A 140086-nucleotide genomic window follows, 5' to 3' on the forward strand; every position below is an offset into this window, starting at 1 on the left:
ACTGGCTGTCATAACTCTTCAGCCCCAGAGACCGACCTCAGGCTTGCTGCTGCTCCTTTGCTGAACAACTCACTCTCAGGGTGGCCAGGTCTTGGCCAGGCCCGGAGCTTCCCCCAGAGTAAGCTGTAATCACTCTAGTCTGCATATTGTGGGGCATTGGGTGGGGGTCCAGGGCACATCCCAGGAATTGGCTCCCAGCCCAGTGGTGGCCGCCAAGCTTCCCTGTTCCCTCCCCAGGTCACTGCCTGTGACCCACGAGGCTGCGGCAGGAATTTTCCTCTGGTGTGGCGGGTGGGCTGTGAGTGGACGGCTTTCCCGATGGGGAGGGGAGGATTGGAGAGGGAGTGATGCCCAGGAGGGCGACTGCAGCTCCTATGTCTGAGCCTACCCTGGTAGCGTCAGGGCGTGGTGTGCGGACCGAATCCGTTTCCATTGCCATCATCATCCAACCATCTCCACTAACATGGTGAATGTTTGCTGACTGCTCAATTCTCTTCTTTAGAATTGGGCCCTACCCACCCCCCGGGCTGCCCTCAGGAAAAGACAGGAGCCAGCATCCTGTCCAGGAGTGACATTTCAGGTCAGACCAGGAGGGGCCCTCCCCAAGCCCACCCCTGGGTAATAATAGCACTTGACAACGGTATAAACATGGGTGGCTTATAGACGGTTTATCTCTTTCAGCTCACTGGGCTGGATTGTTATCACCGCAGTGCAGAGGAGGAAACAGGTCAAGAGGTGAAGTGACTTGCCTGGGGCCGTGGACTTAATTAGTGGCTTGAGCTGGGGCTGCCTGCCAGTCGTGTGTCTTTTCCCAGGCCCTTCTCCCAGCCTGGCCTGCAGGTGCTGAGTTTCCTCAGGTGGGCTGCGGGGCGAGCATGTTGGCTGCTGCCCCAGACAGGAGTGGGCCAGGTGTTGGTGGGGGCCACATTCCAGTGTTCTCACTCAGGAATCCTTTTGAATTCCAAGCCAGGGCCTTGCCTGGCTGACAGCAAGGTGGACCTGCTTTCCCCTCGGGTCGGCCTGACGCCCACCCACACATCCTGCCTCTCTATTCTTTTATATATTTAAATTAAAAAAAAAGTTTTTTAATTTATTTTTCTGGTTATACATCCAGGCATGTGGAACTTCCCAAACAGGGATCAAACCTAAGCTCCCTCCAGTGGCAATGCAGAGTCTTAACCACTGGACCACCAGGGAGAGCCTAATGCCCCTCAACTCTTTCAGTGCCTTAGAATGGCTCCCATTTTGTAGGTGGGTGTGCAGAAGGGGCTTGAACTCTCCCACTCTCCCACCACCCTCTCCTCCAGGCATCTCAAGCCCACAAGCGGCTTGTCAGGTACCTGGACTCCCCAGGGCTCTGGGGGGTTCTCTGACCAACACCTTAAAGACACGACTGAGTGACTTCACTTTCACTTTTCACTTTCATGCATTGGAGAAGGAAATGGCAACCCACTCCAGTGTTCTTGCCTGGAGAATCCCAGGGACAGGGGAGCCTGGTGGGATGCCATCTATGGGGTCGCACAGAGTCTGACATGACTGAAGTGACTTAGCAGCAGCAGCATACTCCCAGGTGGAGGAGGGTTTATAGTGAGGGGTCCCCAAGACTCCAGGAAGGCCATGGGCGGCTGAGGCCCTGTTGAGAGGGCCTGGGTGTACCCCTCAGGGCTCCGTGTCTACAGAATCACAAAGTTAAGATGGAATCTTGCAGATCAGCTCGGCTGGGACCCATCCGGCAGTCCCTTCGACAGGATTCCTCAGGACGCTTATCAGGTTTCCTGGAGTGTGTCACTGCTTCACAAGTGCTGTCTCCAGGGAGGTCTTACGATGTCCCTAAACCGTCTATCGGTGGGCCCTAATTCTGCCCACAGACCCACACACAGTTAAGGCTAGTTTCTCTGCCGAGGGAACCTGAATTTTGAAACCTGGCCTCATCGCTTACTAACAACTTGACCTCTTCAGGCTTTGATTTTCTCATCCATGACACGGGGATTATAACAGTTCTTCCGTCTTGAAACTGTGAGGATCACAGTTTCACTAGGAATTCACCAGGAATTCCCTGGTGTGCCCTAGTTTGACCCAGAACTACTGAGTGCAGGGCTGAGGACTGACCTGCACCTTCCTTCAGCCCAATGTCATTGTTGTTCCAGATGTTACACCTCTGCCTGAGTTTGCACTCACTCCACGGGTCCTTCTTGTTCTTGGGACCTCAGAGCTGGCCTGACACTGGGTCTTTCCACACAAACATCAGCAGCTACCTTGGTTTGTTAAATCAAAGTCCAGACCCTCCTGCTCTTTCAGCTGAGGTCTCTTGTTGTTCGCCTGTGTCTGTCCTGGCATCTAGAGGCACCAGCCCTGGCAGTGAACCTGGAGGTGATGGGAAAGCAGAAGTGGGGGGTGGGAGGGGCTCTCCGTGGGTGACGGATCACGAGGGGTCTCCGCGGCATCTTGGTTTCTCAGTCTAACTCTTCTGGAAGCTTTGCTCTGCCTGCCAGTGGTTGGTAGGAAGCCTTGCCCCCACTTGCCTTGCTCGCAGGTGGACCCCTCTCCTAGCCTCTCTGGGGATGGATATTCCCACCCCAGGGCCCCATGGATGCTTGTGGACGGGGCTGGGGAGGTCAGGAGAGTAAGAGCATCACTCGCACTCCAGGTGGGCGCTGTCATTATGCTCCTTCTTGAGGGATTATGAATATAATGACTGAGCTAATGAGCACTGTGGGGGTGGGGAGGGGACACTTTAACCCCGCCTGGTGCCTGCTGATTGATAGAGTTGTTTCCTCAGCCATCTTTTCAACTCCTTTAGCTGGGGAGACCTGGCCCCTTGGGGGCCCATCGTCTCCCTCCACTTGCCTCTCCTTTAGCCTGACCCGGTTCCCCTTTGGGTGAGAAGATCCCAGAAAGGGTGTGGCAGGGACAAGATGTGGGGGTGAAAGATGAGGGACTGGGGATTCTGGCTCTGGGGAAGGGAATGTAAAAGCAGTGAAACCTCTGATCTTGACTGCATGCTGCCTGGGCTGGGGAAAGCCAGGCAGCTGAGTCTGAGGAGGGCTTGAGGGGAGATGGGAGTGGCCATGGAAGAAAGGGTGAGGGACATCAGCGTGGGAGTGAGGAAGTTTCCAGGTGTTCTTTGAGGCACCTTGCCTCTCTGGCCCAGATGGGCTGGTGCTGGCCAAAATCTTTCCTTTTAAGCGCCTTTCCTCTTGGGATGAAAGGGCTTGGGGAATCTCTTAGTGTATTGCTATATCAGAGAGGGGGTGGGGGACCCCATGAACCTATGACTTGTATACAGGCATACAAGTATCTGCTGTGCAGTGCTAAGTTGCTTCAGTTGTGTCCATCTCTTTGTGACCCCATGGACTGTAGCCCGCCAGGCTCCTCTGTCCATGGGATTCTCCATGCAAGAATACTGGAGTGGGTTGCCATGCCCTCCTCCAGGGGATCTTCCAGACCCAGGGATCAAACCCGCTTCTCTTATGTCTCCTGCATTGGCAGGCGGGTTCTTTACCACTAGTGCCGCCTGGGAAGCCTTGATTTCTCAAGCCAGGGTTAGACACAGTGGGTCCAAGGTTCAAAATCTGGGTCATGGGGGCTAAGTCCTGACAAAACCCCACTCCCCAGAACTCACTGTCGAGTTAGAGAAGTGAGGCTCACACAAGATAGGATTATGGACCATGTGCCTCTGCACATGGAGAGCTGTGTGACTCAGACAGATCACCCAACCTCTCTGAACCTGTTTCCTCATTTATTAAGGGAAACTAATAACACCTTCCAATGTTGTTGTGTCTTAAATAAGAAAATGCACATAAAGTGCTCAGTGGGCACTTGGCACAGAGCTCGAGCTTTCTTGTGCTATGGTTGTCATAGCAACTGCCGGTGACATGGGGAAGCTGGCTGAAGGAGAATCATGAATGGTGGGGAAGATTAGGGGAAGGAATTGGAAGTGTGGGCCTAGCAGTTAAGCTGGGGGCATGGGAGCATGATGGTTGGGGAAGAAGGAGGGGGAGGTGACTACACTTGATAGGCTGTGTGCCCATGACTGGAAGGGGCAGCTGTGGGGCTCAGACCAGATCAGGTGTTGGCATTCACCTGTCCACTCACTCAACAAATATTTAGTGAGTGCCTGTTAGGTGCCAGGCACGGTGATGGGTGGGACAAGGCAGCCATCAGGACAAATAGGGCACTGCCCTCCTGAGCTTACCTTCTACTGATGGTGAGAGGATTAACCACCTAATTAATTACAATGAACAAGTTCAGGGACGAACATTCCTTTGAAGAAACTGCAGAAGGAGCAATGTGATTGAAGGGCAGGAAGGGGCCACATGTCAAAGAAGGTCTTGCTGGGGAGATGACCGAGAGGCAGAGGCATGAAGAAGGCTGAGTGAACAGCCGAGGGAAGGAAGGTCCAGACTATGGGGAGAGCACGTGCAAGGGCCTTGCAGGAAAAGTGACAGGGTCCAAGGAGGCCTGTGTAGCTGGAAAGGGGTTAAGGAGCTGAGAGGGGCGGGGGGAGGATCCAGGACACAGGGAGTCCTGTGGGCCAGGAGAGGCGACTGGGCTAACTACTAGCAGGTTGGGAGCAGAGACTGACTTGAGTTCTAACAGAGTGGCTCTGGCTGTGGCCTAGGGTGGAGGTGGGGCTGTTGGGTAGAAGGGGCAGAAGTGGGGAGACAGATGAGGAGGCTATAGCTGGAATCTGGGGAGACATGACAGTGCTGAGGAGCCCCTTGGTGGCCATGGGAAAGGAGAGAAGAGGACAGATTTGGGATCTATTCTGAAGTAGATCCAACAGAGGATTGGCAAAGGAAATGATCAAGGGTGGTGAGATGTGGGAAAGATAAAGGCGGGGGAAAGGAGGGCTTTGAGGTCTGGGGTCTGCTCCTTACCTAGGCCTGTGGGGAGGGATGCCTTCTACTGAATGGAAAAGAGCTGTGAAGGGAGGACGGGCAGATTTCAGTGGGAGGCCTGGGAGAATGCCCCCTGACAGTGATCCATGCCTGGGACCAGAGGTTAAAGAGCTGGGTCCTCAGACACCACAACTCAGAGCTGAGGGCTCCACCATGCGCTCCTGGGCCAGGCCAGGCCTGGCCAAGGCCCACCTTGCTGTTCCTTGCCTTGCGATTCTGCGTCTGTTCTCTGCAGGACCTGGGCCAGGGGAGATCTGGATGCTGAGCTCCCACCCTACCCCCGGGACTTTGGGAGGTGAGGCTGCAGCGATGCAGTGGGAGGGGGCATTGCTGTCCAGAGCAGGCCTGGAGGAGCTCGGCACACAGAGGGTGGCCCATGTAGGCTGAGAGCGCCCGGAGGATGAGCCACGGGAGGCTGGCCCTGGCACTGAGCTGCGGTGACACCTTCTCCTACAAAGGGACAAAGGTGAGACCCTCAGAAATCCTCCTGGAGCCTTGGGATCATGGTCTCAGCTTCTTAGAATCTGGGCCGACTATGGACGGTGTGCCTGGACTTGGCAGGAAGCAGGGCCAAGGTCAGCAGACCCCTTCCAGACAAGCTCAGAATCTGGAAAGCAATAGGGGTGGCTTTGGGGAGTGTCCAGGCATCTGGATGCCTCTTCTCCTCCATCACTGCTGGGTGCATGAGGACCCCCTGATGTTGTGGGTTTCCCTGTACAGTGGGTAGAGCCAGCCCTCCAGACACCAGGATGTGGGGGAGAGCTGGGGAGGCTAACGATACGTTCCAGGGGGGGTCCCTCCTGAGGTTGCCTGTCCCCAGCTGTCTGCCTGGAACCCCCGGCCCCCACTTTGCCCCCAGGTGTCCCACACAAGGAGCGCTGAGCAGAGGGAAAGCCCTGGCAGGCTCCATGCTGTAACTCACAGGCCCGCCCCTCCAGAACCCAAACTCGATGGGCAGGGACCTGGGTTGGGGCCAGCTCTGGCTCCTCGGTCCTGGGACCATAACCACATCTCTCTGAGGCCCGATTAGGGGCCCTGGGTGAGACAGGTGACGAAGCTTCCTAAATGCATTATCAGTGTTTGGTATGGGACTTTCCGAACAGGTTCAGTTCCTGCTCCTTATCCAGGCCTGATAATTAGTCTCTGGCCTTCGATATGCCTCAGCCTGGGACACAGGACTCCTAGCCCTGCCACCCAGCCCCAGCATTCACCACCCACGGAGACTGGTCTGTGGCCAAGGCCAGCTCCATCCAAATCACCCCTCCCTGTGGCCTGTCTGATCTGTCCAGCCCCCACAGGGTCTCAAGAGGACACGGGGCACAGGAGCATGGGTTCCTGGCCCCCTGGATAGGTCTGGGGACTTAAAGGCGAGACTGGTCAAGAACAGGAGGGAGTCACTGGAAGTTTCCAGCCCCCACTGCCAAGTGGGCCACTCTCTCTGGGGGAGGAATAGGAGACAATTGTACTGACCCACGGGGTGACCCATGGACTGGCCTGAGGTTGACTGCCTCGTGCTAAAGCCAGACCCCTTGTCCTCATTTCCTCCTTGGGAGATGCAGTCACATGGACCGGCTTTCCCTGGTCCAGATGCTGCACCAAGAGGGGATCTTGGGCTTACCTTTCAGCAAGGGGTCAGGAGGGACATGACCACTGTGGAGGCGAGGTGCAGAGAAGGGTGGGAAGGAGGAGGGAGAAGGAGGAGAGTGGAGGGTCATATGGAGTAAGGGGAGGAGGGGCAGGGAAAGGAAAGGGGGACAGGGACAGGATGGAGGAGGCCTTCCTTGCTGCCCAGCTTAGAGAAAGGTGTGTCTGGGCACATGCAGAGACATACACAGCTGCCTCTTGGGGAGCAGGAGCTCGTGCACAGCTTGGGGCTAGACATGAGCATGTAGATGGGCAAGCGTGTCCTGCATGTGCCTGTGTGTTCGTGCGTGTACATCCTGCACCGTGTACAACCTGCAAAGTGGGGGGCCTTTTCAGCATTTTGCGTCAGGAGCCAGGACACAATAGACACACACACAGAATATTTGTCTGAACAGGGCACTCTGATTTATTCTGTTCCAATTTGAAAAAGAGCCCTTTTTAGGATCTACCAGATTGAATTCACACAGCCCTGCCCTTGGGGAGCCCCAGTCTGAGGGGACACAGCCCCGCCTCAGGGAGCCCCAGTCTGAGGGGACACAGCCCCGCCTCAGGGAGCCCCAGTCTGAGGGGAGACACAGCCCCGCCTCAGGGAGCCTCAGTCTGAGGGGAGACACAGCCCCGCCTCAGGGAGCTCCAATCTGAGGGGAGACACAGCCCCGCCTCAGGGAGCCCCAGTCTGAGGGGAGACACAGCCCAGCCTCAGGGAGCCCACTCTGAGTGAGACACAGCCCCGCCTCAGGGAGCCCAGTCTGAGGAGACACCGTAGAGTCAGGTCAATTGGGCTGTCATGTATAAGAGTCCAAGTCAGGCCCTCAGGGAGCTGTTGGAAGCCGGAGGCTATAGGTCCCTGGGGGCCTGAGGCCCAACATCCTCAATGACAGAGTTTCCCTCTTGGATGTACTACTATGGAGATATCAGTGTGAGGACCCCTCCTCAGAATTTCATGATCTCTGACACAGGCTCCGCCAACCTGCGGGTGTCCAATTTCCTGTGAAAGTCCAGCCTGCTGTGAACATCACAGGGAGGTCACAGGAGGTCCCTGTGATCAGGCGGGGTCTAGGTCACTGCAGAGGGGGTGACGGAGCAGTGGGGAAAGAGGGAAGGAGCGAGGGGCCCTGCTCTCCACTGCTTGCTCCAGATGCACACACACCTCCAGCCCTGAGAGTCCTTTGTGGACTAACTCCTTGCAGAGGCCACTGTTTCTGTGCTACACGGGACCCACGCTCTCACCGAGTCCTGGGAGTGCGAGTTGAACCTCCCTCTTGCTGAGGGAGGCTGCAGGGCCCCGGCCTCCAGAGGACCACTCCCAGGGGCTTTCTCTCCTGTCACCAGGCAGATCCAGGGCTTGGCCATCACCAACCAGGAGTTTGGCCTGAACCAGATGGAGCTGGGCACCACCTTCGAAAGCACCCACTTTGATGGGATAATGGGCCTGGCCTCCTCTTCCATCTCTGCTGTGGGGCTGGCTGGCTTTTTCCATGGGCATGGGTGAGGTTTGGAGCCTGACACCAGACCCCGTGGTCAGTTTCTATCTCACCACGAGAGAGAGCCCCTGTGCCTGGGGGCTCCCTCTGCTTTGCAAATGGTCAACCCATGACTGGACAGGGCCTTTTGGAGGCCTGGCTAGAAACCTTGCCCCAAGCCAGGGGCTGGGGGCATGCAAGAGGAACAGGAAGGCGGTACTAGGGATCAGGCCCACTGGGCTGACTCAAAGAGTAGGCTCCAGAAATAGGGGTCTAGTCACCCCACAGCTGCCTCCTCCACAGTCTGACTATGTCTCTGGTCCCTGGTTGACAGATGACATCATGGTGGGAGAAGTCACCTTTGGGGGTAAGAACAGCCAGCTGTACACAGGTGAGGTCTCCTGGAGCCCTGTGGTTGCTCAGGTTACCAGCAGATCACCTTTCCCTGCTAAGGGAGGAGGCCTGGGGGGCTTCCTTTGGGAAACATATAGGGCTTTTCCCAGCCCAGGGCAGACCTGCAGATTGCTCTGAAGGAGAGCCTGCATGGAGGCTGGAGGAAGACCGGCATGACCTCTGACCTCTCATGGCTCCTGCAGGTTATCCATAGGGGACTGAACCATTGACTGGTGCTCCCAGGGCTGCCTGGCTGTCATGGACACGGGCACCTCCCTGATCATTATCCCTGAACAGATTTGTGGTCAGCTTATCGGGGTCCCAGGGAACAGGGAGGAAAAGGAGGTACCCCAACCCGCTGTCACTGGGCAGTCAAAGGATACTGACCTGAGGGGCTCCTCCTGAGGATTTGCATGCCATTTCTCTGTCAGGTGTCTTGTGCCAGGTACACTGGGATATCCCTGCCCTTCCCCCCGACCCCCTCTTCCTCAAAGACTTCCCCAGCAACAGCCCTTTGCTCATATTTCAGTCCTACCTGCTTGGACTCCATCTTGGTGTCTTCACTGGGGCATTCAATCTGGGGCGGGGACTCACCTGCAGTGGAGCCGGGAGAGGAAGGTTGGGAGGTTGAGGGACCGGGGGGGAAGGATTTGGGTGCAGGATGGATTTCCAAGTTGAGAGACCAGCCACCTCCGTCCCCTGGAGCCCTATGGGAACAGGTTCTGACTACCTGTCTCAGTTCCGTTCAGTCGCTCAGTCATGTCTGACTCTTTGCAACCCCATGGACTGCAGCACAAGTAGGCTTCCCTGTCCATTGCCAACTCCCGGAGTTTACTCAAACCCATGTCCATTGAGTCAGTGATGCCATCCAACCATCTCATCCTCCGTCATCCCCTTCTCCTCCTGCCTTCAGTCTTTCCCAGCATCAGCTACCTGTCTCCGCCTCCCTTTTTATTTCCCCAGCTTGTCACCAACTGCAGTTGTTGCCAGAGCCCACCCACCATTCCCTTCACTGTCAGTGGCATCCACTTCCTCTGCTGAGTGCTCAGCACCTCCTCCCCGTGACTCTCCACATCTCTCTCCCCTTTCTCTTTCATACCTGGGCACTGGGGAGCCCAGGAGGCTGGGTGGGAGGGAAGCTCATAGAGCTCTGGGATGTCCGATTTGCATAAGACTTTAAGGGTCACCTTATTGACTTCTTCCACAAGCATAATACCAGGAACTGCTGTTTATCCAGAGCTTCCTGAGATGCTGTATGTGCAGTGGTTGAGGTTCCATCCATCTGCACTAGGATCCTTGTTCTGCCCCTTCTGGGCCTTGTAACCTCGGGCAAGTCACTGAACTTCTCTGAGCCTCTATTTCCCTATCTGTAAAATAGGGACAATACAGTGTTTACCTCACAAGGTCCTGGTGATATTAACTAGACTGGCAGACTTAGAGCGATTAGAGGAGGGTCGGACACATGCTGAGTACCCCGTAGGCGCTGGTGGTACTTCCTGGTTCAGATGCTGAGCCAAGGGTTCTGTGTATGTTTGCTGTTCAAATCCTCCTGATAATTCCAGAAGTGGGTACCACCATCACCCCCCACACCACGCCTTTACCACGTGTAGACGGTCCCCATTCCATTTGCCCAAGAGGGATGATGGTCACAGGGTCCTCTCCAAATATTCAATTGCAGTGGGCTGGGCCCCCCCTTCTCTCCCAGCCTTCCACCCTGCTCCTGACTAACAAACATGCATTGAGTACCCTCTGTGCTGCTGCTGCGGGGGACACAAGGAAGGAGGGGACACAAAGGATGGAGGGGACACTACCCTGTTCTCTGAACACTTGTGATTAATCATTTATATGACAAATGACAGCTGAGAGTGCAAGATTGTGTGTGTGTGTGCGCACACATGGGCTCAATGTCATAGAGATAAGTGTTTTTCAAATCGAAGCTCATGGACTTCCCTGGTGCTCCAATGGTTAAGAATCCACCTGCCAATGCTGAGGATATGGACTCCATCTCTGGTCCAGGAAGATTCCGCATGCGGCAGGGCAGCTAAGCGTGTGCGCCGCAACTACTGAGCCTGTGCACCCTGTAGCCTGTACTCCACAAGAGAAGCCATCACAATGAGAGCCCAAGCACCTCAGTCAGAGAGTAGCCCCAGCTTGTTACAACTAGAGAAAGCCCGTGCACAGCAAAGAGGACCCAACACAGCCAAAAATAAATAAACACATATATACATACATTAAAAAGAAATCGCAGCTCACAAACAACACATTAGAAGTCAATTCAGTTGATTGGAACCAACACTTAAGAAACAGTTAAATAGAAGAGAAAAACTAGAGTGCATCCCATGTATTATGGACTAGAATTTTATTGGGGGGTAGGGTGAAACTTTTGTTTTAATTAAACTTTGTATGTATGTGTACATAAGGTTATGGTGTAAAATATTTTTCTAATTGTGAGTTGTGGTTAAAAAAAAAAAACAACCCAAAGGCCTCAGTTCAGTGACTGGGCCTTTGTCTCCTTCAGGGGACCCGTGTCCTTGCTATACTCCAGACTTGCTAGCCCCATCACTTCCTCTTTCCTACCTCAGGCCCTTTGCACATGCTATTTTGCTGCCAGAAATTTTCTTTCCTCACTCCCTTCATCTACCTGACTTGTGTTCGTCATGCAGAGCAGAGCAATGGGTCATATTATCCCCATCCCTCAATTGATGGAGAAGCTGAAGCTCAGAGAGGTTAAGTGACTTGCCCAATGTCACGCAGCGAGACAGAGGTGGGCTGGGATTTGACTATAGGCTTCTCTGATTTCAGAGCTCAGGTTCTTTCCTTAACCCATGAGACCTGCCTGCAGACAGCTTCAACTCCTTTGAAGTGCAATGGCCTCCTTGAGTTTTAGCCCACACTCTTGCTCTCAGAGAGCCGCCAGCCCCCAGGGCTCCCTGAAGATGTCTTCTTAAGGATCTGCTACTCCATCTCTCATGCAGCAACACAAGGTGGGTGTGGCTGCTGTTGTACAGACTGACTCTGCCTGTTTCCTGGTCAGAGGCATTCCGTCTGGGTCTCATGGAAGCTGAGAAGCATCCATTTTCACTCACTCCAGCCAAATTCTCCTTCTCAGGGCTGAGAGCTGGGAGACCCCAAATAAAGCAGCTGTAAGCCTGGCTTTGGGGAACAAGGTGGGTGCCTGGAGAGTTAAATAGGAGGTTGAGATCAGTTCTACTCTCAAGCCCACTCAATATAGGTCAGTGGGTCCCAAATCTGTCATTCAAATACCACCCTCATGATCTCTGCACTAGCTGTGTGTGGCTGCTGGTAAGAATCTGCTGATGTGGGAATGGGGGGGAGGCCAGGTCAAGTTTCCCCGCCAGTTCTCTGGCTTGTGTAAGATGCTGTTTCTGGAGATATGGGACAGTCGTTGGGGAGGAAGCTGAGCCGGTGGTGTGGACAGACGCACAGACACGGAGTCTCCAATTTGGCAAGGCGGCTGACCCTGAGAAGCTCACAGTTGTCCTGCCTGTCAAATGAACAGGGCCACCTCCAGGCAGTGCCTTCGTGGTGGGGGACAAGCTCTGGGAGTTCCTGGCTGGATTTCACATGTAGGAGGCTGTCTGTCCTTCCCCATGGGGCCCAGGGCCAGAGTAGGGGGAGAGGAGAAATCGAACACCTAGATTCCAGGGCTGGGGCCCCAAGGCCCTCGGCTCTGCCCCTCTGCAAGGTGGCTGGTCTTGTCACTCCTCGGTGACAAGGCTTTCAGACTGCAATTCTGCTGCTTCCTGGCATTCCTCAGTTAGAAGTGTGTCCCGAACTCCCATAGTCCATGAAATCATGGATGAGATGTCTGATATGTATGTGTGCTAAAATACAAAACAATAAACACAGCTACATATAAAAGACACGCTCATCCTCATTGCACCTAAAGTCATTTCTGCTTCTCTGCTCTTGTGGACAGTGTTAGGCCAGGTGAATGCATGCTTTTCCCACCAGTTCGGGACTCCCTGAGCAGCGGCTGCCTCCCTGCTTCATCTTTGGCTGGGGTGGAGTGGTGGTAGGTCTCTGATGACAGGTGTTCTGTCTCTCTCTCTCTTTTTTTTAGTTTCAAGTATACAATATAGTGATTCAATATTTTTATATATTGCAAAATTATCATCACAATCATTCTGATTAACATCCATCTTCATACACAGTTACACATTTTTTCATGATGAACTCTTAAGATTTACTCTCTTACAGATTTTCAAATGTATAATACAATGTTATTAACATAGGCAACATGCTATACATTACAAACCCATCACTTATTAATATTTATAACTAGAAATTTGCACCTTTTAATCCTCTGCACCCATTTTGACCAACTCTCATGCTTTGCCTCTGGCAATAACAAATCTGTTCTCTGTACCTATGAGCTTTTTCTTTTCTTGGTGTTTAGATTTAGTGTTTGTCTTTCTCTGAATTATTTTATTAGCATAATGCTCTCAAGTTCCATCAACGTTGCCTCAAATGGCAACATGTTATTTTATATATATATTTGTGTGTGTGTGTGTGTGTTGTTGAATGTGGTTGCTGTTTAGTCGCTAAGTTGTGTCTGACACTTTGGGATACTATGGACTGTAGCCTGCCAGGCTCCTCTGTCCGCGGATTTCCCAGGCAAGAATACTGGAGTGGGTTGCCATTTCCTTCTCTAGGGTGTTCTGTCTCTATTCCTCCTTTTCCTCTTTTTTTTTGGCCACACCACATGGCTTGCAAGGTCTTAGTTTCCCAACTAGGGATCAAACCTGTGCCCTCAGCAGTGAAAGCAGAGTCGTAACCACTGGACCACCAGGGAATTCTCTTCCTTCTTCCTTTTAAAATGTGACTTTATAAGATTGTAATTGATGTTTAATATACATACATACAGAAAGGTGCATATACTGTGAGTATCCAGCATTGACTTCTCAAAGACCCACATGACCTGAACACATGTCAAGAAGCAGAACATCAACAGCCCTCTCCGGATGTTTCTTTTCCTCTTCAGCCCCGGTCCAATGTAAAGAAAAAGATTCTGACTCAGTTGACAGTTATTGAGGGCTTGCTCTGTGCTTCCACTATAATGACTATAGTTTTATTGGATAATTCCAGCACCCCTGAGGGGCAGATGATTATCCCTGTTTTACAATCAGGGAAATTCAAGGTTGAAAGGGTGAATGAGTTGTCAGGGTCAAGTGGCCAACAAATGGTGAAGATTGGTCTCCCAAGTCAATCCATATCACACATCAGTGTCATATTTTTTTTAAACTTTTTATTTTATATTGGAGTATAATGGCACCCCACTCCAGTACTGTTGCCTGGAAGATCCCATGGATGGAGGAGCCTGGTAGGCTGCAGTCCATGGGGTCGCTAAGAGTCAGACACGACTGAGTGACTTCACTTTCTCTTTCTACTTTCATGCATTGGAGAAGGAAATGGCAACCCACTCCAGTGTTCTTGCCTGGAAAATCCCATGGACGGAGAAGCCTGGTAGGCTGCAGTCCATGGGGTCGCACAGAGTCAGACACGACTGAAGCGACTTAGTAGTAGTAGTAGTAGTAGTAGTAGTAGTAGTAGTAATAGTAGTAGTATAGTCTATTAACAATCCTGTGATAAGCTCAGGGGTTCAGCAGAGGGATTCAGCCGTACGTATACATGTATCCATTCTCCCCCAAACTTCCCTCCCATCCAGGTTGCCACATAACATTGAGCAGAGTTCCCTATGCTGTATTGTAGGACCTTGTTGGTTATCCATTTTAAATATAGCACATTCTTAAAAGTGTGCAAAGAGAGGTGAGTGAAGAGTTCCAAGTAGGGTCCACAGGTCATAAGAAATAATCTGCATGGACATCTGTCTGCCCAGAAACATCCCTTACTTATTCTGGGGACTATTGTTTACACTCTTTAAAAGGCTTCCTGAGGGAGCCACCAAGTTCTTTTAGGGCTCTGCCTGCTGACCACAATTGTCAGCTCCAAGAGTAGATACCTGACCCAAGATAGGCTAATCAGAGAGCTTCCCTGGGAATTTTGGTTTCATTCTTTCTCTGGAAATGAAAAACTCATGTGCTGGTGCTCAGTTATTTGGAGAAAGGCAGCCTATAGTGAGAGAGGGAGGGAAAGAGAACGGGGAAAGCAGGAATGAAAAGCAAATATCCTGATAGCATTTGGATCCCAGATTTCAGTTGACCCCAAGGCTCTGCCCCATCCTTCCTCTTCCTGCAGCTGTGTTGCAATATATATGCCTCACCATCCATCCAGTGCATTCCCGTTTCCACCTAAGCCAGACGAGCTAGCTGTTGTCTCTGAGCAAGGGTACATTAATCAATGGACCAGAGAAAAAACAGCCAGTCTATTTCCCATTTCCAGTTGTTTGAGATACAGATGGATAAAATGGACTCCATTATTGAATGGGGATAAGGTAACCTACCTTATGGTGGTGTTGTGAGGTTGCTTGATTAAACAAAATATAAAGTATCATGCCTGGCACAACTTCAATGATGGGATATTTTTGTAGGGGAGGAAGAATCCATTTTAAAATCTTGAACCTAGCTCTTCCTTATGTCAGAGTTCTAATTAATAAACACAGAAGGGATGATGGACATAAAAAAGTACCACCATAATGACTGTTGCAGGTAAGGACCAATAACAGATGTTAAAATTGGTGGACAGTGTGATATATATGTGTGTGTGTGTATATATAGTCACACGATGGAATATAGCTCAACTATAAACAAGAATGAAATAATGTCATTTGAAGCAAGGCAAGTGGACCTAGAGATTATCACACTAAGTGAAGTAAGTCAGATAGAGAAAGACAAATATTACACGATATCACTTATATGTGGAATCTAAAAAAGTAATACAAATTCACTTATTTACAAAATAGAAACAGACAGAGAAAATAAATTTATGGTTACCAAAGGGGAAAGGGAGTGGAGGGATAGATTTGGAGTTTGGGGTTAAGAGAAACAAACTTCTATATACAGTATAGATAATCAACACAGAAATTACTGTAGAGCATATCGAACAATATTCAATATTTTATAATCTTTAATGGAAAATAATCTGAAAATATATATATAACTGAATCACTTTGCTGTATACATGAAATTAACACAACATTGTAAATCAACTATACCCCAATAAAAATTTTAAAAATTAAATTAAAATTTAAAAAAAATTGATGGGTAGAAAATGATGAAAAACAGAAGGCTTGCATAGCCTCAAAGTGTCTCCCCAGAAGATACTTATTAATTTTCAAGGGAAAGATACTGTTCACTAGAGACATCTGGTACACCTCACCTTAACCAAGTTACTAAGGTTAAACGACCAGTAATGAGACCTTTCCATATCAGGTACCTCCTGATATCATCCACTGAGAAGGGTATATCACCTCTGTGGTTTCTGCAGCCAAATGCATGCCTTCAGTTTCATGAGAAAACATCAGAATAACCCAAACTGAGCGACATTCTTTGAAATAACTGCTCAGCACTTTTTAGAAGTAGCAAGGTCACGAAAGACAAAAACCAAGGAACTTTCATAGGTTGGAGAAGACTAAGACATGAAAAACTAAATGTGATATGGGAACCTAGACTGGAATGCAAATCAGAAAAAGGACATTAGTGGGAAAACTGGTGAAATTCAACTAAGGCCTATAAATCAGTTAATAGTACTGCTAAGTCACTTCAGTCGTGTTCGACTCTCTGCGACCCCATAGACGGCAGCCCTCCAGGCTCCCCCGTCCCTGGGATTCTCCAGGCAAGAACACTGGAGTGGGTTGCCATTTCCTTCTCCAATGCATGAATGTGAAAAGTGAAAGTGAAGTCGCTCAGTCCTGACTCTTCGAGACCCCATGGACTGCAGCCTACCAGGCTCCTCCGTCCATGGGATTTTCCAGGCCAGAGTACTGGAGTGGGGTGCCATTGCCTTCAGGTCAGGGCTAATTTCCTGGCTTTGATCATTGTACTGTGGTTATGATGTCAGATGTTAACTTTAAGAGATTCTGGATGAAAGGTATACGGGTACTCTCTGTACTATGTAACTTTTCTTTAATTCAAAAATTATATCAAAAGGAAAAGGAGGAAAAAAACATGAATCCTTGAACTTGAAAAAAGAAGCCCTCTTTTCCAGTTTGCCCCCAATAAGTTTTATTAAATCAATATAATGGTGTAAATATAAAATGCACAAAACTTAAGGAAAAAACTATAAAAACAAGGTAAACAGCCAAAGCTATAACTAGAATTCATACAGACGCTACCAAAGATGTCAGGTTTATATAGTAGCTGTCCCTGGAGTTGAGGTGAGGTATCTTAGCTCTGTGAGCTTATTTCAGGAGTAAGAACCACACAGAGACACAGATTCCCTGGTGCTCTCACACCCACTGCAAGAGACCTCTCTTCCAGGATTCCTCAAAAGGGGCTCCTTTAGCCTCTGTGTGGGTGACTCTGGGAAGCCAGTTAGGAACTGGTTAGTTGCTCAGGCCAGAGGTGATGAAGGCTTGGATGAGGCCAAGTTGGTGAAGATGGAGAAACACAAACAGACCAAGAATGCCTTTGGGAGGTAGAACCTATGGGATCCACTCAGAATGTGTACTGAGTGTCAGTGATATACCACGCCTGGTTCTAGGCCCTTTGTGTATTCACTCAGCAAATGTTAGCCCTGCCTGCTCTCACACATTCGATCCCTGGGAGGGAAAGACCCTCTGGAGGAGGAAATGGCAACCCACTCCAGTATCTTTGCCTGGAAAATCCCATGGACAGAGGAGCCTAGTGGGCTATGGTCCATGGGGTCGCAAAGAGTTGGACACGACTGAAGCGACTGAGCATGGGCACGTGGGTGACTCTGATAATGAGAAGCTCACAACTCTCCTCCTTTGGTTGGTGTTCGGTTTGTGCCCCAATGCTATTGATGGGAATGAGAAATTAGAATCAACCCAAATCATAGGGCTAAGTAGTGCCAGCTCCCAAAATGACAGGGCACTGTGTAGCCACGAAGAGTGATAAGAATGTGGCTTATCTCAGTTCACGGAAGTGTGCATATAACAATCTTCAGGAACAAGAACAGAACAGAAATAGCATTTACACTCTGATCACAGCTATGATAAAATCTCTCTGTGTACATTAAGAGCTAGAGATAATTTAGTAATTTAGAATGGTACAAATCATTGCTGTTCCACATTGCTTTGATTTTTTTTTAAGTGGTTTATGTATAGAATTTAAATTTAGCACACAGAATTTCTTCTTAAATCCTCCATTAAAGGACTTGGGGGTTGTTGTTTCAAAATTGGGAATGGCTGTATGAACACTGGATTGGGAAGGATTCTGAGGTCATGTCTCAGTTCCATGAAAGGGTGTGATCTGTTTGATTAGTGATGACTGCCATGGGTGAGGATTAGCAGTGGCAGTATGCAGGCTAGTACCTATTCTCTCTTCTTGAGACACTCCCAGCAACGAGTTTCACTTGTGGTCACTCTGAAAGGTGAATGAGCTGTTTAAGGAGCCAGGTGAGAGAAATAACCTCTGCTTTCAGTTGAGGATTTGGGGCAAGTCACTGGGATGGATACAAGTTGATATGCAAGAGGGACTTCCCTGGTGGTTCAGTGGTTAATATTCTGCACTCCCAATGTAGGTGGCCTGGGTTCAATCCCTAGTCAAGAAAGTAGATTCCACACGCGGCAACTGAAAGTTCACATGCTGTAACTAAAGATTCCACATACCGCAACTGAAAAAAAAAAAAATCCTGCACACTGCAGCTAAGATCCAGCACAGCCAAATAAATAAATATTTTTTAAAAAGGTGGTATGAAATAAATACCATAAGGGTAGGAAAGCAAAGTCCTCCACAATAGAGGCCAATTTGAGAGTAGGTAGACACAGAAGGGAAGGCTTTATGGCCTTTGTACTGGGTCTTGAAGGATGAGGAGATTTTGCAGGTGGAGATGCCTGTGAAGGGTATTGCGTGGAGGCCATAGCATGGATAAAGCACGGAGGTTGGAAAATAACAGGCCTCCTGGGGAGCAAGCAAGAAGATCGCTATGACTGGAGCACAGAGCATGTTTAGGTTAACAGTGGAAGGTGAAGATGGAAACGGAGGCAGGGGCCAGCCAGAGTGTGTCCTGAAGGCTAGGGTAATGAGTCTGGATTTTATTTAGTCAGTCACAGGGAGGCTTTGGTGAGATTTGAGGCAGGTGGTACTTAGAGAGGAGACCAGAGGATGAGAAGAAAATGCCTCTTCCCTGGGAGACGATCACTATAAGAGGACCCCAGGCCCTGTATTTTGATATGATCCCTTTGGAATATGGGGTAGAAATCAGAACACTGGGATAGCGAGGTGTGGGAGATAAAACCAAACCCCACTGAGAACTACCCCACGGGCTCCATCCACTGTTTGGGATTTCCTGAGCTCTGGGCCAAGCACAGGGAGGTGGAAGCCACAGCCTCCACTTTTTAGGAGTTTCTGATCTATGGAGGGAGGAAACATACCCCAGGAGACAACTGGAGACCAATCTTAGACGGTGTGCCATTGGGCACCAAAGAGAGGACACCCGCTGAGGGGCAGCATTTAGGAGTAGAAGATAAAGTTGGTGGGGAGCCAGTGGGTCAGGCTTCCCGGGGCTCCTGTTCTTGGAGGGGGGCAGCCTGGATGACTTCTAAGGGGTCCTCCAACTCTGCACATCCCTGGCTCTAGGAGGAGCTGTCCTGAAGAATGGGCAGAACTTGGACATGTAGAAGGAAAAGAAATGGGCTTCCCAGGAATGGGGAGCTGGATGGTGGGGGACAGCCAGAGCAGACAAGGACTCAGGACATATGGGGACACTGAGGGGACTGACTGAGCTTTGTCAGGTCAGGTTGGGCAGGCTGAGGCAGCAGAGCCCCAGGGTCCGGCAACCAAATAGATGCCCCAGCTCCATGCAGTCGGGCCAGGGATACACATCCCTAGGCCAGGGATACTCAGAAGGGATGTGGGGTGATCAGGGTTTGGGGACAGTTGTTAGCCCACAGTCATCAGACTCCTTGAGATCCACCAGATAAGGAAAGGGTCCCAGAAGGCCCATACTGGGGAGTATGGTTGGCCTCACAAGACTTAGGGCACCCCATGGATTCTGCTATATTCACAGGATGTGGCAAGACTCTAAGGATTCTATAATTTCCTTTTTTAAAAAATATTTAATTCTGAAAAAAAAATTTTAATTCTGGGCTTCCTGATGGCTCAGTGGTAAAGAATCCGCCTGCCAATGCAAGAGACACAGGTTCAATCCCTGATCCAGGAAGATCCCACATGCCTCGGAGTAACTGAGCCTGTGCTCTAGAGCCCAGAGGTCATAGCTACCGAGCCTGTGTGCCGGGAGCCCATGCTCTGCAGCAAGAGAAGACACTGCAGTGAGAAGCCTGTGCAGCACAATTAGAGAGTAGCCCCCATTTGCTGAAACTAGAGAAAAGTCCAGGCTGCAACGAAGACCAGCTCAGCCAAAAATAAAAATAAATAAATAAAATTCAAAAACATGTAATTCTGATAATTGAGAGTAAGTTCCATGCCTCATTATCATAGTCAGCCCTGCATTTTTGCGTCCTGGTGGCTATACATTCATTCAGAACTTCCCTGACCAGGGATTAAACCCATTTCCCTTCAGTGGAAGCTCAGAATTTTAACCACTGGACTGCCAGGGAAGTGCCTCCTATGACTTTCCTTTGTCTGCTCTCCCAAACCGGACCCCGGGGAAGGCACTGCCTGCTTACCTTGCCTTCCACCCCAGACTCCAGCGTGTCCCTGGAGACTGTGGGCAGGAATGGGAGCTGACCTGGCCTTGAGACACAGTCAGGCAGGGACCTCCTTCTCTCTGCCAAGCCTGGGCAGACCTCTAGAGCCCTTCCACCCCTCCTCCATCCAGGGCCAGGGGAGACTCCAGGGCTCTGGCAGGGCAGTGGGTGGCAGTGGCCAGAGTGGAAAGTCCCCACGGGCTGGATTTTATCGGTGTTTGGCAGGCCTGGTTTTGGCCTCCCTCCTGGGACTCAAGGGCCTGACAATCTGTTTGGAGCATTGAGTGAGGGGTATGAAGTGGCAGAGGGGGTACAGGGTGGGGACTTTTTCCACTCACCCTAAAATGGAGAGTTCTCTAGTGCCAGGTTGGTGGGCACCAGGCCAGCTCTAGGTCACCTCAGGCAGTGAGAAGCTTGTTGCCGGGAAGCCGGCAGGACCTGGAGATGAGGGACAGAAGAGGACATGGGAGATCAGGCTCAGAGCAGGAAGGAGGACAGACGAGGGCTGGGGAAGAGGGTAATGGGGGTCACAGGTGTTTTAGGAGAACTAAAGACACGGGCAGAGTTGCAACGGGACAGAAGAAGAGAGACAACGAAGAACAGAAGCAGGGCCTGGGACGTCCCCCTGTTCCCAGGCCCCTGCCCAGGCTTCCTGCTGGGGCAGACCAGTGTCTGCACAGCCAGAAGCCCGTGTGGCTTACAGGTGGGTGTCCTGAGCGCTTGCTGAACTATGGTGAGAATTTCCCCAAATGCCCCGTTTGACCAGGAAGTCCTCTAAAGCTACCCCCGGGAGCTCTGACTTCAGTCACTGGCGACCCAGCTCCATCGCCTGCATCCATGCTAATAACGCCGCCATCATCACCACCATCAGCACCACACTAACCACCATCATCATTACCTTTATCCTAGCTACTGACCCCATCATCCCCCAGACACCATAACTGCATCCCTCAAGGGCTTGGGAGTACTTGAACCCTGACTCAAGGCAGAATCTTTGAGTGTATCACCTCCAGACCAGTGACACTCAACTATTTGGCTCCCGAAAGGGAAGCTGGGCTGTGCCTGCAGACACTGTTGGTTGTCACAACTGGGGGACTGCTACTGGCATCTAGTGAGTAGAGGCCAAGGGTGCTGCTCAACATCCTACAATGCCCACGACAGCCCCACAACAAAGATTTTTTTTGTTCCAAAGTTTTGGAATTACGGACTTCTCTGTAGACCTGCCTATAGACCCTACAGCCTTCATTCTGCCCTCCTCTGGCCCTCACCCCAAAATGCCCAGCTCACACCTCTGGTTCCTGGGCAAAGAAGTCATTTTGCCACTCCATCTTTCTGCAAGTTTGATCTCATCGCTCACACCTCCTGGCCTCCACTGCTTGTTCTCAAAAGTCAATAGGATGAAAAGCCCTTTGATGCCACCCTCACAAAGGAAAACACACAGAGACGACTGATACGGGGAGCCCAGCGTACACCCAGGGTTGAGATCATGCTTGTCCAGGGCAGGGAGGCAGGGACTGGGCTGGGTCCCAGAGGTATAAAGCAGGAAGGACTGTTCAGGCTTTCACTCCACTGCAACAGCACAACTCAGAGTTGCCTCTGCTGCAGCCAGCTGGAAATCAGCATCATGAAGTGGATGGTACTGGCCTTGGTCTGCCTCCAGGCCTTGGAGGCAGCGGCATTGGTCAAGTGAGTCTGGGGCCTGAATGCTGGGATAGGAGCCCTGGCAGCTTTTTTTTTTAAAAAATAAACTTATTTACAAAACAGATACAGATTCACAGACTTAGAGAACAAACTTATGGTTGCCAGGAGGGAAGAACTGGGGAAAGAGATAGTTAAAGAGTTTGGGATCTATGTGTACACTCTGCTACATTTAAAATGGATAACCAACAGGGACCTACCTTATAGCACAGGGAACTCTGCTCAATATTATGTGTCAACCTGGATGGGAGGGAAGTTTGGGAGAGAATGGATACATGCACATGCCTGGCTGAGTCCCTTTGCTGTCTACCTGAGACTCTCACAAATTGTTAATCAGCTATGTGCTGTGTTGTGCTTAGCTGCTCAGCCATGTCCAACTCTTTGCGATCCAATGGACCGCAGCCTGCCAGGCTCCTCTGTCCATGAGACTCTCCAGGCAAGAATACTGGAGTGGGTTGCTATGCCCTCCTCCAGGGGATCTTCCTAACCCAGAAATTGAACCCAGGTTTCCCATATTGCAAGGAGATCCAACCAGTCCATCCTAAAGGAGATCAGTCCTGGGTATTCACTGGAAGGACTGATGTTAAGACTGAAACTCCAATACTTTGGCCACCTGATGCGAAGAGCTGACTCATTGGAAAAGACCCTGATGCTGGGAAGGATTGAGGGCAGGAGGAGAAGGGGACGACAGAGCATGAGATGGTTGGATGGCATCACTGACTCAATGGACATGGGTTTGGGTGGACTCTGGGAGTTGGTGATGGACGGGGGGGCCTGGCGTGCTGCAGTTCATTGGGTCACAAAGAGTCGGACACAACTGAGCGACTGAACTGACTTCCCATATTGCAGGTGAATTCTTTACCGTCTGAGTCACCAGGGAAGCCCAAGAATACTGGATTCGGTAGCCTATCCCTTCTCCAAGGGAACTTCCCCACCCAGGAACTGAACCAGGATCTCTTGCATTGCAGGCAGATTCTTTACCAGTTGAGCTACCCACGAAGCCCTAATCAGCTATACCCCAATAGAAAATAACAAGTAAAAAAAAACCCCCAAAACTACTATAGACTGGATGACTTATAAATAACAGTAATTTTTTTCTCAAAGTTTTGGAGGCTGGGAAGTCCAAGATCAAGGTGCCAGTAGATTTGGTGTCTGGTTGAGAATCTGCTTCCTAGTTCATATACATACCGTCCATCGTTCTGCTGTCCTCACGTGTTGGAAGGGACACGGAAGCTCTCTGGCTGACCTGCTTCTGCTCTGAGGCAGGGAAGGCTCCCTGAGTCGGTACTGGACAGATCTCAGGATGGGAAGAGATATGGCCTCTGCCTTCAGGAAGCTTCCAGTCGGAGGGAGAAGCACCATCCGTTCCCACACTGATGATAAAGCATAGACCAGAAACAGAGAGAGTAGGGGCAACTTCTGCCTAAAAAAAAGACCTTGAAAGGCTGGTACAATTATTTCTAGATAGGGAGATGTTTGCTAGAAGTTTCCTTAAGGGCCCCCAATTTATTTGACAGATGCCAAATCATCTAAGCAGAAACACCAGTCATGTAATCTCTATACGCTGAGGTGCCAGGGGAAAGGGGATAAGGCGGCCAGGTTCACAGGACATCAAAAGGGCGCCCAGCCTGCCTCATTGCCTGCGATTGCACCATTAAAAGGGCATTTTATTTGGTGGAAAGTTGGCTTCTCTCAGAAACTTCTTTGAGTATGCAAATTCTGGAGTCGTGTTGGTGTGAAGCAATCATAGCCTTCATATCTCAAGGTGAAGGGGTTTAGCAGAGAATTTCTGGAGAATGCAGGGTCTTAAGGGAATGGGGAAGAGATGGGAAAGGAAGCAGGAATCCAGAAGCCTGGAGCAAGGCCTAGGGACACTGGCAGAGATCCCTGGGCAATGGAGGCAGGCAGGTCTTGGAAGACACGGGCAGAAACCCATAATTCAGGAGATCCAGTTCCAGAGGCTGATCTGGGCTCTGGACCAGTCCAGCCAACCTCCGCATGGTCCCTGCCTCCTGTGAGGAGCATGACTGACCCAGGCCAGACCCGGAGCAGCAGAACTAGGACCCTGTCTTCTGAGTCCCCAGTCTAGTGCTGCTCCCTGGGGCCCGTGCTCTGTCACATCCAGCCAGTGCCAGTTGCCTGAGGGCCACCAATCCGGGGGACTCCCTTTGGGGTTAACTTTGCCATCTCTGAAGCCTTTTTATTTTTTGAATTATGTATTGCTTTTTAATTTATTATTTTTCTGTGTTGTGCAGCATGTGGGATCTTAGTTTCTCAGAGATTGAACCCGTGCCCTCTGCATTGAGAGTGCAGAGTCTTAACCACTGAACCACCAAGGAGGTCCCTCTGAAACCTTTTTTTAAAAATGCACAAACTGGGAATTCCTTTGTGGTCCACTGGTTAAGGGCTCTGCGCTTTCACTGCCAGAGCGTGGGTTCAATTCCTGGTCAGGGAACAAAGATCCAGCAAACACAGTCAAAACAAACCAACCAACCGCACAAATCCTCCAAAGAGTAATGTCTAAAGTTCCTCTCCCCTTCCTGGGAAAGAGTTTATGGGGTATGTGAGAGTGGAGGACCAGGGTGGGATGACAACCCATGGGATGAGGTCGGGGCAGGCCTGGGTGAAGGTAGCTGTCTTCTGAATCTTGGAGCAAGTCCTGAGAAGAGTTTTCCAAGAGAAAAAGAGAGGCAGAGGGAGAAAGAGCCAGAGAGAGCCAGAGATCGAGACAGAAATGGAGAAAGAGGGAGACAGACACATACAAGCGACGGACCCCGGGGACAGAGCGACGGGGAGCCTGAGGCAGTTAGGGATGGAGAGAGAGATTGGGATATTAGAGGCGCAGTAGGAAAGAGGGAGTCCCTGCCCTGACCCCAGCCCTTCTGCAGAATCCCCTTGAAGAAATTTAAGTCCATCCGTGAGATCATGAAGGAGAAGGGCCTCCTGGAGGACTTCCTGAGGACCTACAAGCATGACCCGGCCCAGAAGTACCGCTTTGGTGACTTCATTGTGGCCACCGAGCCCATGGACTACATGGACGTGAGTCTTGACCCTCCCCTGGGGCTCCCCCTCCTCCTGCTGCCAAAGGCTGAGGGCCAGGCCTGGGCTGTGAGCTGCACTCTCCCTCTCTGCACCCTCCCACTCACCCCCTGGAGGCTGCCCCTGTCTCTCAGACCTGCCTGCCAGCCCGGAGACTTCATTGCCTGAGAAAGCACGGAGGGACCCCTGATGACCTGGCAGCTGAGTCCACGCAGACTTTTGCTGCTGCCCCAGGCGGGCTCAGACTGAGGGCCCTCTGGGCAAGTGTGGTTCTGGGCAAGTGTGGAGGGCAGGCTCGAGCCCCTGCTTGTGGTGTGGGCTGTGGGGCTGGCCACTCTGCTGCTCTGGCCATGGAGAAGGCTGGGCCTGATGGGAAGAACACTAGAGTGACTGGCTCCAGTGCTCCCACCACAAGCAGGACCCACCCCCCGACCCCCACCCAGAGCTAAGAGCCTGCCCCATGTCCCTTCCTCCCCACCCAGGCTGCTTACTTTGGCGAGATCAGCATTGGGACACCACCACAGAACTTCTTGGTCCTTTTTGATACCGGCTCCTCCAACCTGTGGGTGCCCTCTGTCTACTGCCAGAGCCAGGCCTGCAGTGAGTGCTGGGCTGCGGAAGGGAGGGCATTGACACCTGTTGGGGAAAGGCTGCACTTTCGTAAAGATTGCTGGGGGGCGGGGAGGTGGGGTGAGCAGGGAGCTCCAGTCCTGGAAAGGTCCAGGGATTTGTCCAGTGTCACACGGCACATGTCCCACCCAGAGGGAAGGAACTGGCCATGAGCCTGGGTGGCCCCTCTCTGATTACCAGGACATATTCCTTCACCTACTCCAGCCTAGCCCAGCTCACTCCACCTCGTTCTGTTCACTCTGGGCAATGCCATTCTGGCCCGCTCCACTCTACAACACTCTTTCTATGCTACTCCCCCACCACGATTTACTAAGTTCTCACTGAACTCTCCCAAGGACCCGGGAGAAGGACATAGACGTGGTCCTCCTCCTGTCACTGTCTTTGGAGATGCACACTTCCTAGGGCGGGCCTGGCCCCTGCCAAAGCCTTGGGGTTTGGGTCTTGACACCTCTAGTCCAGAAGGTCCCTCACTGGCCCCATCCTAGGCTGTCTCAGGATCCTGGTATGGCCAGCTTCTCCCCTGGGGTGAGGGAAGTTTCAGGGAATACCCTGGAGGTCCATTCACTCCTTCATCTGATGAGTAATTTCTCGACACTTGCCGTGTATCAGGAGATCTGCTGGGGGCCAGGAAGATGGAGATAGATACTATACAACTTGCCCACACTATAGTCCTAGGGAGGTCATCATCCTAGGGCATCTGACGATTCTGTGATTATGTTAGGTTGGGGGGGTGGGTGCTTTGGGGTCAAGGCTGCCCAGTTCTTAAGGGTCTTCTGATGCCAGGAATGTCAGTTGGCTACCATCTGACTCCTTGGCCTGTAGGTGGAGGGTGTGTGTGTGTGTGTGTGTGTGTGCTGAGGCTATAGGATGTGAGTACAGGCTGGGAGACAAGTGGGCAGCCTTGCAGACCTTAGAGGGGGCCAGCATGACTTCCCCGAATTTTCCCTTCCGTGCAGCCAGCCACACCCGCTTCAACCACAGCCTATCCTCCACCTACTCCACCAATGAGCAGACCTTCTCCCTGCAGTATGGCAGCGGCAGCCTCACTGGCATCTTAGGCTATGATACTCTGACGGTGAGTGATGCTGCCGGCTGAGCCCTCACCTCTTCCTAGGATATAGGCAAGGTAATTTGGGGCTGTGAACTCGATTCTAACCTCATAGTTCTGAGTCTGATGGGGAGACTTAGACGGAGGCCTTTGAAATACATGGGAAACACCCAGTGTTCTGCCATTGTTTGTTGTTGAGTTGCTCAGTTGTGTCTGATTCTTTTGCAACCCCATGGACTGTATAGCCCACCAGGCTCCTCTGTCCATGGGATTTCTCAGGCAAAAATACCGGAGTGGGTTGCCATTTCCTTCTCTAGGGAGTCTTCCTGACCCAGGGATTGAATCCATGCCTCCTGCATTGGCAGGCGGATTCTTTACCACTGAGGCACCAGGGAAGCCCATACTCTACCATACAGGCCAGAAAATCATAACACTAGAGACTCATCGAGGAACGGCCTTGGTGGTCCAGTGGTTAAGACACTGAGCTTCCAATGCAGGGGCCTGATCCCTGGTCAGGGAACTAAGATCCTGCATGCTGTGAGGTGCAGCCAAAAAAACCAGAAAAGGCTCATCCATTCACTCATCGACCCCTCACTGTGGGCCACCACGTGCCAGTCGCGAGGACACAGAGTGACTGGGATGACCTGCTCCTTTTCCTTAAGAAGCTTAAAGCCTTGGGGAGAAGCAGGTTGGGATGGGCGGGGCTGCAGCAGGTGAGGGTGGCTCCTTGGAAGAGAAAGTGGCTTTCGCAAACCTGTCAAGAAGCGAGGTGGCAGAAGTGAGGGAGGGATGAAGAACAGACAGATGGGTCTCAGGAGGGGGATCCAGAGCGGGGTGTGTGGAGTTACATTCATCACTTCCCATCCTCTGCATCCCCTCCAGGTCCAAGGCATCAAGGTCCCCAACCAGGAGTTCGGCTTGAGTAAGACTGAGCCGGGTACCAATTTCCTCTATGCGAAGTTTGATGGCATCATGGGCATGGCCTACCCCTCCCTGTCCGTGGATGGGGCCACCACCGTCCTTCAGGGCATGCTGCAGGAGGGTGCCCTCACCAGCCCCGTCTTCAGCTTCTACCTCAGCAGGTAAGGAACTACCTGGCAGTCCCTGGCTCCCAGCCCACTAGCTTCCACAGGCCTGGACAGCTGAGGTTCAAACACTTTGGAGTTTGGAGGCAGGCATTCCCAGCAGGCATTTGGCAGGACCTTTCCTCCTGGGCTTCTGAGTCTTCCTTTCCCGCGCTCCCCATCCCCGCATCTGTCCCCAGCTCACTCGGTCTCTTCTTTGCTTTTCTTGGCCAAGACAGAATCTCCCCTTCCTCCGGCAGAACTCTGCCTGGAGCATTGTTGCAGCTTCTCCTACCCCTATGGGACTTCCCTGGTGGCTCAGATGGTGAAGAATCTGCCTGCAATGAGGGAGACCGGGGTTCAATCCCTGGGTGGGTAAGATCCCTTGGAGAAGGGAATGGCAACCCACTCGAGTATTCTTGCCTGGAGAATTCCATGGACAGAGGAGCCTGGTGGGCTACAGTCCACGGGGTCGCTGTGAGTCAGACATGACTGAGCAGCTAACACTTTCACTTTTCTCCTACCTCTAGGGCTAACTGCCTGCCCAGAGCTGCAGTGAGTTCACTTCCTTCTGACCAAATGTTTTCTACCTGGACACCTCTTTTGTGTAATAATCTATTCTTCATCTCCTTTGATCTATTGTTCTAGCCAGGTCTTCTGGCCTCAGTCCACCATGAACTCAAACAAATTGTTGTTCTTACCACAAACACAAGCAAAAGTGGTTATTTACGTGGATGGGCCCTGGAGCCAAGCGGTGGGAAGGGGTGGGTGGCCTGGAGGGGACTTTCCTCTCTAGAATTAGACAACCACCTTCTAGAGATAATCAACATCTACTCTCTGGGGCTTAGTCATTTGAACCCGACTTTCAACAATATTATCCTGTTACTAAGGTTGCTGACCTCTGTTTACAAGTACTCTTGAGTTTAGCCCGGAGGATCGCTGCCCAGTGCTACACTCCTGCTCGTCTACTGTCTAACAGGGAGGTCGTGCCCTCCACTCCCCCTGGGCCCCTCCTCCCTCCAATTCCAGCAAAAAACAAACTGGGCCCCGGTCAGGCTCCTGCTGACACGCTCCACCACCAGCATGAAGTGAAAGGCAGAGGAGAGAGGTGGGACAGGGCTGCAGGCCAGATGACCAGAGGCTTTCCCAGAGGAAGCGCTTGGTGGAGCGGCCTCATTTGAGAGCTGGAGGCACTGGGAATTCCCAGCCTTGGTCAGAGGTGGGGGACACAACATCTGCCCTTAGGGAGCCCCAGTCTGAGGGGACACAGCCCTGCCCTCAGGGGTTCCCAGTCTGAGGGGAGACACAGGCCTGCCTCAGGGGTTCCCAGTCTGAGGGGAGACACAGCCCTGCCTCAGGGAGCCCCAGTCTGAGGGGAGACACAGCCCTGCCTCAGGGAGCCCCAGTCTGAGGGGAGACACAGCCCTGCCTCAGGGAGCCCCAGTCTGAGGGGAGACACAGCCCTGCCTCAGGGAGCCCCAGTCTGGAGCCAGGGCAGGACTTCTATTTTCTTGCCTTTCCCACAGCCACTTCCTGACTCACCTTTCACTTTACATTCTGCAGCCAACAGGGCTCTCAGGACGGGGGAGCAGTCATCTTTGGGGGTGTGGACAGCTGCCTGTACACAGGGCAGATCTACTGGGCCCCCGTCACTCAGGAGCTGTACTGGCAGATTGGCTTTGAGGAGTGAGTCTGCGGTGGGCCCCAGGGGTGTGGGCACTTCATTCGGGCAGGATGTTGCACACACACATCCAGGTCTTGGGGTTTCAAGACCCTGGTTGGCCTGGAGAAGGTGGGTGTGATGGGGACAACACAGGAAGAGGCAGGGTCTGGAATCCCAGACATTTCAGGCCCTGTCATCCAACCCTAGGGCTTAGAGATTAGAAACTGGGGTGTGTGGGGGGAGGGACTAATTTACTCTAAGTATTTACAACGAATCAATAGCCCTGGCCATCAGTCTTTCTAGAACTATCTGTGGAACTTTTTAGAAACAGAATACATGGCCATTCAGGTGGACTTGGACAGACTGTTATGAGGCTGGGGGGTGGGTTGGATTGACCTCTGTAGAATCTTTATCTTCCTGAGGCGTACCTTGATTCGGTGGCTGCGGCCCAGCCCCTAGCTGCCCTGAGCTGGGAGGTGCTGAGACTGCCCATCTTCTCACCATTTAGGTTCCTCATTGGTGACCAGGCCACGGGCTGGTGCTCCACAGGCTGCCAGGCCATTGTGGACACCGGCACATCTCTGCTCACGGTGCCCCAGCAGTTCCTGAGTGCCCTTCTGCAGGCCACGGGAGCCCAGGAGGACCAGTATGGACAGGTGCATGCGGCGGAGGCGTGCCCTTTCCCGGGGAGAGGCCAGGGGGCATTTATGGTTTTTCCTGGGAGCACAGGAATAGCCTGATTTTTGGCCTCTGTGCTTCTCGCTGTCTCCTGGCACTGGAGGTGGGGGCCCTGGGATGACTGGGGTGGGGGCTGGCTGGGGGCCGAAGGCTGATTCAGGGGGACCAGATGCCTGTGCTGGTATGGGAGGTCACTAATAGGCAGAATTTCCTCTGAGCTTCAACCTCTTAGAGGAAACAGTTTAAACACCTGTTGGGCTTTGCAGTAAGAGCTAAATAACTAGAATGTGGGACCAAGCCCTAGAGCGACAAGGAATAACTCTTGAATCCAGAGCTCCTTCACCTCCACCTTGGGAGGTGGATGGGGCAGGGCCCTGCCCCATCCTTACCGCCTCCTGAACCTACCAAAGGGTTTGCATAATTAAGGTATTCTCACTAACTTTGGTGGGCTGATGAGATATATTTTCTACACACCTGTGTACTTTATTTATGTATTATTTTAATTTTTATTGGGGTATAATTGCTTTACAATGCTGTGTAAAGCTGTCCAACAAAGAGAATCAGTTAGAGGCATGCATATATCCATCCCCTCCCTCTTTGACCTCCCACCCGGCCACTGCCATTCCACCCCTCTAGTCACCACAGAGCACCCAGCTGAACACCTTGTGCTATACAGTAGCTTCCCATCAGCCATCTATTTTACACAGAGTAGTGCATCAGACCTATTTTAAAAGGACACTTGCAGGGAAGAGGTGTAGATTTAAACTTTCATGGGGGAAATTCAAGAAAGAGGCATGTTTTGAGAAACATGACTCAGGTCTCCCCACAACCCACCCTCTGTACAGCAGCTTCTACAACTTGGAGGTTCTGTACTCGAGTCCTCATGGGTTACACCAGCAGTATTGGTGTTGCAGCCTCCAGTCCAAGAGCAGACTTGGGGCTCGGGCCCAGGACCCCAGGGGCTGCAGTGATGGGGCTGGCAGGTCCTCTTAGCGGGGAGATGAGGCAACCCGGGCGCTGTTCCTCTCTGCAGTTTCCTGTGGACTGTAACAACATCCAGAACCTGCCCACCCTCACCTTCGTCATCAATGGTGTGCAGTTCCCTCTGCCACCCGCCTCCTACATCCTCAATGTAAGTCCTGGTTCCTGCAGGCTGAACCAGTGGGCAGAAGGTCAGGGATGGAGGTGGGTGAGGGGTGGGAGGAAGCTGTGAGGAGCCAGAAACACTGGGTCCCCTTAACTGTGCCATCTCCTTGAAGCATTGATTTCTCTTCCCCTCTCATGGATTTTAAACCCCCTTCTCTGGAACCAGGCTGTGAAAGAGCAGAGCAATCATCTATTAATAATAATTGTTATTAATTAATTAAGGGGGAGAGGCACTGGCTCTCTGTTGAGCACTTACAAGAGTCAGCCACCAAGTGAAGCACTTTGTCTACATTTTCCTGATGACTCGTCATAACATTTAATGAGGGAGATATGAATTTTTATTTTACAAGTAAAAACTTGGAGGTTCCAAGAGGTTAACTCATTGGCCTAAAGCTACATAGTAAGGGTGAAGCTAAGGTTTGAACCTAAGTTGATCTGGCTCCAAGGCTTTACTACCAGGAGTTGAGGAGATCCTGCAGAGGGAGGGCCCTTGCAACCTGCCCTCAGCCACAGTTGGCCTGTGAGGCCTCAAGGGTAGAAACTCTGGCTCATCCTTTTCTGTATCTGTGCTGCTGGCCTGGGGCTCTGGGCTGAGCAGTGCCCGGTCCACCTGTGAGCTGATGAATGAGTGTTGCCCTTGTGTGTTGTGCAGAATGACGACAGCTACTGCATCCTGGGGGTGGAGGTCACCTACGTACCCTCCCAGAATGGCCAGCCCCTGTGGATCCTTGGGGACGTCTTTCTCAGGTCATACTATTCCGTCTATGACCTGGGCAACAACAGGGTGGGCTTTGCCACGGCCGTCTAGACTCAGTGCCTGGACTCCCGGGCTTCCTTCTCCCTCTGGACACTCCACCCTACAGGGGGTTCTCTCTGCACTTCCTCTCTGCATTTAGCCTCCCTTCTCTGGACTCTGGACTTTCTCTAATAATAAACAGCTCTTCTCCACGTTGGCCATCCTGTTGTTTTTAGAGGGCGGTCGCAGCCTGTGAGGCTCAGGGAACGGGACAATAAGAATCAGAGGCAACTTTGTCTCTATTGGACCATGTTGTCCCTGAGTTTCTAGGAGGTTCGTCGTGGGTCACTGAGTTTCTAAGAGAAATAGGGCATGAGGTAGGCTTGGGGTGGGCCATGTACCCCTCAAAGTTTGGAGTCTCTTCACAGCTTCTCTCTGGACAGGGAAGACAGGGGTAGTGGCATGCAGGCACGGCATGCCTTTGTAAGGGACAATCCAAAATGCTCTGCTGACCTAATTTACCAAACTACCACCAGAGTTACCCCACACATATCACTAGCAGTGTGACTAGGGGTCCCATGTGTCTTAAATCTAGGCTTCTTCCTCCTTATCTGTGATCAAGTTTGCCCTAGGAGCTTTCAGAAGAAGGCTGGAGGACAATGAGCATTGTAACAGATGTGGGTCCTTTAGGGAGACATCACGTGATGCCACCAGAGCATCTTGTGACGTGCATCACGGGAGGGTGACATGAAAAGGTCAGGAAGTTTCTCTGTTCAGCAACATGGTGGTGGTGTACCTGCAAGCTCCAGGTAATGAGGTCTAGGTGGGGAGGGCCCCCACCTAGATAAATGGAGAACTCATGATGGGAGAGGAGGTGGGCTCCATTTTATAGTCATATTTCCTTCACCATGCTGATCAACCTTGTTCCTTATGCTCAAGACCCAGGTCTGGTACCCCATTCCAAACCAGGAGGATGAGGGTTGACACAGAGGGGTTTCTATGGCAACAACACACCATCTGGGACCCTACCTCTTTCCTAGACTCCAGGAAAGCCAGAGCACTGCACGCCTCTCACTGGGGTCAAATAGGCCACAGGGCATATTGTGATGATCTGTGGTTCGTGACATTACTTTCTGAAAGAGAAAACTTGCAAAAGGGGTAGAAACCAAGTGGATCAAAGTTTCCAAATTAAACGCCAAGTCTCAGCACAGGCCTGAGCCAGCAGGGTGGGACTACAAATCCCGACGTGCCTAGCAGAGCCGTCGCCCAGCAGGGCGGACTACGTTTCCCAGCGGGCTCTGCAGCAGGCAGACGGGCGGTAGGGCGGGGAGGGGCGGAGCCGGGAGGGGCGGGGCCGCGGGGGTAGGGTGCTGCCCTCTGCCGGGCGCGGCGGGAAGTGAGTGCCGAGTGACAGCAGGAGCCCCGGCGCCGGGCGCGGGGCTCGGTGACAGCGGAGGCGGCGGCCGCGGGCTGGACGTAGGGAGCGGCGGCGGCGCCGACGGCAGAGGGCAGGGCGGACGGGGGCGGGCCTCCCCGGTGGCGCGGAGCCGGAGGAGCCCGGGAGGGGGCGGCCGGCGCAGCTCTCGGGCCCGACACCTGAACTTGGGACAAGTTGCCGGAGTCGCGGGGCGCGGGCGGCGGACGGATTGACCTTCATAGCTAGGTGAGCGGGACCGGGGGGCAAGGGGTGCGCGGAGGGCCCTGAACTCCCGACCCAGGCTCCGCTGCTCCGATCCCGTGGGTCCGCGAGACAGGTGGGTGGCTGGGTGGGGGTGTCGACTGGAAAGGGGAGCTAGACCGTGTGCGCCGCACTGCCACCCAACCCCGCCGTCCGTCTAGCCGGCCCGGCTCGTCCGGCGCATGGCTGGGGCGGCGCTGCCCGCGGAGCCTGGGAGCCCCTCCAGCCCCTCCCTTCGGGCCCGGGCCGGGGGGCGGCTTCTCCGCGACCTTATGTAACCAGGCGGGAGGGGCCGTGGCAGGCATGGGCCTTCCCGGCCCGGGAGCTGGAAGTCGAAGGGGCGGGAGGCGTGGGAGTGAACTTGCAAGAAGTTTTGAGGGCGTGTGGGCCCTGCGCCCGCTTCTTCTCCACCGGACGCGGCTGGGGCGGCGGGTGGCACGGGGGAGGGTGCCGAAGGTAGGGGAGTGTGCGGGGGCCGAGTCCGGCGGGGCCAGGCCCTGCCTGGATGGTCCCGGGGAGTGGGCGGGCCGGAGCGGCGCCACGCCCCGGGGGCGGGGGGGCGGGTGGAAGTACCATCCTTCCCTCCCTTCCCGCCCCTTCCTCCCCCTCCGTCTCTTGAAGAAGCCGCTCCAACCCGGTCCCCCGATGTGCCAGAGAGCAGTCTTTTTCTCCCCCTTGCATTATTCCACGACGTTAGGGAACCCCAACCCCAGAGCACACCATTCCTGCCTTCCCTGCGTCTCCCAGCCATCTACCCGCCCCAGAGTATCCCCCCTCCTTCCCGGCCCCGAATCCCGGAAAACACGCCCCCTTCCCCCGATTCCTTGAGTCTGCACCTCCCAACCCCAGGCTGTCCCACCCCCAAGTCAGCACTTCTTCTCCGCCGTCCCCGCCCGCCCCCGGTACCCCGATCAGCTATTCGGCCGAAGCGGCGAGTGCGCTCGCCTTCTCGAAGGGAGCGGGCTGATGCCAGCTCGGCTCCCCGCCCCTCGGCTCCCTCCCGCCCGGAGTTCGGGCTTCACGCACGGCTGCCCAGAGCTGCTCAGGGTTGCGCGAGCAGGTTCGCGCCGCAGCCGCCCGGCGCTCCCCGGCCCGGATCGCTGGGGGAGGGAGGGAGGCGGGGGTTGGGGGTGGAGGGAGGGCGCCCGGGGCGGGGCTCGTCCGCCCTGGGCTCCGCCACCCCCTCCTCGTCGGGCCAACCCCTCACCGCTGAGTCCTTCTCCGAAGCCGCGCCCACCCCTGCCGTCGACCTCACGCGCGTGTGTTCTGGGGGTGGTTATGCGCGAACAGTTCCTGGACCAAACTCGAGCGCTTTGGCTTAGCGTTCTCCGGAGAAGTGATAGTTAATCCTTGTGATAGTGATAGTTAACCCTTGAGTGGGGTGGGGGTACTTAGTTGAGCTGGGAATGGGACAAGACTGGTGTAGGTCCCCAGTGACGCCTCGGGGATGTGGGTTCGCAACCCTGATGGCTGAGATTCCACCCGCCCAAGACCTGGCACTCTTGGGCAACTGGGGGTGGAGGGGACGGTGGGGGACTGGTCGGTGTGGGTGTCTTCAGAGCAGAACGCAGTTCTTGGTTCGTAGACTTGCTCCCTCTGAGGCCTTCTCTATGCCCAGCCTGAGAGACGGGCCCTCAGGCCCTGCCTTCAGGGAGATCACAAGTCTGGGAGAGACAGCCGACAAGAGTTACAGGCAGGCCAGAGAGGCAGGCGGGGGAAGGGCTGGCTGCCTCGGAAGCCCTACCTGGTAGTCTGAGGTGTGCCTGGATCTTGTCTCAGTTTCCCCAGCCACGGGGAAAAATAGCAGTTCACACCGACTCCTGCATTCTGCCTACCTCCTGGCTTAGGCAGAAGAGTCGGAAACCAGGCAATGGAAACGAAGAGCTGTTTAGGGTGACTCTGTGCTCTGCTTGTCTGGGAGCGCAGCCAACGTTGCTTACAGTTTACGAGGCCTGTTACAGCTGCAGTGCTATTTTGCCCTCAGCTCAGCTCTCTGAGGTGCAGCCAAATGGGAGCCCAGGTTTCCTGATTCTGTGCTCTGTGGAAAGGGTGCAATGGTTGGCGACATCTCCTCAGGTGAGCACTCAATCCCGAGAGAGCCCCTGGGCTTCTGAGGGCTGATGGCCTGGTAACTCACAGTCGGAGGTGGGTAGGAGGGTGGGCCAGGGCATGCAGGAGCCCATCCAGTGCTCAGGGATGATGGGGGTCCCCAGCGCTCACCCCACAGCCAGTGAGGCCTCCCTCCTGCAGCTCAGCTGGAAAGCAGGTGGGAGGAGCTTCCCACCCCTCAAGCCTGGCTGCCCTTTGAGGGTCTGGCTTCTGGCCCCATCCCTCCTGGGGCTCTGTTTATGGCTGTAATTGCATCATTAGCCAGAGTTTATAGAGTTACTTAGCACCTGCCCCCACAGGGAGTGGCCTAGCCACCCCCTGGCTTCTGTCTCTTCCTTTTCAAAGTCGACTTGGTTTCTGCCGGCAACTGGGGTTTCCCCAACCGCAGCTGGCATGCAAGCCAGGTTGGGCCTTTGTCCTAGGGATGGAGGGCAGTCAGCACTTGGGGCCCAGCTTGGGGCTGCCGTGGAGATGACCGTGGAAACTGGGTTGGCCTCTTCCCAGAGCTGCCAGCAGTGTCCACATCCCAGGACGCAGTGGGTGTTTTTGCATATGATGTATGTATCCACGTCTGAAAAGAGAGGTAAAAATGCACACACTTCACAGGCAGCTGTGGGGAGTCAGGTGCCTGGCGCATGGTGAGTCCAGATGCTGCTCTGTATCTCAGTGTGGGGTGTGTGTGATTGATGGGAGTTTGTGTGTGTGGTTATGAGATCGTGGGCATCTAGATACATGTATGTAGATGAATTGTGTACACGCATGTCTATGAGCATGTAAAAATAATATTAATAGAATATGCATCTACTCTCTTTATGCTATAATAGAGCAGTATTGTAATAAAACTTAGTCATAAACTATCAGATCAGATCAGTCACTCAGTCGTGTCTGACTCTTTGCGACCCCATGAATCGCAGCACGCCAGGCCTCCCTGTCCATCACCAACTCCCGGAGTTCACCCAGACTCACGTCCATCGAGTCAGTGATGCCATCCAGCCATCTCATCCTCTGTCGTCCCCTTCTCATCTTGCCCCCAATCCCTCCCAGTATCAGAGTCTTTTCCAATGAGTCAACTCTTCGCATGAGGTGGCCAAAGTACTGGAGTTTCAGCTTTAGCATCATTCCTTCTAAAGAAATCCCAGGGCTGATCTCCTTCAGAATGGACTGGTTAGATCTCCTTGCAGTCCAAGGGACTCTCAAGAGTCTTCTCCAACACCACAGTTCAAAAGCATCAATTCTTTGGCGCTCAGTCTTCTTCACAGTCCAACTCTCACATCCATACATGACCACAGGAAAAACCATAGCTTTGACTAGACGAATCTTTGTTGGCAAAGTAATGTCTCTGTTTTTGAATATGCTGTCTAGGTTGGTCATAACTTTATAGTTGCCAACATTTATTGTGTATTTACTCTTCAGAATGAGGTAGAAATTATTATTTTCATTATACTGATTCAGAGAAGTTAAGCAGGTTGCCTGAAGTCACGCAGCCTGGAAGTAGTAGGGATTCTAACCCAGGCCCAGCTGAGTCCAAAATCCATGTTCTCAGTCCCTGCAGAAGACCACTTCAGGGTTCCCAGGAATTCTCCCTTAAAAGGCTGGGACGTGGTGTGACAGGAACCTTCTTTTCCCCATTGGGGTCTCCTGCTCTGAGCAGTGATGGGACTTGCTGAAGCCCCTTCTCCAGGGCACACATGTCTCCTGACTGCTCTTCTGAGCTGCTGACCCAGGTGACTGAAGGGCCCCCAGCGAGTACTCTCCTACCTGGCTGGGGGAGGAGATGGGTTCAGACAAGGCTTCCTGGGTCTCCTTGGCTACCTCAAACATGCCCTTACAGTGCAGCCCTCAGTAGGCACTTGTTTAATCAGATGAGGAGAAAAAGCCGGGAAAGTACTTAGATGAGAGCCGGACGGCAGCAAAAGTCCTGAGAAGAACCCAGGAGACCCTGTGTAGACAGGCCATATGGCTGGGCCAGTCCCTGTCTCCCTTAGCTTCCGTTTCCATATCTGTGAGCCTCCATCACCGGTGGGGTCCCCTCCAGCGTGAGCCTTCTATTCATCTTTGGCCAAAGCACCCAGACAGGAGACCCTTCAGAAAGGGTGGAGTGTGAGTGTGGGGGAGGTGGGGGGGCAGCCCAAGTCCACCCCGTAGAGCTTTTGCTAAAGGCTGGACCCCGTGGACCCATCAGCCAGGTTTTCTGGGGCAGAGCCATTGCGTACTGAGAGCTGGTACTGAGTGCTGGGCTAAGTGCCCCCGAGCCGGGGGGTGGTTGAGAGCACGGGCTCTGGGGCCAGGCCGCCTGGAGTGGTTCTCAGCTCTGCCACTTGCTGGCTGTGTGGCCCTGGGCCAGCTGCTCTCCCGCACTGCGCCTGTTTCCACACCCAGGACGCGAGGAGTATGGTAGTGCCTGCAAACAGTGCTGTCAGGAGCGCTGAGTGTGCTGCTGCTCGCTGCCTTTACAGCACTTAGAACACTGCTGTGCTCCAAAAATGTCATCATAATTAACTCCTTTAACTTCTTATATCTCATTTCCAGGTGAGGAAATAGAGGCATAGAGAGCTCTAGGGGAGAAATTAAGACCTATGGGTTGCAAACAGGCCTCCCTCATGGGCCCAAGATCCTCAAGCAAAATGCCTTCAGTGGGGCTTTGCAGACTCCGTGGCCACAGTCCCCAGCACTCCCTGTTGTACCACACAGCCTGGTCTCCACGGTCGACAACAGAGCAGATGGTCAGGCCTGCAGCATCTCTACCACCCCTGCCCTGCCCTGCCCTGCCCCCTGGGACTGGCTTGGAGTGCATCGGGCTCGTTCACTTACTACTGACTCCTGACCAGAGGCCCTCCCTTGCCCTCATGTTGCCTGGCCCTCCTGCACTCTGCACCAGAGATACATACGGATCTCCTGGTCTGCAGTGTCACCAAGGCAGAGATAAGATCTCAGCCATAAGGCTGGATCTGCGACTTATCATCATGCCCACAGGAAGTGCTTTGTTGCCTGTGGAGCAATGGGTGAGAGCAGGTGGCAACCAAGACGGGGAGAAGCAAGAGGCAGAGTCATCATCAGCTTGCTTTACTGTCTCTTAAGGAGGAAGAAAAGTGAGCTCCGGTCATCCCCACCCTTGTCCATCTTCCTGGGGGCCAGACCACCTTCTTGGCTCCTGTCCACACAGCGGGGTCCCACAATCAAATGGGATGACATGAGATTAATGCAGGAATTCCAACAGGCTCTCTGGAAACCCAAGGACCATATTCCCTCATCCTAGCCCTTGTTCATGCTGGTCCCTTCTCCTGACAGTCCCTTCCCTCCCTCCCTAGGCAAATCCTCTGTCCCTGTAGGCTTACCCTTCCAGGGAACTGCTCCATCTGACTGCACTTCTGGCTGGATATTAGGATGACCTGGGGAGCTCTTAAAAAATACCATTGCACCTAGTCTTTGGGGAGAGGCTTGGGCATCAGTATTTTTTTTTAATATGTGTGATGACTTTGATGCCGTGGCTCTTAGACAGTGGTTCTTAAGTCAGGTGGGCGTCAGCATCAGGATTGGTAGAATGTCTACTGTCCCCCAGCCCCGCCCACGGTTTCTGAGTGGACCTGCAAATTCCTATAGGTCTAAAATGTACAATTCTGGCACTTTCCGGTGATGCTAGTGCTTCTGGTCCTGGGACCCCATTTTGATAACCTACTCTTTTGTGATTACCCAGGCCAGAGCTTTCTGTTTCCTGGGCCTCTGTTTGCCCAGGGTCTCTTAGGCCCATCTGCTTTTCGAAGCCAGGTCCCCAGGGGGAGGAACCACTGGGAGATCATTTGGTGACTGCTAGTCTCTGGTATCGGAGAAAGCAATGGCACCCCACTCCAGTACTCTGGCCTGGAAAGTCCCATGGACGGAGAAGCCTGGTGGGCTGCAGTCCATGGGGTCACTAAGAGTCGGACATGACTGAGCAACTTCACTTTGACTTTTGACTTTCATGCATTGGAGAAGGAAATGGCAACCCACTCCAGTGCTCTTGCCTGGAGAATACCAGGGATGGGGGAGCCTGGTGGGCTGCTGTCTATGGGGTTGCACAGAGTCGGACATGACTGAAGCGACTTAGCAGCAGCAGCAGCAGTCTCTGGTATGGCCATCCTTCCCTCCTCCATCCTGACTCTCTGCCCCTACCTCCCATTAAACTGACCAGTGTCCAGTCTTGACCCCACCCTTGGGGATGGGTGCTCAGGAAATAGTGATTGCTTCAGGCTAGGTGAAGTGGACAGCACCAGTCCCGAGAGTCTTCAGTACTGGGGGCACATCCTTGGAGCCAGAATAGCATTTCTGGCTTCAGGGGGTGGGTGTCCAGAACAGCCCCTCACTCTCCCTAAGTGAGGCTGTCGAAAGATCCATCATGTTATTTGACTTTCCCAGCCCATAAAGGGTATTTGATCACTATTTGAACTGCATTTTTGGTGAATAATAAAAATGATAAAACACACGCAAGAAACAGCCATTCCCTTCTGCTTTCCTCACCCTGGAGACACCGGGCCGGCAGATGGGGGGGTCATTGTTGGGGGTCGAGATGTGTCCATCATATTTTAGGGGGTCCTTGGCTTTGAGGGCAGCAGATAGCTGGGCTGACCCTATGGGCTTGCCCCAAAGCCTGTAGTAGTAGAGTCTTCCTTGGAAGCCAGGGGAAGCTAGCTATGTACTGGGTGCTCAGCGCAGCTTCCTGGAGGGAGTAGGTGAGTGTGAAATGGGCCCAGACCCAAGGATGCACATATGCCTTACCCATGGTCTCTGCCCTGCATCACCACCTAAGACCCAGATGGGACCCAGGGACGTGACCAAGAAGGAACTCCCTGCAGGCTCACAGCCTGTCTCTCCCTGCAGAGTTTGCAGCAGCCCTGCCCATTGCCTGCCCCCCGCCACTCCCCAGTTCCACCAGTGGGTCTGTGGGGTGGGGCTCTGGTTTGTTTTCCCTTGTTTGCTTAGGGAAGTCACAGCCTGTCCTCTGCCTTGTTTATAACTGGTTTGGGGACAGCAGCTGCCCCAGCCCCCTACAGTCCCTGAGGGGTGCAGGGTGGCCAGGAGGTGATACACTATCCTGTCCCCCCCACCCCCCCGCCGCCTCTGTCCCAGCCCCCCTCGCCCTGGCCAGGTGTTGTCTCTCTCAGCTGCCCCTGCCAGCGCAGGACCAGCTGACTGGGGCTGCAGGGCTGTGGGCCTCGGAAGCCAGCTGGCACTGCCCCCGTGTTTTCGAGAGGAGGGGACTGGGACCCAGGGAGGTTGGGGGACCCACTCCAGCATCCACTAGGGTCAGCAGTCATGGACTGACTCGGTGCCTAGCACTGTGCAAACCAAGCAGGATGGGTGGGAATAAAGACATAGCTCCTTTCCCAAAGCTGATGGCCTGGGAGCGGGGATGGGGAGAATTTCAGTATCTTCAGAGGACAGAGAAAGGCAGAGCGGTGTGTTATCATACAGAGCCTTGGACTAAATGACCACAAACATGCCAGCACCTGGCCCTTTGGTCTGAAGAACATTCTTCCTTTTTTATTTAATTAATTTTTATTGGAGTATGGTTGCTTTACAATGTTGTGTTAGTTTTAGATGTACAGTAAAGTGAGTCAGTCAGGCACGCGTGCATGCTAAATCGCTTCAGTCGTGTTCAACTCCTTGAGACATTATGAACTGTAACCCGCCAGGCTATATGTCCACTGTTTTTTAGACTCTGTGGGGCTTTCCAGGTGGCTCAGTGGTAAAGAATCCACCTCCCAGTGCTGGAGACACAATAGACTCGGGTTCCATCCTTAGGTCGGGAAGATCCTCTGGAGGAGGAGACGGCAACCCACTCCAGTATTCTTGCCTGGAAAATCCCATGGACAAGGATTTGTCCACAAAGAGGAGCCTGGTGGGCTACAGTCCATAGGGTTGCAAAGAGTCAGACGTGACTGAGTGAGCACACACACATTCCCATACAGGGCATTACAGAGTGTTGATTGGAGTTCCCGGTGCTGTCCAGTAACCTACTGCTATATAGTAGATTCTTATTACTATCCATTTTACATATGTTAATATATAGTAGTGTATATATGTTAATCCCAGGCTCCCAATTTATTCCCCCTGCTCACCCTTGAAGAGCCTTCTTCCCTGGCCAAGGGAAAGTTTTTACAAAAGGGCTTGGGCCCGTGCCTAGAACTTGGCTCAGCGCTTCTCACCCACTGAGAAGGCTCCAGGAAGGACTGCTCTCTTGACCCTGGGTCCTCCCACCTGGGGGTCACCTCTACAGGCCCAGGGGCCTCTCCCCCTGGACCAGGCCCTCCCCTCCAGGAGACCTGGAGTCTGCTGAGCGCCAGGTGGGGCCACGGGGAGGCTGTTGGCCCCTGAGCCCCTCACCTTTCGCTGAGGCCCTGGGCCCCGGGGCACATGGTGCTAATCGGGCCTAACACTCAAGCCTCTCTGGACCCGCTTGTGCTGAGCCCTGAGACTTGGGCTTGTAACTGCGGGCGGTGCGTCTGCTCTCCCGCCCCAAGCACTCTTCTCCTTTCCCTCTTTCCTTTGCCCCTCCCACCCGCATCCCTCTGACTCTCTCTCTATTTCCACAGCAACTGGAACTTCAGCCCCCGATGCGGGTGTGTCTCCCTGTCCTGCTCCCTGTCTCTCTCCTCTCCATCTTCTTCATTTCATTTTTCTGCCTCCCTCTTTCTTTCGGTGTATTTATAGGATGAGCAAGGCCTGCCCAGTTCCTCCAGTGCCTTCCCAGCATGGGCCTCTGAACTCTGCTGTCAGGGACCCGGAGGAGCAGACCAGGGCAGGGTGAGGTGGGCATGAGAGAGCCTAGCTTCATGCAACTCTCTCCCCTTGCCCACCAGGGGCAAATGGTGGCTGGGATGCTCCAGGGTTCGGGCAGAGATGAAAAGGACTGTGGTGCCCAGGTCCTCTGGGCTGAGGGGCAGCTGGAAGAGCCCTCTACAAACACCCCGGGTGTCACTGGCTCCTCCAGACCCATGGCCAGATATAGGGTCTCATCCGCTTTGGCCGAATCATAATGGTTTGCAAAGCCAGGTGGAGGAAGAGACTATTAGAACTTCTATTTCGATGTATTTATATTTCATCCTTTTCTCCCCCCTTTTATTGTGAAATATAGCCTAATTGCCAAAAAGAGCATAAACCTATATGGATAATATAACAAATAATCATAAATGTGAACACCCAGGTTACCACCACCTCAGTGAAGAAACAAATGTAACCTGCATTTGAAATCCACTTGTGTGCTCCACCTTGGTCATAAGCCCCTTCCCAAAGTGAACCACTATCCTGACTTTTGTTTTTTTGCCTTAGTGTGGGCATGCAGTAGCCTAGTTCCCTAAACAGGGATTGAACCTCTGCCTCCTGCTTTGGTAGCTGGAGTCCCAGCTATTGGACCATCAGAGAAGTCCCTCTACTGACTTTTAAGATAATCAGTTCCTTGCTCACCTTGATCATGTTACCACCCCTACCTATGGCCTTTAGCAATAGAGCTTAGTTTCGCCCGATTTTAAATATATGCAGCTGGAGTAACACTGGACATGTTCCTTGGCCAGTGGAGAGATCTGGCTACACTGTTGCGAGTGGCTGCGTTCACGTATCAGCATCCACTGTATGAACTTGATACCATATCTGCATCCATCCCACCACTCATGGACGTTTGGGTTGCTTGCCTTTTTTGGCTGCTGTGAACGATGCTGGAAGAACATCCTGGAATGTGCCTCCTGGTGTGTTGGTGTGTACACTTCTTCAGAGTCTGTATAGAGCGGAATTGCTAGAGTATTGCTGCAGGGTATATGATGCATATTTCAATTTTAGTAAATTCTGTGTGAAGTGGTTACACCAATTTGCTCCTCACTGATGACCCCTAAGAGTTCCTATTGCTGTGTCTTCACTGATACTTGGTATCAGTAGACTGTTTTGTTTCTGTCCTGGTGAGCTGCTGAAACTGTAACAGTATCTCATCCTGAGTATAATTTATATTTCCCTCCTTGTCTTTTTTATAGATCTATTTTTGTGTATGTTTGCTCATATGCATGACGTATTTATACACTGGCATTTATTAACACTTCCTGAGAAAAGAAGCTTATATTGGGGGTGCTCAAAATTTGTTACTCACAGGGGTGTGTGGTTATTGAAAGACCACTGAAATATTGAATGCCAGGGAGGAGGCTGGTTTGTAGGCTGGGGTTGGGGAGGTGGTCTTGGGATGAGATTCCCAAGTGGTACCGCCTGCCAGGGGGGCAGCTCTGCCCAGAGGGTACTGAGCCCACAGGGTACTCACCAGCACCTCCAGGCCCTCCTGCCTGGCACATTACAGCTCTCACAGCAGATACCCTTCAAGTTAGAATTGGCAGGCGCCTGGCTTTCAGGTCCTTTTAGGGCAGCAGTTCTCTTTGTCTCCCAGGGGACATTTGGTGATGTCTGATGACATTTTTGGTTGTCACAACTCAGGGAATGCTACTGGCATCTAGCGGGTAGAGGCCAGAGATGCTGCTAAAGGTTCTAAAGTGCTCAAACAGCCCCTCAAGAAAGAGTTACTCTGGCCCCAAGTGTCAGTCGTGTTGAGGTTGAGAAACTGTGACCTAGGAAGGGAGCCAGGAACCTGAGATTTGCTGTCAACTTGCTGTGTGGCCTTCGGGACGTCCCTGAGTGCTGTGAGTCTCGGTCTCCTCATCAAAAAGGAGGGCGCCAGTGTTGCTGCCCCTCCCCGCCATGGGTTGTCGTTGGGACTGGGGAGAGGGGGCTGGGTGTGTGGGCATCTTGAAAGGTGTCCCTGCAAAGGGGCCCTTGGCCATTGTTTCCAAGGGGCGAGGGGTTTCTAGAACCAGCCCTTCCCCTTGTCTGTCCACAGAGCTGGAGGCGCGTGAGCCTGGCCCTGATTCCTGCCACTCCAGGCCTCAGCGGGCTGTGGCAGAACGGCCCTGAGGGCCCCTGCCTTTTGATGAGGGCTGCAGAAATGAGGGGCACTCAGGAGAGCCCTGGGGCCCCAGGAAAACCATTCCTGACTTTGTCTTCAGCTGGGTGGGAGTCCAAGGTTGTGTGGGATGATAAGAGGTGCTTATCATTCCTTATCTGAGGCTCTGTTGCAAGTCCAGCAGTGAAGGGTGGGAGCCAGAGATCATCCTTAGGGGCTTTGTATACCCAGGCCAGGCTCTGTGTCCTTCTGGAGTGCGCTCTCCCAGGGAAAGCCCAGGATCGGGCCAGACTCTGGGTCAGCGCTCTCAGGGCTCCTCTGACTTCCCAGTCCTGGGGTTCACTCCCCCCATGCATCTTGAGGTCCCTCGGCCTGCCTGGTCTCCCCTCTGCTACGTTGTCCCTTCCTAAACGGACCTAGTAAACTCATCCACCCTGAGGTGCAGACAACTAATAACAGCTCAGCAACTTCCAGCCTTTCTTGACAAGCGGTATCTACTTACCAATGTTGAGAATCCCTTAGCTCCGAGAAGGAAACACTAGCAAAACGTCAAGTGTCTTGGGCTATTAGAGAAGTGCGTTGGGGGCTGAGGAACCTCCAAAATCTCATGTAGTGAGAGCCTTTTCCCACAAGCTCGTGTGGTGGCTCAGAGCTTCACAGGACTGTTCTGGGTCCCAAGGTTCCATTTTGAGGTGGGCCAGAGCGAGGCTGTGAAGTGGTTGTCTGGAGACCCTGGGAAGGCCCGGGGCTGAGGTCACAGACATGTGGTCAGTCAGGAAGGAGGTGAACTGTGGGGCTTCTGACTAAGGAGGGGCGGGGAGGCTGTGCGGGTTAGGGTTTGGCCCACTGGGGACCCAGCAGGAGTCCTGCAAATTCTTGCCCCTCTGCCTTGGTGCAGGGGCAGCTTGGCCTGGGGCCCTGTGAGGCCAGGCTGTGTGAGGGGTGGAGGCTGTCAGAGACTCAGTCTGGGAGCAGGGAGGGGCCCGGTCAGCGGCCTGGAGCCCCGGGTCAGTGAGACGGGAGCTGGGAGCCCGTCTGCCTCGGACGGGGTTGTGGGTGTGCGAGGCCTTCCGGGAGTGTGGTTCCCCCTGCGCTGTGAGTAGTCCTCAGCAGAGTTTGCAGCTCCCAGGGGATTGTGTAACTTCCTCTCAGGCCAAGGTGCAGGGGGCTGGGTGAGAAACAGCCCTGGGGAAAATGAGGAAACTGGGGCTGGCGCTGGGGCAGGGGCCTGGCCCTGGGCTCTGGCCCCTGGAGGAGCTGAGTGTTCCTGGGGGCCTCCTTCCAGGGGGCTGCCTTCGCCCAGGTACATGGGCATGTGTGCGTGTGTGTGTGTGTTGCTGGGGGTGTCTCTGGGGAGCTGGGTGAGTGGGAGTGAGGTCCCGCAGGCTGCGCTGGCCTGGGGCTATCTTTCGAGCAGGGCTAGAGAAGCAGGTAATGCAGAGGAGGGGCGGCGGGGCGGGGGTGGGGGGGGGGGTGCCGGTGGAGTCAGGAGTCCCCAGAGCCGACTGCCAGCCCCACCTCTGAGGAGTCGCTCCTGGCCTCCACTGCTGTCTCCCAGAAGCATGTGAGGCTCGGGTGAGTAGGGGATAGACGTGATGTGCTTAGTGGGCTGCGGCCAGGCTGCGGAACTCCTTGCTGACGTCAGAATTGGGAGCAAACACTTCCGGTCACTCTGGGCTCGATTCCTGCCCTTGCTGCTTTTGCAGCTACGTGATGCTGGTGCCTCAGCCTCCTCTTCCGTCAAATGGAGATGAGAGTCACAGGGCCCAGCGTGTGTATTCATTCTGAGGATTAAAAGACGTAATGCACGTCGAGTGCTTGGACCAGCACATGGTACGAGTATACATCATAGGGTATGTGAGCACGTTTGTGTGCAAACAGCAAAACACCAGATTCGCGCTGATTCTTTCTGATAGCACGGATTGGCATGTGGACTGCGGATAATAATAAGAGATCCTGTTTCCAGGGCTCTCTCCACGACAGCTGTTGTTGTTTAGTAGCTAAGTCATATCCGACTCTTTGAGACCCTATGAACTGCAGCATGCCAGGCTTCCCTGTTCTTCACTATCTTCCGGAATTTGCTCAAACTCATGTCCATTGAGTCGGTGATGCCATCCAACCATCTCATCCTCTGTCATCCCCTTCTCCTCCTGCCTTCAATCTTTCCCAGCATCAGAGTCTTTTCCAGTGAGTCAGCCCTTGGCATCAGGGCCACAGTATTGGAGCTTCAGCTTTATCGTCAGTCCCTCCAATGAATAGTCAGGGTTGATTTCCATTAAGATTGACTGGTTTGATCTCCTTGCAGTCCAAGGGACTCTCAAGAGTCTTCTCCAGCACCACAATTAGAAAGCATCAATTCTTTGGCCCTCAACCTTCCTTATGGTCCAGCTCTCACTACTGTACATGACAACATAGCTTTGACTGTATGGATCTCTGTAGGCAAAAGGTCTCTGCTGTTTTAATACGCTGTCTAGGTTTGCCATTGCTTTTCTTCCAAGGAGCAGGGTGTACTGAGAAGAAGATGGGGGGCTGGCCTTACTGCCTGTCCGCTCCAGCTGGGAGCACTGTCTTCTCTCTGTACCATCTCCAATCTCACAGTCAACAAATATAATGACATTGATATAGGAAATGGCTTTTTTATAGTTGGAGGGAGTAGACTTCCTTAGGTGGAGCTCTCTGGGTTTAAAGGCCACTCACCCGGGGCACAGGATGGGGCAGGATGGTTAAGAACGTGGCTCCAGATTCAGGCGGCCCTGGCTTTGACTCCTGCCTGAGCCTGTGACCTTGGCCTCAGCTTCCTCACATGTAAAATTCCTTACAGTCCCTTCCTCCTAAGATGATGGGGAGGATGAAATGAGATACCATAATAAAATGCTTAGCACAGGCCTGGCCAGAGTCAGTGTCCGCCAAATGGATGCCTCTCTTAGGCACCTGTTGCATGGAGGGTTGTGTGCCAGGCTGGGAGCGGGGCTACGTGGATTTCCTTGGAGGGCTATTCTCTAAATTGTGGATCAGGGCCACTGTTTGGACCCTAATCAGGCCATGAAATCAGCTTACTGGGTCTCAATGAAAATGAAATGAAAAGGAAGTAATAAATTAAATGAAAAAGAATGATAGGAAACATCCAAGTATAATGCACAGCGCTGGTGGGTGTTGTTTTGTACAGCTTCGGAGGGTTTCATGTGCGTGTGAATACGCGCTTCAGGCTGTGTGTGTGTGTGTATACTGGGTCAAATGAAATATACTTTTCTGTGAGTCATGGTCAAAATATTTGGAGTCACTGCCTGAGAGATGATCTCCCTCCACATAGTGACGTTTATGGAGCATCTACTCAGTGTGAGACTGAGTTCCACATGTGGGAGCCAGAATGCAGGGAGGGGGGTTCAGGGCCCAGTTCTTAGCAAAGTGGCTGGGTGACCCGGCCCTGTGGGGTGGTCAGGTAGGGGATCCTGGGTGATGACATGTGCTCGTGGGGACAGTGAGAGGAAGCAGTGCCTGGGGTGAGTGGTTGACTTGGGATCTGGAGATAGAGAGCACCGCTCCCCCCCCATCCCCACCCAGTGGAGGCTCCCTGTCAGTGCAGGGTGCAGAGCCAGACCTCGCCAGAGGTGAGGGTGAGGGTTGTCTGAGGTTGGGCTGGGCACGTTTTTCCTGGCTAGGGTGGGGCAGAGGAGGACTCAGGTTTATGGATGCTCCCGGATCTCAGGACTTGCAGGGTCTGCAGTGACTGGTGGGTCTCAGAGCTCAGACCTCTCCCTCTTCCCCGTGGCCCCCTGGAAGCCTTCTGAGCCTTCATCTCCTCCTTTTTGCTGCCCCTACTGGCTCTGGTGGGCCTGCCTGGCCTGAGACCTGACTCAGCCCTGAGTCCTGGTCCAGGAGCCAGAAGCCTTTCTATGACTTAGATCTCTGCCCAGGGTAAGTCGGGGCCTCCGTTTCTTTGTCTGTCAAGTGGGCATACAAATCCCTGAGCAGCCAGCCGACTGGGTGGTGATGCCCGTCTTGTGACCTCATGGGGATAAGCAGCTACAGGAAGTGTGGCGAACTCTGGGTGGGTTGTAACTCTTGTCTCTAAGGCTGGGAAAGCTTGGGCAGGTCATGAGGGTATCAGCTGCCTGGCTGGAGAGCCCCTACCTTCCCATCCCGTGACCTGGGGCAAGGGTGGGGAGAGGCCTGTGACCCATGGTGAACTGGGGATATCCCCGGATCTGAGGGGGAGTTGTCCCGTTAGGGGCCCCAGAGGATGAGACCCAGGCTGGGAAACCCAGCCTCTAGAGCCCCCACCTACATAGGGTACCCAAGGAACCCCAGCTTGGAGCCTGTGAGGCCACGTGGAGGGGCGCGCCCTGGGACATGTTGGCAGAAGTCAGTTTCCAGGAAGCTATGGGTGGCTTCGAGCCTGCGGAGCCCAGAGCCCTGAGGCTCAGGCATGTGCTCCCATAGGAGGATGTGGTATTTGATGAGAGGTCATGCATATTGAGTACCTACTGTATGCCAGACACTGTGCTAAGTGCTTTTGTATATTTGGAGATTTCATCCTCACAATAACCTAACGCCCACGTCTTTTTATACATCCCATTTTATGGGTGAGGAAACGGAGGCGCAGAATGGTGAAATCTCTCTTGCTAACTAGTGAGTGGCAGGGCTGGGCTGAGGGCTTGAGTTCTGGATTCAGGCTGCCAGGGTTGAAACCCAGGCAGCAGCACTTGCCAGCTGTGCCACCTTCCTCGGACGTGAGCCTGAACCTCTTTGCCCATTCGTTTCTTGCTCGATGAAACGGGCAGAACCCCATTGCCCTCCTCAAAGGGTTGTTGGGAGAATTACGTGAGATCATGGAGGTCAAGTGCTTAGTACTTAGGACACCGTTTCTCCTGTCTGCACCCAGGACCAACTGTGTGGCCCTGGGCGAGTTCTCTGGTCTCTTGGGTCCCAATCTCTTCAGCTGTGTGACATGGAATACTAACCCCTTCTCTACCCTTCTCAACAGGATTGCTGAGGATCAGATGGAACCAAAACCCTGGATGGGTCCTGAGGGAGGCCTCCAGAGAACAGAGATCCTAGACTCTTGAGCGCCCAGAGCTACCAGGAATTTTTCAGGGCTTGGGGCTGCCTGCAGGTCCTGATGTATTTTGTCTGGGCTGGCTTCAAGCTTTTGTTTCCTGCTGGTTTGTGCAGACCTTTGAAGTGCTGACCCCAGATCCAACTCCAGAGTTTCTCAAGATGCATTCTGTGGAAGGGTTTGGTGATCAAGCAGGTTTGGGAGAGTGTGAGTTAAAAAAAAAGCGGAGGGGTGGGGGGGGGATGGATTTCTTCACTACAGGACTTGTTAGAGCCTTTGATATGCTAATAGTCATTATGCAACCCCTATGTGTGGTCATGATATACTTCCGGATATCTCAATGGCCTGCTGTTCCAAGCTCCATTTTCCGGATGGAGAAACTGAGTCCTGGAGGGAAGGCTAGGAAATGGTTTTCCCAGATCGTGGGAAATTTCCCATGTTATCATTTCCATTTCCCAGTTGTCTGTAACTGAGCTGCGTGACTGGATGCCAGGGCTCCTGACTCCATGGCCAGGACACCCGTTTCTTTCCCTCCTTCTTCTGTTCTGCTTTCTTCCTGAAGGCGCCTCACCTTTTTCTGGCCCCTTCCCTCTCTCTCCCAGCAGCAATAGAGGGTATCCTGTTCCTTCTGGGCCTTGCTGGACAATGGGGCTGTGCCCAGCACCCAGCCTCCTGGGTGATGCTTCCGGGCTGGCAGATGGCAGTAAGGCGTCATCCCAGCTGAGCAGCTCCTCGCAAGTTAATTCTGTTTTCTGAGCCTCAGTCTCCTAACTGCAGAGTGATGCTCGTCACTTTGCCTCTTACCTGCAGGCGAGAGCTTTGGCTCTGACATCGTGCGAATGTGCTCTGTTCACCTGCAATTCATGTCCAGATGTCCATGAGTCTAGCAATTCTGATCATTTTGGGGAAGAACAGGGAAGAAGTGAGGGGGCCCCTGGTCATGGGATCTGATGTGGTTCTGACTCCCCAGGTCCAATTCGTCCCCCATGTTTGACATCTGCCCGTTAGGATGATGCTGGTCCTCTCTGGTCCCAGTTCCGCTGGTGACCTAGGAAGTAGGCCGGTCTAAGTGGTGCTAGAGACCCGTTTTACAGAGGAGGCATGAGGGGAGGGGAGGGGAGTTGGGAGTGTCCTGTGGGGGGTTGTTGTTAGAATTGGGAAAGACACTCAAGTGTCTCTGTGCTTCGGCTCAGTTCCGCCTTGAGAGGGTGGGTCTCTGGAGTCCGCCTACTTGTTTGACGCCCCTTCCCCTTCAGTCAGGGAGCGTGTGTGTGCGTGCCTGCATCTCTGTCCACTCAGCAGAGGGGGTGTAAACATCCCAGGCGCTCTGCTGGCTGCGGTGGGCGCTGAGGGAAAGGCTGGGGGGTGGACCAGGCTGGCTGGGGAGGTGGGAAGAGGTGGTGCCTCTCTGGCAGCATGTCCTCACCCAGAGGGCTGTTTGCCCGGGTTATTCTTAGCACTGACTCATTAGAGAGACTATTTTTAGCCCTGTTTCTAAGTGTTGCCAACATCTGGTGCAGCCAGTGCTGAAGGGGGTTGGGGTGGCAGGGCGACCCCTTTGGGCATGGCTGGGGACCTGAGCCTCTGGCCAGACAGCGAGGACACTGCTTTCTGCACCTGCCCGTTGCTTGAAGCTGGGCACGCAGTAGGCATCCTGTTCATGCTTGAACGTTGCAGGCAGGCCCACGACTCTCAGGGATGGGGGTTGGAAGTTGGGATGAGGGTTACCATCCAGCCGGAGAGCGAGTGAGCTGATGGTGCTCCTCAGGTAGGCATTCCCCTGTCCATCCCTCAGGGGTGCTAGTTGGCCTCTGACCCCTGAAGAAAAGGGCCTCGGGGGAAGAGGGCTAGCCCCCAGCTGGGGCACTTGTTACAGCGACCACTGCGGAGGAACCGCAGACATTGTAGGGAACGACAATGCCCAGGGGTGAGGTGTGCAGGCTCAGGGGCCAGACTACATGGGCTCAAGCCCTGGCTTTGCGACTTCCTTAGCTGTGTGACCTTGGGCAAGTCATCAACCTCTCTGTGCCTCAGTTTCCTCCTCTATGAGATGGGAGTGGGAGTAGCGTGTTGTAAGGATGAAGTAGAATAGTGGACGAAGAGCCTGCCTAGTGAGCGCTATGGTACAGGGAGCTGGTGGCTTTGCCATTGTTGCTAATGTTGCTGGTACTAGCAATAAGCTCTGCCTGTGCCCTGAGCTGGGGAAGGAGGCCTGTCAGCTGAGTGAGGTGAAGCTTGGGATGGGGCTCAGAGGGAGGGGTCGCACCTGGGCATCACGATGGGGTGGTTTCTGCCAGGCTGCCCCGAGGGATTAAGGGCACACAGGTGAGTTGGAATGTGGGCTTTGCCCTTCACAGGTTCTGTGAGTCACTTAACTTCTCTGAATGTCCTTTTTTTTTTTTTTAATTTACCTACAAGACAAAGATGATACTATGTAGGGTATAGAGTTATTATGAAAAATAAAGCAATTGATGTTTGTGGGGGCATTTTGCCCAGGGCTGGGCACACAGGAGGATCTGAATCCATGAAACTTTTCTTCCTTTCTGTCCCTTTTCCCATGTGAGGGATGGGGTGCCCTGAGGGTCGTGGAGGAGAGCTTGGCCTGGAGGTTTGGAGTGTGGGGGCTGGGGTCCTAGCTCTTTGTGAGCCTGGGTAATCCACACACATAACTTCCCCCTGGGTTTCTGTAACACAGTGGCTGGAGAAAACTCTGAGTTTTAGACTCTTTCTCAGAATCCCTGGGGGTGCCTTGGGGAAGGACTAGGCGGAGGGGCGCTGGGGAAGGGGAAGCCCCCCGTTGGAGGCCAGGTACTCTGGCCCTTCCCACTCCCCACAGAACCGCTTCATTCTCATGTTTAGCTGTCAAAGTTCCAGGTAAATTTTGTCTGAAAAGGGGGTTCTGCTGTTGAAATCAGCCTGGGAGTCTCTGAGAGGGGTGACCTCCTAGGCTCCTTGTTGTGTGACTTGGCACTGACTCTGGAGGTGACCTGGACTGTGGGCCCTGATGTCCAGAGGATGCTGGCACTCCCTGTGAGGCGTGGGGGCAGGGCGGGGGCTGCCAGGCTGTGCCTGGGGGGAGAGGTTTGAGTGCTGCCCGGCCTCGCTATCTGTGGGACGTGGGGCCCTGAAGACAATACTCAGCCTCACCAGCAAACTCTCCCGGGGGGAGCGCGGGCTGAGACTAGGCAGAAGGGCCCTGGCCACAGTGCAGTCATGTTCCTGGTAAACACTCGAGAATATCTGAAAGGAATGAATGAAGTGGCACCACAGCGTCCCCGGACAGCTGCACCTCTGAGAGGGTGGCGGATCCCCCCTTCCTCTTCTTCTTTTTTTTAAAAAATTTTTTATTTATTTATTTTTGGCTGTGCTGGGTCTTCGTTGCTGTACACGGACTTTCTCTAGTTGTGGTGAGCGGGGTGAGCGGGGGCTGTTCTTCGTTGCCGTGTGTAGGCTGCTCACTGTGGTGGCTTCTCTGGTTGCAGAGCATGAGTTTCTAGGCGCTGGGCCTCAGCAGTTCTGGCCCACAGGCTTAATTGCTCTGTGGCATGTGTGGGATCTTCCCGGACCAGGGATCGAACCTGTGTCCCCTGCATTGGCAGGCGGACTCTTATCCACTATGCCACTAGGGAAGTCCATCCCCTTCCTCTTCTTTTCGCCCTTCACTCTGCCTTCCCTGTTCTCTGCTTTGTTCGACCAGCCTTAAGCTCCCCCAGCCCTGCCCATAACCTTGAACAAAGACACTTCCCCAGCCTGAGCCTCAGTTTGTTCATGGGTGAAATGAGGATGGTGGGCTCAGCTTGGGAGGCCCCTTCCGGCATCTCAGCCTCTGTTCGCAGGGCAGGTCACACATGCCCAGAAGGTCCAGTCCCTCTCACCAGTGGCGTGGGGAGAGGTGGTCCTCAGGGTCTGAGGCGAGGGTAGGGCGGCCGCAGTGCTCTGACGGGGCCTTCAGGGTGTGATGGGCCTGGGCGGGGGCTTGGGCAGGGAGGCAGGGACCCGTGGGTGTGAGAGGAAGGGTGGGCATCCAAGTGTGTCCGCTGGGCTGGGGCCGGCACCGTGACTTTTGTGTGTGACCCTCTGCTGGCGTGGGCGGCAGCCCGTAGGGACACATTTGTGTCGTTATGACTGGATGTGAGAGGGTGTGTGGGTCTGGCCGGCCTCAGGCTAGGGCGGTTATCTCCTGTTGCTGGGAGCTTCCTGAGTTCTGAGGAGAATGGAAAGTGACTTCATGCAAGGGCGCCCCTCCCCAGATCCCCACTTTAGGCACAGCCTGAGGTAGAGGGTGGCCTGGCTTTCCTCCCCTCTTCCCCACGCACCAGAGGCCCGTGTCCCTCTCCTCCCTCACCTCAGACCCTGTGTCTCACTCAGGGTTTTGGGGGGGCTGCCTTGACCTGCATTCTGACTCTTCTCTCCATGGCATCTCGTGTGTGGGGGGGAGGTGAGTGGTCCGTGCCTGCAGCTCTAGGAGTCGGTGCACCCCCAGGCCTAGTACAGCTAATCCTCTGAGCCAGAGGAAGTGTCCTCCGGAGGCCCAGCCTGGGACGCTGTGGTCAGCACCCTGCACCGGCCGAGTGGTTTTCTAGCCAGAGGAGACCCGCGGGGAGGGGTGAGGAGAGGCTCCACCTGCCCACCGGCTCCCGGCTCCGGCAGCCTTGGCTGCAGCCACTGCTGGTGACTCATTCCCCTGGGGAACTAGCCGGCTCCTCTCCTGAGGCTCTGGGCCCTGGGCTCAGCCAGCCAGGAAGGAGCAGGGAGGCCCTCCTTCCATATGATGGGGAGGGGTCCCAGCTGACCGCTCTCGTGTCCTCCGGCCCCCGCAGACTTCACCTTCCTAGTAGCCGCAGCCCCAGATCACCATAATGGGTCCCGGACGCCTCACAAGTAGGCAGCCCCGCCTGGCAGCTGGACTCAGTCCCTCTTCCCCAGCACCCGCCACCAGGCATGTCCCCATTCCAGTGCCTGGGCTCGGTGGGGGCATGGGTGGTGCCTGTCCCCACCCCGGGGGAGGGAGGTGACTGGGCAGCCTGGGAGGGGGTGGGGAGGCCCTCTCCAGGGAAATGAATTCTTGGCTGGACCCCAGATGCTGGCCTGCCCAGCTCTGCTCCGGGGTAACACTGGGTGCACACACAGCCCCATTGTACGCCTGGGCCCTGTGCCCGCCGTGGGCCTGGCACCAGCTCCGTCCACAGCAGTGGCTCCGTCAGCTCCTCAGCAGCCCCTGCCAGGGCCCAAGCCACTGGGCCCCCAGTGAGGAGGAGGAGGGAGGGCCGGTGGTGAGGCTGTGAGTGGGGGTGCCCTGAGCCCGGGAGCGGGGACCATGCAGATGCTTGAGGAGCCAAGTGCATGCGTTGGTTTCTCATCAACTGTGGATACAGGGTGGGGAGCACTGTCTCCCTTTCACATGAGGAAATTGAGGTGTCGAGACCCCGAGAGGCTGCAGTAACTCGCCCAAGGGCACAGAACTAGCAAGTGATGGAGCTGGGGTTCAAGCTCAGGCAGCCTTGGTCCATAGCCTCTCAGCACCACTTACTGTGCTGCACACCCAGCCTCAGGTCAGGGCTCAGGGAAAGGCCCAGCTCCTTCTTCTCCCCAGCCCAACTTAGAGGAGCCAGGTAGGCTACTTTCTAGAAAGTACTTTTTCTAGAAAGTACAAGTCCCCACGGTGGAAGGGGATCCCAGAACAGTAGGGTCTGGAGTCCCCATGTGCTTGTGAGAAGCATGGAGTTTAGATTTCAAGGATGGTATTGGTGGCTGGGCAGGCAGAACAAGTCCCCAGGATCAGAAGGCGGCTCCTTGCCTCAGTTCCCCTGCTGTGGTGGCACTGAATGTCCCCCATGCTTCTCGGGAGGACACAGGAATGTGGAGGAGAGGTGTGGCCAGGGCTGAACGTGGAGCCTCACCCCCTTTTCCTGTGCTCCATAGGCTGGCCCGGAGGCTCCGCATCCCCAGCCTAGAGCAGGGCCTCCTGTTGCTTCTATTCTGAGAATCCGTCCTGAGCTGCCCCATCTCCTCAGGTTTCCCAGCCTGAAGGGGCCTCTGAGGCCGGAGAGCCTGCCAAGAGGGCAGTCCAGCTCTCAGCTTTGAGGGGTCCCATCTCTGCCTAGTGTCCGGGCCCTCAGGCCAGACTGGAGGGTGCCTGGAACCAACGCCTATGGGGCTCAACTTATCTGCTCATGAGCCCTGAGCCCCCATGGGATCAGGCAGAGCTAAAGCTTCTCCCTTATCCCAGCCCAACCTCCTTGTTCCCATCCATCCCGGCCAAGGGGCCTGGCTCCCCTTTGGTGCCACCTCAACCCTCTCACCAAATGGACAGGGCAGTCTGCAGGGACCGCAAGGTTGCACAATGCCAAGGCTGGGCCGCCGGGACAGGTGGGTAAGAGGGAGGCTGGAAGGGAACACTGAGGCTGGCTCCCCTCTCACCCCACCCGGGAGCCCTGTCATGCCCAGCCTGCTCAGGCTCAGCTTTCTCTGATTACACTGTCCCCCTACAAAGCCAGAACACAATCCCAGGCCAGAACTACAATCCCAGGCCACAAGAAGGCACATCAAGCCCAGAAGGGCCAGGTTTGAGTGCCTTCTCCCTGGGAGATGCCGAGAAAGAGAAAACCTGGGGACAGCCCTTGGTTCTACTACAGCTGAGAAAACTCAACAGAGTAACTCCTCTGTGCCTCAGTTTCTCATTTATAAAATGGGTACACTAATATTTCCTACTTCCCAGTGTTGTTGAGAACGGCAAATGAATTAAGACACAGTAAAGCCCTTAGGAAGATTTCCTGACAAACGGGAAGTGCTCAGTTCAGGTTTATTGGTAGTAGGCATAGTAAGGGCTTCCCTGGTGGCTCAGATGGTAAAGAATCCTCCTGCAATGTGGGAGACCTGTGTTTGATCCCTGGGTTGGGAAGATTCCTTGGAGGAGGGCATGGCAACCCACTCCAGTATTCTTGCCTGAAGAATCCCATGGACAGAGGAGCCTGGCGGGCTGCATTCCATAGGATTGCAAAGAATCGGACACAGTCATAGTAAGGTAGTCATTCTAAATAGAAGTACAATACAATATATGTTATCAAGTAATGTTGTTTTTTCAAAATAGATTGCGAGTACCAGTGAGGACAGGGACTGTCTTACTTATATCTGGATCTTGGTGTCAGGCACAGAGCCTGGCATGGAGCCAATTAAGTAATTGTTTCCAAATGGTGATCAGAGGAGGGTGGAGTCAGGGTAGGCTGCCTGGAAGAGGTGGCTCTGGAGCAGGCCTTCCAGAGACACACAGGCATTATTAGACAATCTGTGGAAGGAGGATGGGGCAGGAGGAACATCTGGAGGTCTGGATTGTGTCAGGGAGAAAGTGATGGGACCCCCTACACTGAGCCCAGGTTAGGACAGGGGGATCCTGAGTTCCTTGAATATCCGCCTGGGGAGTTTGGACTTTATCTGGTGGACAGTGGAGCTGATGGAACAGGGAGAGGACCTTTCTTTGTTGCTCAGTCTGTTTTGTTTCTGCTCCCTTGTTCTCTTAGGGCTGATTCGTTTCTCCACTTCTCCAAAGACAGTAAACCCTCTCTTTGCTCTTCGGTTCCTTTTCTCTGATCCCTGCTCACTCCCAGCCCACGTATCCATACTCTGTTCTTGGTCTTCTGCTTAGCTGCCCTGGCCTGTTCTCCCTGCCTACTCTTGTTCAGCATCCGCTTCCTCTCCCTGGCCCAGACCCACGTTCCCTGGGATTGGGGTCAGCTGGACTTGAACTTGAGGAGAGTGGGATATGAGCGTGTTGCGATCACACAGTGGGAATGCGGGCGCTGGTGCCCAAGCCAGGAGGACACCCTCTCTCCTGACCTAGTCCACTACCCTCTTCAGGGAATGACCCCCTGGTAATGTGGCTAAGGCCCATTAGGAGGATTGCATTTGTCAACCTGATAAATGGAAACAGATTTCTCTAACAGAAAAATTAGAGAGTGATAGGCCTTCATTTTCTTGCTATTAAATTTAGCCTAAAAGGGTATTGAACCAGGTGGGGACCAGACTGAAGAAAACTACTCTCTTCTGTCTCCTTGTAAACATTCAGCCATCTATCTGTCCATGATCTCCATCCATCACTTCATGCACTCTATCCATCCATGCATCCATCTGTCCATCATATCTATCCACCCATTATATCCATCCATCTGTCCCTTAATCCTTTATGTCCATCTGGGCATCCATTACATCTGTACATCTAACTATGCATCTACCAAATATTTACTGAGCACCAAATTAGTTGCTTTACATTTAATCCTTACAGAAACTCTTCAAGATAGACATTATCTTCCTTTTGCACATGAGGACACCAGGCTCCTGTGAAGTGAAGTTGCTGGAGGTCACGCAGCCAATAAACAACAGATCTGGACTTCAGCTCTCTCTGCTTCAAAACTCATGCTCATAGTGTGGGGTCAAATGGCCTCCCTGGATGTCCCCAGTGCTTCTTTCTGAATGCAAAATATGACAGCCTTGCTTCTGAAGGCATGGACAGGCATGCTCAGGTTCTGGAATGCCGGAATTCCGGAGTTCTATCCGAGGAGCAGCCCCGGGGGCCAGAAGTCACGCTGGACTTACAGTCCTATTGGCATTTGGTACCGGTAACAATGTCACCAGCCCCACGCCTGCAGTGGAGGCTTCCTGATCATGTAACTTGCAACCCAGCACGTCCTTGTTTCTTCTCTTCATCAGGCCAACTCTGCTTCTGAGGGCACTCTTGTGTGCCATAGGTAGGAAAGTTCTAGGTACATGCTTGGCCACTGCATCCGACCCCACCAGTCTCTCTGCAGCAACTGAGCTCTTGCACGCCTGCCTCTGCTTCTCCCTAGGACACCCAGCCCACATTTTACTCTGGCACTTTTAATAATAGCTTTCTAAGCTGTAGAGTTAGCTGCACAATTTCAGGTCAAAACTCCCTCCTCGGGCCCCTTTGGTTGAGACAGGGCTGTGAGTGCAGACAGTTTACTTGGGTGATGACCCCAGGAAGTCCCCTTAGTGAATTAGGTGGAGTGAGGCGGGGAAGGGAAGGGAGCCACTGAGATGTGTGTTCAGAGCAGGTGACCACTGTGGGCTCTGGAGAAACTGCTTTAGGTTCCCAGCCTCGGGACCCCTCAGCTGGTAAAGAATCCACCTGCAATGCGGGAGACCTGAGTTCGATCCCTGCGTTGGGAAGATCCCCTGGAGAAGGAGAAGGCTCCCCACTCTGGCCTGGAGAATTTCATGGACTGTATAGTCCATAGGGTCGCAGAGTCGGACACAACCAAGCGACTTTCACTTCATTCGGGACAAGGGGCTGGTATTGGCGGTTTGTTACCAGTTCCCCTCTGTCTTTGGCTGGGGCAAGGCGGATGCTACCTCTGTTGGCTCTGGTGCAGCTGTGTGCAGGTGCTGGCTGATGGAGGTGCTCAGGTGGGCAGGTCGGGACTGGGAGTGGCCAGGGGCTGTGGCCAGGGCCCTGACAGCCTCTGCCGCTCTCACTGGACACAGGCATGGTGGCCGACCAGTCCCTAGGAGTGTGCCTCCTGCCAAGCCCTCTTGTCACCACTCACGTCTCTCCAGGCCCACGAAGCTGCCACCACCCTCTCCTGCTGCCCCTGGGGAGACCCTTCCCACTGGGACCAGTCATGGGCACCACATTCGATGCATTCAGCAGATGCTTAAGGAGCACCTGCTCCGTGCCAGGTGTCAGTGTAAGAGGAGAAGCTGCCAGGGCCCCTCTAGACGCTCCGAGCAGAGGGAAGGGATTGGGCGGCGTGCAGGGGGTCCTTACCAGAAGCCACACAAGGCGGCCCCTTCTGGACCTTTCTCTCTTTCTCTGAGCTTGACATCCGCTCCTAGAGGGTGTGGGTGATACACTGGGCAGCCACAGAGCCTGAGCCACTCTGAGTCCCCTTCCGGCAGAGCTCTGCGGAGGCTGTGATTGTAGCGGTTTTTCTGACTTCCTTTTCCTTTCTCTCGCGCCCCTGCCTCTTCCCCCTCCTGAGGCCGCCAGACCCACGGCTGCCACGTGGCTGCCTTTTCGTCAGTGGGGAACTGAGCCTTCCAGTGCCCTCTCGCTGAGTCTCTATGGGGAACAGGATGCAATTCACAGTGCAATAAGGGTGGGGGGTCAGTTTATTCGTGGGTGCCCTTCTTTGTCCCTGGGGAAAGCCCTGCCTGGTACTGCTTCCTGGAGAGGGGACTTCTCCTTCTAGACTCCTGCCCCCATCCCTCAGACTCACACTAGACTCACTCCCATCTTGGGGGGCCCAGGGAAGGAGCGGAGTTAAGGAGGGAGGGGCGTGTAGGTAAAGCCACCTGGTGTAGGGGCAGGGAGGGCAGGTACCAGGCTGGCGGGCACACACACAGCACACACTCCAGACTTGGTATGGGCCGCCGGCAGGCCTGCCAAGTCCCACTCCCTTTTGACTCATCTCTCCGGCTGCCACCCACAGACTTTCCCCTTGATGTTTTCACTTCCAAACCAGGTTTGGTCAGCGTGTGTGGCGAGTTGGGTGGGGGAGGGTGGGAGGAGCATGTTGGCCTGGGCTGGCCAGCCCCATGCCCTCTGACATTCTCCCCCTACTTACCGGTGGCATCTATTTCCCACCTCGAGGAGGGCAGGGCCGGCTTTGGCAGAGTGAACTGGGCCTTGAAGTTGTACCTGCCCCACTTGGATAGAAAGGTGGCTATGCTTATTCAGGGCAGGCGTGTGTCGGTGTGAGGGCTGGGAGGACGTGGGAGAGGTTAGCACGGGGGACTTAGGACATGGCTTTCGGTTTGTCTCAGGTGGGAGCTTAAGCATCTTTGATCAAGTGTCACCCCCGTGGGGGAAACGGGGCGGGGGGTCGGGGGCATAGGTGAGGGGACGGGTGGATGGGGAGTGCAGAATGAGCAAAGCTCCGCCCCGACCCGATGAGCTCAAAAGCCAGGGCGCTGGGTTCCTCCCTCTGCCTGGCAAAGGGCAAGTGTTCCTTGTGGCAATTCAGGACAGAAAATGGGGTGGGGGGCCTGCTGTGCGCACTGAGTGTGAGATCTCTGCAGAGTGCATCTCATACCTGGGTACTGGTGGCAGGCGGGGGTTAGACGGGTGAAGGCGGCTGCCTCCCTCCGCTCCCTTGGCTGGGTGGGGGTAACACTGTGGTACAAGGTCATTTCAAGTGTTGGGGAGAGTTCTCCTCTGGCTTCCAGATGGATAGGTTAGAGGTGCCAGCCAGGCACCTGGGCCGGGCAGCAGAGAAGCCACGCCATGCTCTGGGTCTGGGGCAGCTGCCGTTCAGGAAGCCCTAGGCCGAGTGCGGGCTGGCTGGGCGAGCACCCGGGCAGGGGACCCCTGGATTTTGTGGCCCGGCTGAATGTTCCCAGTTCCCAGAAGCGCAGCTCACACTGGGGCGGGGCCGGGAGAAGGCCCAGCCACCGGGTTGGGGGCGGTAGCTAGGGGAGAACAGCCTGTGGTCATCCGGCGGCCCCTGCCTGCTCCAGCCGCCCTGTCCTGCCCCCACCAGGCATGAGTCAGACCGAAAGCAGAAGCTGCCAGACACTGCACAGGGTGAAGCGAGGCAGAACCAGCAGTGCTATTTTGGAACCTGGTTAATTCCCCCTCCTGTCCCCCAGCGCTCATCACTCAGGGCACCCCACCCCGCCCCCCTGCCCCGTTCCTGGGTTCCTGGTCGCCAGCTCTTTGCCTTCCCTGTAGAGACTGCGGGCGCAGGACCCCATGTCCCCTGGCATGTGTGGAGGTGGGGTTGCTTAAAGCCCCTCCATTTGAGGGACCCCTCCTTCTCCCTGGCTGAGAGGTGCTGTCTTCTCTGAAACTGGCCTTCTGGGGTGTCAGGGGGTGCCCCCTCCCGGTGGGAGCTGGTGCTGCCGGTCTGGCACTGCACCCTCCCTCTGCCCCTCCTCTGCCACTCAGGCCAGCTGTCGGCCGCCTCTCACCGGGGCTGTGAGCTGACCAGGCTTCAGGTGGGAGCCTCTCCCGGCAATGACTCTTAGAGGTTTGGGAGGGATTTCCGGATGCGGAGGGGGGATATTTGGGGGCCAAGGGCCTTTCCAGAACCCATGACATCGTGCACCTTGCAGCAGCCCCAAGTCACCCCCTAGTCAATGGTTCTCTCTTGGGCATCCCAGGCCTGCTTGAGGGCCCACATTTTAGGATTTTTTGGAGCCCTATGAGCCTGGGGGCCCCTGGCCATCCAGTCTGCGGAGGTGAAAGAGGTCAGTGGGTGTGTGTTTCTGAGCTGAACTTGAGGGTGTTTGGGTGAGCGTGTTGCTACCCACCGTGGGTCCGGGGGCGGGGGTCCCTGCCGCTCCTGAAGCTGTGTGGCTGCGGGAGAGGGTGGGCTTCGCTGTTACTCGTGTATGCCAGGGAGATGGCCAGTGTTGCCGCCTCCAGGGGAAACCCTGAGGTCAGTGCTCCATCCTGCTATCTACCATCCAGCAACCTGGGCTGGGGTCCCATCAGTGGGCATGTTGCGAGGGAACCAGTTAGAATGTGGGGTCCCTTTGAAGCTCAGGGGAGCTAATCTTGGGTCTCTCAGTGCTCGGCTGGGTTTGGACTCGGGCAGGTGAAAAGGAGGGGCCAAGCAGTGGGGGTGTGTAGAGTGGTCATCCAGGCTGGCTATAGGGGCCCCAGCAGCCCGCACACCTCACACACCGCTCACAGGCACAGACTGTCCTCAGAGTTGTCCGCTCCCTGCTGGGGCTGTTCTCTGGGCAGCCAAGTCCTGGGGCAGGGTGTGTGTGTGTGTGTGCACATGCACGCGTGTGCAATGGTTTGTGTAGGAGATGTTGTGTATGTGTGTGAGTAGGCCTGTCTGGGTTGCATTCCCCCCACAGGGAACCTTACCAGCTTCCCTTTGGTTCCTGCAGGCTGTTCCCCTCCTGCCCGGCCAGAGGCCCGGCACTGGGTAATCGGGAGTCCAGCCGGCCTGGAGCCCTCATTCCCAGCTTCACCTTGGCCCCGGGGCCTGAGAGTTTGGGCAGTTTGCTTAGGTTCGCCGTGGGGCTCCGAAGGCCTGTGCCTGTCCCTTTAAGCATCTCTTTCCACCTCGCGGCTCCCTCTCCCACCTGTCACACTTGAAACCAGCAAGTGATCAAGCCCCAGCAAGCTGCAAGTGAAGTAACCTTAATGTGCCCACCAATCTCCTAGGATGCCGTGTTAAAGTGCTAACGTAGAGTGTCTGACTCCATAGGTCTGGGCTGGGGCCTGAAAATCTGCATTTCTAACCAGCTCTCGGGGATGTGATGCCTGTGGGTCATGCTTTCAGTGGTGAAGTCAGCCAGATGGACACTGCTCACCCTGCCAGGGAACTGACCTTCATGGGCCACCCCCTAGGTGCCAGGCACCTCACACATTCCAGCTCCTTTGATTCCCCTCACCTCCTCTGAAGGAGGTGGCATGACTGCCATCCTATTTTACAGATGGGGAAACTGAGGCTCCAAGAGGTTAAGTACCTCTTCTGGGTCACACAGCAGAAGAGTGTCACAAAGCCAGATGAGCTCTTGGTCTGTCGGGTCCACAGCATATGAGCATTTTACTGAACTCAGCCATCTCCCAGGAAGCGGACTCAGAAGGCAGAGATGCATCTGAGGGGATGCCAGAGGGGTTGGACCGCAGGGAGCAGCGTCCAGCCCCACCTGCCTAGCCCAGAGCCGTATGACTCCCTCCCTGCCTCCTCAGGCCCTTTCCAGACTGAATCCCAGCCTGGGCACCCAGCATGCGGCCAGGATCCGGGCACTCATGAGCCTCTGCAGGCGGAGGTTGGGTGTGCAGACCAGGGGCCCCAGCTCCACTGCCTACTGTCATGCAACCTTGGGCAAGCTGTCAGCCTCTTTGCCTCAGTTGCTCCCCCTGTGAAATGGGGAGTATATTACTGCATCCTCAGTGGTGTATAGTTTGAGGATGACATCAGTACCATGTATCAGCTTAAAACTGCACAAAGGAATCAGGGCAAATAGTAATGAATGCCTGGTGGTTTGTTCCCAGATGTCACGGGCCACCTTCTGTGAATTTAACGCAGTTGTCAGGGCTCACAGGTGTCTTTCTTCCTTCCTTTGCCCCTCCTCTCTTCCAAAGTCTTCTTGTATTAGGCAAAGCCTGGATACTTCAGTTTTAAAGAGGTTGTCTTTGATGTCCTCAGAGGCAGATTAAATTCTGAAAGAGAAGTCAAATAGTCGGAGTTCATTGCAGTGGATGGTGGGCAAGGAGGCTGGAGACCGGAGAGGTGGCTGCAGCCGCGAGGAAGCAGAGGAAGCCCCCAAGGGCAGGGGCAGGATCTGGGCGCCCCTGGGGCGGAGAAGCCTGGGTTTGGAGCAAGGCCCCGGGTCTGGAGCCAGAGGCTGCTCCACAGGCCGGCTGTGTGCTCCTCGTGGCGGCGGGCTGTGTCCTCTCACACTGGGGTCAGCGGGCCTGCCCTGCCCAAGAGGCCGGCACTGGAGCTGGGGAGCGGTTGCTGTCTCCTAAGGAGACAGACAAGTGAAGACTGGGTCCCCCGAGGCTGCTGCAGCTCTAGAGAGAGAGTTCCCGAGACAGCGCCCCAGACGGCTCTCCGTGTCCCCTGCCTGCAGGGCGGCTTGTCGGGCATCCAGCCCCGGACCATCCGTGTGGCCTGAGCCCTGCACCTACCCAGACAGAGCGGGAAGGGAGCCCGCCACCAGACCCCCTGCCCCCTCACATGAGTAACCAGGGGTCCAACTGGGAGAGGTACCCCAAGGGGGCTCACACAGCTGAGCGGTGGGACAGCTAAACACAGCTTTTCAATCCTACTCGGCCCTTTGGGAATAGACTCATTCCAGAGGCTCCAAACTCTTGGGCCCCAAATCCCACTGGATGGCACGCAGTGATCAACCAGGTGGAGTCTTGGGCCTCAGCTTCCCTGGTGGGGGCATTGATGACCTTACAGGCTGACCTACCACCCACAGAACTTAGCACAGGGAGGGGATTGGGTGGGCTCGGGGGGGGGCTTGAAGCCCTTGGAGACCCAGCCTTGACACCCCTGCTCTTCAGGCCCCGTTCCTGTCTGGGGCGCCACCTGTGGACTGTCCTTCCCTCCCAGCCCCTCCCTCTGCACGCCACTGCTGTCCAGTGTCAGGACTCCAGGCCATGCAATCGCGTTTCTGTCCAGCCTGTTTGATATGATTTCCCCCTGAGGCCCTTGCGTGGCCCACATTAACTGCCTCAGTGAGATCCCGATGTATGGTCGGTCTCCTGAGCCCTGGGCCTGGATCCGTCTTGGCCGTGTAGCAGCAGAGAGCCTGTAGATGGGCCGGGCCCGGCCTGTGTCCTGGGGCCTCTGGGAGGGCTGAGGGGTGTGCAGGCCTCGGGGCCCTCCATAGGATTCACTGAGGACAGCAAAGGGTGAGGGGTGAGGCGGGGCTAGGAGTTTATGGGGACAATAATCCATCTCCAGGCTTCTTCCCTCTGCACCCCTGGTTTCCTTCTGATACTGGAGCTGGTGGTGGCCATGCACTTGCAGGAGAGAGCTGGGCTGGTCTCCCCGCTTCACCGCATCCTTGTAGTGTGACCTTGCCCAGGGCCCGGAACCCCTCTGTGAGTCTTGGTTTTCTCATCTGCAGAAGCTGTTTGTCCTGGGAAGTGTCTGTGGGGACGGGTGAGATCTGATCTAGATCATGTGCTCAGCACTCTGCCTGGTCCACGGAGGGGACTCGGGCTGTTTGCTGAATGAGTGAACAGGTGGTAAATGAGCACGTGACGGGTGGTTGGACGAGCAGCCTCCCAGGGCCCCGAGTCTCGTTCTGGGAAGTCTGCCGGCTGGGATGGGGCGGAGGTTCTGGGGAAGAAAGCCGATTTCTCTGGGAGCTTCCTTGTAGCTGGGAAGACTGGCGGTAACCAGGAAACAACCGGAGAACAAAACCATGTGAACCATAGGCAGGCTGTTCAAGGGGATGGGGTGGCCAGCATGGGCTGCAGAGGAGAAGGGGAAGACGGAGGTTTCAGCCCCCTCACTCTGCTCCAACCCAGGAGGGGGGCAGCTCCCCGCCGAGCGGCAGGGTGAGGGGTTCTGCACTGTGTGTGTCTGGGTGTGAGACAGACGGCAGAGTGTTTGTGTGTGTGGCCCGCCTGAGTCTATGCATATCACAAGGGCAGACACCTCCCAGGACTGTTCTGGTTTCTCCTCTCCCTGCTTCTTTCAGCCTCGTGTCCCCCTGCCCACCCGAGGCCCCCATTCTTCAAAGCGCAGTGACAGTCCTCCTGGGGCCGGCCTCCTGCCAGGGACCAGCTGATCCCTCGGGGACAAGACAGGCGCCTCTCTGGTCTGGGATTGCCTTTGAAGCTGCCCCCTTGTCCTGCCCGGGGCCAACCAGGAGGCGCCAGCTCCCACCCTTTCCTGCGGGATGTGAGCCGGGATGTGGGGCTGATGGCCTGAGCCGTGGACCCTGGAGGCCACTCAGCAGCCCGGGAGCTCCGGTGTCTGCCCTTCACATCCCCTCTCCTTCCTCTCCAGCCTCTCCGCCTCCTGCCTGTGTTCAGTCAGCCAGTCAGTCAGTTCAGTCGCTCAGTCATGTCCGACTCTCTGCGACCCTATGGACTGCAACACGCCAGGCCTCCCTGTCCATCACCAGCTCCCAGAGTTTACTCAAACTCGTGTCCATTGAGTTGGTGATGCCATCCAACTATCTCATCCTCTGTCATCCCCTTCTCCTCCCGCCTTCAATCTTTCCTAGCATCAGGGTCTTTTCAAATCAGTCAGTTCTTCACATCAGGTGGCCAAAGTATTGGAGTTTCACCTTCAACATCAGTCCTTCCGATGAATATTCAGGACTGATCTCCTTTAGGATGGACTGGTTGGATCTCTTTGCTGTCCAAGAGACTCTCAAAAGTCTTCTCCAACACCAGAGTTCAAAAGCATCAATTCCTCACCGCTCAGCTTTCTTTATAGTCCAACTTTCACATCCATACATGACCACTGGAAAAACTATAGCCTTGACTAGACGGACCTTTGTTGGCAAAATAATGTCTCTGCTTTTTAATATGCTGTCTAGGTTGCTCAGGTTGTCTAAAGCCCCTGGGACTTCCCCAGTGGTCGAGTGGTTAAGACTCCACACTTCCAGTGCAGGGCATGCGGGTTCGATCTCTGGGTGGGGAACTAGGATCCTGCATGTCACATGGTATGGCCCCCTCCCCAAAAAAACAACAAGCCCCTGACTGTGCTCTCCCTGCCCCCAGCCCTGCAGTGTCCTGCAGGTCACACCTACCAGAGCAAGTGTGACTCCCAGTTGCTTTCTTTCAATGTTGGAGGCAGCCAGAGGGCTCACTGTTGCTTTTCATGACCCCCCAAGGGAGCTTGGGTCAGCTAAGATGATAACAAGCCACCCACCCAAGTGTCTCCAGCACAGGCACTGTGCTTGGTACTCTGCCTGCTCTTGATCTCTTTAGAACCCAGGGAGGTAGGCTTCCTTGCTCCCCACCTGCCTCTCCCATAGCACTGCAGTGAATTACGTATCATAGACAAGCTTTGGAAAGAAAATCTTTTAAAACCCAAAGCTTCTGGGCAGGAAACAAAGAGGGTGTCTGGGAAAAGCTGGCCAAAGCCTTGCTTCTTCTGTCCAGTCTGTAACTAGATAGAAGCTAGGTGACCACTAGCCAGGGCTCCCCCTACCTGGGGCCCTGATAGGTAAATGGATGGAGGAATGGAGGGGACCCTTTCCTCAAAAGAAAATAAATAACAGAAAGAGGAGACTGGCCCAGGGATACCCCCGGTGGGCATGGATGAAGCGATGGTTAACAGTGACCCAGTGGTGACATCACCCCCCCGTGCCCATGATTTCACACTTGCAGAGGCCTCCACGCAGCATCCCAGCTTAGGTCACAGCAGCTCTGTGGGAGAGGTTCCCCAGCTGGTAAGTCCCACTTGGCTGATGGAAAGACTGAGGCTAGGCTCGGACCCTGAGTCAGGCCCACGTCTGGAATTCATCCCCAGACATCCTGCTGCCAAGTTCCCCACATCATCTTATGGGCAGGTATGCTGGCTCCTGGGGACCGATCTTATGACACCTCCTTACCCTTAGCTCTCTTTGGGTGCCACCCAAGTGATGCCCCCCAGGCCCCCTGGGGACCTGTGACCACCCTGATAATTAGGAACAGCCTTGTCCTAAGGTGTGGGGGTTCTGTGGACACTCTTGTTCCATTTCCTAGTTCATCAGCCCTTCCTTTGCCAGGCCCTCTGCCAGAGGGGGCTCCGAGAAGTTAAAACAACCCCTAGTCCTGGAATCTTCCCCTCTCTTCCCTTCCCAAGGCTGAAAGGCTACCCAGGAGGTCGTGGGGTCCATCCCCCTGCCTCCGGGAGCCTCAGCACCTGTTCAGGAGGCTTTCCTTTAGTGATTGGTTTGATTTCCCCTCCGTCTCAGCTGGGCAGCTCCCACACAGCTGGTGGTTTGTAACAGACTGGATCAGAAGAAAACTTCTTCCGACCGCAGAGGCGTAGAACGCAATAAATGGCTTAACCAGGCACCCTGGCCTCTGAGCGTCCACACTTTGTTGTTTCAGCCGCCAGACATAATGTTTTTTCCTAGGAATACAGGAAATTATCTCTGCCCTTTGAGGAAGGGCAGAATTTTTTCTGCTTGTGTTTGAGGATTCCAGACCATTCCCTTGTCCCAGGACCCTCTGGCCCCTGAGCTAGATGAAAGAGATCAGCTGCTGAAACCCTTTGATTGGAGGGGGGCTTCTTCAGTGGGAATCCCTAAAATAAAATGTGACCACCTTGCCCCAAGTGCGGGACCAGGGCCAAACTCTAAGCCCCAGGATTAGGGTGGTGGAGTCAGACCGCCAGCATCCAGCCTAGCTGCTCATTAGCTCTGCGACCTTTGGCAGGTGACAAACTCTCTGTACAAGATTCTTCATCTATAAAGGGGGGTGGGGTGGGGAGGATAGTACTGGTACTCATATCATAAAGTGATTGTGATAATTATTAATAAATAAGATGTATTTAAGCATACCTGGTGCATAAACAGGTCCATACCTGGTCCATAAGCATTAGTTTATTCTTCCTCATTAGAAAGATATACATGTTCATTACAGAAAAAGAACATTCCAAAAGGTAAAAAGAAAGAAAAAATTGTTCATGATTTCATCATCCAAAGAAGTCAGTGATATTTTAGTTTATTTCCTCCCAAGAGGTTTTTTTACACATATTTTACACAATGATGATCAGATTTTATATATCACTTTGCATACTACTTTTTGTCACTTGACATATCCGTGTGTTACTTACTATAAACACAACATTCCACGAGGAGGAACGCAACCTTTTTTTTTTTTTTGGACCCTGTGTCTGGTGGGATATTAGTTCTCCAACCAGGGATTGAACGTGGGAACCTGGGTCCTCAGCAGTGAAAGTGCAGAGTCCTAACCAGTGGGACCCCCAGAGAATTCCAGAACGCAACATAATTTAACCATCCTATTGCTGGACATTGAGATTATTTTTTATTTTTCTCTATAGAATGTGATGGACATCTTTATGCATAAAAGCCTTTTCTGTATTTGAGACTTCTTCCTCGAGCTAGTGGGTATTTTTAAAGGCTTTGATATGTTTAAAGGCTTTGATACCAAGCTACCCTTGGGCGGTGGTGTTGAAGCTGCCTGGTACCAAAGGCATTTTAAAGTCATAGCCACACTTGGGTGGGGGAGGGGAAGGGTAATTTGTTCAACTCTTCTTTTACATTCTTTAAGGTCTGCCCTCATTCTTCTGTAAAATTTTAATGAAAGTACGACACACTTAGAGAAAAGTGTGCAAATTGTTGAGTGAGCATCTGGATGCATTTTCATAAACTCGATACTCCCATGTCACCAATACCCGCATCAAATTACAGAACATTCCTAGTTCTCCCAGCCCCCACCCCAAGCTGTCCTGTGTCACCTCCCCTTCACTGCCCTCAAGGGTAACCAGGATCCTGAATTCTAACATAAAAGATTTGTTTTACCCGTTTCTGAACCGTGTGTATATCAATCACTCTGTACGCCCGTTTGGCTTCTTTTGTTCACCGTTAACGTCTGTGAGAGTCATCTGAGTTGTGTTTAGCAATAGTTGGTTCATTCCCATCGCTAAGCAGCATTCCAGGGCACGGAGATATCACCTCTTTATCCATCTTCCTGTTGATGGACGTTTGACTGGTGTCCAGTTTTGGCCACTATCTATAGCGCTGCTGTGAACATTCTAGTCCATGTCCTCTGGTGCCCACAGGGATGCTTTTCTGCTGGGCAGACACTTAGGAATGGAGTTGCTGGCTCTTGAGGCTCTATGTGTTTTCTGCTTCCTGCTCGTATTTTTTAAAAGATCACCTGGAAGGAGGAAAAGTCCCCAAGGCAGTTCAGGCCCCGCACGCAATTGAAGGGATGCGCCTCGGCTCAGGGCTCTTTGGGGGGCCCTCCATGAAGATCACATCCCCTCCAAAGGCTGGCGTCTGGGGCTGTAGGGGAACCTGAGTTGGGCCCTGGGTGCTGGCACTGGCTTCTGACCCTGACCTGTGCTTCCGGAGGCCACTTAGTGTCTCCACCAGCGTCCTTGGCTGGCCTAATAACCACTGCGCTGAGCAAGGCAGATTCCAGGTGGACCTGGGGGATCCCACCTTTGGACATGACTGGAAGCCAGTTGGGCCCCTCACAAACCCCTAGAAAATGCCTTACTTCCGTTCCCCTTGTTTTTAAAGAACTACAACAGAGACTTCCTTGGCGGTCCACTGGTTAGGAGTCTGTGCTTCCGTGGCTAAGGGTGCGAGTTTGACCCCTGGTCAGGGAATTGGGATCCTGCATGCCTCATGGTGCGACCACACACACACACACACACGCACACACACACAAGAATTGTACAAATAGCATGTCTTCATAATCCTAAGAGTTAACTGCTTCGAAAGTGGGATGAGAAACTCTAAGAACCCCTCTTTGCCCCTCCCAGCCCACCACTCTTCCCCAGAAGTAACCACAGTGAACAATTTGGATGTCGGGGGCCCAGATGAGTGCATAAAGAGCGGCGGCTGTGAATCAGGCCACCTGGTTCAAATCGCCATCTTGCTACTTATCAGATATGTGACTTTGAACCAATGACTTCACCTTTCTGCACCTCAGTTTCTCCCTGGAAATTGAGGGCAATACTAGCAGTCACTGGCTCAGGTTGTTGTGAAGAACAGATGAGTTAATATTTGAAAACCATCTAGCGCAGCCCTGACCATTGGTAAGCATTCAGGAAGCATCCTGATTCTTCCAGTCTTTTCTGCACATTTATTTATTTCCTGCCTCAGCGGGCTCTGGCTGTACATTTTGTCCTGCAGATTGATTTGTCCACTCAATGCTGTGTCTCTGAGATCTTCTTCCTGAGACCTGAGACCTTCCGGTCCTGGGACCCTCTTTCTACTTGCCTCTCCTCCCTGATTTCTCCCCATCTTCCCCCTCCCTCTGTCCACATCTTTCCTTGGGAAAGGTTCTGACCAGCTGTTCATACTAAGGTGTAAATGACTGACAAGGGAGGCTCCCACACAGACTGGTGTGAAACCAGCTCTGGCCCCTGACCAGAGAAGGGCACTGTTTCAGAGAGGAGGCAGGATCCACCTATTATCAAACACCTAAAGGCTGTTAGCCTGAAGAAGGCAATGGCAACCCACTCTGGTATTCTTGCCTGGAGAATCCCATGGACGGAGGAGCCCATCTTGGTCACAACTAAACTAGAACCCAGACTCAGCTTAGAGGCAGGCTCCCAGTCTTACTGAGTTATGCATGGTGGACCCTTTCCAGGCCTGGCAGGTCTGAGGTCGGATGTGGGGGAGGGTCTGGGACGTTTTGGATTTCCCGTGTCCCTCCTCTCAGCCCCTCCTGACCAGACTGGGCACGGGGGAGGCTGTGAGTGGCCCTCGGGTGCTGAGTGAGCATGTGTGCTTTGGGGCTTGGCGGGGAGGGAAGCCTCGAGGCAACGAGAGTCACTACCATCTGTGCCCTCTCCGGGACCACCCCGTCTGCCCTTGGATCCCCTCACCCCTCAAGTCCCACCCTAAACTCCACAACCATCCCACTGAGCCACACCACACCCAGAGCAACCCAGGTGGGGAGGTGGGGTGGGCAGAGGATGGGGCTGGGACTCAGTGAGTGGCAGCAGCTCTGTGGGGGGGGGGGTGACAGCTTTGGCACTGGGGGTGGAGGTGGGAGAGCCACCCTCTGTTAGAGGATGGGACAGGCTAAGGCCTGACACCCTCTGAAGCACAGTTACCTCGCGGTTTGCAATTCAGCATCCTCTCCCCAAGACTCTCCTAGACCCCACGTGGGATTCCTGCGTCCATTTTACAAATGAGCAAACTGAGGCTGGCACAGCCAGTGAGAGGCTTAGCCGGGGCCCGAGCCCAGGTTCTCGCCCAGCCCTTTGTCAGAGAAACAAGGGGCTCCTTCTCCCCGAGTCCCCCCGGGGCCGGCTGGCACTGCCAGGCCCAGTGTCTGCATCGCCTCACCGCCCCCTTGGGCCAACTGAAGTCAGATTGTTCCTGCTCACTGCTTGTGTGAGGAGGCAGAGGGTGCAGCTGTGAGGGGAGTGGGCCAGGGTCAGAGCCCGTGAGGTTTGCGAGGCTGCAGTTGGGGAGGAGGGCCAAAGACAGGCCACCCCTCTGTGGGAGCACAGGACGGCTGTGTCCCTGCCACAGGACGGAGGAGGGCAGAGAAGGGGGTGTCTGCCCCTTTCTCCATGGCGACTGTCCTGTTGGGAGCCAGCCAGAGACCCCTGGGGCTGAAGCAGCCTCTTCAGGAATTCCTAGCCTAAGGGGGCAGAAAGCGAGGAAGAGAGATGAGGTAATGGCCACTGACTACTCAGCCCTCAAGGTGGACGGAGCCGCTCCACTTTATAGGGCAGGCTACAGGGTGGTTAGAGGGAGCCCTGGCCTGGGGTCAGGTGGCTGGGGCTCCATTCCTGGCCCTGGATCAACCAGACGTGCAACCTGGGACAAACGCCTTCCCAGCTCTACACGGAGACATGACGGTCTACAGAACCCCCACCCCCACCCACGACGGGCCGGGGAGCCAGACTGGCATTGGGTCCCGGCTCTATTCCCGCTGCAGCATACTTAACCTCCCTGTGCCACTGTCTCTCCTTATCTGTAGGAGGAGAATAATAACCAAAGCTACCAGAGGGGGCTGTTTGAGGTGAAAGTGTCTGGAACCCTGCCCAGCACACAGTGAATGCTCAAATAGGATGCAGATTATTATTAGTTCCATGATCTGGTGATTTTCACTGAATATCTGCCAATGTGTGTTCAGTCGCTCAGTTGTCTCTGACTCTATGCGGCTCCATGGGCTGCAGCCCGCCAGGCTCCTCTGCCTAAGGAATTTTCCAGGCAAGAATACTGGAGTGGGTTGCCATTTCCTTCTCCAGGGAATCTTCCCAACACAGGGATTGAACCCATGTCTCCTGCGTTGGCAGGTGGGTTCTTTACCACTAGCGCCACCCAGGAAACCCGTATTTACCAGTACCTTCCTCTAGCGCCAACGTAGTCTGATGTCTGGCACTCGGCAGAACATGTCAGCCTGTACTGCCTTCCTTCGTCACCCCCAGATGTATGGGTCTCATTCTTAGGACCTTGGTGTGCAGCTCTGGCCTCTGGTCTACACTGCGGCTGACCCGCCAGTCTCATGCTGATCCACCACTTACCGACTCAGTTTACCAAGTGCCTCGCTGCACCCAGAGAGGACGAGGTGCCCTGAAGCGGCCCTCTCTGTGTGGGGTTAGTGACCCAGGGACTTGCCTTTCTTACTTACTGGACTGTAGATGCCACGAGCTCAGGGCCTACAGCTGGCTCAGTGCTGGATGGCTGGTGCTGGTTCATAAATAGTAAACATTCCCTGTATACATTTGTAGAGGCCTGAGGCACAGCAGTGAACAAGACAGACAAAATGCCTGCCCTGGGGGGAGTTTGCATTCCTGCTGAGAGAGAGATAGAGGATGAATTGAAATATCTGAGCAAAAATGCATAATATTTAAGATGGTGATAAGTGACAGGGAGAAACATAAAACAGGGAAGGGGCGTAGAGTTGGGGGTTGGGGTGCTGGTTTTGCAATCTTAAATAGGGTAGGAGGTGACACACTTGAGTGGTGGGGGTGAAGGAGTGGGCCGTGGTGGTATCCGGGGGATGGGCATCCCAGGCAGCAGGAAGCGCAGGTGCAAAGGCCCTGAGGCAGGAAACACGCCTGGTATGTTTGAGGCATTAGGTGTGGCTGGAGCAGGTGGAACAGGGAGGAGAGGAGGAGGTGATGGGGTCACAGGAGACCATTAAGTGGGGACAGATCAGAGAGGGCTTTTTATGGGAAGGACTTCAGCTTTTACACGGAGAGAAATGGGAACCATGGAGAATTCTGAGCCGAAAGAGAGACAGTCTCTAACTTAGGTTGTAACAGGATCCCTCTAATTATCGAGTTGCAAGTAGAATGTTGTGGGGCCAGCTGGAGGTTAGGAGGCGCCGTCAGGAAGCCAGGTAAGGCATGGCAGAGGCTGGGCCCTCCCTGGGGGCAGCGAGGCGGTAGCAGAGGAGGATGTATTTGGGGTCATATCTGGCAGGCTTACCAGGTGGCATGAGAGAGAGAAAGGGGTCAAGACTGACTCCAAGTTTGGGGCGCTGACCTACTAGAACAAATGAAGGGAGCATGAACGAATTTCTGGCCCAAGAAACCAGCAGACTTGGATTTAAGTCTCGGCTTTGCCATCCACTTGCTCAGTGACCTTGAGCAAATCTCCCGCGCCCGCCCTGCTCCAGTGAGATGCGGTCACCTTTGTCCTGGTCTCTTCCCCGAGAGTCCATGCACTTTGTTTTGCTTGTTTTTGCCTGTTGTTTTGTGTTTGTGTTTGACTGCACCGTGTGGTTTGCACGATCTTAGTTCCCAGACCAGGGACTGAACCTGGGACCCCTGTGGTTGAAGCGTGGAGTCCTAAGCACTGGATTACCAGGGAAGTCACAGGAGACGTTAGAGATGTGGGTTCGATCCCTGGGTCGGAAAGATCCCCTGGAGGAGGGCATGGCAACCCACTCCAGTATTCTTGCCTGGAGAATCCCCATGGACAGAGGAGCCTGGTGGGGTACAGACCATGGGATCGTCACAGAGTCAGACATGACTGAAGCGACTGAACACAGTTCCCAGACCAGGGATTGAACCCGGGTCCCCTGCAGTGGAAGCTTGGAGTCCTCACCACTGGACTGCCAGGGAAGTCCTGAGACCCCGTGCAAGTTGCAGGGCCCCCTGCCTCACTGCCCTGCCCTCTTCTGTCCCCAGGGAGCCGGAAGCCGCCATGGCATCTCGAATCGGGCTCCGCATGCAGCTCATGCGGGAGCAGGCGCAGCAGGAGGAGCAGCGGGAACGCATGCAGCAGCAGGCCGTCATGCATTACATGCAGCAGCAACAGCAGCAGCAGCAGCAGCAGCTGGGGGGGCCGCCCACCCCAGCCATCAACACCCCCATCCACTTCCAATCTCCGCCACCGGTGCCCGGGGAGGTGCTGAAGGTGAGGCCTGGGGCTCGGGCCGTTCCCCTCCACCCCCTGCCCTGGTCCCTCGGAGCTCTGGCCTGAAACCTTTGGCCTCCTCCGCCTTTTCCCAGGTGCAGTCCTACCTGGAGAACCCCACCTCCTACCACCTGCAGCAGTCCCGGGACCAGAAGGTGCGGGAGTACTTGTCTGAGACCTACGGGAACAAGTTTGCTGCCCACATCAGCCCCGCCCAGGGCTCCCCAAAGCCCCTGCCAGCCGCCTCCCCAGGCGTGCGGCCCGCACACGTGTTGTCGTCCTCAGCCGGCAACAGCGCTCCCAACAGCCCCATGGCCATGCTGCACATCGGCTCCAACCCCGAGCGGGAGGTGAGTGAGGAGCTGGCCCGTGCCCGCCACCAGCAGAGCTGGGGCCCCGTGCTGCGCTCCTGCGGCTCCTAGTCTAATGGCAGAGGCAAGGTACTGCCCTCAGGGAGCCCCGGTCTGAGGGGAGACACAGCTCTGCCCTCGGGAAACCCCAGTCTCCCAGGAGAAACATCATCCCTAGTTCGGAAAAGCTCTGCTAGGAAGAAACAAGAGACTCATACTGGAATGCCCAGCACACCTGCAAAGCCATGTCCTGACAGAAGGTATAAAGCAATCTCCCCAGGCAACTTGGCTCCTTAGGAAGAGCCCTAACCTGGGCCTTGGGGCCTGGGGAACCCAGACAGCTCAGGTCTCTCTGGGCCTGTTCCCTTATCCCCAAATGAGTGGGTGGGGTGAGGTGGGCTCCAAGGTCCCTCAGGTCAGTGGCTGTCCAGTACCCCTTTCCCTCTGCCTTTTTCCAAGTGCCTTCTCCCACAAAGGGACTGTTTTGTTGTTTTTTTTTTTTTCTGTTTCAGTTTGATGTCATTGACAACATTATGTGTCTGGACGATGTCCTGGGCTTCATCAATCCTGAAACTCAGATGCCCAACACGGTACTGCTGGCCAGGGCAGGGCGGGTGTGTCAGGGGGAGGGGCAGAGGCCCCCCAAGAGCTGTGATCCAGGAGAGAACTAGAGACAGGGTCCTCACCTGGGCGGAGATGGTGTTTTGCTGCAGAGATGAGAGTCGCCTCCATCCAACCATGTGACGAGGGCCCAGGCCCGGGAGAATTGTGCATCCAGAGACATGTCCCTTAGCCTGTGTGCGTGCTGGGGCTTCAGCGGGGAGGGGTGTCTGGGGAGAGCTGCCCAAGTTGGGATGGGGCGGGTGGGGGCACTGGTGCTGAGGGGAGCAGTGTGGCTCCAGGAAGGCCTGGAGCGGATGAGTTCCTTTGGGATATGGGGCTCTTCTCCTCTACCTGGTAAAGAATCCGCCTGCAATGCGGGAGACCTGGGTTCGATTCCTGGGTTGGGAAGATCCCCTGGAGAAGGGAATGGCGACCCAGTCCAGTGTTCTTGCCTGGAGAATCCCATGGACAGAGGAACCTGGTGGGCCACAGTCCATGGGTTCCCAAAGAGTCGGACACAACTGAGCCACTCACACACATGCACACACCTCTACTAAGTCCGGGCCCAGCTGAGCACAGGCCTGTGCCCCTCCAAGGGGGAAGTGCTGTCAGGCCTGCTGGTTCCCTGCCTCCAGCAGCCTCTTAGCAGCATTCATGGTCCAGGCTCCCCCTACAGGTTCCTGGGTGGGTGGGAAGGGGCCAGGCTTAGAATCTAGATGCCTATCTTCGGCTGTGACCCTGGGAAGTCCCTTAATTGTTCTGAACCCCTAGGGATGGTGCCTTCTACCCAGAGGATGGTGGGCAAATTAGATAAGGCAAGACATTGGGGCTGAGTTCTGTGCAACGGGGGACAGGTATTTACATTGAGCAGCTGAAACTGGGGCATATTCTCCCCTTTTCTTGGAGCTCCATGAGCCTTCGCTGCTCACTCCTGCCCTTGGGGCCCCGGCCCTTGACGCTGTGGGAGGTCAGGAGTCAGTTCTCCACGACCGCTGCCCTGGTGCCAATGTGGCTCAGCAAGATGGGAAGCCTGCTGCTGCCAGCAGAGCCGTGGAGGGCTGGGAGGGGAGAGGGCAGGGCACAGCGGCTGGCCCTGTCGGTGGTTCCCCCTGTACCCTGCAGGGTTCTGGGCCTGTGATTTTGCTTTTTGTGAATGTGTGGTGGGAGATCTTTCCAGAGCTCAGATCTTTTCCTGTGGGGCCCCCATTTAACCCCTCAATGGCTGCCTTTCACCAAGCGCCAGAGTCTCTGCAAGTGGAACCTGCCCTCCCAGGTCCCCCAGCATCGCCTGCATCACACTCTGCGCTCTGGCAGCTACTTCCGGTCTGCTTCTCTGCTCAGCCACCCCCTGCCTCTAGTGCCCTTCCTCACCGCGCCCTCTGGAAACCTTCTAGAAACTCCAGATTAGGTGCCCCTCCCCCGGGCTTCTACAGGCCCTATCTCCCCTCCCGCCGCTGCTTCTGGCAGCACTGGGTGGCTGCTCGCTGAGGGCAGGGGCTGCCTCTTCAGCTCTGGACTCTGCCCGGACTCTGACCCCAGCGCGGCCTCCCCAGCTGTCCCAGGGAATCGCTGTTCCTGGGGGGATGGGCCCTGGGGAGAGGCCCCTTACAGAACGGGGCCGCTCACCGAGTCTTCTTCCCCGCCTCTTCCTGCAGCTGCCCCTGTCCAGCAGTCACCTGAATGTGTACAGTGGAGACCCCCAGGTCACGGCCTCCCTGGTGGGCGTCACCAGCAGCTCCTGCCCAGCCGACCTGACGCAGAAGCGTGAGCTCACAGGTACCGCCCCGCTGTCTCCCAGAGCGCCCCCCATCCTGGCTGTGTCTCCCCAGCACCTCCCCTCCCAGCTCTCCTCTTTTGTTCTCCAGATGCTGAGAGCCGGGCCCTGGCTAAGGAGCGGCAGAAGAAAGACAATCACAACCTCAGTGAGTCTCCCCTGCCTCTCTTCCTCCTCTCACCTGGGATGGCTCCAAAGCTACCCTCTGACCTGCAGCTTCTAGGAAGGATTCCTTACAGGAGGCTTTAAAATCCTGGCATTGGCGTGACTGGATTCAGCCTCTTCCCACCAGTCCTTGCTAGGAGGCGGGGGAGAGGTGCTCCAGGGAAGAGATATTCATAAAATTCCCAGAACTTCAGAGGGAATGAGTTTATCAGATTGTTTTCTTTAGGGTGTGGAGCCTTCTGAGCAGTGGAGGGAGGCCTCTCCAGGCAGCTTTGTCTGCTACAGTCTTCCCCTCCTTAATCATGTCTGGCCTGCCCCCAACCCCCTCACCCCCACAGCCACCCCCTTTGGTGGTGGTGGTGGTTATTCAGTTGCTCAGTCGTGTCTGACTCTTTGAGACCCCACAGGCTGCAGCGTGCCAGGCTTCCCTGTCCTTCACCGTCACCCAGAGCTTGCTCAAACTCATGTCCATTGAGTCAGAGATGCCATCCAAACATCTTGTCCTCTGCCATCCCCTTCTCCTTCTGCCCTCAGTCTTTCCCAGGGTCTTTTCAATGAGTTGGCTCTTCGCCCATGTAGTTGGTCACCAGTTCCTTCCCAGAAGGACTAAGGCGTCCCTCTTGGGCTGGACCCTTCTTCCCAGGTGGGGTCCTCATCTCCCTAATTGTTTCCCCCGATATTTGTTACTTCTAGTTGAAAGGCGACGGAGGTTCAACATCAATGACCGCATCAAGGAGCTGGGCATGCTGATCCCCAAGGCCAATGATTTGTGAGTGGATTTCCTGGAGGAAGGGGAGGGGAGGGCAGCAGCTCACAGGCATTATCTGCTGGTTGCCGGGGGGAAGGGATGGGAAGAGAATCCCCTTTTGCTTCTTAAAGATCTTATCATCTGTTGGGGAAAGAAGAACCTTCCATCCCCCAACTAAGAAAGGCTCAAGACAGGAAGGAGGAGTCCAGGTCCCAGAAGTAAGGGTAGGGTTAGGGGGCTTCCTGGAGGAGGAGTCATGCTAGGAAAGTTTGCTGAGGCACCAGACTGGTGCAGAGGTGGTCTAGGGACAGGAGTCGTGATGGTGGAGAACAGGTGTGGGTTTTGGTGGCAGGAATGGGAGGCCTGGGGAAGGAGGCTGCTCCGAATTGCCTGGTTCCTGGGATTGCAATGCAGGAGACCTGAGTTTCCTCCCTGAGTCGGGAAGATCACCTGGAGAAGGGAACAGCTACCCACTCCAGTGTTCTTATCTGGGAAATACTATGGACAGAGATGCCTGGCGGGCTATAGTCCACGGGCTCACGAAGAGTCGGACACAACTGAGCAACTAACCCTTTCACTTGGGATTAAGGAGGTGGGTGGTGGCACCACAGTCACTTGGGAGGGCCCATTTGCAGATGGAGATTGGCCTCCTCCATAAATAGGGCTTGGTCAGGTCTGGGGTTTGGGGCAAAGTTGGGACAGGCGACATCAACTCTGAAACCACAGCAGGGTGTTACATCCACCCACAAAGCTCCTGGCCAATCCTAGCCCCCTCCTCTGAGCATGAGCCTCTGATTCTGCCTGGCCTGCAGGGACGTGCGCTGGAACAAGGGCACCATCCTCAAGGCCTCTGTTGACTACATCCGGAGGATGCAGAAGGACCTGCAGAAGTCCCGGGAGCTGGAGAACCATTCTCGGCGCCTGGAGATGACCAACAAGCAGCTCTGGCTCCGTATCCAGGTCTGGGTCTTGAACCTGGTCCTCTTGGGTGGCTCTGACTCCTGACCACTGGCCTGAGTCCTGACCCCAGGGGCAGTGCTTACACTTCTGCAGTTGGAGATGGAGGGATGATCCCCATGGGGAAGGAAGACTTATCAGTCAGGATGTTATTGTTGGGTAACAAACAATCCCCAGCACTTAAAGGAGCAGATGTCAGCTGGAGGGTCTGCTCTGCGAGACTCATTTTAGGATCCAGACTGGTGGATAGTACATCTAGCGCTGGTTTTTAAAGCCCCATGTCACTCTTAGGGTCCCTTCTGCTCACATTTCCTTGATTAATGCAAGCATATGCCTACTCCTAACTTCAAGGGGGCAGGAAAGGGTAAATCTACCTCTGTGGGAGGCAGAGAGCTGGAATTACTTGGCAGGGAGTGCCCGCCAAGTGAGCAAGAGAAAGAACAAAGGCTTGGGAAAGTCCATGCTACCACCTAGAGCCGCCTAGTCCTGGCTCTGTTGTTGAAGGCCTTTTGTCCTCTTTGGGCCTGACACTGGTCACCTATATAAAGGGCCTGCAGCTTCAAAGGTTTTCTATTTCTTATGGTAGATAATACGATTCACGTTGCAATCCAGCACACGTAGTCAGCTCAAAGTGAAAAAAAATCAAAGTTTCATGAAAGAACCCTCATCCTTAATAGATGCAATGCATTCTGATAATTTCTAGTCTGGTCTAGTCTAGGCAAGTCTATTTCAATTAAAAAAAAAAAAATAGAAAGAGAGCTGGTCAAGGCTCAACTGTAGTGGTTTCCCAACCCACTAATGAGTTGAGACTTGTAGCTGGAAAACACGCTGGTGAAGACTCTAGAGCTGCCTTGTGCTTGCTCCCAGCTGAGATATTTTGTGGTCTTGGGTGCCACAAAGGGAGGGTCAAGGGTGGCAGCGGGGGTTGGGGTGGGCGTCAGGGGGTTGCCAGGGGTGGGTGCCTCCAACCTCTGTCTGTCCCACCTGCAGGAGCTGGAGATGCAGGCTCGGGTGCACGGCCTGCCCACCACCTCGCCCTCCGGCATGAACATGGCCGAGCTGGCCCAGCAGGTGGTGAAGCAGGAGCTGCCCAGCGAGGAGGGCCCAGGGGAGGCCCTGCTATTGGGGGCCGAGGTCCCCGACCCTGAGCCACTGCCGGCTCTGCCGCCCCAGGCCCCACTGCCCCCTCCAGCCCAGCCACCCCAGCCACCATCCCCATTCCACCACCTGGACTTTAGCCACAACCTGAGCTTTGGGGGCGGGGGCAATGAAGGGCCCCCGGGCTACCCCGAACCTCTGGGGCCAGAGCATGCCTCCCCGTTCCCTGACCTGTCCAAGAAAGATCTGGACCTCATGCTCCTAGACGACTCCCTGCTCCCGCTGGCCTCCGACCCCCTCTTCTCCACCATGTCCCCTGAGGCCTCCAAGGCCAGCAGCCGCAGGAGCAGCTTCAGTATGGAGGAGGGCGACGTGCTGTGACCTGGGCGACAGGGGCAGGCCTGGGGGCTGGGAGGGCCAGGGCAACCACCCCCCACCCTTCAGGCTGCACTTGTGTGTGAAGTAGCCCCTGCCCGGCCTCACTCCTCCTGTCGGCCCCCGCACCCTGTGTGGACTTAGTGCCCGCTTGGCAGCCCGTGGGTTGGAAGCCCCCCACCCAGGGGCAGCCCTCTTCATGGGGCTGGGCAGGAAGAGGCCTTCAGCCCGGCTCCTCCCAGAGGTGAAATCGTGAGGGCAAGGCGAGGGGGCGCCGCAGAGGGGGGACAGGATGTGCTGGAGTTAAGAAGACATCTTACCTTCGAGCCTGGTCCCCCATCAGTGAAGGAGGACTCATTGGAACCAGGGGTCCAGAAGTTCCTTCTTGGAGGCATGGACTGGCCCAGGGGCGCCCAGGCTTGCCTTTCTGGCACTCCCCCCACCCACAGGCGGGCCCCCCCACCCCGCTTTGGTGCTAACAGCTCTCCTCCAGGTGGTGTGAGGGCGGGGGTGGCCAGAAGAGGGGGTGCTGGGTTCAAGTTAGAATGTGGGGTCACTGCTGGAAGAGCAGCTCCCCTCAAGGCTCCCCACTATGTGCCTTTAGTAAACACTGTGCTTTGTACCCGCTTGTCCTGTCTCTTTGGAGGGGGTCTGGGGGCCAACAGATGCCGGGGAGGAGTCAACCCAATGGACTCACAGTTCAAATGCCCCCGAAGGGGATCAGGGATGGGGGATACAGACAGAAGGGACTGAGTCCATCGCCTGGTTCCCCCAGGTCCCTAGCAGGGCCCCATGGAAGCTGGAGATGTAGCCTTACTTAGGGATCTTGGGTGCTTCTGGGGGCTGTGTCCCTCCCCATGGCCACAAGGTGGCGCTGCCGCCCCGCTGGTCTCACACCTCCTGCTGAGGCCTGAGTTGGCTGGGCCAGGTGACTGGGAGACCCTGTTGCTTGGAAACCAAGTCTACAGCTCCTGGGCACTGTGGTCCCAGACTACCCGGGCCGGGGACGGTGGGCATGTTTCTCCCGTCCCCAGCCCCAGTTCTTTACTCTCCATAGGTGGGCTGCCTGCTCTGTGGGGGCAAGGCCCAGGACAAGCTCCCTAAGTTATGAGGGGCTCTGCCCTGTGGGTTAAGGGAAAGAGGGACCCATGTGAACTACAGTTGCAAGGACGTGGCACCAGGGCAAAGGTTCTGCTCTGGCACCTCAGGCATTGAGACCTCCTACCCCCCCACCGCCCCCACCAAACCCTTTCCTTTCTGGGCTAAAGGCTCCCTCAACCCACAATAGTTCCCGGGGGGCCTCTGCTCCAAGATCCTGGGGCTTTATGACCTCACTCAGGGTGGGGAAAATGGGCTTGGGGCAGAGAGGGGTGAGGGGGTGTGCCTCTTGAGCCGGGGGTGTCTGGGGGAAGGGAGGAGAGCATCTTTGCCAGCTTTGCCCACCTCTCCCTCGACTTCCCACAGTCTCTTCAGGCAAAGACCAAAATGGCTTTCCCCTTTTGGGGCCCTGTGAGGACAACCGGGCCTAATTAAAAAAAAAAAAAACCTCCCAGGATGAAAATGGCTAAGAGGGCAATTTCCTCCTTGCAGAACGGGAGATCAAATCAACGTTGGAGCAATTAACGTGTGAGGGAGAGGTGGAAAGGGCCGGGCGTGTGGGTGCTGATGACGGCCGGGCGGGGGATTAATCTCAAGGTCAGATGGAGCTGTGGATGACTTTGTGAGTTGGAGCTCGCGCAAGCATCGGCACCTCCTTCCCGTTCCAGGCCCCACCCCACAGCCGGGACCTGCCCATGGCCTGGGAGCCTTTTTCTCCTGAGGCAGGTCCTGAGCTCTGGCTGGGGGAGGTGTGGGGGTGTGGAAATCTTCCGAGGCCCTCCTTCAGGCCACTGAGGCTCTCTCCTCCCCCAATCTGTTCGTTCTTTTCACCCTGGGGACTGACTCAGAGGGAGTACAGCGCTGCCCTCCCGCTTCTTCAAGCAGCCCCTCAAGACCATGGTATCTTCACCTGCCTGCTGGCTTCCTGCCCCGAGGTTCCTTCCGCCTGGCCAGCACCTGCAGCTTGGGAAGCAGGGTCTGGATGGCCCAGCAGGGAGTACTGAGGGTGTGGGTGGGGGTTCTGCCCACAAGAGGGCGCTCAGAGCCAGGCGTGGGCAGTCGCCAGAAGGTGAGCAGTCTCCGCTTGCTTGTGCTTTTCAAGCTGCAATCCTACCATTTGATTTCAGCATAAACAGAGTACCTCCAGAATTTCAGCAAGCCACCAGAAAGTGTTCACGTGTCTGAGACTGGTCTGTGCGACCCTTAGCTAGTAGCTGGAATGGAGTCCGTCAACAGTTTCTGACTGCAGGGTAGGAACATCTCTGATTAAATAAGAGGAGAATGCTGTCTTCATCCACACTCTTTATGTGGTACACAACACCTTTCCAGACATCAAGTCCACGAGGGGGGGAACTGTAAACAGGTGGAGTGGGCGAGGACTGGTGTAAAAGCAGAGATGGACCCGTTGAACCCCCTCATTTCCCAGAGGAAGCCCCCAGCGACTGGAGAGCAAGCAAAAATGTGAAAAGGCAGTGGGGTCTGGGAACGGCTCCAAGCCAGGTCAGGGAAGGACGAGCAGCTGCAGCTCCCATGGGTCTGCCGAGGAGCCCCAAAGTCAAGCAGGTGCACTGGGCAAGGGTCCTGCCATCCTCCACTCCATTCCCTCCATCTGCCCATCCCCTGCCAACTGCTGGCTTCTCATCTCCTGTACCAGGAGGGAGCTGGGATCTGAGGACAAGAAGCAGGACAGACACATTCATCACGGTGTACACAGAGGAAGGTGGCTTTCCACCCCTGCCATCCGCGGAGTATCTCCCTACTCATTCAGATGGGAAGCCAAGGGTGGACTCCGGGCCCTGCTGAGAATGGGCAAGGGCTGGTGCTGGCTCTCGGCTCCTTAGTACCCACCTCCTCAGTGTTAGGAAGTCTTGGACATCCCACAGCATCTCTCCTTCGAGGCCTGGCCCACCATCTGCAAAACAGGGCCGTCTGGAAGTGGAGGGAAGCCTGGGGCAGGAGGGAGGGGGGATCCTGAGAGGGGGAAGAAGATGGAGCTCAGAATGTTCTTTGGAATTTCTCTTTCCATCACCCACTGGTCCTTTAAATCAGAGATTCTTCACTGTTTGGAGCCACTGGCTTGGATGAGAGTCTGATATACACTATGGATCTTCCCTGCCCCAGGCTCCTAAAAAACGAACCCTAAAATCAACCCTCCTGTTCCCAACCCATGCCTTCCTCCCCATTTCAAAGTCTGGGCCCCCTCCACACCACCTGAAGCAGATAGAAAGAGCCCCTTCAATTCACCCCCTGCCCCTCACTTCCTGAGACCTTTGCCTCTTGGGGTCCAGCCCCCATCTACCTCTTGGGCTCCTCCATTCTCATCTTTTTTCTTTGCTCTCTCTTTTCCGAGGGGGGCAGTGGAATTTATACAATATTTAAGCAGCCAGAGCCAAGTCCTGGAAGATATTATTAATGTAAAAGGGACGGGCTGCAAATGCTTTTGGACCTGGTTACAATTAGAGGGTGATTTTTCTAAAGGTCAATGAATTCAGATAATATCCACAGTGGGGAGAGAAATTTAATACCTTTTTAGTGAATTAATTAATTATAATATTATATCGGCTTGGGGTTCTTTTCCAGAGTGATTAAGGGAGCGATCCGTCTTCTGTGAGGCCGGGGAGCAGCGCCTGCTGCCAGCGAGGACCAAGTCTCTGGGCTCAGGATGGGGGCCCTTCCCTCTCCTCTGTCCAGGGAGCTGGAGGGCTGAAGGCAGCAGGAGAGGCAGGCGGGACTGGGTCTGACTAGGGCATGTGGGGTGATTGGCGGTGCCCTGTGATCTCAGCCCGGCTGTATTCCTGCTGGCTTGTCACTGAGCCTCACGCCATGGCCTGAGAAGCTGAGGCATGGGTTATAGCCTCCTTCTTTACACTTGGAAGGAACCAAGGCCCAGTGGGTTCAGATACTGGGCCTAAACCTCACCATGGGTTAAGACAGACTGGGGTGATGGAGCCAGCTGGAAATAAAAAGAAGGTTCCCCCACCTCCCACACCAAGCCTTCTGGAAAATCTCCCCTAGCCCGTGTAGTTCCCCTTTTAGAAGAAAGAGGCCCTTTCAGGGCATCACATGTGCCCAGGCTCAGTTTATAAAATGAAAATGTCCCAGCAGTGCTGATAAGTCAAGTGGCTGTGAGGTCCGCAGAGGAAATAACTACGATTTCTGTCCCCAGAGGGACCCAGAAGCGCCCCAGGGAGAGCTGCTCCTCACCCGCTTGTGCATTCATCCATGTGTTCAATCAGTCACTCAACAAACATTTGAGGCATACCCACTCTTTTTTTTTTTTTTTCATTTTTGGGGGCATACCCACTTTGACCCGTCAGAGACAGACTGAAATAGTCCTTCTCCAGGCCAAGCCTGCCCCATCTTGAGCCCTAGGTGCTCATCTGAGCAATGGAGGGTGGGCTGGGGAGATCTCCATGGTCCCCTTCCACCTGGAGGACAGCTCTGGCCTCCAGACTCCACCTGAGGGCAGGAAGGCTGGGAGACAGTGATTGTTCATTCCCTCAGCAAACCCTGAGCACTCCTCACAGCCGGCTCTGTGCTGGGTACCGGGGATGCCCCAGGGGGATAAGGGACGGTCCCTACTCCCTGGTAGCCAGTCCCCAGACAGGTGGGGGTGACGAGACAGACACGTGAACAGCCAAGATGATTCAGTGAGGGGGGTGACAGGAAGACAGGGGTGATATTAAACTGAATCACGAGGGACTTGGCTGACAAGGAGAGGGAGGGGGCATTCCCGGCACAAATAGCAAAGGCCACCTGCAGACCAGACGGGCTGGGGGACCCAGGCACTGACCGGAAGACCGTTCCACGAGCACGGGTTCTGGGTCCAGGGGCAGAGCGCATCGGAACCAAATGGGCCCATGCTGAAATGCAGTCTCTGCCACGGCTTGCTGTGTTAAGGCAGTTTGGGGAGCGGGGGTACTTTCTCTGTCTCCTTTCCCCTTCAGTAAAGGGACTGACATCGCTACCACCCAAGGTCGTTGTGGGAATTAAAGGAATTGTCCTTCAGTCGCCCAGTCGTGTCCGACTGTGCGAACACACGGACTGCAGCCCACCCCAGAGTTTTCCCATGTTCCTTAAAGGAAGAACCGAAAGGAAATTTCGCCAGGCACAGCATCTGTCTGGCTCCGGACTTAACTTCCAGGAGGCCCTTGAGGGACGAGTGGGCCCTGGTTGTGTCTACAATCCTGTTTCCTCCCCGGGGGGCGCCCCTCGGGGCCGGGGGAGACCAGCGCCTCCCTTCCCGCCTCGCTGCGCCCCGTGCCCCTTAGCCCTCCCCCACCTTGGCCTGGCTGCCCCCGCCCTTCCCCCGCCCTCTCTCCGCTTTCCGTGCGCGGCTGGCCGGGAGGGCCTTCCCATTGTACTATCTTTGGGCCCTAAATTAAAATTGATGACATCTTGAAATGAGCAGTGAGGGTAATTTTGCTTCTGAGCCGGGATGCTAATGAGGCCCCTTAATGGTGCAAACGCCGAGCTGACGGGTCGTGTGTCACGCGCGGCGGCGAGGGGGGTAATGGCCGCGGTAAGTGCCGGTAATTACACCCTGTCTCGCTGTATTTTGGCAGGCCTGGCGGGAGAGCGGGGGCTCCATCACCGCCGCCCGGGGCGCCCCCACCCACCGCGGGCCTGACAGCCGGAGATACCCGCCTCCGCCCCGCCAGGCCCCCCAACTCCATCCCCTCCCCAAACCAGGGGCCTGGGGCCCAGCCACCCCCCCACCCCCATGCACGCACTGTGCAACAGCGTGCACACACACTTCCACGACTGTGTCCCCTACAGCCTGGGGACACACCCGCAGTGAGAACAGCACCTGCATACACACCCGTGTTCACCCACTCCCACCCCCACACGCCACACTGGGGGAACACACACGGCTCCATGTACACACCCTCGCGGTGCACACGTATGTGTGCTCACGAATAGTGCGTCCTCAAGTAGTGCGCATGTGCTGGGCCGCTGCGGTGCTGCGGCTCTATTCTCTCTCACCCTCCTCACTCGCCCCATTTTGTGGTGCAGACACTGAGCCTCGGGAGATGCAGCGGCCCAGCCAGGGTGACACAGCAGACGGAGGCGGAGGCAGGAGTGGAAGTCTGGTCTCACTGTGCCGTCCCAGCGCCCACCACGTGTCCTTTTGTGTGTACCTGCCTGTACAGCTCTCCGCCCATGGACACGTACATGCCTGTACATGCACGTGTGTTTATCACACACAGGTCACATGTAACCTCCATGCATCCAAATACCGCTACCAAGGCACTGTGTGGGTATTCACCCAGACACACAGGCGTGTGGATGTACTTAGCACACACACACACACACACACACACACAGTTACACACATGTGCGTATGTGCTTGGATCATATACTGTTCACACTCCACAGACCTGTAGGCTGCCAGTCATAAAGCCACTCCAGGTTCTGGCACCTCACTTTCTAATGAAGGGGAAATAAGTCCTACTTCCCTCCAGAATAGTTAGCTCTTGTCAAGGCGTAATGACAGCTACACAAAGGTGTGTGACGTGTGCTCCTACAACCCCCCTGCAGAAATACACACTGGGTGCACACACAGACATTGTACACAGGCACACACATTCTGCACACACAGACATTGTACACAGGCACACACGTTCTGAACATACGGTATCTGAGTTCTTCGACCTTTAGACACACCTCTGTGCAGACGTGATCCACGTGCAGTGACCACACAGGCACAGCCCGGGGGTAGGCCACAGGTGCGCAACAGTGAAATTGGAACCCCACAAAGCCTGTGGTTTCGTGTCGTGTATATCCTAGCCCCCCACACCCCACCCTGGGCGAATGGCTATCAACCTGTCCATCGTAGAGGGTGAATGCGTGGACTGTGGACTTTGACTGCCGGGGCTCTTGGTCTGGATCCATCACTTTCCTTGCTGTGTGACATTGGGTAAGTTACTTAACCTCTCTGTGTCTTGTTTTCCGCCTCTGTAAAATGGGATAGGGGTGTTGTGAGGGCTAAATGAGTTAACAGATGTAAAGCTCTTAGTGCCTGGAACATGGAAGCCCCCACATTTATTGGGGTGTGAAGGAAATGGCAACCCACTCCAGTGTTCTTGCCTGGAGAATCCCAGGGACGGCGGAGCCTGGTGGGCTGCCGTCTATGGGGTCACACAGAGTCGGACACGACTGAAGCGACTTTGCAGCAGCAGCAGCAGTAACAAAGGATGCATGTCAGGATGTGAGAGGTACTGAGGGGTGGGCAGTGGAAGGCAGAAGACAGAGATCCCCCTTAAGCCTGAAGTGGTCAGGGAGGGCTTTCTAGAGGAATAGAGCTTTGAGCTGGCCCTTGAGAAGAACTGTAGCCACCGTTCATTGAGCACCTGCTCTGTGCTGGGTTCCGCACTAAACCCTTGGTGTGAATTAACCCCTTGAGTCTTCAGTGACCCCCAGGAGGTGGGTACGGTCATGTCCACATTATGAATGAGGAGAAAAGGGCCCAGAGAGACTAAGTAACTTGTCCAAAGTCAGGAAGGGGTGAGGCAAGAGGAGAGGAGGGCCTGGGAATTCCAGGTGGGGAGCAGCATGTGTCAGAAATAGAGCAACAGATGGGAAAACACCCTAGGGGCTTTCCTTGATACATTGTAACAGTTTCCAGATAATGAGGGAGGGGAGAAGCATCTGGAGGGGGTTTCTGACCCAATTGCTGCGTTTCTTGAGGGGACACCAGGGACCTGGTGGGGGTGGGGTGACTGGCACTGCCCAAAGATGCTGGAGCATCTTCACCTTTTCCTCCTCTCCCCACCAAGGACCAGATAGGGAAGGGGCGGGTCATCCTGAGAATCCCCTCCCTAGAAAGCAGGCCTGGCTCCCTGGAAAGGGACCAGAGGGGAGACCGAGGAGGGCAAGAAGGCGCAGGAGGAGGCCGTGAGGGGCAGTGAGCAAATCTCTACCCCTGGTCCTAAAGCCAGCATGGCCGCACCCCAGGGGCTGGTTCCCTTGGACTCCTCCATAAAGAATAAATGCTCACCAGGGGGACTTCCCTGGCTGTCCAGTGGTTAAATTTGTCTTCCAATGCAGGGGATGCGGTTCGATCCCTGGCAGGGGAGCTAAGATCCTGCATGTCTTGCAGACAAAAACAAAACAACGCCCCTCCAAAAAAAAGAGAAACAATATTTTAACAAATTCAATAAGGACTTAAAAAATGGTCCACGTTAAAAAAAAAGATATTTAAAAAAGTTAAAAAGAAATAAAGTATGCTGTATAAAAAAAAGGGAGGGGTGACGCTTTTCCAGGTGACGCTAGTGGAAAAGAACTCGCCTGCCAATGCAGGAGACACAAGAGACATGGGTTTGAGCCCTGGTTCGGGAAGATCCCCTGGAGTAGGAAGTAGCAACCACTCCAGTATTCTTGCCTGCAAAATTCCATGGACAGAGGAGCCTAGAGGGCTGCAGTCCATGGAGCTGCAAAGAGTCAGACACAATTGAGCACATACATTAAAAGAAAAATGTTCCCCAAGGCCCCCAAGTTTCTCCCCAGATAGGCCACAACATCCCTTTTGGCCTCACGTCTATAAAAGCGTCCCAGGGCCTGGCAGGCTGGTCCACTCATCATCCTTGAAGAGACCAGAGATGTATTTTTCAGTGTTTGCACAAGCTCTTGCCATATGCGGTACCTTTTTTGATACCCAGCCAACGCAGGTGCTCCGTCCTCCACAAAGATCTCAGTTCAGGCACTTTGGGGCCTGCCCAGCCTGGCTCTGTGTCTCAAGTCCCTAAGCCAATGGCAGAACATGAATAAGGGGATATGTATGCCTCATCCAGTAGAGCAGCTCTCTGGATAGTTGAACTAAGCCCCTGACGCTCTGCAGGGCCCCCCTCTCCCCTGATCCCAGTCCCCTCAGCCACCTGCACCCTGCCCTCCGATGCCTGCCCCCAGCAGCCTTTACTCCAGACACCATGTTGCTCTCACCCCTTTCCCTAAATCCCAGCGAGCCCAGCCACACTCCCTACGTGTACCCCTGGCCCTCCACATCATGTATGAGCCTTCCTGCATTGTGCCCCCTTGCCAACGCTGGGAAGGAGCATGGCAGTGGCCCCTCAACTGTGGGTTAGCATCTCAACTCCTCCCCTTTCCAGTGGTAAGAATTTGAGGAAGCCCTCCACCTATATCGTTTTTTCCCTTGTGTCAGAGGAGAGGATGGTCACAGTCCAATCCCCTAGTTTGGGGATTCCCTGGGGTGGGTGAGCACTGTCTCCCGCCCACTGGTGTGGACAGAGCCTGGCCCATGCAGGCACAGGAAGGTGTGTACCTTGTGGGACCATGTCTTCTATTGTCCAAGTCAGCACCGTTTAAGAGTGAGAGGTGGGGGACTTCCCTGGTGGCCCCGTGGTTAAGAATTTGCCTACCAATGCAGGGGACACAGGTTTGATCCCTGATATGGGAAGATCCCACATGCCAGCGCACCACAACTGGAGAAAGCCCACATGCAGCGATGAAGACCCAGTGCAACCCCAAACAAACAAATTAAAAAAAAAAAAGAGTGGAAGGGGGTCCTGTGAATAATGACATCAGTGCAATCGGAGAAAAGTAGGCCTGTCTTGGGAGAAGCAGGATGTGTGGTCACTGGATCTGCAGGCCATGTTGGTCCCCTTCCTGCCCACACCTCTGGTGGGATGCGCCAGGGGTCTGTGCACCCATCAGCCCGCAGGCCTGACCACCTCTGCCCCCTCCCCTGCCCAGCCCCTGCCAGGGGAGACATATAGAGAGGGTCCCAGGTCGGGGCAGACTCTCAGGAGGGAGAGGTGACTTCCGAGCTACTGGGAGTGGTTTCTGAGGCTCGACAGTGGAGAGGAAATCTGAGAGGTGGGAAGGAGGGGTAGTGGACCCCAAATCCCAAGATGCTTTCCTGGAGGTACCACCAACCTCCACTATAGAAGGTAGTGACTGTAACCCTTATAAAGCACTGGCTTTGCAAGGCAGACACTCTTCTGGGCACTTTTCATGCACTAGCTCTCCTAATCCTCTAGGAAGCCTTGGGGGTTGGGGTGGTACTGTTATCCCTGTTTTATGGAGGAGAAAGCTGAGACACAGAGCGGTCCAGGGAAACTCACCCAAGGCCACACATCTTAGGAAGAGCTGGGATCTGAACCCAGGCGGCCCCTCCCTGTCCTCCGAGGCCCTGCTCCTGGCTTATAGAGAAGTTAAGCTGTGTCGCTGGAGGCAAATGGCTCCTGGGGGGGTGGGGGGCAAGTCCCCTTCCTTCCAGATTCTGATTCTGCATGTCCTGAAATCTGAAAATTCTGCAGGAGGCAGCTGGACTAGTAGAAAGAAGCTTGGCTCTGGAGGTAGACCCGGGTTTGACTCTGGTTCTGTCACTTACTTGCTGTGTGAACCCCCGGTACGTTTCTCACTCTCATGGTGCCTCAGCCTCTCCGTCTGGAAAGTACCTGTCCTGTTTGGTGTCAGAGACTGGCCCCCTGTCCTCTTGTCCTTCAACCTGGGCCTGCCCTGGGCTCCCTTCACGCCAAGAAGGCTGAAATTCAGGCCTCCGGAACCCACAGTTTTATCCTGATTCAGGCCAGGGGTTTGAAAGCAGAAGGCTACAGGCTCCTGAATCTGAGATACTCAAAATGATAAAAGTTGTTATATTTAGATTATTATCATGAGAGGGCACGTGACTTCAGGCCAGGGCAGCATGAACTCATCCAGCTGCACCCCTTGCCTTCCCCGCCACCATCAGGATGGGCACAGAGGCTGGGCTGGGCTGGGGTCGAGGGGCACCAACTACTATGAGCCCGTCAGGTGCCTTAGCTGGTAGGTTCTAGAAAAGGGAAGGGGGAGAGGGAGACTGCTTCCTAATGAACAATTAGTGTCTGCTGAGTGGCTAATCGTGTGGTTCCGTGTAATTAAGAAGCTAATTAGTGCTGTGTCAATTAAGGTTTAATTAGTCCCTTCTTCAGAGAAGCCGGTAAGACCCTCATGCTGGAAGCTTCTGGAATGGAAAGTGGGAGTAGGGGTGGGGGAATGAATGCAAGGCGAGACCTCGGGTTGAGCCCCTCTTCCTCTTGTTCTTCCTCAAGTTCTGGGATCAGTGATTTTATCGACCCCTGGCCCCACCTTCGCTGGCTGTGGTCATGGAGATTTGGGGGCTCCATGAGGCTCCCCCATCACCAGCGTTTGTTCCCCCTGGTGAGTGATGATGTCCCTGCACAGCTCCTTAAGGCATGGAACCCCATTCTTCACACCTGCTAAAGCCAGTAACGTTAACTGCTCTCCCTTGAGAAAGGTGAAGAAACTGGGACCCAGAGAGGTGAAGAAACTTGCTCAAGGTCACACAGTCAATTAAGTGGAGGATCTGGGATTGAACCCCAGGACTGTCAGGCTCTTTTCTTCTTGCTTTTTTCTCCCCTGCCCTCTTCCTGAACATCCCACCTTCCTCTGTTTCTCAGCCAGGACCTTGGCCTGGTGGCCGGGTGCAGAGCAACCCTGGGTGTCCTCCTGCAGGCAGGCAGAGGCTGTAGGTAGAGCCTGGTGGTGGGGCCCCAGCTGCTTGGCTGTCCACTAGGGATGGACTTGAGACCACAGTTGTCTTTGGAGCATCACATTGAGCGAGTCTTCTTACCCTCAGCTCCCAGCCAGCTGTTTCCCTGAGTCTCCCTCATCCCCTGCCACCCCATCCCACTCTCTTCCAAAGGGGTACCACTCCTAAGGTTCAGTTCAGTTCAGTTCAGTCCCTCAGTCGTGTCCGACTCTGCGACCCCGTGAATTGCAGCATGCCAGTCCTCCCTGTCCATCACCAACTCCTGGAGTTCATTCAAACTCACATCCATCGAGTTGGGGTAGGGCAGCCTTATTTTCTGTTGGGGTCCAGAGCTGACCGCAGCTTCAGGCAGAAACCGCTTTCCTTATAGCACACAGCACACCCCTGCCCTGTTTAAGAATTTGATCAGCTTTATTGAGGTAAATTTACAAACTATAAAGTTCATTCATTTTAAACGTACAATGCAATGGCTTTTAGTACAGACGATCAGAGTTGTCTGATCATCACTGTAATGTAATTTTAGAATATTTATATCTCCCCAAAACAGAGCCCGGAGAAGGCGATGGCACCCCACTCCAGTACTCTTGCCTGGAAAATCCCATGGGCGGAGGAGCCTGGTAGGCTGCAGCCCATGGGGTCGGGAAGAGTAGGACACGACTGAGTGACTTCACTTTCACTTTTCAATTTCATGCATTGGAGAAGGCAATGACAACCCACTCCAGTGTTCTTGCCTGGAGAATCCCAGGGACGGGGGAGCCTGGTGGGCTGCCGTCTATAGGGTCGCACAAAGTCGGACACAACTGAAGCGACTTAGCAGCAGCAGCACCAGCAAAACAGAGCCCTGTACCCATTAGTGGTCACCCCCTAATCCACCCTCCACCCCAAGTCCAGCCCTAGGCAACCACTAATCTGCTTTCTGTCTCTCCAGATATGCCAACTTGAACATTTCATATAAATGAGGCCAGACAAGACATGGTCTTCGACTGGCTTCTCTTATATAGCGTAATATTTCCCCTTCTCTTGTTAATACTATTTTAAATAATACTGTGATAGACATCGTGAAGCACAAGATCTTCATGTTTATGCTGAATAATTTCTTTAGGGTAAATTACTAAAAGGAAAATTGCTAGGACACAATTTGAGGCACTTAGTCTGACCGACCCCCCACTCCCTCTTGCCTCCACTGTCTGATCGCAGTTGTTGGGGTCATTCCTGCCTGGGACAGGCGCCTTCCTCTCGTGTCTGTGCCATCCCCCTGCCCCACCTCAGGCCTCCCCCTCATCTTTCTCCTTTTGGTTCCCTCGTGAGCATTGACTCTGGACTCAACTTCTGGGAACGTCATTGCTGGATCGTTTCCCAAGGCTTGTGGGATGAAGCCCACACTCCCTCGTAGTCTTTCAAGGTTTCTTGCAACCCCAACTGCCTTCCTCTCTCCCTCTCTCACTTCCTTCCTTCTTGCAAACTTCCAATAATTCAGCCAGATCAAACTCCGCACCTGTGTGCTGCTTCTGTCAGCTTTTCCTCTTAACTCCAAATCCCCCCAAACTAAACACTAGGTGCTCCATGAAGCTTTATCTGATCCCTCAACCTGAAGTGATGTCTCCAAGTGCAGAGCCACGCAGGACTCGGGAGCCTGGCTGACGTCACTCACCTCCAGCCAGGCTTCCTCTGCAGAATGTGGGTGGGGTGGTGTTTCTAGGCTACGGCCAGGCAAGTGAGGTGGTGCAATGAGCCCTCTCCGTTGTGCTCAGATGGTGATGCTCAGCACTATCACTCTGGGGCCCAGAGTCCTCATTTCATTTCAACCACCTTTTCTGTGTCTTCTCTGGAAAGCCAGGCCCTGGGCTAGATCTGGAGATGGGGAGATAATTAAAACAAACCCGTGCCTGCAGGGAGTCTATAGTTTAGTGGGAGAAGAAACACGTGAACAGAACAAGGTGGTGAGGGCACGGCTGGGAGCACAGGGCAGGGCTCTGGTACGACCTCCTGAGCTGGCACTAGTGGCCGTGGTAGGTGGGAGCTTCTGCCTCCCCCACCCGTCTCCCAACCCCCAACAGCAAGAGCAGACATAAGTCCCAATGGGGGAGGTGAGGACGAGAGATCTGGCTCGGGGAGGGGAGGAAATGAAACAGAACAGAGATAATTGTTCCCAATTGACAACTTTTTCTAATTAGGGACCACTTATGTCCTCAGGTACCTAACTGGGGTCCTGGTAGATTCTCTAATTTGCTAGGTAACTACTGGCCAGTAATTCTACCAGGATGAAATTTGGAGAAGAAATATGTTATCACAACATTTTGGTTTTCTTTGTCCTGGCGGTTTTGCCAGAAAACAAGCTGGTTGATCCGTGCTCTCTCTTCTGCCTCTAACCCCGCATCCCCCCTTGTCCCCTGGAGGCCTGGTCCTCCGCATGCCTCCCACTGGTCTGTGTCCCCTTCCTGCTGCCTGAGCTCCAGGAGCTGGCAACTGAGTTGAAAAGCATCAGCCAACACCACAAAATATGGGGTCATGTGTATTGTTGCCTTTGCCTCAAACCAGCTTTTGGTGACAATGAATTACTGTATGTCAGGAACTAGGAAGGGGACGCTTTTGAAATTTGAATTGCCTTGACATCTTTGTTGAAAATAAATTGATCATATATGCATGTGTCTATTTCCGGACTTTCTGTTCTATTCCATTGATTTATTTGTCCATCTGTCAGTTCCATCAATTTGTCCTGTTTCCTGTAGATTTGTAAAATCAAGAGCATAAGTTCTTCAAATTCTTGCTCTTTTAAAAAAGTTGTTTTGACCATCCTATGCCATTTGTCTCTTTTATGGATTTGAGAATCAACTTGTCAATTTCCACTTAAAAGCTTTCTGGAGGGACTTCCCTGGTGGTCCAGTGGTTAAGAATCTGCCTTGCCACGCAGGAGATGTGTGTTCCATCCCTGGTTGGGGAACTACGATCCCACAGGCTGTAGAGCAACTAAGCCTGACACACCCCAACCGGAGAGTCCATGTACCACAGTGAAGGCTCCTATGTGATGCCAGCAAGACCTGATGCAGCCAAATAAATAAATGTTTTTAAAATCTACTGTAATTTTGATTGAGATTGCACTGAATCTATAGATCAGTTGGTGGGGAAAATGATATTTTAACAATATTGAGTTTTCTGATCCATGTACATAATCTACCTTTCCATTCCATTTCTCTCAACAATGTATTTTAATTCTTCAGTGTAAAGTCTTATACATTTTTGGTCAGATTTATCACTAAGTGTTTCAATGCTTCCTTCATGGCCCAGCCACCCACCCCTGGTCCAGCCAGGCATGATCAAGTTCAGGGCTGCCACACACTGTTGGGCTTCAAGGGGCACCATTCACAGAAGTCAGTGTGAACAGTGGCCTCTGGAGTCTTTCAATGAGAAGCACTTCTCTGACCAGTGGGCTTCACTCAATATACCAGCAAGATGCATGCCAGATTTTAATAGAAAGAACCACTTAAGGTGGGGGGCTCTCTCCTTGGGGAAGTGTGGGTGTGTCTTAAGCATTTGTTTTTCTTTTGTCTTCCCAGCAACCTTTTTCCTCCTTCTAAAACAATGTCTCTGCTTTGGGGAACTGCTCCTCTTCCCCTCCATGTGGTTCTGATGAGGCTCTTAATTACCAAAGCCCCCGCCCCAACAGGAGTAAATAGATGATCCAGACCACCAATTTAGTGCAGTCACAGTTCAAGTGGCTGCAAAGAGTTGGACACGATGGAGCAACTAGCACTTTCACTTCTCATAGTCATGTTAGCTTGATTGGGTCAAAGATTCAAATGCTCCTGGCAGCAGCGATCCATCCAGAGCATGGCCACGGGATCCTAGAGAGCCATCCTGAGTCCTCTCCGAGGGTGAGAGTCCTTTCCCCACTGGGGTTGTTGGCGTCTCTGGCTTCGATCTGCCCTGCTCGCTCCCCTTCCACCAGAATGGAGATGTATCTGCAACGGGAGACTCTAAGGCCAACACACAGGGAGTTGCAGAGCTGAGACAGAAAGAACGAGAGAGAGAATCCTGGAGACACTGGGTCCCCAGCTCCCATGGATGGCTGAAGATCTTTCTTTAATTTTTCAAATACCAAAGTGTTCCTTCCAGCTATGAGAGCCAATAAATTCCTTTTTTTGTTTAAGTTGGTTTGCATAAGATTTCTGTCACCAGCATGGTAGACACAGAGCTCTCTGGATTCCTCTCCCGGAAAGTGAGACTTTGGGGGCAAACTCTTCATTCCTCTTGCAGAGCAACTAATGTCACGAAAAGCGAAGTAAATCAGCCAATATGTTTTCTTGTTCCTTTTCAGTTTTATCAAGAAATCATTGACATACATCACTGTATAAGTTTAACAAGTACGGCATGATGGTTTGATTTATATATATTATGAAATGATGATCATAATAGGTTCAGTTAGCATCCATCGGTGTATCTTATTTACTGAATCTCATACAGATACAGTAAACAGAGAAGGAAGAAACAATGGGAAAGGGTAACTGACTTCCAATACTGTAGATTGATTCTGATGTCTTTGTACTTTATGTGAAAAGAATCCAGAGTCTCTTCTTTTGTGTCTGGCTTGCTTCTCACTGTTGGGTTGGTTCATTCTCACTGTTGTGTAGAATTACACTGAGTGACTACACTGCAGTCTCTTTCTCCATTCCACCATGAATGCGCAAGTGAGTTCCCACTTGGCGGCCATTATGAATATAGTGTTTCCGCAGACACTCTAGTCCTTGGGATTTCTCTGGTGTTCCGGTGGCTAAGACTCTGTGTTTCCAGTAAAGGGGGCCTGGGTTTGATCCCTGGTCGTTGAACTAGACCCCACATACTGCAACTAAGAGGTCACATTCCTCAACTAAAAGATCCTACATGCCACAACTAAGACCCGATGCAGCCAAATAATCAAGTAAATCTTTTTAAAACGACTTAAATCTAAAACAAATGAACAAAGCACAAAAAGCCCACATTCTGGTCCTTGCCTTTGGGAGGATGTGTGTACCTAGATATGTTTCATATACAACCAGAAGGGAATTTCTGGGCTGTATGGTTGATATAGGGCTTCGCTGCTGGCTCAGTGGTAAAGAATCTGCCTGCCAATGCAGGAGACGCGGGTTTGATCCCTGGGTCAGAAAGATCCCCTGGAGAAGAAATTGGCAGTCTACTCCAGTATTCTTGTCTGGGAAATCCCATGGACAGAGGAGCCTGGCAGGCTACAGTCCATGAGATCACAAAAGAGTCAGACATGACTTAGCAACAAAACAACAATGGTTGACAGATGGCCATTTTGCCAAAGCAGAGGCGCTGATTTATACTCCCAGTGGTGGTGCACAAGGGCTCTAGGTTCTGAAACGTGAAGTAGGCAGTCTCTACCTACAGCAAAATGGGGGGTGTGGGGAGCTGGCGCCTGGATGGAAAAAGCTGGACTTCTCCATCTCAAGAGTGGGTGGTGGTGGGAAGACAGGGGCAGTGACACCCAGGAGGGGGGATGGAGGAGAAGTAATAGCCTGTAGCCACAGGAAGAGTTGGAAGGCCATCTCTTGCTCTCCTCCCGAGCTAAGCAGGTAGAGGAGACTGGGGTGACGCCAACAGCACTCGGCCTGAAACTCGCCTTCTCTCTCTGTGAATTGTCCTCACGTTCCTTTGGGCTGATGTAGAAATTGCTCTGCGCCTGTGATCAGCCCCTGGTGACAGAGTTGCACCCCTGGAGAGTAGGGGGAAGGCTGCGGCAGACCCTGTGGTGGCCTCCCCAGCAGCGGGTCCCTTCTCCTTGCCCAGCAGTGGACCAGGTGAGCCCGTCCGCCGGTCCCTGCACACCCACTGACCAGGTGGGCCCGTTCACCAGTCCCTGCACGCCCACTGACGGTGATGGGACTGCCTGTCCCCTCAGCCTTTACCAGTGAAGGGCTCTCTGGCTAACCCTGCCTCTTAGCATCTCCACCCCTTTTCCCGAGGGTTTCCTCCAGCAGCCCAAGCAGGCAGTAAGCTCCAGAAAACTGATGCTCTTTTGGGAACAGCCTTCAACCAGTGTTGGTGGGTTTGGTGTATAAATACTTCAGCTCCCTCAGAGGCAGGATTGAGCACCAGCGACATGCGGTGGTAACCGACTTGATAACACACCCTTTATTGGCTGCTTCCCCTCCCAGTCTCACTCCTCTTCTCCTGATGGTTCCTGAATCCCCTCCTGAACAAACCTACTTGCGCTCGAAGCTTTGTCTAGGGCTTCTTTCTGGAGAAGTCAACCTTAGACCACTTGTAACCCAATCTGGACAAAGATGTAAGTAAGCCTGTCGCAAGTTTCTGGAAATGCTTTCGCCCCTCTCCTGAAAGGTTTCCGGGGAGAAGGTGTCTCTCCCGCTCTCTGCTTCTTTTTGTTCTGTGTGGATACTGTGTGAGCTTGCTGCCTGGGGCTGCAGTAGCCACGTTGTGATGAGGAGGGGAGCCCTGGACTGCACGCTGAGGATAACAGAGCCAAAGGATGGGAGCCAGGCTCCTTAAGAGCACCTCCGAGTCTCCAGATCAACTCGGGATGACTGACCTCTTCACCTCTGTTAAGGAGACAGGGCATGTCCTTACAGATGAAGCCATCTTTCGCTGGCTTTTCTGCTGCTTGCAACCGAGCTCATTGATTACTGACACAGGCCTTGAGCTGGAGGCGTTGCCGTTGGACTGGACACTCCAGCTACTGGCTTGAAGCTCCTGGTCAGTGGCACCAGAGAAGAGCTAAAAGACAGGCTTGGGGTGGAGTGGGGCGGAGGAGGGCTTGAACTCCACAGGTGGCTGAGGACCTGGAGCTGAGCACCAGGGGTCCCAGAAGCAAGAGGACACATGGGGCAGCAGGTAGCTGGGGTCCCAAGGACAGGGGGCCGGGACGGCAAGAACCTATCAATCTGCCCAGGGTGAGCGTTGTTATTGTTATTATTATGAAGCATCTCAAGGCTCACACTCGTCCTGGCCTGGCCAGGCCCCATTAATGGCCCCATAAATCCCAGCCATAAAGAGTAATGGGGGGAGACAAATGAGATAATTAGGAATAAATCTCACCGAGGTCTCTATTCAGCAGCATCCCTGGAACGGGCCAATCTTCCGAGCCATTAGCTAGGCCCCTAATTAATGCCGCTGCCGGACGGTGTGGTGGCTCCGGGCGTGGGAGGGACCCGGGACCCGGGAGGGGCACCGTTGCACCCACAGCCCTGGCGGGCGACCTTGGGCGCAGCTGAGGGACGTGCCTGCAGCCTGCCTGCCTCTGTCTCCAGGGCCTTGGGGACGCTTTGTCTGCACTTTCCCTCTGCCTTGCTGTCTCTTCCCCTCCTTTTCAGCATCTTACTCCATCTCTGGTTTGTCTAGCTTCACTCTCTGCTTCGCTCCTATCAGATAGTCGCTGGCTGCTGAGCCAGTGTGATTTAGCAGGAATTGTGGGGGCCACCTGTAACCACCCTCCTCCATCTGTCCTTCCTTCTATGAGGACCCCTCAACAACCCCTCCCCCAGGGCAGTCCTGGGAACAGGGAGGACCCCTCTCCCCCATACCGCCACTGCAATGCAGCCTGCGGGGCGGCTCTCTCTCCTGCCCAGGGCAGGCATCTGCCTCTGGGTCTTACCTCTGCTGCTGGAGCCTGAGACAGCCTCTCTCTCCTCCCAGGCTTCAGATATTTGAAGGCTTTTGTCCTTTTTCTTGTTTTTTTTTGGTCAAGCCTTGTATCTTAGTCCTCAGACCCGGGATCGAACTTGGACTCTCCCGACAGTGAAAGCTTGGAGTCCTAACCACTGGACCGCCAAGGAATTCCCTGAAGGCCTTTGTCCTTGGCTTTCCTTCTGCAGCCAGATGCCCTGTGCAGCTCAAGGTTTCCAGCCCGGCGTCCCCCACCCAGGTGCTTCCTCTAGACCCACCTACAGTGACTTTCGTTGTTTTAATCTGCCAGCCTGTCTCCCCCTTTTGCAGTCATAGCACTCCCATTTCTTTGGGAGATGTGCTCACCTGGTCCTGGAGGGGCAGCCAGGTAACCCATCAGAGGCCTGGCTCTTTGGGGCCCTCTGTCCCCTGACGTGGTGGGCTTATCGCCTTCCCTGGGCCCCCCGAGAAAGGCCTGAGAGACACAGAACATAAACACACCTCTCTTTCCCACCTCTGAGCCCTGCTACCTGTCTGCCTCCTGAGGGAGCCAGACTGTCACCCAGAGACCCAGAGATGGCAGGAACCATGGGGCAGAGGCCACTGCAGGGTCTGGAAAGGTAGGAAAACCAGGTGCAGGGCAAGGAAGGCTGGGAGGGGGCTTTTCTCTGGAGGAGGTGGGAGGGGTGGGGATGGCCGGGCAGCAGGGGGCCTCTGGCCACAGGTTCCATTCCATGACTGTCTTCCTAGCGTCCTAGGAAAGCTGGACTGTAGGAAGGAGCATAAACATGGATGCGACAGCCAGATCTGTGACCTCTGTTTCCTCTGCTGCCCCTGCCTGTGCCCTGAGGCTCCCACCCCTCCCTGCATATGCCGGCCAGTCCTGAGAGTATGTGTGTACTCAGTCATGTCCAGCTCTCTGTGACCCTATAGACCCTATAGACCCTATAGACAGTAGCCCGCCAGGCTCCTCTGTCCATGGAGTTTCCCAGGCAAGAATACTGGAGTGGATTGCCATTTCCTACTCCAGTGGGTTTTCCGATCCGGGGATCGAACCCGCGTCTCTTGTGTCTCCTGCATTGGCAGGCGGGTTCTTTGCCACTACGCCACCTGAAAATCCTCTCCTCTTTCCTGCTGCTCAGCAATGGGGAGTGTCTGAAGCAATCCTCCTGAGCCTCAGGGATTACCCCTTTGCCCCCCAGACGACCCCATCTTCCCAGGGAACTGGAGAAGTCCCCAGGGCATGACTACAGGCAATTTAGCATCACTGATGCTGCTTAAAGGTGTCCCCTCCTTGCTCTGGAGCCATGAGGGGTTCAAGGCCTGAAGTCAAGTTGGCCCAGCTCTGAGTTCAAGTACAGGAAATGCCAATTAAATGTGCCAAAGAAGTGGGAGAAGCTGGTGGATGCTCTGGAAGCAGACGGGGTCTGGCTGAGCACCTCTCCCCGCACAAGCCAGCCCCTGGCTCAGCTTCTTGCTTGGTTACAGGGCAAACACACGGGATCACCGGAGGTCATGGGAAGTACTGGCCAGGGACAACTCAACCTGGCCTGACCACCTTGTCCTCACACAAATGTGATCATGCTTGTCTTGGATTAGACAATCCAGGGCAGGAGGGTGCCCCTCAAGAAGTCTCCTGGGCAAATGGGGGGCTGATGTCCTGCTCCACGGGTGAAAGAAAACCAGAGAGGCAGGCCCCTTCCCCGGACACTGGGACTGTCATTAGATTTCCAGAGCCTCATCACTGTTCCATCGTGCGCACAAGGAAACTGAGGTCCAAAGAGTGGCAGGGCCTCTTCCCGGGGCCCACAGCAGAACCTGGCTGAGATCATTTGGTCAGAGAGCAGTGACTGGGAGCCAACAGAGAAGGGCCACGGTGTGGATGGGAAGGGTCTAGAACCAGGGCTTGCTCTGGAAGGATGTGTGGGCAGAGCTGGGTGGGTGGGTGGCCTCTAAGATAAATGTCATTTCTGTTCAGTCACTCATTCATGTCTGACTCTTTGTGACCCTGTGGACTGCAGTACGCCAGGCTTCCCTGTCCATCAGCAACTCCCGGAGCTTATTCAAACTCATGTCCATTGAGTCGGTGATGCCATCCTACCATCTCATCCTCTGTCACCCACTTCTCCTCCTGCCCTCAATCTTTCCCTGCAGCAGGATCTTTTGCAATGAATCAGTTCTTCACATCAGGTGGCCAAAGTACTGGAGCTTCAGCTTCAGCATCAGTCCTTTCAATGAATACTCAGGGCTGATTTCCTTTAGGATGGACTGGTTGGATCTCCCTGCAGTCCAAGAGACTCTCAAGAGTCTTCTCCAACACCACAGTTCAAAAGCATCAATTCTTCGGCGCTCAGCTTTCTTTAAGTCCAACTTTCACATCCATACATGACCACTGGAAAAACCATAGCTTTGACTAGATAGACCTTTGTTGGCAAAGTAATGTCTCTGGTTTTTAATATGCTGTCTAAGTTGGTCATAGCTTTTCTTCCAAGGAGTAAGCATCTCTTAATTTCATGGCGCAGTCACCATCTGCAGTGATTTTGGAGCCCCCAAAAATGAAGTTTCTCACTGTTTCCATTGTTTCCCCATCTATTTCCTATGAAGTGATGGGACCAGATGCCATGATCTTAGTTTTCTGAATGTTGAGTTTTAAGCCAACTTTTTAACTCTCCTCTTTCACTTTCATCAAGAGGCTCTTTAGTTCTTCACTTTCTGCCATAAGGGTGGTGTCATCTGCATATCTGAGGTTATTGATATTTCTCCTGGCAATCTTGATTCTAGCTCGTGTTTCATCTAGTACAATGCTCCTCATGATGTACTCTGATGTACATGAAATGCTTCTCATGATGTACTCTGCATATAAGTTAAATAAGCAGGGTGACAATATACAGCCTTAACATACTCCTTTCCCAAGTTAGAACCAGTCTGTTGTTCCATATCCAGTTCTAAGTGTTGCTTCTTGACCTGTGTACAGATTTCTCAGGTCAGGTGGTCTGTTCTTTCCATCTTTTTAAGGATTTTCCAGTTTGTTGTAATCCACACAATCAAAGGCTTTGGCTTAGTCAATAAAGCAGAAGTAGATGTTTTTCTGGAACTCTGCTGCTTTTTTGATGATCCAACAGATACTGGCAATTTGATCTCTGGTTCCTCTGCTTTTTCTGAAACCAGCTTGAACATCTGGAAGTTCACGGTTCACGTGAACCACTGTTGAAGTCTGGCTTGGAGAATTTTGAGCATTAATTTACTAGCGTGTGAGATGAGTGCAATTGTGCGATAGTTTGACCATTCTTTGGCATTGCTTTTCTTTGGGATTGGAATGAAAACCGACCTTTTCCAGTCCTGTGGCCACTGCTGAGTTTTCCAAATTTGCTGGCATATTGAGTGCAGCACTTTCACAGCATCATCTTTTAGGATTTGAAATAACTCCACTGGAATTCCATCACCTCCAATGCCATTGAATGCCATCTGCTACTGCTGCTGCTGCTAAGTCGCCATCTACCTCCCAGCAAAGTTGAGACTGCCTGGGCAAGGATGCGGAGGTGGGGAAGGCAGGGCAGGCCTGGGATGGGGGCATGGGCAGAGGGCAGCAGACACAGAGGTCAGGATGAACAGGGCTGGCGGTGTTGCAGGCTCTGCAACGTGCGGTGTGTGACCGCATGTGTATATATATCTGGTGTGTGTCTGTGTGTCTGTGTGTGTGGAATGTGTGTGACTTTGTGGAATGTGTGTAAATATGTGGCTAGAAGGAGAGTGTGTGTATGTGTGTGTGAGTGGTATGTGTGTGACTTTGTAGAAGGCACGTGAGTATGTGGCTGTAAGGAGAGGGAGGGGGAGAGAGAGAGAGAGAGTGTGTGTGTGTGTGTATGCACGCTGGGGGAGGCTGGCTAAATTTCGCCCCTGTCTTGCTCCCACCCAGCTCAGCCTCTCGGATTTCAGCCACTATCCTGTAGCAGGAAATCGCTATTTGGACTACAGAGGTGCCTCTTCCTGCCTCAGCCCCCGTGGAGGGGAGAGGGCCAGGGAGGGGGCCTTCCTGCCCACCTGGACCAGACCTTGAGTTGGTCAGGAGCACCCCCAACCCCGGCTCTCCCAGCCACCCTCAAGTTCCTTGAACCCCAGCCCTGGTAAGAAACTGGGTTGAGTGGGGACCAAAGAGGAGCCCTCCCACCATCGTCCATCCTCCTGGGGACAGGGAGGCAGCAGTGAGAGAAGTGGACGGGCACTCCCTACATTGAGGTCAGCTAAGTCACAAACACATGCCCTGAGGCCCATCGATCCCACCTTCAAGACTATTCTACAGAAACAGCTCATTTGTTCAAAAGGACATGCTCATGTAACTTGTTTATAACAGGGAAATGAATGGATGGGATTCAGCGGAGCTGGGCACCTGGATCATGGTGGCTTATCCCTGGGGAAGCTCCAGGCTCCTCTTCAATGTGCTGATAAGGAAGAGCCCCCAAGGCAAAATGGTCAAGTGATAAAAACAGTGCAGTGTGAGGGGGATGCTGACATTTTTGTAAATAAAAAGGAAAACGATCCAGGTAAAAGCTTGTGTATGCACAGATTAGACTCAAAACGCTTGTACTTCAAGCATACAATAACTAAGCAAAAAAAAACAACAAAACACAAAACCCAAAACCTGAGACAAGTGAGCAGATAAATGAACGTTGAGGGGGGCCAAGAAGATGGGGCTTCTCTCTCGACTTTGACCTTGCTGATGGGATCCTGGGGAGGTCAGTTCCTCTCTGTGTTCTGAGTTTCCTACGTGCTCCCAGAAGTCAGAAAATGTTGGTGCTGGTACAGTGAGGTCTGAGTACATGTGTGTTCTGAGTACACGTGTATGAGTTTGCAGGGCGGGGTGGGGGGGAGGTATGGTGCTGGGGGCTGTCCTCCTCACTACCTCCTGTCACCTCCTTTTGCTGACATTGCAGCCCACGCCCAAGGCCGTGGGCTGCTCCTAGCGTGGCATTCCTTCAGAGAGTTCAGATTTCATCTGGCCCTTTTCCTGAGCTCCCTCCTTTCCTCCAGAATCCACCGGGGCCTCTCCACCCTTCGTTCCTGGAAGCAGAGCCCGCCAGTTTCCCAGGAGGTCTCCATCTTTCAAGGGCTTCTTCGGCCACGTCTTCTCAGGACAATCCAAGGCCAACCACGAGACGTCCTCTCACTCACCCTGAACCCGTCCTGGTTCCCCCCAGGTCCAGGACCGGGTGGAAGAGGGCTTGGTCCAGGCAGCCCTCCCTACGCTCAGCCTCAGTGCTCAGGTCTTCCCCCTCCAACTCCCAACCCCTAACCCGCACCAAGGGCCCTGGAACGTGGCCTCTGAGGCTCCCACTAGTCCTGACAGCTTTCTTCAATCTCAGACCCCTGGCAATCAGGGGGTCAACTGCAGCTGGGCCACGTGAAACCCACTCAGGCCACAAACGTGTTCCAGAGCCGCACTGGTTGCCCCCTCCCCAGGCACGGCTCAGCCACTGACACAGGCGTCACCCTATGCCTTCAAGCCATCATGGTTTCGAGAAACTGGAGTCAGCAGGAGATTAATTAATCAAAACCTGAACACATCTGCTGTTAATTAATTCTATGCCAAGGGTTAACTCTTCCCTGTCTGGGCTTCTCCATCCCTTTGGCCAGAAGAGAGAAATAAAGGTGGGGAGTGGGTACCCCTCTTCCTTCCTTCCCTCAGGGGTAGGCATGAAACAAGGGCGGGGGGCCCAGAAGCCAGGAAAGCCCTATTCATTTGGGAGGGTCGGGGGAGGGCTGTGGGAGTGTTTGCTTTTGAGAGTCCTGGTCCGAGGCTGTTACTCATGAGTCCTGAGGAAATCTGAGATGGACATACATCTTTATTTACAGCAACAAACAGAACGGACCCACCCTCCATTCCCTCCCTCTCCCCTTCCAGTCTTTTCTATACCGTTCCCCCCTCCTACCCCACCCTGGGCCCAAGGCCAGCCCTGCCCTCCGGGGTCACTGTATGGGTCAGGTCCCCCCACCAAGACCCCAGGAGGGGACGGGGGAGGGGTTTGGCTGAGGTCGGGTGGGATGTGTTTCTTTTCACATTTTGCTGTTCTCGAAGCCTGGGATGGGGGCAGGGGAGGCAGGCACAGGGGCAGTGAGAGGTAGAGGAGTGCACAGCCCCGCCCCAGCCTCCCCCATGCCCCTGTCCCTCCCCCAACTTTCACAGTGTTCGGCAGCCCTGGCAGCTGATCCAGGAGCCGTCCCCCGTCCCGTCGCCCCCCACTAGGTCCTGGGAAACCGGGAAGGAGGACCGGCTCCCCCTCTCACCGGGCTGGGGTTCCAGGAGGGTGCAGGGCGGATGGGAAGGGCCCAGGGGGAGGGGGCAGCGCAGCCTGGGGTGACAGCCAGGGACACGGGGCGGCCTCCAGAGCGTGCAGGGGTCAGGAGGAGAAGCAGAGGCCGCAGCACTCCATGCAGATCTCCAGGCAGTCGGCCGACTCGCAGCAGGCGTCCAGGATGCCGCAGTCCAGGTCGCAGGGCAGGTCACAGTCGGCACACTCGCCGGAGCCGCAGCAGCAGCAGCAGAGGCATGAGTCCTCGGAGCTGCAGGAGCCGCACGTGGCGCAGTCCAGGACCAGGTTGCACAGCGTCAGGAACTCGCAGAACAGGCAGGACAAGATGCAGTGGACACAGCAGTCTGAGGGCGAGAGGGCCGGGGGCTCACTCGGTGAGGAATGACGTTCGTGCAACCCTCCCTGGGTACCGGGAAATGGGGACCCACCTTCCAGGTGACCCCAAGGCACAGGGAAGTCACAGGGAGTGAGGGTCTGAAACCCAGCAGCCTAGATCCCGAGTCCCTGCTTCCGAGGGACCGACTCCCTCGGTCGTTTATCTATTTCATGAACATACCCAGGATGGGTATGTTCCAGACCCTGTTCTAAGTGTTGTGCAGGAATTAAACTCAAGGAAAGTTATGACCAACCTAGATAGAATATTGAAAAGCAGAGACATTACTTTGCCAACAAAGGTCCGTCTAGTCAAGGCTATGGTTTTTCCGGTGGTCATGTATGGATGTGAGAGTTGGAAGAAAGCTGAGCGCCGAAGAATTGATGCTTTTGAACTGTGGTGTTGGAGAAGACTCTTGAGAGTCCCTTGGACTGCAAGGAGATCCAACCAGTCCATTCTGAAGGAGATCAGCCCTGGGATTTCTTTGGAAGGAATGATGCTAAAGCTGAAACTCCAATACTTTGGCCACCTCATGCGAAGAGTTGACTCATTGGAAAAGACTCTGATGCTGGGAGGGACTGGGGGCAGGAGGAGAAGGAGACGACAGAGGATGAGGTTGGGGGCAGGAGGAGAAGGGGACGACAGAGGATGAGATGGCTGGATGGCATCACTGACTCGATGGACGCGTGTCTGAGTGAACTCCAGGAGTTGGTGATGGGCAGGGAGGCCTGGCGTGCTGCAATTCATGGGGTCACAAAGAATCAGACACGACTGAGTGACTGAACTGAACTGAAGTGAAACTTGTAACAACTCCTTGAGGTGGGGCTGTGTCAACCCCTCAATACAGATGAAGAAACGGAGGCTCTGAGAAGTCTCTTCAAAACCAATCCAGGGACTTCCCTGGTGGTCCAGTGGTCAAGAATTCACCTGCCAATGCAGGGGATACTGGTTGGATCCTTGGTCCAGAAAGATCCCACATACTGTGGAGCAACTAAGCCCATGGACCACAACTACTGAGCTTGTGCCCTGGAGCCTGGGAATTGCAGCTGCCGAGCCCACGTGCCTTAGAGCCCTGCTTCGCAACAAGAGAAGCAATGAGAAGCCTGCAAATTGTGACTAGAGAGCAGACCCCGCTCTCTACAACTAGAGAAAGACCGAGCACAGCAGTGAAAACCCAGCACAGACAAAAGTGAAATAAATAAATAATCTATGAGGAATCCTACCACCCTGCTCAGCTCTTGCCCAGTGACAGCATCCTTACTCACTCCCCGCCTCTGGCCACCCCTGCATTCACACGGAGGCCAGAGGACCCTTGAAAGACTTCTGTTGGATTCCATCCTTCCCGCCCTCAGGACCCTCTAGCAGGTTCCACTTCCCTGGGAGGAAAAGCCCAGGGTGCTCAGTGACCCCCGAGGCCCCTCTCCCATCACTCCACCGTGGCCACACTGGCTGCTCCCCATCCTGCAGGCACGGCCCCCTTGTTCTCTCAGCGCTCTGGCCCCAGAAACCTGCTCCGCTCACTCTATCTCTCCTTCTTCAAATGTCTCCCCTCGGTGAAGCCTTCCTCCAGAATCCTCTTCAATACCGCAAGCTGCCCACCTGACCCCCGCACCCCCGTCCCCTCCCGCAGGCCTGCTCTGCCTCCCTGCCTAGAACTCATCACCTTCCATGGCTTCCACAGCTCTGCCACCTACTAGAGTACCAGCATCAAAAGGGAGGGCGCCCAACACTGGCACACTGCGGGTGCTGAGTAAATAAATATAAGGGAGGGAATGAACGTGGGCTCCCGCCCTTGGGCATCCAGCCCAACGTGGCGGCGCTGGCTCAGCAGCCCAGGCTCTGAACTGCTCAGCGTGTGGCCAGGGTGCTTGGCTGGCACTCCTCCCAGGGGCCAGGCCATAGGCTGTGTCCGGTTCCCCTGACCAGGCGGGCCCCTGGTACAGGCTGCTGGTCCAGTGGGAGTCTCACACTGCCACGGAAGCTCTGATGCCCACACCCAGGTCCTGTGTACAGGGAATCTTTTGCGACCTTATAAACTGTAGCCTGCCAGGCTCCTCTGTCCGTGGCATTCTCTAGGCAAGAATACTGGAGTGGATTGCCATGCCATCCTCCAGGGGCTTCTCCCTACCCAGGGTTCGAACCCATATCCCTTAGGTCTTTTGAGTTGGCAGGTGGGTTCTTTACCACTAGCACCACCTGAAAGCCCCACTAGGAGTCTCACCTCTCACCATTCCTCCCCTGGAACTTCATCAACTAGCCGCATGAGCCAGTTCTCACCTCCGTGCTAACGCACCCTGGCCGGATCCTCCTACTGGTCCTTTAAGGCTTGCTCGGACACCTCCAGAGCCTTCCCAGACTCCCCTCCCGTTTTCGGGGCTGGTGTGGGCATCCCTGTGTTCACTTTATCACTCCTCATTTATCGTATCGCAGGGTGAGATGACCTGTTTGTGCCTCTCATGAAAGCTTTATGAAACCATCTCCTGGGTACCCTGCACACAGCACAGTGCCTGGCTCACAGGTCATGCTCTGTTAACTTTGTTTCATTTTAAAACATATTTATTTATTTGGCTGTGCTGAATCTTCTTTGTGGTATTCCCCGACCAGGAATCAAACCCAGGCCCCTTGCATTGGGAGCGTGGAGTCTTAGCCACTGGACCACGAAGGAATGCCTTCCTGTTCGCTTTAAATGTACGAATATCCCCTTCATAAATAAGGTTCTTGGGCATAATCTGCTCTGGGGGGAAGGGTGAAAGTTATGAACATGTCATGTGCAAAGGTGTACACTGAATTCTGTACACTGATTTCAGGTGTACACTGAATTCTGTACACTGATTTCAGGTGTACACTGAATTCTGTACACTGATTTCAGGTGTACACTGAATTCCGTATGCTGAATTCAGGTGTACACTGAATTCTGTCTGCAGAGGACCAGCCAGTCTCCCAACATGGAGAGAAACTACTTAAAAGTTCTGGGGTTAAGGTCAAGCATCACTGGGTTACAGGCAGCCGTCACCTTGCTGAACTCATGCCTGTGGGGTGGGGGACTTGATTGCCCAGGGCAGCCCCCCAGAGGACCTCTGTGCGGCAGGAACAACTGCGGGTGTATCCAGGTGCTCTGACCTCCCACTGCACTTTGCACCCCCCACCTTCCCCCCAGTTAAGCATCTGATGGTGCATCATTTTATTCTGCTATTGTGCTCTCACTAGGCAAATGGTCCATAGCTCAAGGAAAATTTCTGTTTCCAGAAATGGGGTGGCTTTGGTTGGACCAGCCCAGATGGTTCCATTCTCTGTTACAGCAACTCTGAGAGAGGAGGGACGAGAAGGGGTGGTCTTGAGAGCTCAGATGTGTCTCACTTTACCCAAGTGTCCTCTGCAACGTTCTCTGTCTTGCATCAGATTCCCTGGAGAGCTTGTTAAAATCTAGACTCCTGGGCCCCACCCAGAGGTTTGGACCTTGAGGGCCTGGCGTGGGGATAGGGTGCCGCACTTCTAAGCAACCTAGTAAAGATGCTGCTGCCGCTCCCTGCATCAGACTTCTGGAGGCTTCTCTCTGGGGGACGCAGAGTGGGGTGCTTACCTTCCTGCGCCTGGAGGGGAATCTGGGAGGCAGCGGACTTGGTGCTGCCCTTGCTCTTCTTGCTGCCCTGGCTAGCGAGAGATGGGTGCGTCTGCAACTTCCGGTGGGCCTTGGGGCCACCCAGGGCACCGTTCCCCGTCCGCCTGGCGCCGCCCAGCTCCGAGGGGTGGCCAGAGCCATTCGCCACTAGTGGGGTGCAGTCCAAGGGGTTCCCCTGGGGCTGGCCTAGAGAGACCATGAGAAAAGGGCGATGGAGGAGAAGATGGGGGATGGGGTGGCCGGGACAATCTCCCAGGGCTCTGCTCAACTCCTGCTGGCTTCGCTCCTAGACACACCCCAGTTTACCTAGCTGATCTGCATTTTTGCAGATGAGGAAACCGAGGCCCAGAGAGCAGAACTGACTTGCCCAGAGGCGCATCACAGAATAGCCTCCAAGTGGAGCCTGGCCCCTGACTTCCAGGCCAGGGGTCATTTGAGAATAGACAGAGGTGCAGGCAAGGGGAGAAGCGCAGGGGCCTGCACCCCACCTTCTTATCCCATGTGAAATCCACTCTCCTGCTCTTGGAGTCTGGGGATTTTGGCGACAGTGGTAGTGGAGAGAGGAGGAGGGGCAGCACGGAAGTAGTTAACCATCACCTCGGCCCCTGCCAAGCCCCCAGCTGCTTCTGCCCTTCGAGTGCCGGGTGATTCATTGGAAACATCTGTTTGGAGATGAACGCCTGGCCCTGGAATCCAGGGGGGCTCCTCACAGCAGCCCCCCCACCTCCTGCTCCTTCCACCCCCAGCTCCCCTGCCCCCGCTGGAAGAAAGTTTGCTGAGCGGCCCTTGGGGTCCAGGTGGGGAGCAGGAGAGGGAAGAGGGAAGCCAGCAGGGAGACCTCAGAAGCCAGGAACCCTGGGTCCCCATCCCAGACTGAGGGACCAAGCCAGCTTATTAGTGGGGTGCGGGGAAAACGGTCCTGGAGAACATGCCAGCACCTGGTTCCTTGACTCACCTCACTCAGGTTTGCCCACTTGGATGGTACGGTTCTGTCCCCAAGAGATGAAGGCAGGTGTATGCACGTGTGTGTGTGTGTCTGTGTGTCAGGGCAGAAGTCTGAGAAGGGGTCACAAGAGTTCAAGGACCCCTCTGCTCAGGGCCCCTGACTCCTGGGTGGGATCCTCTGGCCCTGAGGACCCTCAGTAAATGTATAAATTTGGGGCGCTTCCTTCTCTCTGGCCCTGGGGTCTGGATCCCCAGGTCCCTCCAGGCCAAATCTCTGGGTCTGGATTGTGGCAGGAGATGTCAGGGGGTGGTGGGGGGTGTTGGAGGCTGAGGGGACAGAAGGGGGCCTGACTGGGGGTACTGGGCCTTCTAGTAATGGTGGGAGCACTTCGCCGGGCACCCACGGCACGCTGGCACTGTTTGGAGCACTTGGGGTGCGAATTGTTCTCTCTATTGCTATGGGGCGGTATCCTTTTACAGATGAGGAAACTGAGTCCCAGAGATGTATAGAAACTTGTTCAAGGTCACACAGATAAGGGTCATAAGTAGGATCAGCCTGGAGGCTAAAAGGTGGGGCTCCAAGGGCAGAGGGGCGTGGAGTGGGGCAGAAGTTGGGAGACAAAGGGCTGAGGAATGAATTGCTACTACCACAACCGTCACTACTCTTGAAATTAGTAGCCAACATGTTTTGAGCTGTGATGAGGTACCAGATACAGTGCTGAGAGTCCTATGTGTAATAATTTCGTTAAGCGTCAAACAGAACTACTGTTACTAGCCCATTTCATAGATGAAAAAACCAAGGCCCAGAGAGGGTAAAACTTGCCAGAGCTTCCACAGCTAGGCAGTGGAGTGGGAAGGAGATGGCGATTGAGAGAAAGGAGCTGAGGACAAGCTTGGGGGTGGGGGGGTGGGGCGGGTCAGGGCAAGGATGGGAGACAGAGCCACGCTGGGAACCTTTGGCCCTGAGCAGCGGCTGGTCCCTGCATCTGGGTAAACAGGGGTAAGGCCATGGGAAGTGGCCAGGCCTGAATCATCCTGCCCCGACCTCTGGGCTCCACGGCCGGGGTGGCGGGGTGGGGGGATGACTGTGCTGAGTCCTTGGCCAGCTTTGGTGCCCTCTGCCCTGCTGCCTAAACACAGGCACAGTGACCAGAGGGCGGGGGCGTGTGGTGAGCTGAGGGCCCCGGGAGATTTGGGCGGACACAGAGCTTGCCTGTGGCCATGGCCGTGGGGGCTGAGTCACAGAGCAAACACCCAGGGCCCATGGACATAGGAGCGTCTGTCCCTTCCAGGCCCTCTCCTCCATGGCCACGGCGTTTACCTCTTTCTCTGGGTCCTGCTGGTGGGTGTGTCTCGAGGACAGTGTGCTAGTAGGATTTAGTAACCCCGACTTCCAGGGTGTCCAGCTTACCCCAAATGCCCTGCCTGAAAGTGGCTCCACGACTCTGCCATGCCAGCAGGGCAGGCAGGCACAGGACACAGCCCTGGGGCTGGAGACCTGAGCTCCCCAGTCTGTGTCCAGGGTGAGGGAGCCTCAGTTTCCTCATCTGTAAAATGGGCTTGTCAAGAGCTATCTGGCTGCCTCACTACAGGCTGATTTGGAGAGTCTGAGAGCTCATACAGAAAAAGAAAGTTGAAAAGCACCAATGTGTCCCACAGATTTTGCTGATCTTATTGGCAATTACAAAATGATTTTGGAAGCCCCTTCCCCTGCTTTTGAGGGTGATGGTGATAAATTCTCCCCTTCCAGGACCTCCTCGGAGACATGGAGCCAAACCCAGGAACACAGCTGAGTTTTGCTCCTTTCTAGTTGCTCCCAGAGCAACTAGAAGTGTCTCTCCTGCCATTTTGCTCTTGACACCCTGAAAGCTGGGTTGCCTCGGGCTCCGGTTTCCTGCCCCCGAGCCCCAGCCCCTCCTCCGCAGACTGCACGCGCTCTCGTTCTGAACCACAGAATGAGGCTGCCTGCAGCCTGTCCACACTCATTCTGAACTAATTTTATCCAAATCATTTTGTGGATAGAAATGATGTGGATGTCCTCCTAGACAGCAAGGACAATGACAATGTCTTACACCCTTCCATTGCCCACACCTCAAAGTCCTGGCCCAGGCTAGGCTCCCGTAGGCACACAAAGCCCATCTGTTTTGGATTCCCTAGAGTGACCCCCACGTATTGCCACCCCAAACCCCGGACCCCTAGGACTCACATGTCACAGCTTCTATGGGGACATCGAGGTCAGTGCTGTCCAGGGTCTGGGGGGCCTCAGGGTCATTGCCTTGGGTCATGGGGGGTGCTGCTGCTTCCTCCAGGGAGCCCTCCTCAAGCGCTGCCTCTGCGGGGTGAGCGGATCCGGTCACTACCTCCAGCCCAGGAAGGAGGGATGGGGTCTGGGCTAGAAAAAAGCAGACGACTGAGGGACATCCTTCTGGTGCCCTCCAGCTGGCCCAGCCCTGGTCCCCTCCCCACGGCCCAGAGTGCCCTGAGCCCTCATTCTTGGTCTCTGTACCAGTTACCCAGCCCTTACCCTATCTGGTAACGGTGCCAGCCTCTAAAATAGAAAGGTCTCAAACCACAGCCCATGAGCGAGCAAGGGTGTGTGCACGTGGAAGTGTGTGTGTGTGTGTGTGTGTGTGTGTGTGGTCAGGGAGGGGGCCAGAGATGCACAGTACAAAGGAAAGTGGGGGAAGGAGGCAGAGACACAGTGCAGGAGAGAACAGATGGACAGTGACGGGGAGATAGGAACAGGCATCCAGAGCGACGTGCAGAGAGAAAGAATCAAAAGGATGTGAAAGGCAGAAGCGAAGAGAGACAGTGCATCAGAACTCGAGAGACCGGGCACTTAGACGCCCAGTGACAGACAGCCCAGGGCAGGCAAGCAACTAAGACAAAGTCAGTGATGGAGAGAAAGATAAAGACGGGGGCAGAGGCAGAAGCGATGGAGAGGGAGCAATATACAGATGGAGAAACGGTGAGAAACCAGGGCAGAGAGAGGACGATAGCACGAGAAAGAGTCTGAGAAGCCTGGGGTGAGGCGGAGGGGCTCCAGGCAGGAAGAGAGACAGGGAGACGGCCCAAGAGGGCTGGAAGAGGCGGCCGGCAGCCACATGTAATTACAGTGAGTGGCTCGGTCCCTCTGTCCAGGGTGGGCGGAAGGCAGACTTGGAGCCACCTTCAAACCCACAGTTCCTGAGGCAGCAGGACCAGGGCCGGCTGGGCCCAGGGGAGGAAAGTTCTGGGGGCTGGGAGGTGGCACCGGGAGGCAGAAAGGTGACCGGGCATGGGAAAGCCTGAGGGTGGACAGGAGAAAGTGAGGCCTGGGGTCACGGGGCCAGGGGCCGAGGTGGGGCAATGACGGGGTGCAGCCTGGGCCTCCCATCAACCCCCAGGTTGTGCAGTGGGAATGACAGGGGCACCCCTAGAGGGTGCCCCTTTCCTCAAGCCATGATGGGAGCAGGGGAGATGGAAACAGAGACCGAAGGGCTCAGAGAGGGGAGAGCCACACAGGGAGCCACAGAGAAAGATGACGAGAAAGGGTGATGAAATCCAGACAGTAAGAGGTCGGCGCCCATCCGTCCACACCACGGAGAGATCACGAGACACACACACCCGCAGGGACAGAGACAAAGACCAGTCTTAGAGACAGCAGTGGAGCCGACCACAGAGCACAGGTGGCCTTAGGGACGGGGTCTTTCTCTGAGCTGTCTGCAAATGAGGGCAGGGGAGGATGGGGCGGGGAGATATAAGAGGGAGCAATTCAGGTTGGGCACGCAGGTCAAGGGGGTGGGAGCATCTGGAGGGCAGGGGACGATCCAGGGGCTCAGAGACCCCTGGACGATCCTTGTTCCAAAGACTCTGGTCTCCCATGGCCAGGGGGTGGGGGCTCCAGGGGCCCCATGGAGGTTGCACAGAGAGCAGCAGGCATGCTCCAACCTGTCTGGGGAAACCACTGGCCCTGCCTGGAGCTGGGAGCTGGGACAGGGAGGAGGGAGCACTGGGGCTTCAGCCACCCCTGAAGTGTGGCAGTTATGTGCTGGGAACCCCTCCTGGTGCCCAGGGAGGCAGGGGGTGGGTACCTCCAGCCCCATCCATTCCTTAAGCTCCTCTCACCACCTGGCTAATAGGTTAATAGGAAGACAAGTGTTTTTTCTACTGGGCCTAGGGGGAGCAGGGGAGCAGAGATGACCCCCAAGGGGGAGCCAGATTGCCCGCCTAGTGGTGGAGGCTGATCTATAGCGGAGCAGAGGGGAGGCTGGAGGCCAAGACCAAGCTGAGAGGGAGGCTCACAGCTTGAGTTCTAGTTCCCGGGAAGGGAGGGGGCTGCCCAGCTCCAGCCTCTGGCCCCAGAGGCGTCCTGCCAGAGCCCGGAAGTGGGAGTGCTGACCCTCCCAAGCCTGTAATGATAGAGGTCCGAGCCAGGAGCTGGAAGACCCAAGCCCTGGTTTTTACCGGATACCAGCTTGGGCGAGTTACTAGGACTTAGGTTGCCTTGCATGAAAAGGGGACAAGCATGCTTGTCCCTCAGGGTTTCAAAGAGTAAATGAAACCCTCAGCGGTACCTGGCATGCAGGGGGCCACTCCCATACGCTTCCCCCGCCTGTCCCCTGCCTGACCTCTCTCCTCTCCCTTCCTTCCTTTCCTCCTTCCTTCCTGTGCTGTTTGCTGTGACAGCGACGACACACCCCCCCAACACGTCAAGCACTGGGTGGACCACAGTGAGAAAGACCAGGTCACTGACCCAGGAGCCCTCTGTTGGGGTGGGGGTGGGTGACAGTCTCACAAACTGAAGGGCAGGGGTTACAGCAGGTGCAGCTAAGGACTGTGGAAGCAGAGAAGACGGGCACTCATCCCCGGGGTGTGGTGTGTGTGTGTATGTGTGTGTGTGCAAGTCTAGGAGGCTTCTTGGAGAAGGCAATGCCCATATCGGGTCTTGAATAATCAATCAGTCAGCAAAGAAAGGGGAAAGGACATTCTGAGACCAGCAGCAGACCCCAGCGTGAACAGCTGCGGTGTGAACGAGGGAAGATAGAGTAACTGCGTGGCGGGCCTTGTGGTCACGTCCCAGGCTTTCTCCTGAGGTCACCAGGGCACACAGCGGTGACACTGTCGCTCTTGGAAGGGAAGGAGCCGAGCCTGCAGCTCTCTTGGGCCCCCAGGGTTAGGAGGGAGGAAATTGAGAAAGCAGGATTAGGAGACGGGTCCCCACCCCGGCCCTCCTCCCCGACATGTTGACTGCCACACTCTGGGCAGTCTCTCCTGACAGTCACCTACAGGGCTGGTGACCTTGAATCTGGTGGGAACAGGAAATTACAGAGAGCCCAGACGAGGTTCTGAGGAGGCCCCTCCTGCAGGAAGCCTGCCATTCTGGGGTGAGCATCAGACCTTGGAAGGAAACCAGGGAGGAAAGTAAATCCAGTCCAGTTATCTTGACCTGGAAACACAGACAGACAGACCTCTTGGAGCCAGAGGGCACCGGAGGGGACCCAGCAGACGCTGAAGGAGAAACCCTGAGGGCAGAAGAGGAAACTGCAGACGGCACAGAGATGGGGAGCAGGCTGAGGAGCAAGAAGTGCCGGGGAAACCTGTCTGTGGATGACGCATGGACCGGGGGCCGCGACACCAAGATGCTGGACCAAAAACAGCTCTCACCGTGAGCACACGGGGCAGCAAACCCAGATAAGAGGTGGGGCCCACGGGGTCAACCATCAAGAAGCCAAAAGACCCTAGTTTTCCTTCTTGGGACCAGGAGACCTCTGCTCGGCCCCAGAGGGGAGAACGTCTCTAAGGAGAAACTTCTGGAGGGTGGGGAGGCCAGCAAAGGCCAAGGGCCACTGGGTGGACAAGCAGCTTAAGTTGCTAGGCATGAAGGCACCTGCCCAGGGTGGGGGTGGTGTGAGAATCCCTGGTTGGGGTCCTGCCCTCCCTGGAGGTGCCATCTGCTCACCCACAGGTACATCTGCCCCATCTGATCAAATAGCCACTTTTTTCTAATGTGCACAGGGGTAATTCCCAGGAAATGGCAACCCACTCCAGTATTCTTGCCTGAAGAATTCCATGGACCGAGGAGACTGGCAGGCTGTACTCCATGGGGTTGCAAAGAGTCAGACACGACTGAGTGACTATCACTCACTCACTCCAGTGGTTAGGACTCTGCACCTCCGATATGTCTTGAGATGCAGCCAAAACAATAATAATAATAATAAATTAAAAATAAGATAATTGTATACTGGTAGCCAGCCATGCGGTGGGCATCTCTGAGCAGAAGCCCCAGTCCTGCACCTCTCTCAAGAGTCTCCAAAGGAGACATGCAGAAAGGCAAGGGCCCCTATGCCTCGATATACTCTCATCCTTGGCACAGGATAATGCCTTGAGTTCTGGAAAGACAGCCCCAGAAGAGGGTGGAAAGGTCACGTTTAAATCCATAAGCCCGAGAGGGAAACGGAAAGCCTCAAGCTTCAGCCGGACCCTCTGTGCTCCCTTTGCTTGCCATTCCTGGACCGAGAGGGGGTTGGGGGGACCTCTTCCAGGTGGGATGGGTTCAGCCCACGCCTGGAAAGGGCCCAGAGGACCCACGTCCTTGAGCTCCCATGCCTGCTTCCTCCAGCCAAGCCCGCTCCCCTGTCTTTGTGGACAGTGGGCCCAGCCTCTCCCCTGGAGCTCCAACCATCTCTGAAGAGGCAGCCGGGATCTGATCTGCTCAGAGAGCAGTGACTGGAGACCTTCATCCCAGTCCCTCCTTGACCTGGTATTCAAGGCCTCAGTCTATGCCTTCAACCTAATCAATGGACAGGATCCTGTGTTCCAGGTCAACTGACCTCTCCGTGGTCCCAGGCCACCACTGGGCCTTCTGCCCAATCCATCCCGGCTTCTATTGTCCCTCTGGATCAGAAGGTCTTACCCCTCCCCTCTCCCCAAATCCAATCACCCTTCACCACCCAGCCGGAGGTTCACCTCTTCCTCCAGAAAGACTACCCTGACCCTCGAGCCAACAGTCCCTCCTCGGAGTGGCCACTTCCTGAGCATTCAGCGCCCAGAGCTCCCTGCTGTAAACTGTAACTGGGAGTGAAGCGTGGGTCCTCAACCAGCCCTCCCCAGCTCTCGCCTGGGGCGACGTCAGTGTCATCTTTGCACCCCCAGTGGCACTTAGCCAATGTCTGATGGCGAGGACTGAGTTCTGGAGTCTAGAATGCCCCAGGTTGGGAGGAGAAGAGAGAACCAGGTGAGAATTGGGGTTGGCGCCTGGCACCACTACAGTAAGAACGTGGGCTTGCTTGATACACACTGCGACCCATGGGACACAGGCCCAGGCCACCAGGACAAGGACTGGAGAGGGCCTGAGCTGACCAGTTAGGCTGGGTCCAGCTGGTTTTATTTTAGGTCTAAAAGCTCCAATTCCCCAGGAAATTCACTTCAGAACCAAGAGCAGGAATGTGACGCCCCAGTGCTGGACAGAAATTTGCTGTGGGTTAGGGAGCCAGGCTCCCGGGGCTCTCAGGGCTGGAGGAGGAGGAGGCCACTGGGGGAGCCAAGGGTGTGGGGGCTTGGCCACCAGCCCCCGACCAGAGCTGCCCTGGGCCCCCTTGCTCCCCGTTTGCATCCTGGGCGGCTGAGGGAGGGGCTGACTTGGTTCCTGGTGGTCCTGCCGGAGGCAGGGCCCCCTGGGGTAGCGCCGTGGCCTTGCTGTTCTGTCAGTGCTCAGCAAGGGGCGTGGGGGATTCTGGTCTCGGATTCAGGCGTCTGTGGGGTTTTGGCTGGGTCTCCTGCGGTTTGGGCTTCCTGGGCAGCAGGCTCAATCTCCCAAAGCGGCAGAGCCAGGCCTTCTCGTGTTATGAAAGCCACATTGTCTGGCCCTGCCCAGGCTGGGGAGGGGGCTTGCTGGGGCTGGGCCTCAAGTTACAGCCCAGGACTTAGCCCTCCCAGTGGCCCACCCTGGCCCTTGTCCCGGCTCCAGGCTCCAGCACATTCAGCCTCTCCTCCCCCTGCTGGGGCGGGAACGGGTCACACAGGAGAGAGGGTCTTGGAAGGAGGGAGTGGAGGAGAGAACAGAGAAGATGGATAAGCCAGGGAAGAAGGCAGGGGAGACGGGGAGAGAGGCAGAGAATCAGGAGGCTGAGAAAGAGAGAAGGGGCAAGAGAGAGAAAGAACCTTCCCAGGCCCCTGCCCCGCGCTCTCCTCCCAGGCTCCAGGAGCCCAGTTCCTGAAGGAGTTTATACCCCAGAAGTCCCCACTCCAGGGCCCCCACATTCAGCGGGGCAGTCTGAGGGCTGGCGGGATGCAGAGCAGACACGTTGGTTTCATGTATGTGCGGGCCCCTGGCCAGCCGTCTGCCACTTGCCCTCCCACCACTTTAGACACCACCCCCACCTCCACAACCCTGGGTCTCCAAAGGGCCAGCGTCCACACCAGGTAGACTTGGGTCTTTCCAAATGGGCAGACCAGTCCCTATGCGTGGATGTGCAGACTGAGGCCATAGAAGGGAAGAAACTTGTCCAAGGCCATGCAGGAAGTTCATGTCAGAGGTCCAGGATGAGACCTCCATTATTTGGAGACTCAAAGAGGGGCAAAAGGGCTAATGGGGCTGGGTGAGAGGGAGGCAGATGATCAGACTAACCTAGAACTGAGATTAAAGGCATGACATCCGTGCCTGTGCTCCTGCCCGCCACCCTTCCGCCTTCCCCAACAAACCCTAGATGTTCCTGACTTCTCCCTGTCCCTGCTGTCCACTGGGAATCTCAGCGCACATGTGTATGGTGAGAAGGTGGACAGAGAGCCACATCACCAGGACTCCCCAGGGCCCCTGCCTTCTTACCAGGCCCCCTTAGGGAGTCACAAACCCTGAGAGGGGGTAGGCTCCTGCAGGAATAATTCCAGGAAGGTTACAGATCCTGTATTTGGGGGAAGGGACAGTTCATTTGAGTGGTGGGCACTTGGTTGGGGTGAGTGCCTGAAATAGAGAAGCGGGGAGAGAGAAGGAGAGGGGTGGGGCGGGGGAGAAACTCTGTGTATGTGTGTATGCGTGTGTGTGCCTGTGTGTGTCTGTGTGTGCAAGCAGGGTAGGAGTGGCGGGGGCTGGCCAGGCCCCGGGTGGGGAGGAAGGCGAACGAGAGGAGATGGCAAGGAGGGGAGGGGCCGATCCTGCAGCCGCTTGCTGTCGACAAAAGTTTTCGGGAAGCGCTAGGCTCCGGCTAGGATGGGGGAAGGGAAGGAGAGAAAGACTCAGACACCCCCACCTCCGCCTGAGGCCCCCATAAATATTTACACACTGGGCAGAAACGGTTGGGACACAAATCCCAGACGGACAGACAGACACTGCGGTGTGTGTGTGTCTGGTGTTGGGAGTGGAGAGAGTTGGAGCCAACTTGGCGCGGCCGCTGCCTCCGTTCAGGCCCTGCCCCCATCGTCCCAGCCCTCCACTCTCCTTGGACCCGGTCCCCGATACCCAGATTTCTCGCCCCCACCTCCACTCAGGGTCCCCCGAACCGTCTCCCCACTTCTCAAAGAGGAGAGGGGAGAATTACCAGCCGCCCTCCCCCAGCCGCCTACCCCTGCTCCCGTCCGGTCTTGTTTTGCATCCCTGGTTCCTACCTGGGCCCGGGGCTGCGCTGGGGGCTCCATGGGGCGCGTCGCAGTGAGGGGGGTGCTGGCCACTCACCTGGGACATCGGCCCGGGACCTACGAGAAACAAGGCTCAGCGGGTGGGGCGGGAGGTCCCCGCGCGCGCGCGCGCCGGGGAAAAGGGGGCCGGGGCAGGGGGCGATCCGGCGGTAGCCGCGCGCCCACACCCCTCCCTGCTCGGTCCGGGACTGACTTACTCTAGTGAGCTGCGCGCCGCTCTCTCGCCTCGCGGGGATCACCGCGCGGGGCCTGCCATGCGCACCGGCCGCGGGCGCCCCAGCCCAGCGGCCACTCGGCCTCTCCGCGCCCCTCCCCTCTCACTCGCTCCTTTCTCGCATTTCGGCGCCAGCGCGCGCCTCTCGCCCCCTTGCTTCTGCCTCCTCTCCCTGCAGCCCCCTCGCTCCTCCCCGGCTCGCCTCTCCTCTTCCCTCCCCTCCTCTCCGGCCCACCCTCTCCCCGCCCCCTCCTCGCCTTCCCAGGCGTCCCCCACCACCACGTCCCTTCCCCCGCGCCCGGCTAGGCGCTGCCTGGGCCGGACACGTCTGTCCGCGGGGCGCCGCGGCCGGAGCCCCCACAGGAAGCCGGCTCCGCGCGTTTCCTCCGCGCTCTCTGAGCTGGGCCCCAGTCTCCCCAAATCTCCGCCCCGCTCCCAGGCCCAACTCCCCGGGAAGCTTGCAAAGGGGGCCTCGAGTTCCCCTTCGCCTGCTAAACTCTGCAAAAGTTTTGGAAAAAGCAAGAGAACGAGAGAGAGAGAAAAACCACGGTGATCACAACTACCTCGTGCCAATTGTCTGAATATTTGTGGCCCCCAAATCTCGTTGTCCCAAAGGTGGGGAGTGATCGAGTTTCTCAGGCACGCTTCGCCCACCCCATCGGTCCCCGCCCGCGGTCCTAACCTGTGGCACAGACCGGGTGCCCACCCCGCCAGAAGCTACCCCCTTCGGGAAATCCGGTTGGTGACATTCGAGCCTCCCGTGTCCCAAGAGCAGCCCTCAGCATCCCTGATTCCCCCACCCCCACCAGCCGCACGTGGGAATTTGGGTCAGAAACCCGGCTTTGGAGGCTAAGAGAGGTTCTGGAGTTCAGCCCTTCATTTGGCTCCACACTGGAATCCGAGGCCTTCCAAATTGCGGGGTGCTTGGGAAAGAGGAGGGAGTGAGCCCCTGCGGGGGGGTGTTTGGGGGAGGGGCAGCCGGGCTACCCATCTGGAATTGAGCTGGATCCCTCCTCAGGGCGGGGGGTATGAAGGAGCTGCGACCAGACAGTCGTGGTGGGGGTGGGGGTGGGGGTTAGTTCAGGGAACCTAGCTTGGCACCCGATCCCCGAGGAAGGGGGAGGCGTGGAGCCTGCGGCCCACCGGGTGAGGGGTGGGCGGGCCCGGAGACGATCAGGTGGGGCCGCCCGCTGGGGTGACGGCGTCTGGCCGCGCTAGACCGAGGACGCCTGGGAGCCGCGTCTGGGCTCTCCACCACGAGGGCCGGTGAGCAATTAGGGAGGCGGCGGCGGCGCCAGGCCAGTTCTCCCAGTTCCGCCTTCCAAGCTCGGGCTTGAAGCCGGGGCTGGGACGCGGGGGCCGAGCTAGGGACCCAGGGCCTCTTCTCGGTGTTCCCCAGCCCCACCTCAGTCGCTACTTACGATGCTCAAAGGTCCTCGTGGCGCCGTCGCAGCCAGGACCACTGTGGCCCTCAGGGGTCTCGCCACCAAGAGGCAGCGTCCCCGCGATAAGCCCAGGTGCCTCCGGCCGGAAGTGGGGGCCCCCCCGGTGGGGAGGAAGGGGTCCCACTCCCGGGGCCGGGCTGCCTGCTGCGGAGCCCGGCCTGGAGCCCCGGGAGCCAGCCCGGATCAGGCTGCTGTCTGGAAGTTCTGGGGAGCGGGGCAGATTCCCCTTTCCTGGCAATGGCTGAGTCACCGGGACGCACCCGCGGGGCTTGGCGACTGCAGCATTCTTACCGGTTTACCTGGGCCCTGGAGCTTGGCCTCATCCGCCTCCAAGATTGGAAGTGGAAGGACGTAAGCAGGGGGTGGACATTGTCTTCAGGGCAGCCTCCACTGTCTCTTTCCTCTCCTGCACGTGCGGCCCCTCCCTAAGCGCAGACCCCAGCCCTGCACCATTAACCAACCCCCCCCCACACACACACACCCCTCTTCTCAGTCTCTATCCCCAGCCCCTAAACTCTGGATCCGCCCAGTCTCCCAGCCTCTCTGTCTGAAATCACCTGCTTGGGATCAGAAGTCCCCTGACTCTGTCTGGTCCAGCACCAAGTAATATGTCTGGTTTGTTGGAAATGTAAAAACAGACTTTAAATTTAATCCCACATACTGATTATACAGGTGTGCTCAGTGTGTGAAAACTCAGCAAGCTGAACATTTATAGTGCAGGTACTTTTTTTTTTTAATATGAGTATTATACTTGAATAAAAAGTTGGGAAAACAAAAACACCCACTAATTAAAATCAGCATTCCAGGACAAAACACAGTATGGGGTGATGACCAGGTGGTGGGCCTTGGCATGGGACTCCAGTTCCAGACCTCAATTCCACCATCTACCTGGTCTCCTAGGAAGTCCCTTTACCTCTCTGAGCTTCAGGAGGAACGCACACTGGGACCCTCCATGTGGACCTTAATAGTTTCAGTGCTATCCAGGATCAGGACTAGGATGAGGTAACTGGGAGACTCTGCTGGGGTGCGAAATTTGGGAAGGTGCCAATATAAAATACATTGTAATTCGATATTAAAAAGCAAATCAGCAAATTACAGCCCTGCCAGCCAGCTGCCTATTTTTATAAATAAAGTTTTATTGGAACCAGGGCTGAGATTAAAGTGAAACGAGTGAGATGGGATCATGAAAATTCAGGTTTAGATCCTGTCTTCATTTAAAATGTTGGCATTTTGTTCACTAGAGATTTTTTGCATTGATTTCAATTTTTAGATATATTGCAGGAAAATATTGTTTTATGTTAATTACCTAGGTTTTTTTTTTTTTTTTTTTTGCTGCTCCCTTGAAGTTTCACACCCGAGCCTCACTCACTGTAAGCCTTACACACCTCACCTTTGTCCTTGGCCTATTACCGTCTCTTCCCGAAGGAACTGAGTAAATGAGTAGAGGCTGAAGATGGTTCCACCACCTCCAGCCCCCACCCCACAACACCAAGCGGGCTCTGCAGACAAGCCCAGACCTAGCTTTCCTGGGGCCCAATAATTAGTTCAGAGTCAAATGCAAAGTGCTCACATTGGCCTTCAGGCTCCCAGAGTTGGGCTCTACCCGCCTTCACTTTCGTCTCCCCTCACTCATTTCTCTCCAGCCTTGCTGCTTCCCGAGTTTGTTTTTTCAGCTTGTCTCGTGTGTTTGCTCAGGGCCTTTGCACTTGCTCTCCCATCTGCCCAGAATGTGCTTCCCCTAGCTATTCACTTGGCCCCCTTCCTTGTCTTCTCTACTTAGGTCATCTTCTCAGAGAGGCCATCCCAGACCCCTTGCTCTCTGTCCCCTCCCACCACTTTATTTTTCTTCATAAACCTTTCACCTCTTTTCCTATTTATGTACTTGTTTGTTGACTAGTAGACTGTAAGCTCCAGGGGTGAGGGGACTTTGCTCTGTCTCCTAGGGGACTCCCTAGAACTGGGTCTGACACAGGTAGCTCAATATGTATTTCCACTTTCACAGATGGGAATACAAGGGGCCAGAGAGGGAAAGGGGCTAATGCAAGTCACGAAGTGAGCTGGTGGTAAAAGCTAACCAAGTGCCAGGTTTCCAGACTCCCAACTCAGTGCTCTTTCCTGCCTCCTGGTGCTTTTCCTCACCCCCTTACCCCCACAGCCCTCCAGACAGTGAAGGGTGACAGTCACCTGCACAGCTCTCCTGTCGGCTCCCTTCCACACAACGTGATTACAGAGCCTGGCCTGGCTCCAGCCCCTGGCGTCCACCCCTCCCCAGTGTCCCGCAGGCGTGCACAGCTCTTCCCGGCTTCCTGTCGCTGGCACAGGACCAGTCGGTGGCTGGGCTGGGTTCCGCAGCTGGACCACAGCTGTGGTCTCTGTGCCCTGGAGAGTGGGGGACGGGCCTCTGTGGCGCAACCTCCCTGCAGAGGGCTTGTGTCCAAGGGGGAGTGCTCGTGTGTCGTCGGGGGAGGGGCTGGATAGGAAGTGAGTGCCCTGCCAGGATCGCTGTCCCTGATAAGCAGAGTAGAGGATGGGCCCCCATGCCCCTTTCTGGAGGACATGGCATGTGGAAGTGGGAGGGGAGCTCTGGGTCCCAGGCCTGCTTCTGTTCCTCTCTTTATTCTTGGTGATCAGAAGACAGTGGTTCAGTACACATGAGTTGGGTATATTCTGTGTGCCAGCCCCTTGCTGGACGGTTCTAGACTTGTTGCTTCCTTTAATACCCACACAGTCTGGATAGCTATTATCCCCATTTTACAAATGAGGAAACCGAGGCACAGTGAGGTGAGTGACTTGCCCATGGCCACACAACTAGTATGGAGTGGAGCTGGGACTTGTACCACATTTCTTTTATTTTTTAGCCATGCCACGTGGTATGCAGGATCTTAGTTGCCCAACTAGGGATTGAACTGCTGCCCCCTGCATTGGAAGCGTGGAGTCTTAACCACTGGACCAGCAGGGAAGTTCCTTGCACCACGTTTCTGAAGCCCGGTGCAGTGATCATCCTGGTCTCTGACAGGGCCTTTACCATAGAGGGAGAACTGTGATTTTCTCTGGAGGTGTCCCCCACCTCCAAGCTGGCTACCAGAGATGGAGGCGTGGCCCTGCTGCCCTCCTCTGAATCACTGGTGATTGACAGCCTAGACAGAGTGGGGCTTGGTTTAATGTCATGGAGACCCAATTTGCACCTTGGCTCAGTCCCTTCTAACCTAGCTCTGTGATTTGGGACAAGTCATTTGAATTATTTGAGCTTCCAGTTCTGTTGTGTGAACCCAAGAGGACTGTTGCCATCCCACAACTGGGGAGAAATTAAATGACCACCTGGTACAACATCACAGGCTTCAGTAAATGGTAGTTCCTTGGCCCTGCACTGTGCTCCTGGACACTCATCCCCAAAGTGAGGGGAGCCTCACAGGGCCTGTACGTGTCCATTGTTCTGAGTTTTGTTGCATGAGTCTTGTTTCAAACCCTTACGTGGTGCTTACTATGCGACAGGCACAGATCACAGCACTTTGCATGAATTAACCAGTTTAATAGTCACAACATTAAATATCAATTTATTTTAAATACCAGTATTTCCCTCATTTCGCAGGTGAAGAGACAGAAGCACAGCGAGCTTAAGTAACTTGCCCGAGCCCCACAGCCTTCCCTTCAGCTCCATCCTTCCTGGGGGAGTGGGAGGGACCTCAGGTCATCACTGATCCCCTTGTCTTGTTCAGTCGCCAAGTCATGTCTGACTCTTTGCGACACCACGGACTGCAGCATGCCAGGCTTTCCTGTCCACTATCTCCTGGAGTTTGCTCAAATTCATGTCCACTGAGCTGATGATGCTATTTAACCATCTCATCCTCTGCAACTCCCTTCTCCTTTTGCTTTCAATCTTTCCCAGCCTCAGGGTCTTTTCCATTGAGTCAGCTCTTTGCATCAGGTGGCCACTGGAGCTTCAACTTCAGCATCAGTCCTTCCAATGAATATTCAGGGTTGATTTCCTTTAGGACTGACTCTTCTTGCAGTCCGAGTCTTCTCCAGCACCAGGGGGACTTAGGTTATCACTGATCCTCTACTCCTGGATAAATCTTCTTTATCCCCCTGGTAAGTTAATTAACTCTGAGCTGCTGTTCAGTTTAGTTCAGTCGCTCAGTCATGTCCGACTCTTTGTGACCCCATGGCCTGCAGCACACCAGGCCTCCCTGTTCATCACCAACTCCCGGAGTAAGCTGCTGTTAATCATGTAAAAGTGTCTTCATGCACAGGCCTCCAAACTTTTTTTTCTTTGTAATTCAACTTTATAACAATTTTAAGTAAACCTGTTAAAATTTTCTGGACAGTGCCAGCATTTGGATTAAAATTTTAAAAAACCTATTTTTTAGAGCAGATTTAAGTTCACAGCAAAATTGAGTGGAAGTATAGTGAGTTCCTGTATATTAGGCTGTATATTGGCACCCTATTTATTTAACTTCTATGCAGAGTACATTGTGTGAAATGCCTGGCTGGATGAATCACAGGATGGAATCAAGACTGCTGAGAGAAATGTCAACAACCTCAGATATGAAGAAAGTGAAAAAGGAAGTAAAGAACCTCTTGCTGAGAGTGAAGGAGGAGAGTGAAAAAGCTGGCTTAAAAGTTAACATTCAAAAAACTAAGATCATGGCATCCGGTCCCACCACTTCATGTTAAATAGAAGGGAGAAGAGTGGAAGCAGTGACAGATTTTATTTTCTTGGGCTCTAAAATCACTGTGGACACTGACTGGAGCCATGACGTTAAAAGATGCTTGCTCCTTGGAAGGAAAACTGTGACAAACTAGACGATGTGTTAAAAAGCAGAGACATCAAAAGGTCTGTAGAGTCAAAGCAATGGTTTTTCCAGTAGTCATGTATGGATGTGAGAATTGGACCATAAAAAAGCTGAGCATCGAAGAACTGATGCTTTCAAATTGTGGTCCTAGAGAAGACTCTTGAGAGTCCCTTGGACAGCAAGGAGTTCAAACCAATCAATCCTAAAGGAAATCAACTCTGTTCACTGGAAGTACTGATGCTGAAGCTGAAGCTCCAATACTTTGGCCACCTGATGCAAAGAGCCAATTCACTGGAAAAAATCCTGATGCTGGGAAAGACTGAAGGCAACAGAAGGGGGTTGGGCAGCAGAGGATGAGATGGTTAGACAGCATCACCGACTCAATGGACACGAGTTTGAGCAAACTCCAGGAGATAGCAAAGGACAGGGAAGCCTGGTGTGCTGCAGTCCATGAGGTCGCAGGGTCGAACATGACTGAGGGACTGAACGACAGCAACAACATATATCCTCTATTCCCACCACATGCACAGCCTCCCCCACTGTCCGCAACGCACACCAGATGCTACATTTTTTACAGCTGATGAATCTACATCGTCACTTCATTATTACTCAGAGCTCATGGTTAACATCAGGGTTCATCCTTGGCATTGTACATTCTGTGGGTTTTGAGAAACATAACGACATGTATCTACCATTGTAGTATCATAGAGAGTATTTTCACTTCCCTTAAAATCCTCCGAGCTCCACTTGTTCATGCTTCCCTCCCCTAACCCCTGACAACCACTGATCTTTTAACTGTCTCCATAATTTTACCTTTTCCAGAATGTCGTGTAGTTGGAATCATACATTATGTAGCCTTTCTGATTGGCTTCTTTCATTTAATAATATATACTTAATGTTCCTCCAGGTCTTTTCATGGCTCGATAGCCCATTTCTTTTTATCACTGAATCATATTCCATTGTCTGAATATACCACAGTTTCCTTATCCATTTTTTTTTTTAACTGAAGGGCATCTTGGTTTCTTAAAATTTTGGCAATTATGAATAAAGCTGCTATAAACATCTGTGTGCAGGTTTCTCTGTGGACATAAGTATCCAACTCATTTGGGTAAATTCCTTGTGGCATGATTACTGGATCATATGGTAAGAGAATGTTTAATTTTCTAAGAAACCTCCAAACTATCTTTCAAGGTGGCTGTACCATTTTGCATTCCTATCAGCAATGAGAGTTCCTTGTGCTCTACATCCTTAGCAGCATTTGGAGTTGCCAGTGCTTTGTAGCCTCGTTATTCTGATGGGTGTGTAGTGGTATCTCATTGTTGTGTTAAATTGCGTTTCCCTACTGACATATGAAGTTGAGCACCTTTTCATATGCTTCTTTGCATCTGTATGTCATCTTCAGTGTCTGTTCAGATCTTTTGTTCATTTTTAAATTAGGTGGTACATTTTTTTAATTGTTGAATTCTTTAGAGTTCTTTGTATATTTTGGGTGAGTCCTTTATCGGATATGTGCTTTGCAAATATTTTCTCCCAGTTTATGGCTTGTCTATTCTTTCTCTTCAAAGTGTTTTTCACAGAGCAGAAGTTTTAAATTTTAAGTCCAGTTTATCAGTTATTTCTTTCACCTATTGTGTCTTTTGTATTATATCTAAAGAGTCATGGCCAATCTTGAGGTCATCTGATTTTCTCTTAAGTAATCTTCTGGGAGTTAATAGTTTTGTGTTTACATTTAGGCCTGTGATCCATTCTGAGTTAATTTTTGTGAGGACTGTAAGGTCTGTGTCTAGATTCTTTTTATTTTATCTTTTGTATGTGGATATCCAATTGTTCCAACACCATTTGTTGAAAAGAGTGTCTTTGCTCTTTTGTGCTGCTCTTTTGTCAAAGATCAGTTGTCTGTATTTATATGAGTCTATTTCTGGGATCTCGATTTTGTTTCAATAATCTATTTGTCTATTCTTTTGCCAATACCACACTGTTTTGATTACTGTAGCTTTATAGTGAGTCTTGTAGGTCTTCATAGAACCGTTCAACTTCAGCTTCTTCAGCGTTACTGGTTGGGGCATAGACTTGGATTACTGTGATATTGAATGGTTTGCCTTGGAAACGAACGGAGATCATTCTGTCATTTTTGAGATTGCATCCAAGTACTGCATTTCGGACTCTTTTGTTGACCATGATGGCTACTCCATTTCTTCTAAGGGATTCCTGCCCACAGTAGTAGATATAATGGTCATCTGAGTTAAATTCACCCATTCCAGTCCATTTCAGTTCGCTGATTCCTAGAATGTCGACATTCACTCTTGCCATCTCCTGTTTGACCACTTCCACTTTGCCTTGATTCATGGACCTGACATTCCAGGTTCCTATGCAATATTGCTCTTTACAGCATCGGACCTTGCTTCTATCACCAGTCACATCCACAGCTGGGTATTGTTTTTGCTTTGGCTCCATCCCTTCATTCTTTCTGGAGTTATTTCTCCACTGATCTCCAGTAGCATATTGGGCACCTACCGATCAGGAGAGTTCCTCTTTCAGTATCCTATCATTTTGCCTTTTCATACTGTTCATGGGGTTCTCAAGGCAAGAATACTGAAGTGATTCCTTTCTCCAGTGGACCACACTCTGTCAGACCTCTCCACCATGACCCGTCCGTCTTGGGTGGCCCCACACGGCACGGCTTAGTTTCATTGAGTTAGACAATGCTCTGGTCCGTGTGATCAGATTGGCTAGTTTTTGTGATTATGGTTTCAGTGTGTCTGCCCTCTGATGCCCTCTTGCAACACCTACCATCTTACTTGGGTTTCTCTTACCTTGGACGTGGGGTATCTCTTCACAGCTGCTCCAGCAAAGTGCAGCTGCTGCTCCTTACCTTGGACGAGGTTGCCCCTCCTGACCTTGAACATGGAGTAGCTCCTCTCTGCCCTCCTGTGCCTGCGCAGCCGCTGCTCCTTGGACTTGGGGTTGCTCCTCTCAGCCACTGCTCCTGACTTTGGGCGTGGGGTAGCTCCTCTTGGGCCACTCCTGCACCATCGCAGCCTGGAGCTCCCTGTCGCTGCCCTAAAAAAGATGTCCTTTTCATTATAGGGGACTGGAATGCAAAAGTAGGAAGTCAAGAAACACCTAGAATAACAGGCAAATTTGGCTTTGGAATATGGAATGAAGCAGGGCAAAAGCTAATAGAGTTTTGCCAAGAGAATGCAATGGTCATAGCAAATACCCTCTTCCAACAACACAAGAGAAGACTCTACACATGGACATCACCAGATGGTCAATACCGAAATCAGATTGATTATATTCTTTGCAGCCAAAGATGGAGAAGCTCTATACAGTCAGCAAGACCAGGAGCTGACTGTGGCTCAGATCATGAACTCCTTATTGCCAAATTCAGACTTAAATCGAAGGAAGTAGGGAAAACCACTAGACCATTCAGGTATGACCTAAATCTTCCCTGGTGGCTCAGATGGTAAAGTGTCTGCCTACAGTGCGGGAGACCCGGGTTCAATCCCTGGGTCAGGAAGATCTCCTGGAGAAGGGAATGGCTAACTCACCCCAGTATTCTTGCCTGGAAAATCCCATGGATGGAGGAGACTGGTAGGCTACAGTCCATGGGGTCGCAAAGAGTCGGACACGACTGATCGGCTTCACTTTCACTTTATGAATATACAGTGGAAGTGAGACATAGACTTAAGGGACTAGATCTGATAGAGTACCTGATGAACTATGGACGGAGGTTCGTGACGTTGTACAGGAAACAGGATCAAGACCATCCCCATGGAAAAGAAATGCAAAAAAGCAAAATGGCTGTCTGGGGAGGCCTTACAAATAGCTGTGAAAAGAAGAGAAGCGAAAAACAAAGGAGAAAAGGAAAGATATTCCCATTTGAATGCAGAGTTCCAAAGAATAGCAAAGAGAGATAAGAAATCCTTCCTCAGTGATCAATGCAAAGAAATAGAGGAAAACAACAGACTGGGAAAGACTAGAGATCTCTTCAAGAAAATTAGAGATACCAAGGGAACATTTCATGCAAAGATGGGCTCGATAAAGGACAGAAATGGTATGGACCTAACAGAAGCAGAAGATATTAAGAAGAGGTGGCAAGAATACACAGAAGAACTGTACAAAAAAGATCTTCACGACTAAGATAATCATGATGGTGTGATCACTGACCTAGAGCCAGACATCCTGGAATGTGAAGTCAAGTGGGGCCTTAGAAAGCATCACTACGAACAAAGCTAGTGGAGGTGATGGAATTCCAGTTGAACTATTTCAAATCCTGAAATATGATGCTGTGAAAGTGCTGCACTCAATATGCCAGCAAATTTGGAAAACTCAGCAGTGGCCACAGGACTGGAAAAGGTCAGTTTTCATTCCAATCCCAAAGAAAGGCAATGCCAAAGAATGCTCAAACTACTGCACAATTGCACTCATCTCACACACTAGTAAATTAATGCTCAAAATTCTCCAGGCTTCAGCAATATGTGAACCGTGAACTTCCAGATGTTCAAGCTGGTTTCAGAAAAGGCAGAGGAAGCAGAGATCAAATTGCCAACATCTGCTGGATCATTGAAAAAGCAAGAGAGTTCCAGAAAAACATCTATTTCATTTCTGCTTTATTGACTATGCCAAAGCCTTTGACTGTGTGGATCACAATAAACTGGAAAATTCTGAAAGAGATGGGAATACCAGACCACCTGACCTGCCTCTTGAGAAACCTATATGCAGGTCAGGAAGCAACAGTTAGAACTGGACATGGAACAATAGACTGGTTCCAAATAGGAAGAGGAGTACGTCAAGGCTGTATATTGTCACCCTGCTTATTTAACTTCTGTGCAGAGTACATCATGAGAAACGCTGGCCTGAAAGAAGCACAAGCTGGAATCAAGATTGCCGGGAGAAATATCAATAACCTCAGATATGCAGATGACACCACCCTTATGGCAGAAAGTGAAGAGGAACTAAAAAGCCTCTTGATGAACGTGAAAGAGGAGAGTGAAAAAGTTGGCTTAAAATTCAACATTCAGAAAACTAAGATCATGGCATCTGGTCCCATCACTTAATGGGAAATAGATGGGGAAACAGTGGAAACAGTGTCAGACTTTATTTTTTGGGGCTCCAAAATCACTGCAGATGGTGATTGCAGCCATGAAATTAAAAGACGCTTACTCCTTGGGAGGAAAGTTATGACCAACCTAGATAGCATATTCAAAAGCAGAGATATTACTTTGCCAACAAAGGTTCGTCTAGTCAAGGCTATGGTTTTTCCAGTGGTCATGTATGGATGTGAGTTGGATTGTGAAGAAAGCTGAGCACCGAAGAATTGATGCTTTTGAACTGTGTTGCTGGAGAAGACTCTTGCGAGTCCTTTGGACTGCAAGGAGATCCAACCAGTCCATCCTAAAGGAGACCAGTCCTGGGTGTTCACTGGAAGGACTGATGCTGAGGCTGAAACTCTACTACTTTGGCCACCTCATGTGAAGAGTTGACTCACCGGAAAAGATCCTGATGCTGGGAGGGATTGGGGGCAGGAAGAGAAGGGGATGACAGAGGATGAGATGGCTGGATGGCATCACCAACTCGATGGACATGAATTTGGGTGAACTCCGATAGTTGGTGATGGACAGGGAGGCCTGGCATGCTGCAATTCATGGGGTTGCAAAGAGTCAGACACGACTGAGCAACTGAACTGAACTGAACTGATAGTGAGCCTTAATGTTGGATAATGCCAGTTCTCCAACTTTGTTTTTCTTCAATAATGTGTTTTTTACTCTGAGTCTTTTGCCCCTCCATATACAAACCATTTTTGAATGACTTTATGAAGATACAATTCACAAACCATACAATTTACCCATTTAAATTGTACAGTTTAATGGGTTTGGGTATATTACATTATTAATTATTTTAAATTGTGGTAAGACATTTATAATATACTTTTTTCCACTTTAAAAATTTTAAGTGTATTATTCAGTGGCATGAATTACACATTCAAAATGTGCAGCCATCAGTTCAGTTCAGTTCAGTTGCTCAGTCGTGTCTGACTCTTTGCAACCCCATGAATCGCAGCATGCCAGGCCTCCCTGTCCATCACCAACTCCCAGAGTTCACTCAGACTCACGTCCATCGAGTCAGTGATGCCATCCAGCCATCTCATCCTCTGTCATCCCCTTCTCCTCCTGCCCCCAATCCCTCCCAGCATCAGAGTCTTTTCCAGTGAGTCAAATCTTCACATGAGGTGGCCAAAGTACTGGAGTTTCAGCTTTAGCATCATTTCTTCTAAAGAAATCCCAGGGCTGATCTCCTTCAGAATGGACTGGTTGGATCTCCTTGCAGCCATCACCACTATCTAATTTCAAATCTTTTTCTTTATTCCAAACAGCATTTTGGAACTACTAAGCAGTGACTCCCCAGTTTGTTCGGGTGTCCCTGACAAAGTACCGAAAACCAGATGGCTTAAGACAATAGCAACTTATTATACGATAAATTATATATTGTTTTCAAGATTCATCTATGCTGCAGAATGTATCAGAACTTCATTTCTTTTTATGGTTGGATAATATTCCATTATATGGATATGTCACATATTTTATCCATTCACGTGTTGTTGGAAACTTGAGTTGTTTCCATCTTTTGGCTACTATGAACCATGCTGCAGTGAACGTTGGTGTTCAAGCCCTGCTTCTTCTAAAGTGTTTGGACAGCACACCAATATCAACTTTTTAAAACTGCCCATCAAGCAAGTTTTTAAAATTACCTCATATGTGTCATTTACTTGTAAATTATATGCCTATGCTATTTTGTTAATACGTAATGTACATAATAAATATGCTTCAAAGTGAAAAGGTGAGACAAAGAATAAATATGAATAAATCCAATACAAATAGAAGTAAAAATAAGTAAGTGTCTCTTCCCGAATCCCATCTTGGAGACAGTGAGGTACCACTCTACCCGAAGGGATATATGTGATTGACAGACGGCCTTGCCTTCACTTCCTGATTATTTTTAGGATCCCATATTTCTTTGACAATCTGATGAAAGTTACGGACACTCTCCAAAAAACTTCCCTCAAATACTCATAGCATTTCCAATACACATTTCATGAACTGAAAGAGATTCATGGACTGAGGCTGCAGAAGTGCCCCCTCCAAGTGCCACCTCTGCTGCTGCCACTTGAGAAGTCGCCTGCGGAAGCGGAAAATGCTGCGTCTCCCTTCCTTGCGCCTCCCCACCTCTCACTGCTTCCTCCCATTCACAGGACCTACTTGGAGCTTGGGAAATGTAGTTGCAGGCTTCCAGGGCCTGCAGAACACAGAAGGGAGGGCATGAAGCTGGGAGCTGACAGGCAGAGCAGCAGCCAGTCTCAGCAGCCACGCAGACCCCACTGGAAGCAGATCCACGTGGACTACTGCATTCTCTGTCTCCCCTCTCCTGGGACGCCCTCCTTGACGACGGGTGCTGTTGGTCCCCCACACTTTCTCCAGAGCCTGGAATCAGGTAACTGAGTCACTGCTCAATAAAGCTGTTCTCCTGGACCGATAGAGACACTGAGTGTTCTCTGCTTTCAACATACAAAGGAACCAAGGTCCAGAAAGTCATGACTTGCCCAAAGTCAGCATGCCATGACATGCCTGTCTGGCAAGTCTCGGGAAGGTTTTGGAAGAGGACGGAGCTGACTTGGCAGCTGTCCACGCCCCACTCCCCGCCACGCCTCTTGATCTGGCTGCCTGGAGCAAGCTGTGAGCTGAGATGTGGATGTAGCTCTTTTATGTCTGCATGTGCTCTAGCAGCTGGGGCCAAGAAGGGCTGACTCAGCAGTTACCTCCCCAGGGCTGAGAACTTCCTCCTGCCCCAGGAAATAGGGCATCCTGGTGCCTCTGCCCAAAGGGCCAGGCTGGAGGTCAGGGAGTCTAGTCAACGGAGGCAGGAGCTAGAAGACGCAGGGGGGACCCTGCACTGGCCCCTCGCTCCTCTGTTCCCCAGGGTGCAGCGCTTCATCACAGAGACTCTGATACACTGACATATTTTACTAATATGCTAAAAATGGTGACCATATTTCCTAAACCAAAATTGTGGTACACATGGTTAGACACATGTGAATTTCCTGATGTGGACAAAGGGAGACAGTGTTCGAAATAGGGTCTATCTCAGGGTTTCTTGATCTTGGCACTCGTGACAAAAATTTGGGGGCTGGGTGATTCCTTTGTTGTGGGCCTGTTCTGGGCACTGTAGGATCTTTTGCAGCATCCTTGACCTCTACTCATTAGATGACAGTAACATCCCCAAGCTGTGACAACTGGAAATGTCTCCAGACATTGCCAAGTGTCCCTGGGGCAAGGTAGGGGGGAAGCCCTCCAGTTAATAGCACTGGTCTATTCCTGTAACTCAGGATATTTCTCTACACTAAACATGCCTAGTGGGCAAGAGATGGTGCCCAGTCTGGTGGAAATATAGTCCTGCCCCTCGAGGAGAGATGAGCAATCCTAGCTCTAGTCTGAGGGAAGAGACAGATCGTGACCTTGGGGAACTTCTGGACTAATAGGGGAGATAAACTGGATAAACTAGAGAAACTGGAAAACATGGTGGCAAGAGCACTGAACTTCGGGGACTTTCCTGGTGGTGCAGTGGTTAAGACTTCATCTTCCAATGCAGGAGGTATGGATTCGGTCCCTAGTTGGGGAGCTAAGGGAGTTTTTTATGCCTCATGGCCAAAAAGCCAAAATATGAATAGGAAGCAATATTATAACAAATTCAATAAAGACTTTTAAAATGGTTCACATCAAAAATCTTAAAAAAAAAAAAAAAAGGAGCACGGAACCTTGGAGCCAGAATATGTAATTAAAATCCTGGCTCCACCATTTATACAACAAGTTACCTCTTTGTGTGTTAGTAACCTATCTGTAAGATGGCGATAATGTTGGTACCACCTATCTTGTAGAGTTCTAATAAGTTACTTATGATGACAGATTACATTTTTTGAAAGTTTTCGATTTCTGGAAAAGTTGAGAAGCTAGTGCAGAGTTCCCAGTTTTCTCTGTTATTAACGTTTGTTATAAGTAATGATGCAATAAGTGAAATGAAGTGAAATCACTCAGTCGTGTCCGACTCTTTGCGACCCCATGGACTGTAGCCTACCAGGCTTCTCTGTCCATGGGATTTTCCAGGCAATAGTACTGGAGTGGATTGCCATTTCCTTCTCCAGCGGATTTTCCCGACCCAGGGATCGAACCCGGGTCTCCCACATTGTAGACAGATGCTTTACGGTCTGAGCCACCAAGGAAGTCCAATGATGCAATACTGATCAGATCAGATCAGTCGCTCAGTCATGTCCGACTCTTTGCGATCCCATGAATCACAGCACGCCAGGCCTCCCTGTCCATCACCAACTCCCGGAGTTCACCCAGACTCACGTCCATCGAGTCAGTGATGCCGTCCAGCCATCTCATCCTCTGTCGTCCCCTTCTCCTGCCCCCAATCCCTCCCAGCATCAGAGTCTTTTCCAATGAGTCAACTCTTCACATGAGGTGGTCAAAGTACTGGAGTTTCAGCTTTAGCATCATTCCTTCCAAAGAAATCCCAGGGCTGATCTCCTTCAGAATGGACTGGTTGGATCTCCTTGCAGTCCAAGGGACTCTCAAGAGTCTTCTCCAACACCACAGTTCAAAAGCATCAATTCTTTGCTGCTCAGCCTTCTTCACAGTCCAACTCTCACATCCATACATGACCACAGGAAAAACCATAGCCTTGACTAGACGAACCTTTGTTGGCAAAGTAATGTCTCTGCTTTTGAATATGCTATCTAGGTTGGCAATACTGATACATTATTATTATTAACTAAAGCCCATGGTTTATTCAGACTTCCTTAGCTTTTCCCTAAAGATCTTTATTCTGTTCCAGGATCCCATTCAGGACTTCTCATCACATTTACTTGTCATGGCTCCTTAGGCTCCTCTTGGCTATGACAGCTTTTCAGACTTTCCTTGTCTCTGATGACCTTGACAGTTTTGATGAGTATTAATCAGGTACTGTCTTCCCAGGTTTTGCTAGTGGTAAAGAACCCACCTACCAATGCAGAAGACATAAGAGATGCGGGATTGATCCCTGAGTCAGGAGGATCCCCTGGAGGAGGGGATGGCAACCCACTCCAATATTCTTGCTTGGAGAATCCCACGGACAGAGGAGCCTAGTGGGCTACAACCTGTAAGTTCGCAAAGGGTTGGACACCACTGAAACGATTTAGCATGCAGGCACAGTCAAGTACTAGCCCTGCAAGGTGTCCCTTTATTGGAATTTTTATATAATTTTTTAGAAAGTTATTCATTTATTTGTTTTTGGCTGTGCTGGGTCTTTGCTGCTGTGTGCCGGGTTCTCTCTAGTGGTTTGTGGGTTTCTCATTGTGATGGCTTCTCTTGCTGCTGAGCACTGGCTTTAGGGTGTGCAGGTACAGGTTCCAGTAGTTGTGGCACGTGGGCTCAGTGGTTGAGGCTCCGAGGCTCCAGAGCACAAGCTCGATAGCTGCAGTGCACAGGCTTAGTTGCTCTGAGGCATGTGGAGTCTTCCAGGATCAGGGATCAGACCTGTGTCCCCTGCATTGGCAGGTGGATTCTTTACCACTGGACCACCAGGGAAGGCCCCCTTTATTGAAATTTGTCTTATTTTTTCTCATAATTGGACTGGGATTATAGATTTGGGGAGGGGAGAAGTCACAGGGGTAAAGCACACTTCTCACCATATTGTCTCAATAGTATATCCTATCAGCGTGACTTCGAACTGCGAATGTTGACCTAGATCACCTGGTTGAGATGGTATTTGTCAGGTTTCTCTGCTGTGAACTGATCCCCCGCACCTCTCTTGGATGTGCTCTTGGGAAGAAAGTGGTTGTGCACAGCCCATGCTTCACGAGTGGGGAGCCTCATAATGAATTGGTGAAGATTGAATAAATGCAGAAATGTAGTGTTGGCCGGAAAGTTCATTTGGGTTTTTTTTTGGTGTGATCTTATGACTCATTGGAAAAGACACTGATGCTGGGAAAGATTGAGGGCAGGAGGAGAAGGGGACAACAGAGGATGAGATGGTTGGATGGCATCACCGACTTGATGGACATGGGTTTGGGTAGACTCTGGGAGTTGGTGATGGACAGGGAGGCCTGGTGCTGTGGTTCATGGGGTCGCAAAGAGTAGGACATGACTGAGCTATGGAAAAACTCGAACGAACTTTTTGGCCAAACCAATATATTCTCCTTAGAACAGCGCCTGGCATGTGGTAACTCTTTCGAATGATCTGCTATTATGATGACGATGGGGAGACCCTCTGAAGAAGAGATTGGACATTCCCTACACAGAAAACATAACCAGGACAACTCGTAAGACAGTATGCTGTGTTAGGCAGAATAAAGACATCCTCCACTCTACCAAAGATGTCCCAGGGATTTATGAATACATCACCTTATGTGGCAGAAAGGACTTTGCAGATGTGATAAAGGGTGTGGACCTTGAGATGGGGAGATTACCCTAGATTATACAGGGTGCCAATTGCCAGGCTCCTCTGTTCACCAGGCAAGAATACTGGCATGGGTAGCCATTCCCTTCTCCAGGGGATCTTCCTGACCCAGGGATCAAACCCAGGTCTCCGGCATAGCAGGCAGATTCTTTACCGTTTGAGCCACCAGAGAAACCCTAATGTAATCACACAAATTCTAAAACTGGAGATGCTTTCCTGGCTGAAGGTATGGAGAGAAGGCACACAGTGTCCGCGACTTTCGACACTCACAGCAGAGGGTCAGAGAAATGGCGGCATTAGCACTTGACACACATAAGCCAGCTTTGCAGACAGAGGAAGGGCCTCCGGGCCCCAGGAAGCCACACGGGCCTGCCAACCCTGGAGTTCAGCCCCATGAGACTTGTGTTGGATCTCTTATCTACAGAACGACGAGGTGATACATCTGCAGTGTTAAAAGCCTCTGGCCTTGGTTAAGGCAGCGATGGGAAACTAATAGTGTGTTGACAAGCATGGAGCTGGAAGTGGAAATGCAGTCCTCAAGCAGAAATTGCTGCGTACTAACTGCAGATGAATCAGCTGGCCAACCCTCTTGCCCTGCAAACTCAATTCTTCCCAACAATAACAACAATCAGAAAAGATTGGTGCTGATGCTGTCATTCTTGGGGGCCAGCTTCACCCCAGGCACTTGGCTGGGGCTTTCAGAACACTGTGTAGTTTAATCTTCACACCACACCACGCTCTCTCCGATTTTACAGAACAGACAGAGGGGAGGATCTTCTGCCCTTCTTCCCTCCTGGGTCAGCTCCCTGCTGATAATTAACTCTCTGCAAGTTGGAAGTTGCTCTTCAGAAAGCCAAAGTCCCTTTAAATCCAAAGAGTCAGATACTTGCCTGGTAGTCCAATGGCT

The 140086-nt window shown here is 53.7% G+C and overlaps 3 protein-coding genes across 7 annotated transcripts; 2 read left to right on the forward strand and 1 right to left on the reverse strand.

Annotated features, from left to right (window-relative positions):
• Positions 1–21738: 21738 nt before the first annotated feature.
• Positions 21739–31927, forward strand: PGC (progastricsin). Its single transcript, XM_005896448.2, has 9 exons — positions 21739–21839; positions 24740–24890; positions 25373–25490; positions 26477–26595; positions 27451–27650; positions 29196–29318; positions 29804–29951; positions 31007–31105; positions 31772–31927. The coding sequence occupies exons 1-9, from the start codon at positions 21778–21780 to the stop codon at positions 31925–31927; spliced, it is 1176 nt and encodes a 391-aa protein (XP_005896510.1). The 5' UTR covers positions 21739–21777.
• Positions 31928–33259: 1332 nt separating this feature from the next.
• TFEB (transcription factor EB) lies at positions 33260–81771 on the forward strand. Of its 2 annotated transcripts, XM_070361341.1 has the most exons (10): positions 33260–33518; positions 49535–49813; positions 74851–75079; positions 75175–75429; positions 75942–76019; positions 77688–77808; positions 77898–77954; positions 78665–78740; positions 79532–79679; positions 80667–81771. In XM_070361341.1, exons 3-10 carry the CDS (start codon positions 74867–74869, stop codon positions 81153–81155), a joined length of 1437 nt encoding a protein of 478 aa, XP_070217442.1. In that variant the 5' UTR covers positions 33260–33518; positions 49535–49813; positions 74851–74866; the 3' UTR covers positions 81156–81771. The 2 variants fall into 2 exon arrangements, with proteins under 2 accessions (XP_070217442.1, XP_070217441.1); XM_070361340.1 differs by lacking the exon at positions 49535–49813.
• A 24461-nt stretch (positions 81772–106232) lies between these two features.
• On the reverse strand, positions 106233–123095 carry MDFI (MyoD family inhibitor). Of its 4 annotated transcripts, none has more exons than XM_070360656.1 (5): positions 122870–123095; positions 121205–121291; positions 113829–113954; positions 110639–110863; positions 106233–107029 (listed from the first exon to the last, which is right to left on the reverse strand). In XM_070360656.1, the coding sequence occupies exons 2-5, from the start codon at positions 121278–121280 to the stop codon at positions 106773–106775; spliced, it is 684 nt and encodes a 227-aa protein (XP_070216757.1). In that variant the 5' UTR covers positions 121281–121291; positions 122870–123095; the 3' UTR covers positions 106233–106772. The 4 variants fall into 4 exon arrangements, with proteins under 4 accessions (XP_070216757.1, XP_005896507.1, XP_070216756.1 ...); XM_005896445.3 differs by having other exon boundaries at positions 106234–107029; positions 113829–114014; XM_070360655.1 differs by lacking the exon at positions 122870–123095 and adding an exon at positions 121432–121640 and having other exon boundaries at positions 106234–107029.
• Between the last annotated feature and the right edge of the window lie 16991 nt (positions 123096–140086).

This window comes from Bos mutus, chromosome 23 (assembly GCF_027580195.1).
Source record: "Bos mutus isolate GX-2022 chromosome 23, NWIPB_WYAK_1.1, whole genome shotgun sequence".
Lineage (NCBI taxonomy): Eukaryota > Metazoa > Chordata > Mammalia > Artiodactyla > Bovidae > Bos > Bos mutus.

Excerpts from the sequence above, each read along its gene's own strand:
- PGC (XM_005896448.2), top strand. The coding sequence starts at position 21,778 with ATGAAGTGGATGGTACTGGCCTTGGTCTGCCTCCAGGCCTTGGAGGCA. Across the intron at positions 21,840-24,739 it reads GAGGCAGCGGCATTGGTCAA|AATCCCCTTGAAGAAATTTA; the intron begins GTGAGTCTGGGG and ends GCCCTTCTGCAG. Across the intron at positions 27,651-29,195 it reads TTCAGCTTCTACCTCAGCAG|CCAACAGGGCTCTCAGGACG; the intron begins GTAAGGAACTAC and ends TACATTCTGCAG.
- MDFI (XM_005896445.3), bottom strand. The coding sequence starts at position 121,280 with ATGTCCCAGGTGAGTGGCCAGCACCCCCCTCACTGCGACGCGCCCCAT. Across the intron at positions 114,015-121,204 it reads CAGCGCAGCCCCGGGCCCAG|CCCAGACCCCATCCCTCCTT; the intron begins GTAGGAACCAGG and ends GCTTTTTTCTAG. Across the intron at positions 110,864-113,828 it reads CCCCATAGAAGCTGTGACAT|GCCAGCCCCAGGGGAACCCC; the intron begins GTGAGTCCTAGG and ends TGGTCTCTCTAG.
- TFEB (XM_070361341.1), top strand. The coding sequence starts at position 74,867 with ATGGCATCTCGAATCGGGCTCCGCATGCAGCTCATGCGGGAGCAGGCG. Across the intron at positions 76,020-77,687 it reads AAACTCAGATGCCCAACACG|CTGCCCCTGTCCAGCAGTCA; the intron begins GTACTGCTGGCC and ends CTCTTCCTGCAG. Across the intron at positions 77,955-78,664 it reads GAAAGACAATCACAACCTCA|TTGAAAGGCGACGGAGGTTC; the intron begins GTGAGTCTCCCC and ends TGTTACTTCTAG.